The 144,179-nt window shown below is 39.3% G+C and overlaps 1 protein-coding gene across 1 annotated transcript; it reads right to left on the bottom strand.

Moving 5' to 3' along the window:
• Positions 1-26,575: 26,575 nt before the first annotated feature.
• Positions 26,576-82,799, bottom strand: NWD2 (NACHT and WD repeat domain containing 2). Its single transcript, XM_075150542.1, has 7 exons — positions 82,649-82,799; positions 60,386-60,474; positions 55,441-55,557; positions 35,012-35,215; positions 33,035-33,179; positions 32,141-32,730; positions 26,576-30,511 (listed from the first exon to the last, which is right to left on the bottom strand). Exons 1-7 carry the CDS (start codon positions 82,797-82,799, stop codon positions 26,576-26,578), a joined length of 5,232 nt encoding a protein of 1,743 aa, XP_075006643.1.
• Positions 82,800-144,179: the final 61,380 nt, after the last annotated feature.

Below are 144,179 nucleotides of genomic sequence, written 5' to 3'. Positions count from 1 at the left end.
TTAATGAGGTCCCTTTGGGTCACTGGCGAAAAGAGATATTTTTATGTTGTGTTTGTTCCACCACTTTTGTAGACCATGCTGGCTACAATTTCTTCCTGGCAACAAGTGATCATGAGCTGTTTTAGATGGTAGGATTCTTGTTCCTAGCAGGCTTTCTGCTGCCTGGACTATGAATCACAGCAAAATAAATTTGTCTTATATTTTATGAAGTGTCGTACAGAATCATAAAATAATTGATTGAAAGGGAGCTCCAGAGCTCATCTGGCCCAACCTTCCACTCTGTAGAGGTCAATATAGGTCTACAGCATGGTATGAAACATGTAACACCCAGGTTTAGCTCATTAATGCATGGGAAGCTTTGATCTTTATTGGCAATGTCTGCAACAGCAGCATATGGCTCTGCTGGGCAGGTGGTGGGTGCAGTGTCAATATATTCTGTCTAGTTTGTATAGATCTTTATTAGTAAAAATCTCCCAGAAGCCTAGGGTGAAAGTTCAGCATCAAAAATTTTCTACTTCTGTAACAGTTTCCCGTTCTTAGCTTGGGTGTTAAATGTGTTCTGATTGCTTACCTCAGATTTCAGCCCAAAATGCTAGCAAGCTCTCCCCTGTTTAAAGAACCTGGAAGAAGAAAAGAACATACTGCTGTATTGATGTATATTGCTATTTGCATATATCACTATGTGCTGTGGCAATACGGAGACATTTATCTTCCCTCTAGAAGGTGGTGTTTCTGGCAATTTCCCTGGGTCTCTTGTTAAAAAGATTATTTTCTGTTGCAGTAGGTTACATTGTTCTCAGGTACCGCTTTCTCATTTTAAAATTTTTGTTGTCAGGACAAGCAAAATGATGACTAGATAAGAAATGTCTTATGAGTGGGACATTTTACGGCTTCATCCTGCAAGTTGCTTGGGCATAGACATGTTCAGGTACCCAGTTCCTGTAGACACTATTCAGCCAGCACTGAGAAACCATGACAATCTGACAGACAGTACTCTGCATGGAGCAGCTTCCTTTTCTTTCTTTGTAGAAAATGAGGACATGCAGCCTTTCGTATGATCAGAATCTGAGAAATCAACCTACCCAGATGCTTAAAAATTAATTAAGGGGAGGGAGTGAGCAAAACCAGCTCCTGGTTCCTGCAGCTGCCAGTGCCCATAAATCAGCTCTGTTTTTCCTTTTGAAGCAGGACAAGAGCATGAATTTAATTAATGGGTTTGACTTGCTCTAGAAACACACAGTAGAGTAATCGCCCTACGCCCACCTTTCGCAGATGCTGTAAACATACAAATGTTATTGTGTATTTACTCGTGAATGGTTTCCAGCATCATTGTGCTAGATACAGTTGAATGCCTCAGGCATGTGGCAAGCCAATGACTGCAACAAATCCTTGTTCTTTGGACACCCAGATCAGAGCCACAAAGGAGCAGCAGGTTAGCTCCTGGTTTCTTGGTTCCACCTGAATTCTGCTCAACAAAGGAATTAATAATGGCTGCTACAGAAAACTCCAGGGGAAAACAAAAAGAGTGTTTTATGTCTGTTTTCCATGATTGGGAATTTAATTATCATATGAAAAAAAATCAAGTAGATTTATCCTGCCACTCTGTTTAAAAAAAAAAAAAAAAAAAAAAGAGGAAAAAGAGCTTATTCTTTTTAAAACTGTCCCTGCAATGGATCATCAGGAATATCTCTGCATTGTTTGATTTTTCTTGTATTTTTAATTCTACCTTAATATGTGTAAAGAGACACAGAAACTGTCATGCTAGATCACACCCCAGTTCAGTGCTGTAGTCAGCATCAGATACCGCAGACAAATTTGCACAAACACCCCTCGGGGAGCTGGTATTATGCAACTTTTACATCACATCAAACATGGCTTAAGTCTCCAAGTTTGAACTTCCAACTTTTTAAAACTTATATTTGATTTTGTCATGTTCACTATTGTGATGCTGGATAGTGTTTGTTGTTTTCTATGGAAACCTCATTACACTCTTTCCGTCGGTAACAAATTTATAGATAGCAATTGCCCAGACTAGTTATGCTGAAGGAAGAATTTTGTTTGCTCCATTCTGAATGAGTTCCTTTTTTCATCTGACTGAATGTTCCCCAGTATTTGTATTATATAACAAGATAGTTATGCCTTCCTTTTAGTCTACAATGCAGTGTAGGATTTTGCTATCTAGACAGCTAGAGGATTTTGAAAAATGTATACTGAGAAATGCAGCTTTTCTTAGAAGAAAGAGTTATTCAGAACATTATTTGAGCTCTTCTATATGGATGGGTCTTTTCGGTTAGCGTGGATGTCTCTGAGATGTGGAGTTAATCTTTAAGTAAAGAAAATTGGAAAACAGTGGTGCTTTATTCAAATACTGAAAAATAAGCTTGAAAGTACTAAAAAAAATGGTTGAATGTTGCTTTATATTCCCTGTGTTGCCTACAGGTGTGAGAGCATCCTGGAAACTTTAGGTGCAGAATGGCATCCACTCTCCTATGATTGCTTGAACCCTGTGATGTTGTACTAGCAGTGTCATTCTAGATTTTTGTTGGGTTTTTTTGTTTGTTGCTTAGGTCCTGCCCAAAAACTCTGTCTGGGGATTCAAGGAGAATCAGGTCTCTAAATTTCAGAACATTACCAGACCTGTGGTGAGTGCATTTATGAATATCTGGAACTTAAGATTCAGAGTGAGTGTTAAGAGTGTAAGCCGCTGCATATTTTAATCAGGCAAAATCCTCAGACCTCTCTTCCTTTCCCTGTCATGCTCGTATCCTGACAAGATCCACGATCCTTGGTTTTTAAACACTCATGCCAAAACAAGAACATCCATAACAAATTTCAGTCAAAAAATGCTGCTTCTTTTCTAAGTTTAAATATTTAAACACACTTATAACTGCACTGGCCAGACACTGACATCGGTAATTCTGGGAAATGTTCGCAAAGAATGCCAGAAACCGGTTGACTGGTGCGCTCGGTCTTCGTGTTTGTTGTAAGAGAACATTTTTTCATTTAACTGTAGAATAAATATTTTAGCTTCCTCATCTATATATAACAGCTTTAATCAAAAGACTTCAATCACTTCTTAAATTATTATTAAATCTATACCTGGCAGCATTTTATCATGTAAAAAATCTTCATCGGCCCAATTTCATCAGCACAACTTCCTGTAAAGGCTGTGTTGCATCCCTCTTACGTAGGGATGGCTGAAAAAATAAATCATCATCCCCAGCTATTTTGCTTAGGACCTGGCTCTGTAAGTGGTATTCCCAGACACCCAGTCATCTCCCAGTCTCTGACTATTTTCAGGCAGTGGTGACAAAGAAACATCTAATTTAGCTACAAAAATTATGAAAGATTCTGAAGAGTGTAACACACTGTCATAAGCTCTTCTGTCGGCGAAGAGCTATGGGGAGCCTCCGGTAGAAACGGGATTTCCCTCCATTCATGTTGTTGAGGATGTGGAAATGGATGGCATTAAATCATGGGCTATAATTTAGACAGTGAGAAGATTGCAGACTGATTCTACAAGTAGAAAAATCCCTTGAGGAAACACATTATGTCTATAATCCTGTCAGTCAGGAGATTAGAGATTCAGTCAAAAACTAACTTATATAAATGGCTTAATAGTAAAGATTGTGCTAATAGAAGTAAGAAATGTATTTTGCTGAAGGCTACGAAAATTGGGGAACTTTGAGGAATGGTATTTCTTTTCTTTTCAAGTAGACGTAGTAGCAAAATGTTCTGCGCTATAATTAGTTGACTATGACTCTTCTATTGCAACATTTGAAATAATTGTCATTACACAGAGTTGTGGTTGAAAGAATCCCGATGTGCTTAGCATTCACTTATATATTTGGATAACATATGCAGCCTTTAAGGCCCCAACTTCAGAGTGGGACTTGTTAATTATAGTTCGTAACTGTGTGAATATTACACTGACACAATTAAAGAATGAACCGATGTCGAGTAGAGGTGCTTCAGATGACATTTTGAATATTCAGTGCTAGCAAACACAGGCTTGGGAGCAGATTTTCCCCATCACTTTTGTTATTTGTGTATATATATATGCTGCGCTTAGTGTGTAGAAAGCCCTACACTCTCAAAGTTAGTTTTTAATAGTGTATATTCCTCTAGTTAGAAAGATAAGTGAGTCACAGTGGCTGCTACTTCTTCTTTTTCCTGCTTTTGGTAGGGTACATCCTCCTTTTGAAAATGAGTTTTTGTTGGGAGGGTAGAGCCAGGTTTCCTCTTGCTTAGGAAGTATGATATTGAGTGGAACAAATGGATGCACCCTTATTCTATAGTTGGCATACATTTGTGTGGCTCATCTTACATCAGTAATCAACGTAACCAATGTATGCTCAAAATAACACATATATTTGTTTTGCAATTTGTTATGAAATACTTGCACCCACAGCGTGAACACCCCTGCCACATCTAGGGGATGGGGGCTGCAGTCCAGGGGAGTTTGGCTGACAGTTCCAGGCATCTGCATGTCTCCTGGAGCACCTCGTGCTGGAGAGCCAAGGCTGGAGCTGGCGTCGGTGAGGTGAAGTGTTACTACGAGGCTTACTGCGTTTCCTGAAGTTGCTCAACTTGAGTGAGGGAGGTGTAAAGCTGTCCCCAAAGGCCAGAAAACCCCGTCGCCGAAGTAGTCAACAGCTCTACCCTTTTCTCTCTTCAGCTTTCTGGGCAGGTAGCATGCTGCATAAAACAGACCAAGACTAGTCTGCAGTAGGGTAGCTCCTCTGGATGAGAAACTTAGGCATTTTTGATAAACCTTAATGTGCACGTAAAGGCCTAAAAGGCACATACAATCCTGCTGAAGCTAGCTTCTCCTGGCCCATTTGAAAATTCTAGCTTTAATGCTAGCAATATTTTCATCCTCCAGCCAAACAAAAGCTCAGGAGCATGTATCAGCAGTGAATCCTCTGAGCAAAGCAGGTACTAACGGACATGATTTTGAAAATTAAAACATTTCCCTAATGTGGTCTCTAATGCCCTTTCAAAGTGGGAAGCAAAGGTGTTTTTCAGACAAACTACTGCAATTTGATTAGACTGACCTAATTTTTATTTATTCCCTCTTTGTTACAGATTTCCACGCTGATGATACAATTTAACTTTCTTAAGATTATGTTATGGCCTGGATAGGACTTGGGTTGCGGCACCATTAACTGACAGAGTTTAAATATAGAAAATGTTCCCTGAATGGTTGTCTTGTGTGTATGATCATCTGAGCTAAGAAAACTGAAAAATTACCTTTTTGATTTGGGCAGATGCAACCTTTTAGAAGGAAAGTAAATGCTGTTGCAACCCAGAGCAAATGCTACTGGGTATGACTATGCAAATTTATATACTTTTTTAATTGGAAGAAGTGGGGGTTATAGGCCCACTCTTTTATATTTATATCATTATCTTTGTGCTGACTGCTCACAGTGACATATTAAATGGCACAAAACTCTCACTAAACACCTATAAACTCAGTCGTGTGCATCACATCTCACAGTTGGCAGAACTGGTTATACATTTAAAGCAGTTTTATCTAGAAATAGAAATTCTTACTGGGCATTTCTTCAGCAGCATCTGTTTTCTTTATTTAACTTAATTAAAAGCTGCTTTAAAATGCATTGACGACATCAACATTTGGATAAGATTATGGAGTGGTTGTTCTAGGTTCCAAGCCTTTGAAATAAATGAAAGTTCTTTTCAAAGCATGAAATTACTTTTTCTTGCAACCTATTCCTTAATTTAAAATTGCTAATCCTATGAGACTGACAGTCCAAGCATCTACTTAAGACTGAAGCCTTGTTTGCCCACAGAAACGGCACTGTTGTGAAGCAAGAGTAAACTAATCAAGATAAACCAATTTGAAATCAGTGCATCATTCTTCAAATGAAAAAATTACTTCAGTTTAACTATGCCAGTGCAACACCACACTTTTTTTAGAGCTGTATGTGTAGTACCCATTGGTCTTTCCATGAGCTGCTCTGAGCAATGGTTTTGCAGTTGAAGCAGTGCCACTGCAGCATTTAATACAGGCTGGATTCTCACATCTCCTGTGCCGAGAGACCCCTGCAGTGCCCTGCTGTGAGACTGGCTTCCTTGGGGTTTGCCCGGTGTTGGTATTTACTTGCAATCTGCATATGCAGGATTGAAACCAAAGGGATAGTTTTAAAGGGTGAGAGGCAGCCTCACTGTTCGCAGTCTTTGATCACTTCACCTGTAAATAAGGTCTGAAATTCAGGTATTTATTTTTCTGTTATAGGTTGAACTTAACTAACTGGCGTGATTTGTATGTATTCCTGGGATTTTAAGCAGACAATGCAAAGGTTATTGTTATTCAGTATTCCTTTTGATTTTACACTAACAAATGCTGTGTATCACATCTTGAATGAGCTTTACATAAATTTTGGAGTTGCTGAGGATGGCTAAATCTGTAGCAAAGACTTCCTTTTTCTGCAGTGTAATCACATATAACTGATATCAGTCCTTCAGTCATGTGATTTGATTCTTACAATGGATGGTTCCCCAGCTTTGACAAAACAGTTTTTTAATGTTAAAATAAATTAAAATTAAATTCCTGGACCTCCATTAAGCATCCCAAAGCCAATATTGATGCAGTGCTTTTCTTTTACAAATCACCTTTAATTGAGGGCCTAGGTGATCTATGGGAACTAAAAATGAGTATTATCCCCAATAATAAGGACTTTTTTTCCCCTCAACTGTTTAAGTTGTTTCTCAGGTCCTAGTAACAGGGACGTCTGTGTGGACTGGGGACACCGGAGCCCGTAAGGGTCTGTGCTGTCCTTTGAACTGTAGTGTTCTAGGTCTTTTGTTGCGGTGATTCACCATACACACTTCCCAATATTTTGACATCTAGAGACATTCACAGTTATTGTATATATTTTTTCAAATAGCATGTGGTAATAAGGTTGAGTGGGGAGTGGTAAGTCTGGTTTACAGAACCACAAAAAATGTAGCCTTGTTCCAGTTGAGAAAACACATATTTTTGTTTGTGATTTTTTTCTAAAATTCTCTGTGAAAAGACCAGTTCCCCCTTAACTTTATAGGGTGATCTTTGTGGTGGTCTTTCCCTGTTTGCGAGAGCTTTGAGGTTCTTGTACCCCTGGAAAAAACATCAGGGCTTAGTTTTTGTGCTCCTTGTCAGATTGCCAGTTTGATTTCCAAAGAACCAAGCTTCTTTACCCTTTTGGATCACAATGCTGGTAACATGAGATAGTGAAGCGACAGGAAAGCAGTTGAGTTGCTCATGGACACCCAGATAGCTGCTAGATTCTATTAAGTATTGCCTTGTTCATGTCAGAAAGACACCAGAATTCATTTCAGCTAGGATGGACTGGCAAATCTGTATAAAAATGTAGTTGGTGCTTTCCTAACCCTTCTGCTATCTGATCAAGTTTCAGTCTACACGGCTCATTGTGATGAGGTGAGGAGGGGGTCTGAAGGAATAAGATATTTTTGTCCTTTACAGAAAAGAAGGGTTTTTCACACTGTGCTATATGGCATTACCTCTTGGAATCCTTTAAATGTATCAAGCTTATATTTTTATTTCTCTGTAGCAAAACTTTTTTCCAGCAAAAGTGACATATGAGTGACTTGCGGTGTAGTTTCCTGTCACAACTGAATTTGTGTGGTGCTGAACTGCTGCCAAGAGATGGCCCTTTTCTCACCTATTCCTTGTGCTGTGCTGTATGTATTCAAAAGGAAAAAAGTGAGTTTGAAAACCCACAGTGAACAAAAGTCCTGAAGAAAAACTCAGTCTGCTGTGGCTAGAGCTTAATCTGAGCCCATAAGGTGAGAGCCTGTGAACCAGAGACCTTGACACCCGCTGAAACCATTGCATTGTCCTAAGACAGCTGGAGTTGAGGGTGTCTCGAAGGTATCTCCTGGCTCTGAGCACAGCATCTGGTGGCCCCCAGCAATGAGGGGGGGAGAGGCTTTCCCTAGAGGTGAGAGGACACAGAGGCAGCTCTCTGCTTATTTCCTCCTTTCTTTCTCTAACAAAGGAGTCTCCTTATTCAGGTAGTATTTAATAGTCAGAAACCAACAAGGGAGTTTGCAAAACAAGCCTGCTGTTCAATTTGCAACGCCTGCACTGTTGTGACATTGTCTTAAAACACCAGCCCTGCTGCAGCCTGTGCGGGGAGGGGGGAGTGGAAACTCTTCACTGTTGTTGCCTCTGGAAAGTAATACATTGTGCATGATGTTGTACAAAAGAAACAAAGCTTGGCTAGCTCAAGCTACTTTGAAAGATCACCTGATATTATTTTTTTTTTTCATTTATTACTTTTTCAGATAGTAGAAAGTTTTACAGATGTGGAAAGTGTGGAGCCTTGGGAACTTGGGCTTGGGGAAAGGACATCTCTGTTGGCAAAGAAAGAAACAGGTGGCAAACATTAATATTAGGGCAATTAGCTGTGTGGTTTGGGTGGAGCAATGATTGGGGAGGACAGCTTTGTGATTAAGAGGCCTGACTAACACCCAGCAGTCTGTTTATGGCTTTCCGTCTGGCGCTGCCTGCCTGTGCTCCCCGTTGACCCAGTGGTGGGTGGGCTGCAGGAGCAGTTCGTGGGACACAGCTCCAGCCCAGCTCCAGCAGCGGTCAAGTGCCACATCATGGCAGAACAATTCACAAAAGCCCTACCTAGCTGTGTGGGATATTAGTGCCTATTATAGACAAGATTTTGCCCCGCAAAATCTGTGTAGCTGTCTAAAGTCCTGTTACTGAGCATGACAGCAGCATGCTCGTGGCAGGTGCCCTTCTGTCTGAGCAAGGCAGCTTGACGGCCACATTGTCCAAAGCAACTCAAGGTTCACAAACCTGGTGTTTCCTTAACCTTGAAGAGTCCCTGCTGCTCTGGGTGAGCTCTGAGCCCACCTCATGCACAAGGCAGACACCAGAACCCACTGCTGTCGAAGCCACACAAGGCAGTGGCCACCACACATCATTGTGTAATAACCTCCTGATGTCACCCATCACTTGGGATTTCAAGTACCTGTGGCTAAGTGACTCCTAAATCCAAAGGGATTAAAACCAGAGCATTTATTTCTCAGGGATGGTGTATTCTTTACTAATAAGCAAGATGGGATTGGGTTATGCTTCCTTATTCTCCCTAAAGTAAGCAGGTGCCAGAAGTCTGGATCCAGTCTGGAACTGTCTAGTTAATCTATAAGTGTTTAAATAGGGTATGTCTTACTAGGTGTCTCCATGACAGCCAGAGCAATGAGGCCTTTATCGCTCCTGGTGCCTGTAGGTGCTGCTGTAACACAAACAAGGAAATACTGCAAAAAACCTGAAGGTAACTCAGAGGCAAAGCACCTACAGCCTCTTTATATGGGGAAATCCTGCAGGAAGGGAGGGGGCAAAAGCCCTGAAGTATAATGGGAGCTAGCTAATTGCACGCTGTGAATAACAAACACCTCAGAGTCTTCCAGGCATCTCACCTGAATACTTCAAAAAGGCTATTCATGGAAAGCTTTGTGGCAATCCGTTGCAATCTTTGCTTCCATAAAGAGCTCTTCTTCGGGCCTCCTGGAAAGCAAAAGAAATGCCTGGAGAAAGAAGAAAGGTGAAGCCCAGGCTCTGTTTCAGGCATACCTTTGTTACCAGGCCTTTCAAAAGGGCTCATTGACACAAGTACTAAGCCTTGTTTGTGTTGCTTTTTGCTGGACTAGAAATAGATGTTTCTTAGTGGGAGAAAAGTGTATTGGCTCAGAAGATTTTCTCATGTCAGGCTTTATGATGCTCTAGTCTTCATTTTCCACATAGGTGTGTTATTTTCTCCATGGGAGGAAAGTAGCAAAAGATCTCTCTGTGTGGGAAGGTGGCATGGGAGGAGGGTGAAACTAGTTCTGCAAACAGGCTTGTTTCAAATACCACCCTAGAGAGAGAGAGACTGCAGGTTTTTGGAGACTGGGCTCCATGTGGTAGGTGGGAGGGGATTTCTGTGCTATTGATTAATTCCAAAATGTGTGGGATTTTCTTGGCATAAATGAATGGGGTCTTTGCCAACTTAAGCTTAATTTTCCTTCTGTCAAATGAGCTGCGAGAGCTGTGTGATGAGGAAGTTTTGAGGATGAAGGACTCCTGAATCTGCAGGGCTTGATGGAGTTAACCTTTCCATTTGCTTGGGAGAGGGAGCATGGCTTTTTCTGGGCGGTAGTATATTTACTCGCATAGTTTCTTTTGCAAAGTTTCCAGCAGCCTCATTCAAGAAACCCTGTATATCTCTTGGAGCACAAAGGGCTTTTTTATGATATCTTTGGAGATTATGCTCCTTACCGGGGATGCCATGGAGATGAGGAAAACCAAAACAACCTCAATAAAGTTCAAATCCTGCAGGGTAACAATAGAGACTTGCACAGATTGGGAAACAGAAGGCCAAACCTAGAAAACAGGTGGCTCTTGATGGACTCGGTCCTTGGGTTAGGGAATTTGTGCCAGTATCTAGGTGAGCTGTTCAACTGTGTTAGCACTGCACTGCACAGTGAGCTCCGCAGACAGAAGAATATCGCAGGCTGTAGGAATATGAGATAAAGTAGAATTGAACAGGCCAGAAAAAATCTGTTTGACTGAACAAAGAAATCTCAGTCTATGATTCACTTTATTTCATGTGAAGAGTAGAACATACAAATCTAGGCTCTTTCATGGCATGATACTGAACAATAAAAGCCCTGTAGCACAGAGAGCATACCACTACTGGATTATCTGCCCTAAACGTACTTTAGAGAAGTCAGTCAGGTTTATTTTATCCTAACAAATACTCATTTAATGCAGCTGTTACAGCAGTGCAAACCACAGATTTGCAATAAGCCATGCTTCTGGGGCACATCTCAAATACTGGCCTTATGAAACAATTTTTTGCAGATTTGTCTTTTTTGCATGGAATGAGACAGAATGGAAAAGAATTTCATAAGGTTAGAAGAATCAATGGTTTACAGACTTCAAAATGGTGCGACAAAGGCAACATGTTTGGCAGCTTAACGGGTTAAGGCAACTCAACAGGTTTGGGGGGAAAACATGAAACTTTAGCTCATTGAAGGGCAAATAGAACCCACAGGGAAAAGAGTTGATGTTGGTTTCATTGTTTCAAAGGAAATTTAGGTTGATACTGGAAAAAACCTGTATTTTGTGTGGCTGGCAAACTGAAAAATCTTTTGGGAAGATTTCAAGTTATAATTGGATCTTCAAATTGGAATGTAAACAGAAAGAAAAGACACTGAAACCTGATTATAAATAGCTTGAGTTTGCAAGAGTTACATCCTTGGTTTGTTACTGCTAGCCCAAAGTGAAGCCTACACAGAGGAGTATGACCCACAAAGCACATGCTATAAATTGATTGTTCAGCCAAAACATATATTTTCCTGGGAAGACTGAAAGAAAACACCTTGAATTAACAACTCAGCCTCCTGCCCAAATTCATGGCTGCTAGCAGGTCTGAGAAATCAGATGGCTGTGCATAGGGCACAGTGTTTGGGCTACGGCATATACAGAAGAATGGCGTGGAAGAAGTAAATGTAAAGCCTGGAGAACAATATACTTGGTGCAGATGAGTCAGTGGGTTTGAAAAAAAAATTTGACTTTGCCCATCTTAAAAACCAAACAAACCAACCTCAAACTCAAACTTTCTTTACCCAGTTGTCCTGTATGGAAACAGTGGTAAAATAAATTTTATCACTTTCATCATAATTTCTTATCCTTGTTGCTTTTTAATTGGATCACAACATGAAATACAGATAGCTTGTGCTGGGAGACCTGAAGAAGATCCTTTCCTCAGCAGAAGAATTTGACGTTTGTGGGAGCGGAGTTGGTTTATTTTGTGAGGAAAATGGTAATATTGTTAGTTATGTCAGATATTGGTGGTCCACAGTTCGGATGAATGCCTAGCATGTAGGGGCACCAAATGTTTAGAATCTGGTATTTCAGTGAATGGTAAGGCTATGGTGTGCCTGGCTCAAGCAGTTATTTCTGAAATGATCTTGTAGCTTCTTCTTCTAGCTAAGCTAGAACTGCTTAGACCAAGTCAGCTATTGGGATGTTTGAGAAGGATCAAATACGTACACTGAAAATAGGAATCCTTCTAAAACAGTATAAGCGATATAAATCAGTTTCTTTATCAGGTTATAGCTGTATCAGTTCTCAGATCAGACATAGCCTGAAAGATATTAATACACCTGATGCATTTCTTTTTCCTTCACTCTTTTTTTGAGGCGGTCCTTTCCCCCAGTTTCATTGCTCAAGATGCTCCCCCTACACGGTACTGCTTCTACATAACAAGTGTGGGAAACATACTAGGATGCATTTTTTACCTCATTGTTCCTGAACATTTCACATAAAGAGTGGTCAGCAGATGATTATTTGGGCCATAGTTACCATGTACTGTGAAAATGGGTAACAAACCTTTTAAAACAGAAAAATACAGAAAACACTAAAAGTCATGCTCAGAAATCTTCAAGAAGAGACTCTGATAGAATACCTTAATAAAAACCCTTTTATGTGATGTGACTTTTTCTCTTACATGAGTTCTTTTTGACTCAAAGGGTTTTTCTTTTCTTTTAAATACAACACTTAGTTTAATGTGTAAAGCATAGAGATAATTTAATCTAGAGCTGTTTGGAGTGCCTGTGAACTTTTCCATTTGGTTATTTTAAACCAATTTCCTTCACAGACATTGCATGATGATGAGTGGCTAAGGGAATGATTAAACACAACGATTTTGTGAACAAGAGCAAAGAGTGTTTATGTTCTAATTACAATAATTATTTCTCAGCACAAGGCAGATACAAATTATTGACCACTGCATCAAAAAGGTCTAAATGTGGCTAAGATATGGTAATGGTGAGATAGCGGTGAAATACAGCTGCATTTCTGTTGTATTATTGAATTACTTATCTTGATTGTATTTGCAACCTTTTTCAGTCTCTCAGTAGAACAATACTTGAAAGCTATAGAAAAGTATTCATTGCCTTAGAAGACTTAGTGTTGTCTGGCATCAAGCCAGCTTAGTAATCCCTTTTTTTTTTTTCCTCCCTTCTTTCTTTTTCTTTTAATCCTGTGCAAAAGAATGGGCTGTATTCACCAAAATTATCAATGAAAATTGCACAATTAAATCTGACTTGTGGGACTGTGTTTCGGCAGTGGAGTAGCTCATGATGCTGTATGCTAACAACAGGCTGACATTTCCAGCAGAACTCCTTGTTCCAAAGAGTTTATGCCATGGCTATAATGGCGTGTCTCAGGTAGCTCTATCATAAAGCAAATACCTGCTGCCTGTGTGTCAGAACTTTATTTATTGGCTAGTCTGACATATTGCCCCATGACAAGAAAGTTATTGACACTGGCTTGGATTTTTAAAAGGTGTTAGTCTCTAGAGGCAGATTTGGCTCTTGGAGCATTTGGGAGACTTGGATTCAAATTCTGCCTCCTGCAAAGAGCTATGGGGCTGCTTTAGCTCCTTGCTTCTCAAACCTGGCCTTCCTCCACATGCAAAATGTGGGTAACAATATATGCTCTGAGCTAAATAGGTGCTCTCTCCAGGAGGAAAGTCCAGCCGCATTGATTTCAGGGGTGCCACTGTAAAGCTTTATTGTGGAAGGATGGCAGAGAAATGAAACAAAGCTAAGGTGGTAGTTTGATGAATACTTGGTGCTGGTATTGCCCGTGAAAACAGCAAGCTGGCCTTCCCCTAGCATCTAGCTCTTTGTCCTTGGCTTTTCTTGAACTGTCTTTGGGGTTTTTTCATCATCTGTGCATTAGCAAATCCATATGCTTGTACTCTATATATAAACATAAAGTGAATGGGAATGTTTTTATAGAAGGTAGTTAATTGGATAATTGCACTGGGATAATTGCACTGAACATTAGTTTTTAATGTATATTGGTAAATATGTAATAGCCTTTTAGCAATCCGTGTGCATTCATCCAAAGCAATGGAAAATATTCCCAAGTGATTTTAATTTAAAAAGAGGTGTTAAGGACAGAAATCGGACATCGAACATGGCTGTAGCTTCTCAGGCCCCTGGAGGCCTTCAGTTTAGGGTTGATGACCTTAGCTTTTGTTTCATTTACATTGCAAATGAAATCTTGTGGTATTTTTGGTCTTTATCCACATTTGCCTCTGAAATGGTGCCTGGCAGTTGAATCTGTATCTTTGCTGCACAGACGTTGCCTATTCATTGCTAATGTTCAGTGGAGACTTACACGTACTCTGACAACAGAAATGCGGGGCTGATATCAAGCCGTGCAACATCTGCTAAATTCACATGGGGAAAGGGAATATGAAAACAAATACACAAAGGGCACAGCTACTGCGATGGTAAATATTGTTTTTTCCATGCCACACCCAAACCAAAAATAGAGACAGAGGGGCCCTTAACAAAGCTTTATTCAGGTTCCTGACAGCTGACAGTTAACTGCTTGTTTTCCACTGAGCTGTAAGTGAACAAGACTGCCAGCTTGCTTCAAAAGCCTGAATTTGCCTGAGACTTAGGCTTCTTTTTCTATGAGTAGATCAGAACTAGATGAGAAGAACAGCTGCAGTCCCGGAGCTGGGAGGTGCCCTGGCACGGCGGGCCTTGGGGAGGGCCGCCGCTGCACCGCTGCGGCTGTAGGAGGGGGCATGCAGCCCAGAAGGGAGAGGAGGAAATTGTTGGGCAGCTGTGTCAGGGCATAGGCGGTGCTTTCTGCATCCTAGACTGTTGCACAAAGCTTAGGTGCTTAATAAGGTAGATAAAGCTGGACACTCCCAAATCTACTGTTGATAAAATAGTGTTGCAAAGTGGCTGTAGGATGAAGGGGGAAGTGAGTGTACCGAATACAGCTCAGGCAATAAGTACATTCATTGCAATAAATACAATGAGGAGGATAGGTGGTCAGAAGAGAAACAGACCTGCAGCCTGAGAAGTCCTCAGGACTGTAGGAATGTGGCTCCATACCGTTCATTTGGGACACTCCCTGTCTCTCCTGCCTTAAAGCTGCCTTCAGAGACTCTGTATCGGAGTGTGTCGTAAGAGGACATTAATGCCAACCTGCCTGGGCAAAGTGCCTTAACATCCAGATGCACCTCTCCTGAGCACGGGAGGCTGGGCAGAAGTGAAATAATCTGTTTTGATGTGGTGTGGAGATCTTCTGTCCAGCACAGGCAAACCTGTGCTGCTGCCGTGCTGTCGTTTCTGCTGGCAGCAGTGTGCTGAGTGGCACTGGCACAGCTTGCATTGGGCTATTCCTTTTTCTCCTGGCCTCTGTTGACAGTGTGAGGATTTGATACTATTCCCACTGGAACCCGTATGAAAAGTTCCCAGGATGGACTTCAGCTTGAAAGGTTTTTCAGTCATTGGGGGTGTGTGCTTCTTGACATAGGATACTCTTGTCCTTGTTACTCAGCTCTTTCAGAAAAGCAGATTGCCTGCTATAGGAAGGCATTGGACCTTGTTTACATAAAATCAGACAGTTAACTGCTCTTTAATAGAAATACACAACTACTATAGTAAATAGTTGGGAAATGATGCAAAGTTGAGCCAGGCCCAAAAAAGCCCCAAGGAGATGGCTTACGCCTTGCTATCCCAAATGGAAAAGTAACTTATGTGAATTGATAATAGAATATTCAACCAGAAATATTTTTCTAGCCAGAAAGCATCTGTGGCTTTGCAGCAAACATCTGTGGTTAAAGTGAAAAAATGGAAGTTAAACAAACTTGTATAAAAACTGCAGACAGAAAAACATCACACAAAAAAGAAAACTTGGGCCTTTTTTTCCCTGCTTCCTGCTGTAAGTGATTAAATGTTTAGTTTCCAAACAATGTACTCGGCTCGTAATAAAATTTTAAAGTTCCTCCATATGTCTAAGTGAAAGTGACTCAGAGGAGAGCTCACAGGAAAATTGCTTCCTTCCCCCCCCCCCCTTTCCAATAATCCCTTTTGACCTTTCTACCAAAGCTCATTTGTTTTGTCCATTTTAATATCAAACTTTCAATAAGTAAAACTACATTGTGTTTTATACCTATTCTCCTTAGCAGTATATCCTGCTTGCCAGCACTCTTCTTCTGTAGGTCAGCAAAAATCAACGATTTCCATGCGTCATTGCTTGGACGTGAAGTTTTGATGCTACTTCTCTAGCATGATCAGCTGCTAAATGAGGTGCTCTTGGTTAAGGAGTGGGGATGTGGCCTCCTGCTCTGCGTTACCCCTGCCGTCCCCACGACAACTTGATTGTGTGGAAATCACGGGCACGCTCTGCTGACAGGTGACCGTATATAATTCTCAGATAAACAGGGTCTGAAGGAGGAATTGTAAGTTCCAAACAAATATTTATTACCTGACTGCATTTCATCATGTTTCAGTGGGTTGCGTGTGTTGAGTCCCCCCCACCCCAAGTCTTTTGTGAAATGATATCAGTGGAAGATGTAGACAATGCTGAGGCTGTATTCAACTAGATACTGTGCAAACACAGTAAAAGACCATTCCTTCCTGAAAGACATGAAGAAAGACTTTCCTTGGCTTTCATTCAGTAAAGCCTGAGAGCAAATAGTTACTTTAAGTAAGTTTGTTTCCTTGAGATCAGATACAAACAACCCTGTGGTTAGAGAAGGGCCTCAGCACTCACAAATGTTTACCTTGCATGGTTACCACTTTCAACTGGGCTTTCCAAGGAAGCCACAGTTCCCTTCACTTGCAGGTTTTGCTGTGTCTTGCCACAGACCTAGAGCTGTGCAAAAATCATCAGGTTGATGATTTTCAGTATTAACCTTACATCTGGTACAAGTTTCCTGAGATTTGCAAGCCTTTTGGAAGATCTGGATTGGCTTTTGACTAATGCTTGGCTTAGCTCTGATTTTGGGCTAAAGAGAAAACTATTCCAAACTTCTGGTAGTAGTGTTTTGATTTTTATGTTTGCTTGATTTCCCCCAAGATCCGAGTGCAAAAATCTTTCTTGGGTTTCCAATAATCTCAGTTTCCAAGAACCTCTCTCTCTTTGTTTATGAGCAGGAAGTATTTGACTTGTGTATCCTCCCCATGAAACAACACTACATTTTACTGCATATTGATGTGACAAAGCAAGAAAATAGGTTGGATTATTTAGTCAGAAAAAAAGTAATAATTAAAGCAGTGCAAATTCCTGTAACGAGTGTAAAATTGTGGGTATAAAGAACATCTGAACTGCTAGAGTGCCAGACAGCAAATGCCTCATTTATATTCCTTTCTTTAGGAAAGGAGTTACTGCTCCCTCTCATTCAATGGCTAGTCTGTCTTTCTGGTCACAGAGTAACGTTAGTGTTTGTCCTACCTTCCACCCTACAAAGATGCTTTGCGTAATTAACATTCAACAGATTTAACTACTGAGCTACTAAGTGCTGATTTACCATGACACACCCAATTTGTACAAACATTTCTTAAACGAGAGCGGCCGTGGCAGGCTCTTCCTAGCGTGTCAGGTGCAATGTTCCCTTCAGTGAGAGCCTGTGTAATAGGATGTCTGTTTATTTGGGAGCTGGTGCGTTCAGTTCACTCCCCTAAAATTTAAATTTAGCTTAGCAAACAAGCCCCTTATCTACAAAAGTTTCTAAATAGATTTTTGTAAATAATTTAAGTTCAGAGGTCAGTTATAGTAAATTTGGAACAGTTCTTTTAAAGTGTAGTGGCTTTTGTTACATTCCCACCAGCGCAGTTGTGAGCGACTCTGCTGGCAGGTTAGGGGTACAATTAGTTTGATAAAAAATGTTTTGATGCCTCAGGCTGAACATACTAGGCCATACTAGGGTCTTGGTTCTCCTCAACATTAGACCTATGATGTTTCGAGACGGTGACCCTGAAAGTGAATGACAATATTAATTTTTTGAAGTGCTATTGGTAAACTTGTTTGGGATCAAATTTTCTCAAATTTATTTTAAGTACTGGTAATGATAAAGAACTTTTTTTTTGCAAAGAAAGTTTAGAGGTTATATGAAGCAAGGTGCTGTAGGTATTATTATTCTCCACTTCCTTTTAGTATCCCCTAGCGTTATGTGGGAAGAAGAAAAAGAGATGGGTTTTATAGAATAAACTGAGGAAAAAATTCATTGCTTCCAATCACCACCCAACCACTGTAGGAGTAAAACAATAAACACCGCTTGCTGCTTTTGTGCAGTGGGAATCCCCAGGGGGTGGAAATCTTATGACGCACTGGAGATCTTTTAATAAATATAGATTCTGTAGCTTTATAGAATGTAGTCTCTAACTAAATTCCTATAAAGGGATTAAAATGCTGAGTATTTAGAACACTGTCTGAAAACAATTACAGTTTAAAGAAAAATTGTGATGAGAAAAAGATCTTAGTGATAAAAAAACTAATACTGTACCCTGGAAAAATCCTTCAGCACAAGTAAAAAAAATGAACTGCAATATTGCCAGCAATTGTCAGTGAAACTTTATCTCTCCATGTGAAAATGGACATGCTTTAACGTCATTTAAATCCTCGATTAACTGGGTTTTAACGGACTTTCCTCCTACTCCCTATTTTGTAAAAGTTTTCTCCTTTTATGGAACACTGAAATACCCTCCCCATCTGCCTTTCATTTGCTTTTGTAAGATTTTTTTTTTTTTAATGCACCAAATTCTAGGAGGGGAAATCAGAAATCGTGTAAGTTCAGTGAGGAAGCCACATCCGTTAAAATACACTTTGACTGAAGTGACCGAAACAATGTGCAATTCATGGTATAAGTAAAGTCAGAAGAGTTCTAAATCTCTTCGTTTCAGACATCAAAGACACATTAACTCCCCCTTCACTCCACAAACTCTAACACAAATGTTTCAATAACTAAGAAATCTTTAAAAATATCAGTTTTTAAATAGATTTAGTTTAAAAAGATTGTTTTGTTTGGATTTCTGCTGAGCCAACTGTGTTTCTGAGTATAAAAAAAATACCGACTCTACAACAGGTGGAACAAGTGAGATCAGGTATTTTCAGGACAAAACTATTAGACTATTTTGAAAGCTAAAAAAGAAAGAGGGTGCAAAATATGCCCTGTAAACAGTTTCTTTTGAAAGCACAATGTTACAAGTTAAAGGAAGAAGAAGTTTTCCTACCTGTAGCTGTTGTGCAGATCAGGAAGTGTAGCTTTTTTCTGATTACAATCTTCCATGGCTTAGCTTGGCTTCTGCATTTGAATGTTAAATATATAAGAATGCCTTGTTTAGCTTGGGAGTTTGCGTGACCTCTTAATGAGACACTGTAGTTAGTGTCATTGGGTATTAAGGCGTCATGTGACTGTAGATGAAAATAAAATCCTTTAAAGTTTGCATTTAATACTTCCTAGAATCTGTAACCCTTTACCTGCAAGCTGGATAAAAACCTGGTAGAGCTCACTGTTTTCTGGTCAGGGTTAGAAAAAGAGAAGAGGAAGAACATATGCCAAATAATTCCTTTTCCTCTGGGACAGTCGCTTACAACAACCACAACAAAGTCCAAGCCCGTCAGTGTATGAATGATGTCATTTGCATATTCTTAAAATTAAATCTCCCCATGTCACAAATGGCGCTGGAAGGATTTGGCAGAAAGTTCCTCTGTTACATCAGGTAGTTTTGCCTAGCAATGACATTTAATCCCCGCTGCTTTGGATGATGCTCTACGGAGGAACTCTGCTCTAAGGTATATTTGCAGGCATTGCATCACATTTACCTGTGGAAGTTGCTGACTTCCCTGGAATCATTTTGGTTTGGGTGTGGTGGTTCCAAAAACGTTATGAAAGATGTTCTGCTGCCACAATCCAGTAAGGAGAGTGTTCCCTGTGCAGGAGGAGAGATTTAACCTAGGCAATATCTGCAAGCAGCTGGGTCAGGTGTTTCCCAGCTGTAATCTTTAACGTATATCGTTGTACCTGGAAACTGTAAAAAAAAAAACCTCCCGGAAAGAACTGGCACTAATATTGCATCATCTATCCGCAGGTGTCACAGCTGGGGGGTCCAAAGCAGCGCTAACAGAGCCTACTCGATAGTGCTTTGGAAATGTTCTACTCAATCCTTTGCTTGTTTGGTTGTGGTGTTAAGCCTCACAGAAGCAATTATATGAGGTTCAGGTCTGTACGAGTAGGTGTGCTGTTATCACCCTAAATAATGGTGGATTTAGGGTTGCCTCCCTGCCTGGCGGGGGTTGCATCCTTGTCTTCCCCATGTAGGGGGCATGCTGGAGTCCTGCTTGCCTTTCTCATGCAAAGTATCCTCCTAAAATCCCACTTCAGCAGCAGGCTGAGTTTGCCCCGTTGTGCTTCCCCTCGTACGCGCTGCAGGGAGCTGAAGATGAGACTGTCAAACTTGTTTCAGCAGTGGGCTGAGAGCAGGCGGGTCCCCGTGCCGGGGAGCAGACACTCAGCCTCACCGCCTAGCCCCAGCCTCCCCCTGCGGGGCCGTGCACCCGGGGCTGGGGCACCGGATGCCAGCAAACAAATTAATAAAAGCTGCTTTGGATATGCTTATTTTAAGCAGAGAGCTATGTCATAACGTAAAGGCCAAATATCATTGACAGTCTGTGAGCTAGCGACCTGCAAAGCTGTGCAACAGCTCTTTGTCAGATTTTTCTTTTTTTTTATTCCTGCAAGCTTTTAGCGTTAGCTGAAAATGGGTTTCGAGAACCAGGAAATGTCTTATTACAAAACTTTCACTAAAGTTTCCCAAAGGCTCTCTGGTCAGTAAGTAAAGAATTGGCAGCCTAACATACCCCCAAGTTGTCAGAGGAGGTGAGGAAGGCAGGAGATGCAAACAGCTAGGGGCTACCTCCGCAGCGTGGAGCGTGATGCTGTGTGGAGAGCCGTGCTCAGCGTGTGCTGCGTACCCGGCTTACGGCCCTGCCAAGCCGGAGCCAGCCCCCGTGGGCCAGCTCTGCATTCGGTGGTATTTTGCCATTGCCCTCATGGCAGTCAGGCTAATGAGCTGGGCTAATAGGCTGAGAAATGTCCCAGTCGAAAAGCTGTGCTGTAGGCCAGGAGGCCACTGGAAGCGACCTCGGGGAGACTGCCTCCCCCTTTCTCCTGATACTCGGCCTCCTCATCAGACCCTTTTCAGGGCTACCGTATTTTTGGCATTCCAGAGACTATTCATGCGGTTTCTTGAACCCACACCCAGTGTTTCTGCAGTAGTAGAGAAGTTCTGCCCCAGCCCCTGCAGTTCCAAGTGTGCTGTGCTCCTATAGTACTGTTGCTGAAACCCAATGTTTTCTATGAACATGTGCAAACTGCTGGGATCTTTTCAGGCTGATAGTTTGGTCAGGTTTTCACAGACGTGTCTTGCATGAAATGATCACTTGTCTCACCAGTCCATAGTCCTTGTTCAAAAATGTGACAATAGTTTTTTCAAAGGAAAAGTAGTTGAGACATTCAGCCTGCAGAAATCCTCTTTTTCCTCTAATCTCATTCTTGTACCTTAGTCGACTGTTTTGGCTGAGGTTTTCTGGAGAACATTGCTGCTGAGATAGAAATCTGCCTTGAAAAATTATAGCCCAAAAGGTTAACTTTGTAACTTCAGGTACTATCATCAACATGACCTTACAGTGGGAAGTGCCAGGCAATTTACTAACAGGCAATGGAATAATGGAGACAAATGGCAGCAAACTAACCTGTTGCTTTTGGGATGTTGTGTTTTCATCTGTGCTACAGCACGTCTGGGTTTTTACTTCATCTCTCACCTTGCAAGTGGGCGTATTTCACTTTAAATATGCTGAATAGATCTATTTTAGTCTAGAAGCTTCTCACATGCACCAAAATGCATGTGGAGTCAGAGCTATGGCATGAAAGCGGGGAGATGATTTTATTTATCTCTTATATGCTACATAAAAGTAAAAGACCCGTGCTGGTGTGGCAGTATTGTGTGGTGAAAGCTGTGACAGCGGGAACATGTGAACGTGCCTTAAATCTGCTTTTGTATATTCCCTGCTGAGGCTGGAGAGGGGACGGGTGTGCTGCCAAAAGGGCAGACACTGCAGGTGGAGAGCGTACCATGGCTGGGAACAAGTCAGGGGCTTTGCTGAGTCGGGTGGGATCATCACCCACCCTGGCAAGCAGGAGCAGCGTGGGCCTGGGATGATGGGGCAGCAGAGGCAGGGAGAAGAGCTTGCTAGGGGCAGATATTAACAGTCACTTTGGGAACCACTTGTGATTTTAAGAGCACGTTCTGCTGGACTGGATATCTTGGGAGAACGTTCCCTAGTTATTGGCCTGTGTTTTCAAGTGAATTTAGCACTGCGTAGCTGGTCCTTGATAGTGAAAGTCCCTTTTTCACAGAAGGATGGTGGTGCAAACTGCCCCTTCTGGAGAAGTACATGATAAAATGCCTCATCCCGCCCGGGGAAGGATCGTGACGACTATTCCTTCAGCCTTTGACCTCCCTGTTGAAATTGAGAATTGAGACTATGATTTAGACCCACACTGAGAGCATCGCTTCACATTGTATAAGTCAGGAGACTACCTGTTCAGTGACCAGGCTGGAAAGGTTAACCACGGAAAAGAATGTAGCTCATTACTTTTCCTGCAGCGACATGCTGTTCCAGGAAGAGATAGCAAGTAACATCCTTAACAAGGTACAAGAACTTTGAAGTAAGTCATATTTGTAGCATAAATGCTTGATAATGATTCTTAATAACAAATCCTTGATAACCAAAACTATCCAAAGGTCCTAGTCCACATTTGGATGCTTACATAATCAATTTTATGGTTACATAAAAAAGAATGTGTGAAAAAGTAAGATATCTTTGGTTTTATAATTAGAAGAAATAAGAATAGATTTCAGAATTCTGTCCTTTTGCAGTTTTAATATTTATGTATTTATGTATTTTTTAATCCTTAATCAACAAAATATGCAGATTGTCGCTAATACCTAATGGTAATGATCCAAAAGACCCATTTTATGATGTATCATACAGACATACATAAGAAATTTTTGACAAAGGGCAAAATCTCAGGATTTTAAGCTGATCTGGGGCTGAAATAGTCCCCCTGCATATACATGCCATTTTAGCGATGGATTTTTGCTTCAAATTCCCTTTGCTACATGGCTAAAACTCTGTTTCCACAGGTTTATGTACAGGGCTTGAGTATGCAGCATGGAGAAATCAGGGCTGGGGAACCACTGAAACCTGAATGCCTTGTGAATGCCTTTTCCAGGCTACACGTTAACTCACATTTTGATTTTATCTGATAATAATGTGAAAAAAGTCGAATGGCCACAGGCCGTATGAAAGGAAGTCATGGGCCGTGCATTCCCCAGCTGTGGTGCAAAGGAAATGACTGATAAAAATATTTTTTCTAGCTGACCTCCGGCTTACCTTTCTCTGCCAAAGAATTTCCGGCCAATTCCCCTCTAAAGCTTTCTTGCAGCTACAGCCTATTCCTAGAATCTTCTGTGTCAGAAAATATGGACCCCATCTGAGCCTGTTTATTGATGTACTTTAGATAAAGAATAAATGAAAGCTTTGTTCTAGATATGCAAATCGTGCTCCTTAAAAGAAAGTAAATTGCTCTATTCCTATGTAGGGATAGAACAGCACTTCGCATTTGGATGGCTCATTATTAGTGAAACTACTTTGTTCCTGTACCACTGCATAGACGGACTTGGGGACAGATTTGTGAGAGGCTATGGAGTGCTCACTCTTGCAGTAGCAAGTATTTGGACACTGAGCAGCCTAATGCCATTCAGAAACCTGTGTCTGCTGCTTAGGCACAGTGTGAGGGGTCTGACCCCTGAGAAATAGACCCAGAAAGCTGGAAAGCTGAATGAGATAGTTTTTCTATTAAGACATAGATAAAATATGAGGAGGGACAGGACTTAAACAGCACCCTTCAATTTGATTAGGAACCCAATGCTTGGCTGAAGGGCTTAAGTGGATTAGGAATCACATTTGTGCTTGTCTTTCTTGTTTTACAATTAAGAAAAACAGTAGTGCTGCCCCAATCTTGCTGTCCTTGGTTAGAACATAAAAGACTAAGGTTCAAAGCAGGACAAGAACACCCATGCCTTTTTATATACAGCATCACTGCTTTCATGTGTCAGCCTATTGCTTTGACCAACTAGACAAGGCTTAAAATTAATTCCCTCTTTGACCTGAGATGAAGGGAAGGCTGCTCTCACTTTTAGGCTGATCCTCTGTTTTGCTGGGGGCTATCTCCTGCCCCAAGAAGCCATGCCACTGTGCAGAAGACCACAAAGTTCACTGAGCCAGAAAACAAGAGGAGCAAGTCTGGGTACTCTATCGATAAGCCACTCAGCTGAGCTGGGTTCTGGTAGTGCTTCCTAAAAATGAAGAACATTTCTCCGTTTCTGTGTTTCTATGTTATCTTCCTTTACTACCCAAAGTTAGCCACTCTCGGGGCAGATAGGAGATTATTTTTACTCTTACAAATGATGAAGGAACTAACTTTCCAACATTATACAGGTTATGCACAAAGAGTTCAAGGCTGAAATGCGTGTATCATGCCCAGTGTTTGAAAGAAGGTGGAAGTTGCTTACCTTCAGGACAGGATCTGGGAGGCGTGGGTCCCCACAGCCCCTTCCCGTAGCTCCAAAGGTCTGAAGGGGAGTGGGATTTCAGGTGCTCTCCTCTTTTCTGAGCTTTCTACTGGGTAGGTTACACAAGCCTTCATGTCTGTTGACTTGCACACTGGCAGTATGCAATCCAGTCACAAGCAGCATCTAAGCATGGATTTTTTTTGTGAATTTCATTGATTTTTGTATGCTTGATTTAGTTAACTGAAGTGGGAAAAATACTGGAATTTTTCCTTACAAATATAGACCTTAAAAATTATGTAAATACAGGCTAATGGGAGCTGCAAATGCCTTGTGTCCCTCTGACAGAGTGAAATTTCCCTAAAATTAAGGAACACACACAAGTCTGTTTCCTTATTTTATTAGTACAAACAATGCATACACAAGACTGTATATTGTTTGAAGACTGCAATAGATTTCTAATTTAACAACTCTGTAACAAAATTTAACTAAATTTGACATTTATGAAAATATAAATCTCTGATTGGGTAGGTTTTCCCAACAATACAAAGTTTACATAAAAACATTCAGTATGATCTATTAGTTGCAAACAAGTTAGGAAAAATCATTCAAGTCACTTAATATACTATATTGGCTTGTACATTGAACATTCACACACTACATTAAGTTCTAGCTTAGCATTCATTTCTTGGAAATTTGTGGCATGGACTTCTGATTTTAAAAATAAAATTTTTTGTTTAAATAATTTGAAAAAAATTCCACAGGTGTGCCAACTTTAAGACATGTAAGGAGGGAAAAACCTTCTTATCCTTTCAGATGTTGTCCAGTATTTTTTTTTACTTGGGCAAAATGTAATTTTTTTTAAGCATTTGTCATTATTTCACAAGTTCTGCCTTGAAACTGGTAAAACTGTACAAAAGGCTCAGAACAGTTCTAAAGCAGAAAGTGAAGCTTGTAAGTTTATAGAAGTAAGAAAAACCCATTACAAATTGGACCAGTAAAGAACCTTTGGACAGCCTTTACATTTAGTGGAATATTTCAGCACATATACAAGCAGTCCCAGAGTGTTTGGTCATCTGATCTGTATTTATCATTGGAAAGAACAGAAATGATAGTAAGGCAAATGTTATCAAGATTAATACATGGCATCTCTGAAAACTTTCTATTAAGATTACTTTGGGGATGAGAAACTCTAGACTTTCTTACAACAAAATGGATAGCAACCTTTTAACATAAAGAAATTAATGTGTTTAACTGTTCATCTGTAATGCCCTTTCTCTTTGAAAAAGTTTTCATTACTGTACTAATACACACTGTGAAGACAAAAAAATTCCCCAAACCACAAATAAAACCCCAAACCCTATTCCTTTTATGACCTAGGTTTTTATCATTTTTATCACAATACAGAAACCTGAAATCCCTGCATGCAATTAAAAAAAAAATTCTTTTTAGTCCATTCATTGAGGTGAACAAATACTTATCAGCTCACATGTTGATGTGTTTGTAGCTGACTGGCACCTACTCCTTTCAACCCAAAGATTAATCCCAATTGAAAAAAAAAAGTAGGTATTTTTTAAATGATGATGGAATGTATCAAGTGTTCCAGGTTGGCAGGTGACATCTTGTCATTGCACCATCAAGCAGAAAAACACATTTTTGCAAGTGGGTATAAAGTTGGCTGTTAGCTATAGACCCATCTAGGCGACTTGGTATATAAAATAGTGGTCTGACTCTTCTCACCGATCATGCGGAGCTTTAGTTCTAGTTAAAACAGTTTGTCAATCCCAGATAAGATCACCTAACTTCTGTAATAATATAAGAATTTTGATAGTATTGCTAGAAATTTTTAATCAAGGCCCTGGTGAAATCCTGGACTGAACCTTGTATTCCGAAATTTAAAAAACCCTGCAGCCCATTTGCTTTATGTTTGCTTTTTTTGTTTACATAAATGTAAGAATATTTGTCGAGGAAAAAACAGCTGGCCTGCCCTCTGCTGTTTCTGTCTGTCTTCCAAGAAATGCACTGCTTTTTACGTGAATTCAGAAGACAAATCTATGCATGTATACTATTATTCAGATAAGCTAGTCCAGATGGTTACTCAGTTGTCAGCACCAAAACTGTGTCCTCTGCAATCTATGGCTGAGCACACCTTCTCATAGCAATAGTTGTGTTTTTTGGTTGGTGTTGCTTCACTCACCTCAGGCTCTGTAACTGTAATGGGGCTATCCCTTGCAAATACTTCCGTTGATTCCCTCCAAATGCAGTCTGCAGTCACTTTGAAGCTATAATTGTGACATTTTGGCCTAATCACTTGTGTTGTGTTGTTGAAAATCTGACGGCTGTTTGAAGTAGCAATTTTGATTTTCAGTGCAGCGTCGACTCGATCCACTACAGTGTAAGTACCTATACTTCCGTCATCAAATCCAATAATAATATTTAAATGTCTCTGTGAGAGTGCAAGAAAAGTGGGAGTTTTATAAAGAGAACAGGCACCAATGTTTTTGCCATCCGCTAGCCTCATTACTATTAAACTAGAGACCGCACCATTGTCATCATCTTCTTCACTGCGAAAACAGATGTACACAAGATAGCGGCCATCCCGAGACAGCCTCTGCCGCCAGATGACACCTGGAGCATGAACCACGCGAAGTTTTCCACTGTATAAATCAAGCACATTGATGTTCTCATCACCACGAGTTATAATTCCTAGCTTCCCATTTGGGGACATTTCAAAGTCTTCTAAATTTTTTAAGAAATTGGTAGGCAATTGTACGCGTCTGCAGATGACTTCCTCTGTTAGGCTCCAGATGTTCACAGTTTCAGTAGATGTTATAAATACTATAATATCTGGGCAGTCTGGTATCAGCTTAATATCCACAATGTTTGCACCATCATCACAGCAAAACTTCTTGGTTATACTGCCTGTCCAGAGACTCACTGCCAACACTTTATTCTTCGCCACTCCGACTACAAATGTATTTGCAGTTGTTATAAATGCGTTCTGTAAGGCAACTAAAATATTGCAAACCCTATGTCCTGTAGCCAGTCGCCAAACTCTGGATGCATTTTGCTCGCAGAGAGAGACTACAAATTGATCGTTATGAGTAATCATTAGCTCTGAGATTTTTTGTCCATTAATGCGAAAGATATTTTCGCCACTAACAGTGTGCCATACATACTGGCTGCATTTATCATCTGATGTAACCATTATCTCTCCAGAAGAGGTCAGCACACAGTTTTCAACAATACCTTCATGCTTGAATACCGCTTCAATAAATCCGGTGCTGAAGTTCCACTTATGGACAGAATCTGACCCATCCAATGTGTATATTAATTCACCTCTGGCTGGCAACACCAGTCTTTGGATAGGCTTGCCAGATTTGTCAATATTGGACATAGCAGTTATGATGTCTATATCCCAAATAGAAAGGACACCACTGGTGGATAAGGATAGCAGCATGTTATGATGATTTGATTTAATTAGCCTGACTATAGTTCCTGAGATTTCCTGTAAGCTTGCCATACACTGTCCCGTATCTCTTCTCCAAACAAAAATGGCTGAGGTATTTTCCATTGAAGCAATTATACAGTTGCCATTTTTGGACAACACGGCAGATATAAAGCGCTCATTGTGTTTAGCTCTAAACTTTTCAGCCACCTTCCACATGTGAGTGTCAAGAAGTTCAATGCTGAGAGCCTTACAAATTAAAATTGCACTTTGGTCTTCAGAAAGCTCTATGCTGACAACTTCACTGTCTTCTCTCCTGCAGTCAAAGTCATCCGTAAGCTGGGGATTCGTGATTTCCTCCATATTCCAAACAGAGAGGCTACCCTCGTTGTCCACCATCACCATTTCTTGGGCTGTGTCAAGAATGAGAAGGAATTTCACAAATCCACCAGAAAATTCAGAGGTCACGGTGGCCAGCTTCTCTCCGCTGCCCAAGTGAAAAATGGTTGCGGTGTTCAAATACTGGCCGCAGAACGCATAAACTCCATCTGGAGAACACTGCACGCAGGTCACTTCGTACCAGCAGTGGAAGTGATAGAGAGGCCAACCGTAAAGCAGATCTATTACTGTAACGTCTTTGCTGGCCTCTAGCCAAGCAAGCGCATGGTTGACTGATAACGTAAATCCATTTATAAAACTGGACCCTCCCCCAATTCCACAATGTTTTGACCCCTTAATTTCCACCTCAGACAGAAGACAGGAATTTATGTTATCGTATATCAAAAGAGTGTTTTTTGTTGTAGCCACTACAAGATACTTTTCATCACTAGTGAGCTTCATCCCTAAGATAACAGATGGAGCTGTTGTAATCTGCCTTAGTAACTGGCGGGTCTCTACATCCCAAGTGCTGATGGAGCCATTTTCTAAAGCAGCAATAATTGTGCTGGGATTAAAAGTAGGCAAAATCTCAGTGACGTGCATGTAGCTGGATGAGAGCGGCAGGCGCTCGGGGCTGTAAGTCACATCCATGGAGGAATGCAAAGGGACGATAGAGCAGTACTTGGGTCCGTCCTTGTCACATTCTAGGAGGAGATGTCTGAGTTTAGGCAATGAACTTACTACTGGGAGAAGTCTCTGCTGCAATTCAGCGGAGAGTGAACCTGGGTATTTTACTACTTTGAACTTTATACTGCGGAGGGTACTGGCCAGAAATTTCAGCTCCTTTTCTTGCGAGTAGGTGTAAGCCAGTTCTATGTCAGAAAGTGCTTTATCAAACTGCCCTATTCTAATCATGGTGTACAGCCAGCTGAAGTTCATAATGACTCCGTACAGAAGATCATCTGTTCTTCCACATCTTGTCAAGTGATGAATAAGCTCTGTCATTTTTCTGTGATTGATAAAAAAGATATCAGGCTCTAATGGATTACACTGAAAGACCCATGGCTGATCAGGTGCCTGCCTGTCAAAAGCAGTCTGATCCATGCAGTGCTTTTCATCCTCATTCAGGCCTCTACTGTCATGGTCAGGACAACCATTCAGATATTGGTCATTGCTGTAAAAAGGTTTTCTTCGTCCACCTGACCAAACACCAAGGAAATACTCTGCCATGACTGTGTGCATTTCATGTAAATCTTCTTCATTATGCAGGTACAATTTCTGGGCAATTAGTTGCAAGTGCCTATTTGCCCAAAGAAGCAGCGTTACATTTTTCACCTGTCGCTCTATCAAGTACCCCTGTAAGCCCTCCTTAAGCCTTGCAATGTATATATATGGAATTCTCAGTGGGTTACTTTCTCTGACACTCTCACTCAGTTCATACATAACACTGTTGTCAAGGGCTAAAATATCTTCCAGTTCCATTTCACTCAGGCCAGATTTGGACATAGTGATGTAGCCAAGTGCTCTTGACAATAGTCTTGATCCACACTTGTTTTCCAGTGACCAAAACAACTGCTCTATGCTTTCATGGACAGTGACACAGAGGGATGACTCATCCACATCTTTGTGAGATCTCCAGTTCCTGACCTCTCTGAAGGTTAAGTTCACAAACATAGGCAGCGTGCACTTGGAGAATGCTTCATTGACATAGATTTGTTGCCCTGATGTTACTTTTCTTTTAACTCGCAGTAGCTGATGTTTCAGTACTTGGCTACACATCTTTCTGTCCCTTGCAGTCAATTCAATGTAGTTGTCTTCTTCGTGAATAAGGCACCTCAGTTTTTGCAGGATCCCATGCTTGTTTGGCAGTGTTGACAAAATTATCCGTACTGAACGGGGAAGGTGAATGGGAAGCCACCAGAGCTTCCTACCATCATCATTATCTGTTAGCTGTTCTAGGGCATCGAATATTATCACCAGCGGCCTGTGGAATGACGACTCATTCAAGAGATTGATGAACAAGTCCCGAAGGTCATGAATCTTTTTTGGGTAACTTTGTACGAGGCAACGATAGTTGACTGCTAATTGTTCACAGATGCTTTGAAGTATATTCTTCAGATCTGTACTTGTTTCGGTGGATCCCAAAAATCTTATAACTACCACAGGGTCAGAATCTGGTCCCATCTCTTCTTGCAACCAGGAATAGGACTAGAATATAGAGCATAATTCAGTTAATATCTAAATGAAGCACAGTAACAGAGTTTATAAATAGTGATTGCCTATATATAAATAAATATTTTTAAATGTTACTGGCTGAATGGAAATGCTTTCACTGGCAGAGTTCAAGGCTGGTTTAATTTATGTGCACTGAATGAAATTTGTGTCATATGTCATCTTTGTTTAGCACAGGTAATATCCCAAAACACTAAGACCCAGATCCACAAAAAGGCTTACGTCTAAGGGGACATGAGTAGAATGTAGTCCATAAATCCCAGGGTGCTCTTTGCAAAATCTGTGTCTCATTTCTAAAAGTCAGTAGGTAGATTCTCTTATTAATAAGCTTCCTTAGACACTAAGCAATGCCATCCTTGGCCAAGTAGACCAGCTTGCCACCTAAACTTGTTTAACATTGATTCACAGCGGAGTATAAATGCACGCCCTGATGGTTTTTGAGGACAAGGATCAGAGTACAGATTGCCCTTTACTAGCAGGTTACCTTAATTCCTGGACCACAGAAGTACGCTCCGTCTTGGCATGCCTGTGACTTTTGGTCTTAAACAGTGCCGCAAGGGGTAAAAAGTATCTCTTGCTGTTTTTTTGGTTAGCATACTATAAGCAAGTGAGGAATGTGGCTTTAAAACCTCTCAGTCTGTGCGGGCTAACACACTCCGTTCTCTTACTTGCTAAGTCTTTTCACCTCACTTTAAGCTATTACAGAATATTTTAAAAAAAAAGCATAAGCAGAGTCTCTAGGTTAACTTATGTACTCAGATCTGAAATGAGGTCTTGAGTTCCAAATCCCAATTTCATATACGCAACTAATGTGAATCTATAAGAAGTCACATTTGGGAAAAAGATGGGATTTTAAACATTATTGTTCCCTTCTCCATTTCCTCCTGGCTGATACGGCTGTTTCCCACCCCACTGTGCTAAATTCTCTGAGCACCCTGCAGGGAACTCAAAGTTGGAACTCCCAGCTGGAGAATTAGGCTTAGAGATGCCAGCTTGGTCTTTTTCTGCATCTGGTCCTGCCTTGCACAGTGCTTCACTCATCTCCCTGTAGTACTCAGCTCAATGACTTAAACAGCGTATGTCAGATAAATGAGTACAGATATTTTTCCAGGTTATTACAGATAGATTTGTAGCAAGTGTATTTGTAGCAAGTGTATCAGAACTAATTCCAGAATAATTTCTGATGAGAACGTAAGATGGCATGACTTGGAAAGACATGCTGTATTTGTGAATAAGACTAAAACCAGCATATGATGTTTAGAAGGTTCCAGATTCATAGGACCTCAGTGGAACAAGAGGGAAAGAGATCCTTCTAAAATACATGTTGTTAATTCAAAAATATATTGATTTGTATTAGGTTTTTAAGAGCTTTGATAAAGTATTGTTGTTCTGGCTAAGCACATCATACAGACATGTTATTATTGAAAGGTAAGTCTTTTTCTGAATATGTGTACAATAATATGCAGAATATACTTTTTATTATTTTTATTTTATATATTGAGGGCTGACATCAGATCTGTTGACAACAGGAAGAATGAGAACTAAGTTGGCCCTTACACACTAATAATCCTAACATCACCATATTATGTAAAGTTATTTATTTACCTTCTTCGCCACTTCGGCTAATAAAAGAGTCTTCCCTGTGCATGGTCCTCCGTATATTATAAGAGGGTTAATGTGCCCTATTTTGCTAGGTAGAACGTACTTGTGAATTATGTTTAATGCCTCACATCTATATTCATAAAAAGTGGAGTACGTTTTACATAGTGATGAGTGTTGAAGAACTTCATCGTACAGCAAGTCTGTCTCGGTGTCAAAATTCTGCTGCACTGTTGCTTGGATTATATCAATCATGTCTTCATAGAACTGTTTACCAAGTCCTTCAATGTAATGGTTCTCCACTTCTTGGGAGTAGCCCAGTTTCATGTCACAGTGAGTGACGGACGTGTACACTCTCAGATTGGATGATGCGACAATGGTAGGAATGAATTCATCCCTGAGCTTGATCAGTTTCTCATGGGCTTCGGGATCTCGTAGAAACTTCCCGGCTGTATGTACCACGTCCATGTATTTTCCCATCTCTGGAATTTTAACGAAACGCTCAATGTTGGCAATTTTCCGAATGTAGCAAACACACTTCTTTAGGAAAGCTGGTGTTTGTTTACCCAAGGCAAAATCAAGTTCATCTTCAATAGCTGAGGATGAAAAGAGAACACAGAGTCTCTGTTATCTTTTCTTTATAAACAGTTCAAGAACATCCCCCACCCCCAACATGCAGACTCCTAAATGATTGCATCTGTTTTCTATAAAAAACAGAAAAAGCACAGAAAAATCGCTGGGTGCTTTCGTATGGTTTTTGGTCTCAAGCAAGCACAATGAATAGTTTTTTTGCTCTTGAATTATATGAGAAATGCCGACAGAAATATATTTTCATGTTTGTGGAAAGGTTGAGAGAAAGATAATAAATGAATATATAGAAATAGTTAGTCTGAACTTTACCAGAGGAAAGGTATCTCTTTGCTTGGCTGTGTTTCATTTTTCCTTTCTCATACAGCAATTTCACAGCAGTCTTAAAAATCTTCTTAATCTCTTCTGATATATCTTGCCATTTGTTCTCATTCATAGAGTTTGAAGAAGATTCCACCTTTTAAAAATATCCATAGTTAAACAATAGTTGTAATACACACATCTACAACTTCAGAAAGTAAAAGTCTAATATTCAAGGTCATAAATAACATGGTACCAGAGAAACACATAGACTAAAAATAAATAGAGTTCAACTTTTCATACTGAAGATAATCATAATGTATTCCACTTTAGAATTAGAAAAGTTAGCTACTTTTGAGTATTTTCTGAATTCCTACTGTAGGCAGCTAATGGAATATTTTTCAAGAATAAGACCAGTAACATGTTTATAGAAAGAGGGTTTTGAGAACCAAGCCTGAAATAATGATAATAAAGCAGCAGTAATACTGCTAAAATTATAGCTCCTTTAATGAGAAGTAATAATAATAATAATAATAATTTAAACTTGGATCTCAAAACTGAAAATGAGGTTCCTGGTACCTGTAATTAAGCACCTCATGTTAGCTACCATATTTGAAAAATATGGGATTATATCTGACTTTACTTTCGTTCATTCATTACTACAGTAACAGTAATCTCACTGTCATTAGAGGGGGACTCTAATATAAATTCACTAATCCTTTTCAGATGGTATCTCACAGATGCCACGATGGAGGTTTCTCTAAGGCAGCTGGTAGTCACTGCAGCATTACTTACTGCAGGTGAAGTGTTGGGGTCTCCAGTTTTCCTGGAGGGTGTAATAGGAAAAAGAAAAGCTTGCAGGATAAGCTCCCTAGCAACTCTTTCTTGACACGTTCAGAGCTGTGTATCTTTTATTACTTTCTGTAAGTTTATGAGATGTGTAACTCTATGTTAGCTTTAAGTTATGAACATCTTTTTACTTACTCCTGTGTATCAGTAGCTTGAGGAAAGGTACAAAGTTTTAATAACAAAAAAGCCAAGCTTTATTCAAAGGGATACTGTGGGCATTAGCAAATGCGTAATGCAAAGTTACAAAACTTGCTTTCTCCCTTGTGATCAACACTTTAGAATTAGCCACATTATACTTCTTCAACTCATTAAAACTCTTTCCGTGTCTATGTTTTTCACGTTTTCAATGTTTTTTCATGCAACAGAGAAAAGATTCTGCTACACGATAAGTGAATGTGGTATAATGGTTTAATTTCATTTTCTTGTATAATACAGTATGGACTCAAAATGAAGTGAATACTCTGTTAAGGACTTCATTTTTTGTACACTGAAATCTGTCCTTAGGTATATAGGATGTGTAGGTGGGTAGAACTGAGTCCTGGGTAGTATACAGCTTTTATTGTCATCAGTTAAAGAGAAATGCCTGTTTTAAAAATGATAATTAACAGTGTTCAAAAATCTTCTGTTAGAACACAGTTAATAAGTTAGAAGTATGAGATCTGGCTCAGGACAGCACTAAGCACTTGTTTGACTGTTAAAGAGCTTTCTTGTATGGGGATAGAAGGGAAAATGTGTATTTCCTCTGCAAATCCCGTTCACTGAAATCTAGCAAAAGCACAATATCAGGGCAGGAGAACCTGAGCTCTCCCTATTCCAACATCAGGGAAGGGAAGAGAAATCTGTGCAACTGTCCCACTAGCCCCAACAGGTCATGAATGACTACAATCCACTTGCTCTAGCTGTTATCAGAGTGCGCATCAAGGCAAGAGTCACGACCCCTTGTGTTCCTTGGTGTTTCGCAGCTGGTCCCTTCATCACGTATGGGAAAGGAGCATCACAGCACCAGACGCTCAGGTGTGGACAGGGCTGTAGAATTGAATTCAGAGACAGCAGCAAGTGCCTGGCCCCCAATTACAGTGTGGACTGCCAGCCACTGTAATTGATAGAGAAGAATTTTGTAAGGAGGTGGCTATGACTTACCGTATTCTGGTAGTTCTTCAGCATTTCAGATTTTGGTCTGAGGTAATATGCTGGTGGCACCGCATTCTCATCCCTGCAGTACCACTCTTCTAAAATCCTTGTCTCTAGCTTGGCCTCTACAGCAGCATCAAGGATCATTTCAAATTCTGCTGACTCAACTTCTCCCGGTATTCGAATGTTCCCGTACTTCTCTCCCAATAGGCCCTGTGTATTTGCAGGAAAGTAGGGATTAAATTTTTCTTTTTAGTTATGCAAAAACCCTCCTCAGGATCTGAATTTCATAAAAATCAGTGTGGTAATAGTTTAATGTCTTTGAAATTACTAGGAAGGGAAACAGATACAGTATAAGATGAATTACTCTTGAGGGTACTGTACTGATCTGCATCCTACTATTATGACTCGGTAAAACTTCAAGTAGATGCGTTGTCTTTCTTAATATTAACTGGTAATAAAAATACAAAGGCATTCAAAAGAAGAAATTAAAAAATACCCAACATATTTTCTTAGCACAGTATTGGCTCGTGTATTATGGATTCCCATTAGTCACAGGTTGGCATTACTGTCACATGCAAAAGCGAATGTGGAAATCCTTTTCTCTGGACTCAGGATAAGGATGCATCTCTGGATTCTTTACCTCTTGGCTTTATTCTTAGTTTCCACAGTAATGGAACAGAATATTTTATGTTCTGTTTGATGAAAATTCACATGATGTTATGTACAGCTCATACTGGTATTATTAAAAATGTGGCTTATACCAGCAATACCAAGGATCAATGTTGCAGAACCACAAGCTGCTTTGCTGTCTCATATTCCCTTGTTGCAAAAATGTTCAATGTCTTTGTCTCGGTAGCTGTCCACTGAATGAACAGTGGGGCAAGGGAAAACAGTTTTGATCAAATACCAAATAGAAATAGAAATTTTAGTACTTAAATGCACATATTTGGTATACAAGCAAAGGTTTGTGGAAGTCACTTCTTAAACTGTGGCACAAGAGATTCTTCACCTTCAAAACTGAGGATTAAAATATTGGTTGCAATGCTCTGAATAAATTTTTTTAAGTGTGTTTCCATAGTTTGCTGTCCATAAATATTTTATAAAAAAAGGATCAGGAAAAACTTTATAGAAAATAGAGTTGCAGGACATTCCTGCATTCTTTTGACAATGTTTTTTCAAATTTGCGATCATCAGCTTAATTCTGCATTCAAATCTTGGTCCACAGAAGTCAGTAAGAACTTTCACTTCCTTCCTTAAAGTAGGATTTTTTATTTCTTTCCTCATTTAAATGTATTCAGTAAAGATTTTGAGTTAATGAGAAGGAGTACTTAATGTGGAGAGGAACCAACAGTATCAGCATCTTGATTTGAATCAGAAAGATCTCTTAGTAAAGTAATGCTAATGCAAATACAGTAGTACCGTAAAAATGTAAATGACCTTGTTTGTAAATAACAAAAATCTAAATATTCATTATTTTTAAAGCACTCATCATAATGAGAAGCTGTTTTAAACTTTTCCAGCTGTGACTAAACCCTGAAAATCAATAACTGATGATGAGGAAGGCTGCTTCACTGATTATAAAAGCGTGAAGCTGCAGACCCCTTTTCTGAATCCAGTTGTGTTGGCAGAAGGTGCTCAAGCGGCTCATCATGCTAGATGCTGTAGCCTCAGAGCAGAGACGTCAGAGCAGCGCACGTGAACACCTCCTAACCTCTTTCAGGCAAAACCACCTCAGTTAGCTCAGACCACAGTTCACATTGTGTAAGCTAACCTGACTGATTTTTGCCTGCGGCAGATCAGGAAGAGCTCACTGAACTACAGTGCTAGCTCTGACAGCAAGCAGCTGGCATCCTCCAACAGAGGCGTAGTGACAAAGAGCTGGTGGACAGGAACAAGTCAATGTCTGTCCACTGCTTAGGAGAAAAGAAGGAAGGTAGGAATTGTGATAGTTCATATAGTCAAGGTTTCAGTCTCTGACAAGTCCCAGCACCCAAGCCCTTCAAGAAGCTGCTCCAATAGTGAGGCATTAGGGCAAAGATGGGTTTGCCTGGCTGCCCATTCGTATCCCACAGTAGCTTCATTCAGGGTGCACATCAAGGAGTCAGGAGAAAGGAACAAATATGTTCAGTAACTAGAATTAAATAATAATCATTTTAATGAAATGATCCAGTATTTTTATTTCATGAATTTATTTTTTCTATGTGATCATTCTAACTAGTAGCTCCCCTCATAGAGAGAGCTACATTGCTTCACATAATGAGATAACTGGGAAAAATCTCTAAGTTTTTACTGTTCTGATCTATTCATAGAGCCCTATAACTTTGGAATTCTGAAGCTGCAGAGGTTAAACAAAATATAATATTATTTTCCTTCTTTATTCAAGTGAGGTTAATAACTCGTATCATGCTGAATTGCAAGCCTTTGCACATTCAGATTGATGTAGAAATCTCATAAATTTCTCTCAGAGGAGCTTTGCTATGCAAATTTTGCAGTTACCTTGTACAGCAATTATTACTTGAAATTCATTAGGCTACACTTTTCTGAATTTAAGTCCAGTGGATTCAATAGACAGTTGCCCAAGCAAAGATCAATAGCTGGGCCTTTCATTAACAATACTAAAATGTCAACATTAAAATGTCTGGTTTTAATGTACTGCATTTAATCAACTAAATTTGTTTTGGAATTATTCTGTGTACTTTTCTGCTTCTCAGGTACAGTTTGTGCTGTTCTCTCTCCACTATACTATAGGTAAATAACAAAAGGCAGTACTTTAAAATGAAAAGACAGATGTTTTTTTCTTGTATCTTATCTGTCATTGCAACAGACATTATGTAAATAATCCGGTATTAGGGATCATCCTCCTGGCTACTAGAGCAAAACACAATAAAACGGAACTTAGACATGATCAGAATACTAGAATCACTGTGGATGACTGTTATCACGAGCTTTTAAATAAACCGGAGGCTTATGCAAATGCTATTTGAAAACCTTCACATTTTTTTAAATCAAATGTTAAACAGTAGAGGACATACATTTATCATGGTGTACCTTGATGCTATAGATGGCATTGCTAATATTTTGCTAGAAGTCTAGCATTAGTTGAGGGAAGAATAGACATAGATAGAAGAGGAATTACACAGACAAGAGAGTGTCCTCCATTTGGGATGATGGCAGTGAGCATCCATAAAGCTTAATAAACAACAAAATAAGCCTTGTATCATTTTGTTTTGAGGTATTTCTCCTCTTCTTGTTTGGTTGTGGTTTATGGAAAAGTTTTAAGGTTAATCTTAAAAGATGACACACACATAGTGCTAGGAAGAAAAGGAATGACGAAGTGTGGAGGAAAGAGAAGTCTGAGCGAATATATGTTGCACTGCAAGGTGAAAACTGAGTCTCGCTTGTTATCGTTAACGTCTAGTGTTTAGGAGACCCTGAAGCTAACAGCTGTACCAAGAAAGGAACACATCAGTTGAACATCATGTAAGGATCTAAACGTGCTAAAACATTTAATTTTAGAACTTAAAAAGTGGACCATGGCAAAAAGGAATCTGCAAGAGGCCATGCCAGCACCCCACTGCCACATATTTTTTCCCTGAGAATGGCTCAGGGAACAGCAGGCAGCACGGTGCCAACCAGTCTTCTGAAACTGTGCCCACTGTGCACCAGAAAACTATTGTAGGGATTGTGGTAGAAGTCCTTTGTATAAGCTGCATGAGTTGGCCAGGCTCAGAGCACACCTCTGAAACTTGGCTGTGTTTAACTCAGGAATACTGCTTCACGTGGTTGGTGGGGGCAAGGACTCCATGTTTTAGCCAAAACTTAGGCATTTCTGCAATTAAAGCAAAGTTAAGGAGCAGCTGAACAGAGATTCTGTGGCACCTGTGGCACCTACTTGATGAATATGTGCATTAGAAAGGCAATTAAAATGAGTTGTATTGATGTTCTAATACAGTATAATTGACAAGTAAACAGAGAGAAGTAGAAATAGAAATAGGAACAGGATGGGGAATAAAAAGAACAGTACTGGAATGAAGAAGTGAATTGATTATACAAGTAGAACCAGCAAATCGTAAATACTGTGCTGAGCAGGTCTATTATTTAGAGCAGGGCAGTCCCAGGAACTTTAGTGCAGCTGTGTCCCTCTTAGTGCCCCAACAGAAGTTAGCTGAGGTTCTGGTATTAGTACCTGACTCTGCGTAGCCATTTGAAAAATACTGCGGTAAAAAATTTTATGTGGTAGAAAACTCTTCATGGAGTCATTCCTGTGCTTTCCGATAACTCCAGACTAGCCTCAATCTACAGCCCAGTTTCACTGGCCATTTAACTGAGGTATTGAAACACAACTTCTTTTCATTTTTCTGGAGAGGTCAAAAGTAACTGATACTGTTTTTCTAAAGGACTGCGATATCACAACCCAATGCTGGAAGTAGGAGGCATGCTGAGTAAACGCAGCTCTTCTCTACTGAGAGACTGATGCTCGAATGCTGGGTTACGCCACATAAACACACCAGGTTCCTGGGGAACAGTTCTTCACCTAAACACTTCCTCCAGATGCACTGCATGTTTTCCATTAACAGTGGTCACTAGTAAAAAAAAGGAAAAAAAGACTAAGGACTGTAAACAGACTGTATGTGTTTGCCGGAATCTTAAGAAACTATTTGTTTGTAAGGCTACATGACAGCCTTAGGATGGGCACATTTGCATGCACAGGCTGTGAAAACTGCATCTTCCCATGTTCAGACATAGAGGTGAGGCTTGGAAGTATCTCCTTCTAGCAGGTACCAAGGAATAGCCACCTCCCCTCCACTCTTTTGGTGTCGTTATGGTTAAATTTATATCTGGCTGTATAAGTGTAGTCTATCAGGGTACCACAAAACCACTCAAACCTTTAGAGGCCTAAATCAGAAGCTCTGAACTGCACTTTTCCTCCAGGGGCTTCAGTGTCTGAACTGCATCCATGCCAGAGGCTTGCAGCAGCCTCTAGAAATATCTGCCCCCCTCTCCATATTCCCTATACATTCAAGTAAATGCACATTTCTCCATAGAAAAATGAAGAAAAATGAAGCAACAGAATTGAAAGAAAATATAATTCCTCACAATCTTCGTGTTGTTTCATACTAAGTCTGCAAATAAGAATACTGTTATTTCAGACCTTTATGAAAAATATCACAGTACTCTACAGTAATAACTTAAAACTTCAATTTGTGCTAACAACATTGCAGCATTTTGATGATTACTACAGGAAATTATTTTTAAAGGGAACAGTAATGTTTACACTATGTTCAGTACCAAGAGACAGTTTTATAGGCAGACTCATGAATCAAAATCTCCCACCTGATGAGTCATTTTCCTTTATAGTAAAACAACAAATTAAAGATTCATTAGACTGAAGGTGATTGAATTGTTTAAAGCTACTAGGCTGGCAAACATGTATAAAACCCTCAGCAACCATTTGTATCTAACGAAACTTTACAGAATTAACACAGAGCAACCTCAGCAGTAGTCTTGTTAGCTTTGTTGAGCCTGAGGCTGAAGTTACTATTAAATGAAGTTTAAAAAACTACTGTTTAGATCCACATGGGATATATTTTTCCCTCTGATCTTCTTGGTGTGGAAAGATATTATAATTATAGGCACAGTCACAACAATGACCAAAAGGAGGAAACTAACCAGATTTGCATTTGATCTTGATATGATGGATTCATAGTGCATCTCATGTAATTAGTTCAGACATCATCACTAAAATGTTCATGAACCCTAATACCATACCTTTTATTAATACAGAAGAAGTTGAAATTTTAGATATATTTAATTCCAACTAAGATATTTAGTGGTAATTTTAATAAAAAGAAGCTGTCAAATGACAGCAAGTTATATTCATTACTGATTGGTTTCACTAATCTTTTTTTTTTTTAAATTATATGTTAACATCTGCAAACCGAGTCATTTGAAAAGTCAGATTTGTAATGTTTTGTGAAGTGATTTCAGATACTTGTCAACTTAAGAGCAACAACTTTTTTTGCTGTTTTGCCAACACAGAAAGCTTCAAATTCATTGAAAATACAGTTTTGTAGTTGCTGAATGATCTGATCCAATGATCTTTTGCTGGGCTTCATGGGATCAGTCCTACCACTTCTACTTCTTGGTCTTTGTGACGTTCCACATGTGACACTGAAGCGCATACATATGTCCTCTCTGCCTCTTCTCAGAGCAGTCCTGGATTGGCAACTTTTTGAAGAATAAGCATTCAAGAAATCTTTGAAGGAATTAAATCTAACCACAATTAATTTTTTAACTTAAGATACCTCTTTGTGTCCAGATCTAAGCACCTCTTAAACAATTTGTTTTTGCAAGATCCATGAGGGATTAGGAAGTGTTATTGTCCCCATTCGACACAGGAAGTAGGTGCAGGGAATTAAGCGTGGGCAGGGATTCAGAGCTGTGACAGGTATGCAGTGGATAGCTATCACTGGGTAGTGGAAGTTGTTCCTAATTCTCAGCCCTGTCCTTCTTACAGAAACTGCTAAAAGAGGAAAGCCTTGCCCACTCATGAATTAGGTCTTGAGTGACTCACATTTCGGCCTGCTAAATTAATGTAAGCTTAAACTGAGATCACGTATTCAAAGTAGAATACTCCATTAGGAGAAAGAGAGTATCTCACATTATTGAAGATGCAGTGAATGCTTCACGCTCTGGGGTGAAATTTGCCTTCAGGCACCCAACGTCAGCATTCAGGTGCCACTGAGATGCACCAAGTGGTTCTTCAGCAGCTGCTTGGCTTGTAGGGACTTAAGTGCTGTTAAAATGCCTTGGGATGTTACGTTGTTCATCTGTTGTCAAGCGTTGGGAAATGCTGCTCCCACTGATATCCCGGAGATGTTGCGCCATGCCTCACCAGGAGGCCTTGGGCAGAAAACCAGTGAGGAGCAGGCTGTGGCTAGTGGGTCATAATCTAAAGCAAGGCAGGTAATGAGGGAGCTCACCCGTGGAGCAAGAGGCCTGTTTCAAAATCTCTCCTGAATGGGAAGAAGGACAAGTCTGTGATCACCAGGTACGTACCCTACTCATCAGGCTTCTGGGCATCAATGATGGGGTAACAGTAGTGTGTGAAAGCTCCTGCTAGAGCAACCCCTCTCTGTATATGAAATCGCATAGCTTTGTATAAGTAACTGAATATTAACTGCAGCAGGAACATGATCCTTATCTTTCCACAATTTGCATGACTGCCCTAATCAAGAGCTACAAAGTCAGCCCTCTGGATCCCTGTCTCTCCTATGGTCACTTGCTCTTCACTGCCTTCTGTGAATCCTGGAGTTAGGATGCTTCCTCAGCCTGTGCTTCTAGGCTTCCTTCCTCTTGTAGTTAAATCTTTCTTATGAAATAAAAACTTTTTTCCTCTTTAAAGCCATGCATTTCAGTCAAATAGCCATTTTACTCATAGAAATGTGTTTTTGCACTACTGCTTACTGTGATGTTAATATAGCTATTAGCTGATAAAAAGTATGCTACTCAGTAATAGATCAGACTGCTATAGACAAAAAAGACACATAAAGCAAAATAGAAGTGAAAGATTGATGTATCTATTTAACGTCAGTTTTAAAAGACCTCAAATTTCTTATAAATATTTTGCCTAAAAGGTGTACGTATTATAATCAGATGCTAATATCCATCAGTTTCTTTCAATTGATATATACGTATGTTTGAATTGAAGTCAGAATCACTTCAGCATAACTGCAAGAAATGCTCCATTGTTTTCGAACCTTACTTTTTATATGTATACTGGCTACATTCTATGTCCTGTCTTTCATATTGAATTGGGATGTGCTAACACAGTGCTTTTGCACGTGCAAACCTGCCTAGGTGGCACTTAAGTCAGGGAAGGCATGCAGAATTTGTAACATGTAAGTGTATTTACCCTCCTGGTTTGCAGAAATGTGAGCTTAACTGACATAACCAAATCTGGAACAAATGGTCAGGATACCAATTTTTAAGGGCCTTTTCTTCAACATGCCATTCAAAGAAATCTAGTACAACTATGGGTCTTTTTGGTTTGTTGCCAGTAGATTGTAACTCAATTGTAACAGTATCCTATAGAAATTACTTATGCGATATAAGATGTCCAGGCACAGACAGAGACGATTTGGGGAACAAAAAAAATAACAGTATTAGCTGGAACCTTGTTTCTGAGAAATGAATGATTTGAATTGAAACTGAGAATTTACTACCAGAAACAAACAGAAAATAATGTCCTTTTTTTTTTTTTTTTTTTTTCCTTACGGCAACAATAGCCAATTCTTCTAAAACTCAAAGTGAAAATGCTAATGGCTAAACAACAGTGAATCATTTGAACTGAAACTAGAAAAGTATATTTACTTAAATTTGTTTTCAATGCACTAATGATTTCAGTAAGAAGAAAAACAAATATATGAATTAATTGAAAATCTCAATGGAGTATACATGTTGACTGCTTGTTAGGGTAAACTCCAAGCCATTAAACTGAACTGAAGTGAACAACTGAAACCAAGATGGAGAAAGCTGTAGTAAGGCACTTCATCTAAACCAAGTTTTAGGAAGCTGGAGTTCCAGAGTAGCTGGTGCCCGACAGATGTCTTGAAAATAGCTGCTTCTACTCCCTTTTTTTCCTTCTAGCTGCAATGCGGTACAGTGTGAGGGCCTCCTGATACATGCACAGAGAGAATATTCTTCAATTAAATACATTTGACTGCTTTTCTTGCCGCTTCATGGTAGTGATCAAAGGACAAAAGTTATGTTGCATTGAAATTAAGTCTCCCCAAAATACTTCCATTAGAAATCAAAAATATGAAAAAAAGGCCAAAAAAGTTGTAACCTGCGATTTCCAGGATGTACAGGACAAAGTGCCTTCAGAACAGCATTTTTCTTCTGCTGCCAACAGCTGTAAGGCACTGCAACTTAGCAGACAGAACATCAGAGCTGGTGCAGAACTCTTAAATCTTCTTTCAACTTTTGCTTCATCTCAGTATGGAAACTGGTAACTTCCTGATGCTTTTGCCACTGCCTCAGATTGCCTATCTATAAAATTAGGCTAATGATAGGTTGCAAAATAAGCATTTCTATTTTGTGTTGATATGCAAAGGATCTTGTGTATTTATGTATCAGCAGGGATGGGACTGTTGCTTTATGTTGTTTGTCCTGTTTAGCTTTTAAGGGGAAAATGATACCATAGAGCAGTATCAAACATTTTAATTTGATTTTTCTCCATACCTAGGTGATAATAATAATGTCCATACCTCAATCCTTTGGTTGAACCTTATGGGTAAATAGATTTAGTTTTAGAACTTCAGCTGACTGTACAAAACATAAAATAAGAAATATAACTTTTAATTGAAATTATTGAAGTGAGTAGAAAACTGAAAGCATAATAAAGACATTTCTGTGCTGAGAAATAGATTTTTTTTTTCCACCTGCCTGGATATGCATTTATGTTCCTTGGCTTGAGAAACGTTGCTGTGCATTGTTTCACAGAGCCATGCCCTAATTTCTCTCTCCCTTTTTTCCCTGGAGGCGCTTCAGAAGTACAATGAGGGGCTATAGGTATTTCAGAAACTTGAGATGGGTATTGGTTTCAGTTCCATGAAAACCAAAAAAGGGCTGTTGAACTACCTTGTAAGAAAACTGAGTGGAATTGGGACTGGAAGGATGAGGTGCAAGTGCTGAAGACTTTTGCTGTCAGTAGTATGTTCCTGACATAGGGTCTAAGGACAAAATGATGATGGAGTTACTTGACGCTTAACCTGTCTTTCAGAAAATTAAAGAGAGGAGCTGAATCCAGCTGTAAATGAAACAATTCCCTCAACTCTGAACTTCACCCACAGTGCAATATTTTTAAATCTCAAAGCTTTTCCCTAGTGGTAGGGAGATATGAAACAATGATGAGTAATTTCTTAGGACATAGTGGGTAGGAGCTAGCAGTCCATCATGCAGAGCGAATGCGCTTCCTCAGAAGAAATTAATGGCCTACTTCCCTGATACACTTTGCTTCATCGGAACTCTCTTTTCTCCTGGCTGTGAAAGTATCAATGGCCTTCTTCCTCCACTCTCTTCCTCCTGTCTTCTACATGATCATGAAGCAGCAGTTTAGTTCATTTTGTTGCCTTTACCTTCACTGTTTGTCATTGCTGGGTCTTTGATCTTCCTGGGCGTGGGTGCAGATGAGAAAATCAGTCAAAAATAATAAAATTATGAAAGAAGTCTGTGAATAAAGGTAGGGTAGAGGAAGACTGGAGAAGATTTTGCCTACCTGTGGCTATAGATTTGAGCTGCTCACTCATTCTGATTCGCCTCCAAACAAATGTATCATTCCTACTTTACTCTTTTTTTGAAATTGGGTGGGACATTTCCTGACAGGCATGTACATTCTTCCTCTTACATAAAGCTTAGGACCTTGCAGGTAACTCCTACTGCAGTCCAGTTTCCTGTCAACAGTGGAGCTGGGTAGAAAACGAAACTACAAGGGCTAGGTTTAATAAAAGACTTTAGCACTCAGCCCAGACTGGAGTCAATAACCTTGTCTGTGGAAATCACTACCCTTCCTACAGGGAATGGGAAATGTACCTTGCCTGGAAACAGCAAGGAGATCAATCTTGTCTTTTAGAGGAGGGCACGGTGGTGTAACTTCCCCTGCTTTGTAAAATAATCACAACACTCACCCAAGCAGGGAGGAACTGTGAAAAGGTTTGAAATCCTGTCTTGCATCTCATAGGTGAAGGCTGGCTAATGGAGAAAAGCTTCCCTTACTGTTGCTGTTTAATGTGCCTTACTGAGCATCCAGGGATACAGGCATCATGGAGCCAGAAAGAAAGAAGATACTCAGAGCCTATCAGTGTAGTCAGCTGGGAGGACAGGGCACTGGCTTCTGGACACCAACCCCAGGAGCTAAAAACTAGGACTCATCCTTACTGCCCTCTTTGGTATGCTTCATATGTAAGAAAGGATGCTGCCTCATGCTGCACCCATGCACCCTGTAAAAAGAAGGGGCCATATCTTTGTTTTCTGGGAAATATAATCTTGCTAGTGTTTATCAGAAGGGCTGCTTAGTTTCTAAATTCCTATTTTGGGATCGTTTTTAAGTGATAAATGATAAGCCAAAGATCTTAGATTAAGGTAATGTTGAGCATGGCAAGAAGAGATGAATTAGGCACCTAAGGGATTAAGAGAGAGGCATCTAGTCTGTAGTCACCACCAAAGTTGCAGGAACTGAGGAGGGGTTTTTAGGACTGCAAAACCTATCCAAATCCTACTGTAAACACATACACACACTCTTTATTGGAAACAGACCTATATATTTATGCTTTTCTGTAACATAATTAAGCTGTGTTTCTCAGTAACATATATAGCCACTATGAAAGTATTAGAAAGTGTTAATTAATCAGCATTATCAGAGGCAGAGATCACTGATGGTATAACGGAGTTTTTAACACCCCTCCTGACTTTAGGAAAACTGAAACTAGTTGTAACATGATATGAGATTTCACTGCAAATTTCTTTTTGCTGTTTTTTTCCCTCTTCTTATTAGAGCTAAACAGATTGGTATTCATTGAGTCTACAAATGAAAACGTAATTTTGTAATTAAATGTCATGAAAATTATTTCACAACTTGCATAGACTAATACAGTCCCCATGAGCCTGATATGACCCATGACTGTGTAGTGTGTAGGGAAGCACCTAAAAACACCATGAATAAACATGATTTGCAGGGATATACAAAAAATGAAGGCCCAAAGGCAAATTTTTAGTATAAGGGACATTAGCTCCAGCAGATTATAATGCCACCTCTCTACAGCACCCAGAATTTAGTGTTTATCACAGTATGCAAAACAAGTAGCATAAATGTAACATCAAATCTGCTTTTCAGGTACACGTGGAATGCCTATATTATGTATTTTGACTAGTTCCTGGATTTTGATGACTTTTCTTTGATTTCTGTATCCTTATGTGCCAATTGTAATGAAACATTCTTTTCTCAAAGCCAGCTGGCATAGGTTTCAGGGCTTGTATTTGGGACAGCTGGTGGCTGATACTCTCTGAACAGATACGTTATCAATCTAGTCCTTCAAAGATGAAAAGAAATGATTAGATAATTCCTTGCACAAGAAGACACACATATAGAAAGAGTATAATTTTCCTTCCCCAACAATGCTAGCAGTATGTGTCCCAGTAAACTTAAGACTGATGTGGAACTATCAATCCCTTCTGTATGTTCTTAAATTATTTGCATGTGTTCCCTACTTTTCACATGCTTGGAGGGGAAGAACTGTTTTTTCTGGTTTATTAAAACATTATAAATTTGTAGGAGGCTAGAAAGGACAGTAGCATAATTGCAGGATGAAAGGCACTAATTCCTATGAAATGAACTAATAATTTAAACTAATTACAGTTAAGGAGAAGAAGAAAAATGTGGAAGGGATCTTCAAAAAAGCTGAACTGAAGGAAAAAGACTAAAGCAAGCAGTGTGATAATAGAGATTAAAGCTTTCCTTGGCTTCATAAACCACACCTCTTACACACTTGACAAAGATTGCGGCTGATGAAGAATAGCATTACTTAAAGTATTCAGAGTGTCAACAATCTTTACAGTTAATTCACATCACCAAATATTACAATGAGAATGCTAACCCTAATAGTTTAATTTATATTAAATATAAATCCATCTTTTCATAAAGTCACCTTCAGAACTGCTGCATTTCAAAAACTATTGTTCTTCAATACTACCCAAAATTAGTTTTCCATTTATAATATAGATGAAAAAAATCACCTTTATAAATCCTCTTAGCTTTCATTTACCATACTTCACGAATGGAATAGGTTAAAACCTTACCTATAGTAGCTTTCTATTGGGATATCTTCATGCTTTTCTAACACTAATTTTTAACTAAAAGGTAATCAGACCTAAAATTAATGCTAAGTGTACAAGCACTAAATACTAAATACTGCCTGCAGGTAATAGTCATTAGCTAAATGTTTAAAAATTCTGTAGCAAATCCCCATGGGAAATGAATGAAATATAGCAACGAACATCAGGTCATGACACTTCTCTCAATAAAAACACTATCTTGCCTGTGTCATGCAACTGCATGACTGAGAGGCAGAGTATATGCTCTGCAAAAGTATGTGGCCAGGCGATGTGCTGTTTTTCCAGCCATGAGTAGCACTTCTCTTCTAAATTCTTTTTGAACAGTTTTAAGCATTAAAGTAATTTCTATACTATGCAAAATAGTTAACAAGAAAAGAACATGTAGTTTACTTATAATAATTGCAGTCTCCAAGGCATTCTAAGCAAGTATTCTCTTTTCATTTTTTCAAGGTGGAATGGAATACCACCTGTGAGGTTTTCCAGTTATGAAAGAAGGAAGCATATGATAATTACCTGCTACATGGCATGCTAACAGAATGGTAACTACAAAAAAAGCACCTTGCACTGAAAGCAAATATTTTAAGAGAAAAGAGGCAATACCTTATGGATGCATACCAGTATCACTATGAAGAACACGGATACTGTCTCTTATTTTACTTCTGTAAATTAGTATCTTTCACTGAAGAAAAAAGGATCCTGTGAAATTATACACTCTGATTATCTTAAAAAAACAGACCCAGCTACTGCTAGCTGGATTTAACAATAATCAGACTGAAAAGTGAACTAGTTACTTTGTGGGTAGGTGTTTGTTTCTGTTATTGGAGAACCAAAGGATCCCTGAAGAGAATCTCTGTATTTGAGAAAAGGGAAGGTATATACTCTGGGTGCAAGCAATAGCATTAAGAGTTCTCTTTGAACTTACCAACTGCCTGCTAAATACTATAAAGTATGCTCTTTCTTTACACAGAAATGGAATTGCAAGGTTTAGGATCCCCCCCCGCTCCCCATCCCGACTTCTGCAGAATAGCCAATGTTGGCTTTCTGATCTACAGTTTCATTTGTAGAATAGACCATTACATCTAGCTGATTATAATGCTTCCTCAGAAGATTGTTTGGCAAAGCTCTTAAGGTCAAGAGAAAATAAATCTCGTAAATCTCATACAGCCTATTTCTTCCTCTACACATTATACATAGAACGATGGAAATCTGAGTTCATGCTAATCTTGTTCTCACTAATATGGTCATTTATATTAAATATAATACTTAACCCTTCTGGAAGGCAGCACCAAAAATTCTATTTATGTCAAGAAAAAGAAATAGAGTGACTTAGCAGAAAATATGTACAGTCTTCTGACTCTAGGCTGAAAATGCAAGCTATTTTAAGACTACATCAAAACCCATGCAGTTTCTATGTTCTATGGAAAAGCTGCCTGATGAATCTTGTAGCTATTTTCAGCAGGATATGTTTAAAAAATGGGTAAGCATTTTTAGACCCTAGATTTTAGATTTAGAGAATCAGAGATGGTTCACAGGAAAATACATTCCCAGCCCTAAAGCAGATCAAGAAACTCACTCACAATAGCTTAATCATATAATATCACCCCATGCTTGATTCTACTCTGTGTGTATGTGCGTTGTTCAGAGACGAGCAACATGGAAAGGGATATACACCCTTTGCCTGTTAGTCTGGAAGCTGTGAAAGAAGACCAAGGCTTGCTGAGGGGAAAGTTGCCTATTATGTCTTTAAAATATAATCACTTTTTCTATTTTGAAAAATTTAAAAAAAATATACAAAGCTCTACTATGACATTCACAGAAAAATCTTTCCTGTTGGCCAAGTCCATCTAAAACAGGATTAGTGTCCGCAGACAAATACTTCACTTCAGATTAATGCCAACAAGTGCTATGGAGCCATTCCTGATATGCTGTATGACCCCAAACCCACTTATGTTAGAAGGAGTTGTTTGGATGGGTTTTGAATCAAATGCGGAGTGAGAAGAAAATTAATAATTCGATATTTGTTTCTTGGGATATACTTATTGGGAGAGGTGGGCTGTTGTGCCACATCTGGTTCCAGCTATTTCTCCTCACTCACTTAAAAACTATATATAGAGCTGCTTCCTTGAGGAAAATGAAATTCTGAAATGTACCAAGCACATGTAACTTATGCTGAATTTCCAAAGAGCACTGGGTGCTTAGCATTCCCTCTAAATGGACTGTTTTACTATAGACACATTTGACTGACTTTAGCCTCCCTAACTTAAAATGTGTGGCAATTTTCCCAGGAGAGCAAAAGCAAAATGTAACAACTCAGGTGTTCCAGAACCTGCATATATTCAGTTTTCACATTAGGAATAAACCCTAAAGTAATACCAGAACTGAAATGGGAGTTGAGGAGATTCAGCAGAGCTGGAATAATATAATTTGGAATTTTCTCTGAGCTGGAATGTGCTCAGAATTAATTATCAACCATTTGTACTAAGCAAAGAGAACCAAGTAGCAGTGTACTTCGTGGAATGATTAAAGCATGCATTGTACTGTAGGAACAAAAAGATCCAGAGATGCAAAAAACATTTCACTCCCCAATTTACCATATTTCGTCTTCAATTTCAGGGTGATTTAAGGACATGCCAAATATTGTAAATTGCTAATATTATTTTAAAATCCTACTGGAATCCCAATTTTATAATGCTAGGTCTTCTTTCATTAATGCTGAAATTAACAACAAGCTCTCAATAATTTGAGAGGGATAACGTAAATTACAATATCTGTTCAAAGTAGGTAGAAAATGTTTTTACTATTCTTTGGACCAGATGATTTGAATGATGGTTGGGGAGAATCTCTTAGGTTTGTACAAACCCAAACATATTTAATTGAGCAAACCGTTACAGGCGACAAACTAACATTTCATTTCCATTTCTCCCTTTCATTTTACAATTTTTCAGGATGTAGTCATGCAAGAACAGCAATTCAGGCAGAGACTGTGTGGTGCCGCACAGATGGAAGAGAGCACCCACGTGTTACAACTTGCAGGGTGTGTTTGAAGAGAAGTGCAGAGAAGCCTGCCAGTTCTCTCATCTGTACTAAGGCGTAATCAACAGCAGGTTAGTACTGGAGTATTAGTTAGGGAACCCCCATAAAAGGGCAGTAAACTTATTCTGTGAATAATCACTATAGACTAACGACACCCTAAATAGCTCAAGGCCTTAATTGATATCATCACTGTACTGGGGTTCTAAATTAGCAGTCTAACTCCCTAGTGTCTCCTTGCTGTTAATGGAGAAACAGTCATCCAGAAGATGACTCAGATATTGCTGGAGGTACCTATATCTTTCTCTTAGTTGTTAAAGGTGTCGAGACTAGATCCGTAATAGATGAATCCTGTTCATGATCAGTACTAGTTGTGGGTTGACAATATAACCTTTATTGTCACTTTACCATCCTGTCTGTATTGCCATCTCTTATGAATTTACTAGGAAACATAACCCAACAAAATGTAAAGGTTCCAGTGATGCACTGAATATATTTAGTCTTTGGTATCGTTATGCAATGCAGAGTTTAAGCAGTTCACAATTTAATTTGCATTTCAATCTCCCCATGTAGATTCCAGAGACAACCAGTATGATTTCTGCATAAAATTTGTACGGAAAGTATTTTTCCCACAGAAATAGTACTTCTCCCCTCATAAATAAATCTTGATGAATTACTCTGTAGATCAAAAATAGCATGGTATGTATTTAACCTACAGTAAAGGCTACGAGTTTTTAAACGATCACATATAATAGGCACTGATTTTACACAGCAAAAAACCAACCAAACAAAAAAACCAACCTAACCAAAAAAAAACCAACTCCCCTCTCCCTTAATTGGATCAAGTGTTGATAGAGCTCAGGCAGTAGGTAAGAGGGGGACTGTACATTCCCAAAGACAGTGTCACAGGAAATAAGTTAACCATTTTTTTCAGAACTGCTTCCTCCTTTGTGATTATGAATATGTGTTCATTTAGATTTTGTTGTTTCGTGTCTAAGAAAAGCCTAGGACTTCCAACGTATGCACTGCTCTAACTTAAGAACTGAATTTCATTTTCTCTCCCTCTGATATCACAATGCAGGCACAAAGTGCCATAAAGAAACACTTTCTAAAATCAATCTATATCTGCTAGTTAATTCTGAATAGTCCGATTTAATCCCAGATCTGTGTCTGAATTAAAAAAGCGGTAATTGAAAAGTAAAAAAATACCCAGCTGAATGGAAGTGGCACATTTTATAGAACTTTCTCAAGAAATGGGAAGTTGCCCAAAGCCTGCAGTGCCAAAGTCAGTTTTAAATTATGTTACTATAAATTAAAACTAATTATGCTTGTTGGAGTAGAATCATCTTCAATTTGTGTTGTAAATGAAATAAACCCCATCCCACTAAGGTACAACAGAGCAAAAACCAAATGTGCATAAAGAGATTTCTGTAGTTTTGCCAGTCTAGTCATTGGGAGAGCTATTACTCTGGCCCATACTTGGAAAACCTGGAATAAATATTGAAGTCGTTGGCTCACTGCAACCTCTTTGCTAACTGTTTTGTTCTGTTTAAAATTTCTGATCTGGCTTGACTTCTTTCCTTAGTAACAATATCAGGCAGGCAGTTCTTAACAGCTTCAAAATTCTAAGCTGCTAAAATATGCAGCAATGGTACATGACGAGGTTTCCTTCACTGTCAGAGATTTTAGAACATCCATGTCTAAGGACACTGGGTGTTGCTACAGGAAAAATGCCATGCCTTTCTGTTCCAACTCCGTTTTTTCATCAAAGGGAAGATAAAAAGCAGAAAAATAAACCCAGAAAACTAAATTTAGTCACGCAAGACGGAAGCTACCCAAACTCTTTAGAGATCTGGACCAGTGTGTGCTTGTGAAAAACAGTGTCATGACAGGATCAAACCCAGCCCAGATTCACTACTGCAGGCACCGGGCTCTTTACAGTCAAGCACTGAAGACGGCCTTTGCTTCCCAGGGCTCTGAAGCTAAATAACAGAGTGAGGCAAGCAGGTGAATGAAACAGAGACGGCGAGATGGTTCTAACGGTGTGATAAAAGTACAGAACAACTTATGCTACAACAGCTTGCTCTTTGTCTAATCTTTGGCATGGAGAAAAGTGATCTCCAGCCTTCACAGCAGGCAGTGTTTTGTATTCCTTCTATCCCCACGGGATTCTGTGGTTTCAGTTCGCTAAATGTTTAAAATTCTTCCTTTAAAAAAAAGAAAAATCAAGGACTTGCAATTTTTTCAGAAAAAAAAAAGGCTAAATGTTTTATGCCTTATTATGACAAGTCTAAGAATTAGAGTTCAATTAGCTACGTTTAGGTATAGAGGAGAAATCTACCTCTTCTAAATTGTTTTCTTAGCAAATACATTATAGAAAAGAAAATTTAGAATAGGAAAGGCATGGTCTTAAAATTGTTTTCCATGGAAGTTTAACATCAAAACACAGGTTAATAAGTTGCAATTAAGGCTGTCAAAGGAGAGTGGCAGGTGTCCTTTAATGTCCGAATGACAAGCATTTCCACTATCCTTCCAGTTGCAATAAACAAGTGACTACGGAGAGGACAATCAGGAATAAACAGAAGCAATGGTTTTTTACTTTCAGACCAATCCTTGAAAACTTGTAATAAAGGCATATAATAGCAAAATGCTTATAATTTAGTAAAACTTACACTAACAATTAGTGTAATAACTGACAAAATTAGTTAAGTAGGATTAAGCATGTTTACTTGAAAACATTCAGCCTGACGGATAGATACTGAATGAGTCTGTCTTTTGCCCCGTATGCTCTGGTACTTCTACAGCACTAGAATGAAACTGGAACTGAATTTATCTAATGTAGGCAGGATATCTACTTTTGTCTCTGCAAGCACTTTGTCTTAAAATAACGTTGGTTGTCTTCTTAAACACAAATGAAGAGTTTTATAGAGGTTAATTTAAATTGAGACTTATCCTAATATCTCTGCAATCCTACAACTATGCATAGAAAAATAATTGTCATACATCCCCCATTTATTTCTCACAAAGATGGAGCCTCAAGACAGTGGATAAAGAATTAAATATGTTTTGGAGAATATAAATATTTATCTTCTAGAGAAGTATCCTTGATGATAGCAAATCCTACTCATTGTGTCCATTTTTGTACTTTCACTGAAGTCTCCCTTGCACATAGTACTTCTCATATACAAAATAAACCCATATTCCTCCCAAATCATCTTGTCTTTTGTTTTGGTGCTTTAATAGATGCTGTTAAGTATGCACTATATACCACCAAATAGCCAATCTCATTAGAGAGATTCTCTATCTAGATCTACCCAGAAAGTTAAAGAACAGCCTTACTCTTCACAGATAAAGAGGATATGCTACTCTCTAAGCAGCCGGGAAAAAGGCATTTATCAAAAGTCATATATTTTTTGTCTATGCACTGAAAACTAATACAGTCAGCATAGCATACACTAAACCGGTCTTTAAATATTTTTCAAGTTAACTATGTTCATCTTAAAACATGGTACAATCCAGAAGAAAGAGAAAAAAATGCACTACTCTGAATTGTATATTTAATATAAAATCAGTGACAGCAAAATCTATTGTATATGATTCATTGGAAGGGGGAAAAGCAGACCTGGCAGGACTTTATATATACAGCCTAATCCTAGTGCCTTTCAGCCATTAGAACCCTATACAATGTTTGGCATGGCTTCATAAATTCATACTGTTTCAGCTGTAAAAGCTGTGAGGGATAGCTGAAGACTGTTGAGCTTGACATAAAACAACAGGTTCATCTACAGAAAAAGGACCTCTCTGACATGAAAATAAATATGTAAAGCTTTATAAACCACTCCTGTAAAAGTGGTTCAGTCTCTCCTTTAGGCCTAATAGGAAAAGCCAGTGAAGATCTGTCTTTTTTGCCAGCTTTACTGACTCTTGAAGAATCCTAAAAGCAATGCTTGTTCTGGCAATGGTAAAGAGAAGGCAGAGAGTAGGAAAAACACAAAGACTCAGAGCCTCCTCAGGTTGTCACCGACCTCCAGTCTTTTCATACTCTAATACCTGGCATCCTAACTTGTCCTGGGTTTACGACACAAAACAGCAAAATGCAGATCAGAGCAGATAGTTCTTCGCTGCTTCTGTGCTTTTGTAAGTCAGTCCTTCTAGGCCAGCCAATAACGCATGTGTGAGGAGTGCCAAGAATTAATTAATGGTGGCCTCCTTAAACAAGTAGTCCATACTTCTGTTGTGATAGTAGTACAGTCATACCTTGTGGTTTCTAAACCCGTCTTGCTATGGGGACTGATCATGAAAGATCCTTCTTTCCTCTCCACTAATATTGAGTCATCTTTGTTAATCTATAGTGCTGTATAGGGAAACATTTGCATGCAGTATAGCAAATGTACAGCGAGGAATATCAAATATTTTAGGAAAAAAAAAAGAATACAATTGTTACTGAATCATGCATGTTAGGATAGCTAACATTATATTTTTGTTGTAAAGTAAAACATTATTTTTATACCCACAACAAAACATGGACCTGCAGAACTTTTCAAGCAATCTTCTAATAGCTTCATACGAGTCTTTTGCAGCTCAGGACTGTCCCATTCATCTGCTTCAACTCCCCAGTATAAGTCGATGACCTGGAAAACAGTATGCAACATTGTTACTTTATCATATGCCCTTTCTACCTATCAAATGAAAAATTAGCTTTGTCAACATTTCCTGTACTGCTAAGCATTGCTCTGCAGTGCAGTAAAAGGCAATGAGGTCTATATCCAGTCCTTACACAGACTGGCACCGTTTCCTTAGGTAAATGACAATTCAAGCCTCCTATTTTCCCTCCCAGACAGTCCCTCCTGGGACAGTCCCTCATTTCATATTCATATTTTTTTGCAGAGATTAGCATAACAAGATCTTGATTTGATGTAGTCTTTATTTGCTCCTAGATTGCATATAATGGATAGGTAAGCATAATGACAAAAGCATTGATAAAATCCTGGCTCTACAGAAATGAATGCGAGTTTTGCTGTGGATCACAGTCATGACTTGTGTCTTGTATCCACAGGATATAAACTCATCCTGTGCACATGGCTGAAAAGAAAGAATATGTGCGGTTCTGTAATATTGTACTTCATTAGCTGGTCTTTGTTGCTTTGGAAGCAGAGATTGTATAGATACGCAATGGCAGACAGCTTGCTGTCCAGCCTTTCATCTGTAGATACAGACTCAGTTTTGTGATGGTAATTAGTTGCAAACAAAATCCTGGAAGAAACTGGAATATGGATGTTAAACTTACTTGAAGAAATTAAGTGATGAAGTGTGATTTCACTACACGTTGTAACTAAAAGGCTGAATTCTTACTGTGGGAAATAATTGAATTTAAAAGAATAGGGATCATATGTATGCATTTCTTTTGGAATAAAACTTATGGTACATGCTACTACTCTCTCATTTAAGCTACTATTGACTGTTAACATCATGTATATAACCTGAACAAAAAAAAGTCCAAATGGGTAGTTAAAAAAAAAATCAAAATTGTATTAATACATGAAAATATTACGATATTGTTTATTGTAATATTATTTGTATTGTGGAAGCACTGTGGAACATTAAGAAACAGAATCACAAAACTAGCTGTTGTCTAAAGAAGATCGTAAAATCAGCCTGAAGACCTAATACAAGAACTAATAATGGGTTGATGTAAAAGTAAAATTCACCAGTTTACAGCTAGTTAATCTCCTTGGAAAGTTTCTCGTAACAATAAATGCCAAGGTTTAAGACCTAATCCTAGAAGTATTTATGCCCATGTTTAATTTCATTACCAACGGTCTCGTTGGTTATTTCTGCCAGAAAAGTTTGGGACGCCTGTCAGTGTTTGCTGGAGTAGGCACACTGTTGCCAAACATGAGAGGTAATGTGCCGTCTGACTGATGATGAGTGAAATAACCAATGTATAGAATGCATTGTAGCTTACACTGCCAAGAAAATACACTTAATGTCTTTAGTTTTTAGAGAAACTCTGTTCCAAAATTTTGCTGGAACAAGCAGCTTCTGCTTTACAAAAGTGCATCTCAAACAGCCTTCCTATTTCCCTCATGTGCACTGATTTTTTCTCTGTCCTTTTCTCTTTTAGTCTCATTAGGGAAAAAGTATTCCCTTCTTCCTCTCTCCCTTCTGTTATTTATCTATACGACTTCATTATTGAACTTCAAATTGTATTCAGCTGATTACTTGAATGATGTATGATAGAGCTTAAGTATTCTTGTCATAAAATTAGAGCATCTTAGCATACAGTCAAAAATATTTGCATTATTGGTTGAATGAATTTATTGTCCTGCTCAAGTTAATCTGAAACATAAAAGCAATTTCTATTTTAATTAACTGTTCAGAAATCACGTTAATTCTGTAAATGTAAAGAGGAAATTCTCTAGAATAACAAATATTGGAGGGGCTCAGCAGCTGCCTTCTGTGTGTTTTAACGTTATAGATTATTTTGATGGGGTAACACAATTTTGGCGCATCGTATCTTAACATGTTATAATTTTGTCCTGCAAGAGGAAATATTTTAGCCATCAAACCTCTGAAGACACCAAGAATTTCAAAATGAGGGGCTTATCAGTTATTCTTTATGCTAACTAAAATAAACAGGATTTACAAAACTAAAGAAATGGAACAAGACAACTGTATCTGATGTTGAAGTATGTTTTTACTTATACTTGGAAAAACTGTGTGACAAACACCCACTCTAACTTTCAGTAAGGCTGCCAAGGTGAGATGACAACCAGCGCTCTGTGCGAGAGCTACTTACACACAGCGGACTGACACTGATCTAGTTCAGTTCCACACTAGTCACCTAACGGAGACTTTTCGTTCATAATTCAGTGTTTCCTTTTGCTTATTTTAGCTTTTGTCCTACCAATCTTACAGTTTCACAGATTTTTCTAAGGAAATGAAATAATTTTATCTTTATCGCTTCCAAGTGCTTAAAAAAACACTAAAAAAAATGATTCATGCCATATTCCACTTTCCTTCTAGCATATAGTACATGGTGAAAATGATTTGAAACAGTTCGTTGCTCCCAAGAAGAAAAGAGCATTCTGCTAATTAACTATGGTTGGTTATCCTCCAAAAATTTTCTGTTACAACTACTTTCTTTAACCTCTCTGTCCTCCCCTAAAAAACTACTGTATTTCAGGTACAAAACACCATGCACTCTGGAAGTCTTTTTTTCAGCTTACTTGCATTCTATCTTCACCAAAACCTGTTTTTCACAAATATTTTCTGATTCAATGGAAAAGGAAGTCCATCAAGCAAACAAATTCACAGAGTGATTGAATGTATTCAGTTCTGCTTCCACACACATGGTGGTTATGTTCCCTAACAGCTCCCACCAACTTGAGGACGCCTGACAGATCTCATGCTTTGCAACAACTGAAACACTTATCAGTGCAGCCAGATGACTCAGCGGAAGCTGGTGCAATAAATGTACTCAAATGCATTTCATTTGGGTCATGATTTATATTATAGCGCATTTGTGGTAGTTACATGCAAGGTAGTTTTTGTTTGGTCAGTAGAAGAATACATATCAGGATGAAAAGTTATGTGTTCTGCTCTGTACAGGGAAATATAAATTTATCCATGTATCTGAAAAGTACATAATACTTTCGTGACACCATTGCACTAAAAACTGTCGTCTTGATTTTGCATGCTAACCTAAGAAACTCAGTGTATCAGGAATGGAAAAGGCAAAAAAACCTGTTTTGATAAAGTCTACCTCAGAGCCTCCTCCAAAACGCTTTACTACTTTCCCTTTGTAATTTTTGTACAAGTTTTCTTACTTTGCTTCCATAGAAATGTGATAGCTTTCTAGCTGTTTTCAGAAATGCGTCAGTGGAGCTGTCTCTCAGACCTCGTATCACATAAGGATGCTCCTGGTGTTGAAACTATATAATAAAATAATTTGCTTCCGTGAATATCAACTAGAGTAAACTTAATTATTCCTCCCCTAGAGACTACATTACAATCCATTTGAAGAAAGACATGTTTCCTCTCACAAAGAATTCAGTGGATTATGATCTACTTGAAAGAGACATTTCCCTCCTGTCACTGAGATGTCTCCTCAAAGATGACTGAGAAATAGTTTATATTTTCCATTAATATCACATGGTAATAACAGGAGAAAAATGCTTTATTATTTAAATATCTTTTGCTATTCCTTGCATGTACCACTGCAGCTGGGACTCCCCAATCAGCTGATGAGCTAGGACCTTCAGATGAAATTCTTTTATAGCCATAATCAAAAATCACTCTGGAATTTACCACCATGCAGATTCAGCAACTCCACTGTGACTCAGGGAATTAAAACCAAATATCCTAATTTAAGAACTTGTTATTTTGATTAAAAACCAGCTGCATGTGCATCAAGAATAATACACTGGGAGGAACAGGATGTTGCATAAAAGGCATTAGCTGTTTACAAGTAAGCTACACTCTGGAGAGCTGAGTTTTTGGGGTCACTAAGACGGGAGGTTAATACGAGTAAGGCTTGAGGATGTAGAACCAGAATTTTTGAAAAATTGAACAACATTTTTACAACATCACAAGCTGTATTTGTTTCTCTTAGCAAAGAGCCAGTTCCAGGCCTGCTGACATATGGGACTTTACTGGATGACTTTACTGGACTGTGGATTAGGTTATACGTGACTTAAAAGTATCAGTGACTTTAACTGTGATGCCAAACTCATGTGTTTTAAGTCAAATGCAACTGTACTTATTACCAATTGGCTCTTACCAAAGATAAGGATGGGTATATGTCTTCCATAACACAAAGGAAAACATGAACTGACGGAAACAATGCAAATTTTACAATTGACATTAAAGGAAGCAAATTCCATAGTATTCCATAGTATATAATCACAATAGAAATGTTCCACATTCAATTCATTTTGGTAATCAGTTTCAATATTCACCTGGTTAAATTATTTTCCACATTACAGTGGAAGACAAACCCGTAGTTAGAGTAGATATAATATCACAATTATGTGAATATACAGATGGTGCTACTTCAATGATGATTACATGAAATTAAAAATAGGTTGCATTAAGTATGGTTTCTAGAATTACAACACGGTAATTCAGACATAACATTATTTCTTCTTAAATGCTTTGAATATCTAAAATAGAGGTGGTTTCATTAAGTTTCTAATGTGAAAGTTGTCAGCTTGTTGCCATATTGCTTTCACCACCAGTGCAATGTTACATTGTAAAACCGTGTTTTTTTCGTCTATTCAGAATTTACCTCAAATCTGCCTTTAAAATAATTTAAGTACATCTATGCAGTACAATTAACATATGAAATACATTTTTTGCAATTTTCTATTTTACTAATGATATTTTAAAATGTTATCTGTTCTAAATAGGGTTAATTTCAAGAAAAAGTAACGCAAGATTCAACACAACAAAACCTACCTGAAATTCCAGCCCATAGTTTTCCCTGCAGAATTCTCTCAGCTTAGGATACACATGTTCTCTTAGGGCACTCCTTTCTGCTATTGTATCTGTGTTGGGGAAAAAGATGTTATTAACAATATTTATATGAACTCTGTTCTTCTCTCTGTCAGAGATACAGATTTATCACATAAAAAAGAGCCCTTAAAATACAGACAGACAGACACACACAAACCTAATGAAAATCAAGTTCTGGGATTTAATCTCCAAACTGTGTGTTGTACTAGCACATAAATGTGTTTGTATGTGCAACATTAGGCTTCATACACATCTTAATATTGCAGCATATTTAAATACAGCACAGCTGAATTAATTTTGTAATTCGGCAGTCAGAATTTCTTTATCAGTTTGACTTCGATTTAATTTTCACGAAGCTGAATTTTATGAATTAGAAACACCATGGAACAAAGAGGTATACCAAAGATTAAAGAGATCTCTATACTTAGAGATCAATATAGGAATAAATCAATAACATGGATTAATGACATTGACATTGTGTCAAACACTATCACTTTCTTCACCATCTTTAATCTGATAGTATCTTGAAAGGAAGAAAGCTTTTAATACCATCATTTATGGCATCTTTTGGTCCAGGTGATTCCTGCTATCATACTAAATGCACAGTTCTGACATCATGTTACTCTCACCATGCAGAATGACATGTGTTCTGATAATGAAGTACAATATGGCAATGATGCCAAAATTATTATTAAGTTCTGTCTGTACAAGTTAATCTGAACACATTTATATAAAACCTATCACTTGAGAAACATACTGTCAAATTTGAAGTAAATTTGGTTAGTAATGAAATCTTGCATAGATAATAAATTTTATTGTCTCTCACAGTAAGACTAAGATATGTGATGGATTTTGCTAGGTCTAGATTGCGACCGGTGTCGACTGAGTTAAGACACAGAGGCACGACACTGTTGCTAAGTTATTTGCAAAAATAAAACACAACTGTTGTAAAACTACTAGATCGGAGTGCCACGTGATGAAAAATAAAGTGTTAACTTATGAATGATGGAAAACATCTACTGCAGTTAAAGCAATATTTGTATAACTGCACTGAAACAAAACGATAGGTTAAAACTGATTTAACAATCCCCATATTGTTGGAAACCAGAGATATGTGTGCAAATCTAACAATGTTTTGTTTATCAGAGTCCCAGCTGATACATCTAAGTCAGAGGTCTGTTCATAGAATCATGGTCACAGATTTATACTCTTTCTTATTTTGACAATTCTAGGACAGTGTGAAATCCATAATTTAATTAATTACACCAAATGCTTAATATCCTTCTTAATATTTAAATATACCTTTGAAATATTACATAAATGTGTGCTATAATTACCATTTATCTTTATAAACAGAAAACAATCCAGAACACCTCCAGAGAAATTACTTCTTATGAAATCTGCATCAAGGTAAAAAGGCTATACCACAAAAGCTCAAAACTACAGCCATGAACTTAATCAAATTTATCTGAATTACCAGAGTTCTTCCTTCACAAACTTTTGATCGGGAAAAAAGTCAAAGGCATAGCAGTTTTCATAAAACATCGTCTCTAAGTGCAGCAATATTATGTTTTTATGATTTCATGTTTGAAAATATACTAACTATGCTAATGTGTTCTGAAGACAAAGAACAGTCCAGAAGCATTAGTCAAGTCCTTGCTCCATTGCAAGCTTTCTACTTTACTGTGGGCACCACTCAAGGCGAGATCCTAAATCTGCAGTGCACAGCTTTTATCTATCCAATTTGAACACTGCAAATAAGACAGATCCTGCTCTGGGTTACATTTGGAGGAGTGTGGCCTCGCTCCCTCTCTCCTCACTTCCCTCTCAGGAAGTTATTACCCTCCTCTCCCGGGCACTGAAGAGGCTGCACGAGTGCTGTGCCCAGCTCTGGGCACCCCAAATCAGGAGGATGGGGACGAAACTGGTGAGGCTACTGAGATGGTCAGGGGCAAAGAGCACATGGCCTACAAGGGGAGATTGAGGGATCTGGGCTTGTTTAGTCTGGCAAAGAGTGTAAGGGGGACCTAACTGAAGCCTACAACTACTACTAAGGCACTTACAAAGATGATGGAGCCAAGCTCTTTGTGGCAGTGTCAGAGAGCACAACAAAGGCAATGACAACATATTACAGCTTGGGTAGTTCAGGTTGGACACTAGGAGAAACTCCTCTGTCCTTGGAGCTCTTCAAGACTCGACTAGACAAGTTCATGGTTGGCCAAGTTACTGTTGGCAGCACTTCAAGAGGGAGGTTAGCCCAGATGACCTCCTGAGTCCCCCCTGCAACCAGCAGTGATGCTGTCTCTCAGAAGAACCTGCAGGTTTGGCTTAGTCATCCAGGCCCCTCGTACAGTGCCTGGGAAGACTTTTGTTACTGCGTGGGCCGGTGGGAGCAAAACTGTAGAGTAAAATAGCTGGTGCCAAGGACCTAACGTCTATGCCATATGTATTTCAGGGGATTTTACTTTGGATAGGGCTCAACACCCACAAACATTTGGAGTGCATTAGGTAAGATCCTGGAGTTATCTTCCTATTTTTCATCCAAAAGGAACTCAGTTCATGCACACCAAGACTGCTCATGATGTGAGTCAAAGTGTATTAGATAGTGAGGATCAAGAGATTCACCTCAGAAATGTACTCCGGATCTGGATGTATACAGATGCATGCTACAAATATTTAGGAATGGAGTGCAAAAACCAACGCTCTCAGCCCAGAGCTGCCTGAGTTAGTACATAAGTAATAGAGAGACGGACGAGTTGCTCCCTCCTTAGGATCCACAGTCATTAATTTTCTCTCATACTGTAGTGCCTAGGTCAACCTTTTCTTGCAGAATGTAGTACACAGCTAACAAGGCTAATTAGCTGGAGGGTTGCACTGTGCTGATGCAGCAGTATTATTTTGGCTCCAAAGCAACTTTTCTCAGAGCCAGCTTGGAGTCACTGTACTGCACAGTGTTGCTGTACCTTGTGATAAAAGCTACCTGCGTACTTTGTTTCATTTGAAATACTTCACTTTTTTTTTTTACCTTCACAGTAACTGAGGCCGTTAGATCAGTCAGTGATAGAGATATTCTATACTCTTCGCCTTAACACAGTTTAATTTTGGCATGCAAGTCTACGAAAACACAGAGCATCATATCTTCACAATTGAGTAAAATAAACTGTTGAAAACCAACTTACTACTCAGTTACTGAGCTAAAACAAAATGATTCTTGCCTCTTTAAACTGAAATTAATGATGACTACAGCTTTGTATTAAGGAAGCAACAATTCATAGCTACTGTTTGCAGTTACTTAAATGATCAATGTGACAGCGGACAGAACAGTCTTACTAGGGAACTAAAATAGGCTAAGTTGCAGGAACAAAAAAAAATGGGAAAAGGGCAGAAGTTAAGAGTAAACATGATTAAATAATAAACGGGAAATATATTGTCTGAGGTACACAACAGATAAAACCGTATTCTGCTGCTTTCCATTTATGCCCGTACGACTTATCCTGCAGAACCCCACTGGCTCTAGTTTTAGAACATGGTGCTGTTCCCTGCAGCGTAACTTGTAGAGTCTTGTTCAGAAAATTAAACAACACACTGCAAGAGTAGTGCTACATTTCTAATACCTTATAAATGAAATAGAGACAAAACATTCCTTCAACTAGAACTGAGTTCTGGATAAGACACTCGGCATACCCATCCTGTATTTTTATTCCTACCTCCAAATCTAATGAAAGTGCTTATCTAATTGTAATTTGAGTCTGGTGCTTATATTAATGAATTTTAAGAATTCCTGTATTTGTAATAAGTTGTAAAACTTTAAGGAAACAGAAGTGCATATAAACTACAATAATTAGTATGGATGGCAGATAAGCTGATTTAATTAAATAAAATCTAACCTGATTTACAGTGACAGCAAATCTGTGAAGCTGGCAGATCCTAAACAACAAAAATGTCACACAGGCAAATTCCACCTTCCAGACGGCTGCTGCAGATGAACGGATTAACTAAATGACGTTCTTCTAGCAGCCAATATGAGATAGTAGCTGTGAGATGAGCTTTATGCATCTCCTAATGTTAATTCTGATACTCTGAAATCCAAATGATAGTCCACAATAAACTATGGGAATGAAACTACATCTGCAAAAACGTTAAGACAAGACTTAAAAAAGCCCCAACCCTAAATTCATCTCCAATATTTAAATCAATCATAAAACCAACTCTGTCTTGAGCAAGACAGTGACTTGCTGAATGCGTATCTTTCTTGCACATGCTAACTCTTGCAGACAGTTGTCTCCTAAGCAGTCCATAACCATACCATCCTGCCTATCCCTACACTTTGAACTGACTGAGAACGCCATCGCTTCCCTCCCTCTCTCTGTGCATCCTCAGTGTAATGCTGAGGACAGAACTGAATTAGCCACGTGTACATTTATGGCCTTTCTGCCAAATAATAGGCAATCACTGTTTAAACATGACTGTTTGTGTGAGGTGTGATTTCTGAAGGCTTGTAGCTCAGTCAAATCACTGCCAGTTTTCATTAGAGTACTCCAAGGTGCTGCTTCTCAGCGTGAACTATTTCCACGCCAAAGTTTGACCTTCAAATACAAGCTGTTCTGCTATTAAAGTTGCTTATTTTATTTTCAATAGGGGAAGTATATTTTACATTCTTGAGTTAGTAAACAGATTATGTGTATTTACAAACAGTTGCCAAACATTAATCTCTGGGATAAAATAAGTCCTGGAAAATAGGCTCATTGAAGAAAATTTCAAAACGTATATGCAAGTGAACAGAAAGAGTTAACATGGAAGCCTGACGGAAATTGCCCATTTTCAAGCATGAGTTATTCTGCCCTAAGACCAAACAGTTTCTTTTCTTGCTGGTGGTTGTACTGGTCTGAGTTCAGCCACAGTGATGGGAATGGCTGTTTCACGCATGTGGGCTGCAGTCACACGATGACTCTTATTCAACCGAGGCTCGACACAGCTGAATAAGGAGGCTGCTCAGCCCCATCCTGTTACCGTGTGTTGCACAGGGGGTGCCAATGTGGGGACAGTGAGCTCCATTCCACCACCCTCAAAGGAGCAGCGCGTTCAAGTTGAGAGTCTTCAAAGAAACGTAACCTGTGAGTAACCTTACCCAAGCACGATGCAAGCTAAGGCCGTCTAGCAGGGGAAAGTCCAAAGCAGGGAGGGTGTTTGCGCTGCCACAATTTGACTGACAGAGGAACGCAGCATTACCCAGCTCACAGGAGCCGGCAGGAAAATTCTTGACTGACAACAGGTTGAGGCAGGCAACTGAACCTAGAAGGACCAAGGCAGAAAGAAAAAAGCTGCCCTTGCAGCTGTTCAAGGTGCCTCAGAAATGAACGTCCTACGGGGTCACAGAGCTGCCTGCAGGTTTCATCTGCAGCCCGTCACCCAGGAAAGAGCAGCTCTTTGTATGCACAGAAGAAACAATTTCTGGGTCACCCCCTGTGCTTGGTGTTCCCGTGCTTTGCAGTCGGTCAGGACAGAAGCTTGCTGGGGGTCTTGACTTTGCCTCTTTCACAGCCTACTTCTCTGCTAGCTTAGTCTCCTGCACAAATGCACACAGATATGTTTATTATCACATAATGTTGGAGTCTTCTGTGCAACTATGGAGGTCTGAGGCCCAGGATGAGCAGAGAACATCTCTAATCTAGTCCTGAATGCATATTCACTACGATACCCAGCTATTTGCTTCCTCTAAGTATTCTAAATGCTTATATTTGCTGGATGGGTAGGACAGAGTCTTGCCACAGGATTTTTTTTAATGCATTGCAATATTAAAAAATGTGGGTATTTTATAACCATTGTCTTCTAACTGCAGTGAGAATTTCTGTACTTGAATTATCTAAGGATATGATGCAAATAAGGTTAAAAATTACTTAGCAGCAATACCAAGTAAGGAAGTGGCTGCCAAGTCTCTTAATGCTAGTATGTTCTTGTCACATAGGACTATTCAACTGAATTATTCCTTTTAAACTGCCTTTTTTACTAGTAATGCACAATAGCATTGTATATTACCCCTGATACTAAAAGCTTTGAATACCGGTAGGTAACAAATGTCCCTAAATATTAAGGAAACCTTGTCTCTGAAAATAATACCGTAATAATAAGTCATTTGCATTTCTATAGTGCCTTTCATCTGAGAATCTCAGAGCACTTTGCAAGCAATGAGTTTGAATCATGTAGCTGGTAAGAGAGGGAAAAATGACTTGAGCTACCTAGTACCCTTGCCTTCCTAGAAAATTAACTCCATAGACTCTGTTGTCATTTCCTTCCCTTGGGGTTTCTGTGAGTAGAGAGCATTAGAATAAGCACCCAAAGCTCCCCAAGACTCTTTTTAGGGAATGGGAACAGATTCGTTTGGATCACTTCTTCCAGCGTGCCCTCCCCAAACAACACTGCCAACCTTCAGGTCTCTACTGGATCTCCAAGAAGGCAAATGAGAAATTGGACAGACTGAAGGCCATTCATTAATTAAACTAAAACTCACAACTGACTGTAACCCTCCAAATAAATTCTGACTAGCAAAATACCGCAACATTACTGCGATACACACAGCTGCTTGTCCTCACCCAGCCTGATGGTGGGAGCTCTCTTGTGCGATGTGCAGAAAGTGTGTGCAACTCTGCTGGACTAAGGAGGACCTAGGTTGTGGTCCTTCAGCTCAGAGGTTAGTGCTCTAGCTACTAGGATATTGCGTAATAACATTGGTGGCATCTCTCTCTCCTCAACCTTCTCAGTTCTTAAAAAAATAAACACAACAACAGTGGGCTAAGCATTTGAGCCCAAAGGAATGGCCGCTTGGCATGAAAATCAGAAGAAATAATGGAAAATAACATTAGAATAATAAGTAATCCTGAAACGTGTCTCTCAATTGTGAAGAAATGACAGGATGTGACTACAAATTTATGGTCTACACCAGAACATTTAAACAAACACATTTTCAAAACAAAAGACCTAACTATCTGAGGCAGGATTCAAAATGTAGGGCATAATTATAAGCCTAAAATTTCTAGTTGCAGCAATTAGCTCTTCTTTTTTAGCCCCAAATCAAACAATATCCAATTTAAAATGAGGTGTGGTTTTAAAACCTGTTTCTCTGAAATGTTCCCTACTGTCAGTTCTGTAAGATGACAAATTTAAAACAACACGTATAGAATATGTTCACAGTTCACAGTGACATCTTACTTATAAAATACCCTGTATCTTGACTGTTAATATGATTAACCAGTGCCACCTATTGGCTTAACAATAACTCCCAGCTGTCAATTTATATACATAAAAAAATGAGGCAACTAGTAAAATCAAGGGGTCAAGACCCATGTTAAAATACAGAATTTTGGGGAAATATCAGGATGGAACTGACATGACAGAAGGGAAAAGCAGTTCCTATATCTAAATATCAAAAGACTTTCGATTATTCACACGATTGTGTTCCCAATTTAAAACAAATGTTGGTTTCTGAGAGTTCCGAGTTTTATTATGCGTACAATATGCTTACATGAAAGAAATTTGGATTCTGATCCAAAGATTGGTGAAGTTAATGGAAAGATCTGTTAATCTCGGCGGATCTTAAATGAAGTTCTACATTTATGGCATGTATTGAAACCCAGTACCTTCTGATGCCTTACTGACTTCCATAGAGTTTGGATTAAATCCTTCAATCCATAAATAAATTAATAAATAAAAAACCACTACATACTTATTAAATCTAGTGGGTATGGTATGAGTGAGAACTCTGAAGCAGGATTTTATCTCATAATCCTAATAACTAACCTCACATTACCCCCTTGGGAACACAGCACCCTGACATGTAGATGTTCTTAAAGAAAAAAGAAGAGTTAGGTTGACCTGGAATTCTTTCCCAATCCTGCAGATGGTCCCTAGATTGCAGCTTGGGTGCCTAGGTGTCCTTGCATCCCTCAGCTATGACTTGTGGCAAACACTGCAACTGCAAACGCATGTGCATGCTAATGCCAATGCACAGTGGGAGCTTTAGTGGCACCCTGGGTTGAAGGCAGAATCTCTACAGGGGGACAATTTTGCATTCTGCCAGCAGCACAAGTGGAAGAATTCAACAAAATCTAATTCTTTCATTTAATAAAGCAAACTAGGAAAAGCTCTTGAAAACATGACAATTTACAAACAATTATTGTCATACAATTAAAAGATGTGACAGGAGAAACTGAAGACACAGCACATTTAGAGACACCAAAATTAAGTCTGAAAATTATCTCTGCAGAACACCAAAGCTTATTACAACTAAGCACTGGAAAACGGCAAAGCCTGCAAGGACAAGAATTTGCAACTACAATCAAAATTAATGTGAAAGAAAAGCTTCTTGCGAAATCTAAAAGAGGACTTCTGAGTGAGCTGTGCAAAAATGCATAATAGAAGACATAAAAAGGGTCAGTGCAGTAACAAAGATGTGCAAAAATCCTACTAATCCATCTAGAGGTGTCCACTCACACTTCAAAAAATTATGGAATTACCTAGAAAGCAGAAAAAAAGCCGTACAACACTGGAAAATGTTTTTAACAATTAAGTTGCATGTACTGCAGTAGCTTTACTATCTTTTTTCTGACATCACTAGACCAAAGAGAAAACAATCACGGTATGTCACTAAAGCACTTGAGGTAATGAGGCAGTGGCAATCAATAAAGCAACGGGATGTCACAGACATTTTGTCTCCTAACTGAACTGCAGATTCAAGTGCTGGAAGCAAACGAAGTAGCATGTTGTAGGCTTTGAGAAGGCATAAAGCAGAGGTGAGCCATAAAAAAACACGAGAAAGCAAGGCTCGTACAAGCACACAAGTATTTCACAGTACATGCCAGCGCAGGCCCATTAAATACACCTCATTCTGAAGAAATTCCAATAAACACTCCTATGTGACTTTACATCTGGCAGCGCTGCAAAGCTATGGAAGAGCTCTGCAAGCACTGTTGGCTCTCTGGTAAAGTTGCCCTTCCCTTCTCTAAACTTTCTATTTAAGTTCACAAGTCACAAAGTTCTAATCCAGGTCGTATTCTTCCTTAAGTTTGGTGGAACATGGCCATGGTTTGGGTCACTACAAAACTGCTGAAGTCAGTCGGGCCAGCTGGAAAAGCATGACTGATAAATGTAGCCTACTGTATGGGCGTCAAGTGAAAGATGTGAAGACTTTTATGCCAGAAGATGAAAAAGTCTTGAACCTGACACTTGTGGGTGTGCAGAGACACCCACAGAAGGAGTGAGAGGTGCTGACTGCTATCAGTGCCGTAAGTCTGCATCAATAAAGTAGGAGTTTTCTTTGCAACAGACTTTTTTTTTCTTGCATGCTAAATGGAGAGGAATATTAAATAACATCATTGCACAGTCAGAATAGTACTTGGCTGCTGTAGAAACAGTTATCAAAGATGAAGAAACTAAATGACAATCCTGGCAAAGGAGAGCAGCTGCAAGAGGGCATTAAGCCCAGAACAACAGGACTACGTGAGGGAGGGATGCCAGAAACTCAACCACGCCTTGCCTAAATAAGCGAATCTCAACTGATTTCTTACGGGACTATTTCACAAACCAACAGACAACTTCTACCTAGCTATAACCACCCACTTACAGGCACTGCAGTGTAACAGTTTTTAAAACTGAGAATTCCAGGTGGGGAATTCTTACAGGCACTGCAGTACAACAGTTTTTAAAACTGAGAATACCAGGTGGGGTCTGCACCTGGAATTTGGTCATTGAGCATGACCAAATAATTCACAAAACTGGCTCATTTTGATGGATTATGTAACATCTGAGAGGAAAACAATGATTGACATGTAAAGGAAGAGTGATTTATCTTACCTCTCTTCTCCCTTACCCTTTCCAATTTTAATGACTCATCTAAGCGTTATTTTCAGTGAAGATTATATAATCCAGTTGAAAAGGCCATTTTTTATAAATTTTTGAATGTAATCTGTTTTTATGAGTAAAATATTTTTGTGATGACTTGATTTTACTATATTTTGGTTTCTTGTTCCAGATTTTATTAATTTCTTCTGCTTGCTAACCACATTTAGTTGATGATATATATTAAGGTAATAGTAAATTTGCAGTTTAACAATCTTGGAGTTAGTAATTGAAAAAGGACAATATAAATTCTAATCACTTATTCCATTTGAGAAGCAGATGTAGTTGAAACAACTAAGTTCAATTTCCCACTAATACATTTCACAAATGTGATACAGAAAATAGTATTTGAAGAACTTCCAGAACTGGCATACCAATTTAATCAATTGATGACTGACCTACAGACTGCCTTCCAAATTAGTACTTTCAAATTACTTTAGCCATCTTCCCCAACTCTTTGCTCTAATTTTCACAATAATGACACCCAATGAGCTACAATGACCTTTCAAGGAGGATAAAGATCTTCTATGATGCTATACTCGGAACGGCAGTGTAGAAGACGGCTGAAAGTGTGGACTTGATTTCACTTCCATTTCTTGCACTGCCAGACACTATCAGTCTTTCTCAATGCCTGTGAAAGTATTTGCCCCTTGGCCACAGAATATCTAAAACCATCTACAAGTCATCTTTTACCTTCTACACCTACATACGGTTAAACACAACTGAATCCACAATTTGGGATCTCATTTCTTTTACTTGAAATGATTTTGAATTTACATAATGACTATGAAGAGCTGACTGTGGTATTAACACTGGAACAATAAACCAGCAATGGAATTGCTCAGTAGAATTATATAGTATTATACATGGTTGATTATAGAAAGTATAAAATAGAAAATTCATAATTAAAACAGGTGGAGTGTAAGAAGTTCATTTGCATTTTTAGCTCTGTTTTCTAAAGAAAGGAGGAATATATGATGATCTGTGTGTCTTCTACACATTTTCTGTTCTCTTTTGAAAAATATTTTTAATTCATGACTGACATTAAGCAAATCTGACAGAATGATATTAATCTCAAATATAATCAATATCCTATATATGAATAAATCAGCAGGTAAATAAGACAAATCCTGTAAATGAGTCTCCTCCTTCCATTCATAAATAAACCATCAAAGGAAAAGCTGTAACACGAGCTATTAGACACTTCATAAATGCCTTATTTGCAGGAAAGCTTCACCTGAAACAAGCATTCCTCTGCAGGACATACATACATGGTGAAATAATCGTTAAGGGAGTTTATTGCTTTATATTATACATGCTTTTCTTGGATGCATAGATTGGCTTTCTGACATGGTAAAAGGATGAAGAGGCAGAAACTAGATTTGAGAAATTAATGAATAATGACATAGACTAGTGAAAATTACTGAAACTCATTCTAAGCAAGGAAATTTTCAGGGAATTTTTTACCTTTGGTAGTTTCTATTGACTAATGAGTTTATTTTGTGTCTGTATATGTTGCAGTAAGCAGTGCTAAGCAGTATGCTGTACAGTCCGTTTTCCTATATATTTTCTTAACTGGTTTGGAGACAGCTCACGAAGAGCTAGACTATCTTCTGTCAGGAATGGCACAGGTATGTTTGATCCTACTTCAGGCAGGAGGATAGATCCGAAGACCTCAGGAGGTCCCTTCCAGCCTCCTGGCCTGTGATTTGCACAACAATAAATAACTGCCTAATGAAATAACTGCCTAAGGTCCCTTGGACTTCTATTATGGCCACATATTTCTGGTTTAAATGGCATGTCATTGAACTCAATGGCACTCATTTTGCTCACTACAGATTGCTTAATTCTTTATAATCCCAGGTTGTAAATTACTTGCATTTCAAAGTAAATCATCAAACAAACTTTGCTAGTGCCTTGATATGCCAAATTAGGGACCACATACACAGGAATACTTCAACAACTTGCTTCAAGAGCATTGCATAATTCTTCATCACATTTAAATGTAATGCAATAAATATACAAGTAAATCAAGACCACTATCAAACAATAATATGATTTTATCATTTTCCTAACATTTACCAGTAACTACTTCTAAAAAGAGGATCAACACTTACTGCTCACTGCTCTCAGTATCCGAGCTATCAGAAACAGAAGAAGAAAAATAGGCATTTTCTTCAGAACAAATAACTTTGTCTTGCCAGAACAGTACAGACTATGAATCTAGCCACCAGGATTATTATCAAGTAAGAAAATATTTTTCCTCTGATCTCCTTTTCTAGAATTTGTGAGGCCTTTATTAAACAACAGTAGGTATGAAAAAATAAAAAGATGAAGTAAGTCCTTCATTTTAAAAAAATCACTTACAAAGCAGTCATACATGATTTATGTTATGTTTGATTATGATAGTAAAGCAAGATCCCCTAGATGTGTAATACTGGCATAGGTAGGTGTGGAAAATTCTTGGTAATAAAATAACCCTTAGATTAGGGTCCTGCGTGACACACTGGACTCCTTTAGATTAGACTCCATACCTTAGGCTCCCTAGATTATTGAACACTGTCATTTCCTTATTTATTTCTTAGTATGGCTCCATTTTAATAACCCCGTGGAAATAAGGACATTCAGATAACCAGGTCTTCATAGTTAACCTCTCTTTCTATATACAGATAGACAAAAATGGATCATTACAATGATGGTTTTGGATGAAGTTACAATTTAAGGGAGATCTGCTTTTAGGTACCCCTAATCCACAGATATTTCCACTTTTGGTTTTTGAGATCTCTTCTTTAGCTGAATATGCATGGTCTTGTTCACACAAAACTCCGACTGAAGTTAGTAGGATTAGGTATTTCACTGGGCAATAATCTACCTATCTCAAGACTTGGAAAGGTTGTTACAAGTACCAAGACTATTGACTAATTAGTAAAGTAACTAGACAAATTCATGGAAGCAAAGGACCTCACAGATTATTAAATACAAAGATATAATCTTTATAATTTTGTCCCTGTTGTGATCTCTCATTCTTTCGTCATGCATCTGAAACTGCCAGGGTCACAGGAGGCGTATTGGGCTCCTTTGGTCTAACTCACGATGTCTGATCTTACTGCATTGACTTCTCATTTATCTTATATATATAATAGCTGATGTGCATAACTCTACAAATATGGATAACTCCTCTCATCTAAAAGTATTAAACCCACATGCTTAGCCAATGATTCTCAATCATTTAAAAGTAATTCTAATCTAATAAAATCCAGTCAGTGAGATCGCTTGTGAATAAACATTGAGTGTAAGCTAGGGCAGTGTCAGGGATTCTGCTACAAATATTCTAAAGTGCCAGTCATTTCTTCCTACATTGCATGGTCAGGCATCAATCTTGTACAACACAAACAAACAATACTAACTAACAGATAATATATATTGAAACGACTCTGCTAAGAAGGGTTTTTGGAGGGTTTGCACAAGCCATTTATTTTGCCAATGATTTTTAACTTTGAACTTCTATATGCTTCTAAATGTCTATTTTGTACTTTTATGAAGTGCTCTATCTTCTAAGAAATGCAAATGCTCTTTAGTAATACGAACACATCAAAGGGTCTAGGCTTCAGAAATGCCCACCAATAGCAAACACTTCATTTGGGGAGCTCTCTGAAACTAAGGCTGTCCAGATAGAGCTCTTAGTCATTAATTCTCATTTCATCTTAATGTTTTGTAAAACATTACTAATTAGAGACTCTAAATAATAATTTTACAAATAACATTGCTATGTATCATACATACACTACAATAACTACGTCTCAATACCTGATTCAGGTAACAGAGAGTTGGAGGACAAAGCTGGAGATTTATAACGCATAGGTGAGACTGCGAAGGTACTCAATTGCTAGTAGAGTGATATGGACTCTATTAATAAACATTTTTGAGTGTTTAATCATACCAAAGACTCATGTTACTACACTGAAGACTGCAGCCATGCCACCCCAAGCAAACGCTAGGAGCAGGTTGTACAAGACTATTTTTCAGGTTCTGACAATTTGAAATCTGCTCTGTTCAGCTATTTGGTCAGTCCCAAAGACTGACACTTAGCAACAGCATCATTAAGCCCAGTGTGGAAGTCCTGCCATTTGCTAGTCTTTCCAGCTTCTGGCACCAAGTGTATTTTGAACAGCCAGATATATCTAGTCTGTAAAGATGACTTTTTTTTCTCTACATCCAGATTCTGTACAATAATGACGGTAGCTGGTCAGGCATAAGATCTGTCCAGCACAGCATCTTGGCTCTGACAATGGGCATTAGCAGATGCTTACAGAGAGAGTTTAAGACCAGGTCAAAGGTAGCGGCAGGCATGCAATTATGATGGTATGGGGTGGCTTACAAGAGTTGCATGTGGTACATCTCCTCCTTGCCTGACACAGCAGCCTGCTCATGGTACTCTGCACTGACTCCGGGCTCACTCCTCTCTACCTTGCTACACTCCCTGCTTTCAGCCACCTGTGATTTAGCCTACTCCCCTTTTGACTAAAGATTTTGGAAGTAAAAACCTCTCTCTGATACAAAACCTAAATTAATAAGAATAGCATCAGGCCAGTGGAGTTATTTTAGAGTTGCACTGGCACAACCATGATTAAATTGGGTTCTCTAATTCTATCTATTATTAGCCTACTTTAATTAAAATTCCAGTAAGGGGATAAAGCAGTTGTCTTGAACAGCACTGCCTATATTAAAAACTGTCAGATTTCTCTGTATTCCATACACATGACAATCTATGATCACATTATATTTATATCTACCACCTTCATATATTAAAACTTTAAATTACTGGTAGCTAAACATTACTAATGTATTATTATTGCAGCCTGAAAGGATATCTTATCACAAAATACTCTTTCAGCAGATGAAAATTCAAAGAAATTTCATTTGTTTCAGATGAAAAAAAAATTGCTGGTCAGGCACTGCCCTTATATCTTGTATTAGATATTATCCTTGATCTAAAGTTTTCTTTCCATAATAAGTATTTTAAAAGTCTCCAAACAAAACTTAAAGTCTAATGTAGGATTTTCTCTTGTGTGTTTACACATCTGTGAACACATGCATACGCCTACATAGTCATGTATGTAAGTTTCTTAAAAGGAGTTATTTCACTGCATAAGCTTAGAGATAGGATGCCAAATTATGTACCCTTTGTACTACATTGTTCTTATGCGATTACAGAAATCCCACCACAGAATACACGTGGTCTCCTTGAAATGCAGCCTCGGAAATCCTCGTTAGTTTGCTGCACAGCAGACTGTTGCTCAGCTGAGAGGTCATCCCACTGCCCTTGATCAGGCAGGAAAGAAGCTCCCCTGTGCTGATGGGGGAAGGCACTGTAACGCTGCCTGCACGGTGCTGCCTCTCATTTCAAGCTAGGTCTCATACCTTGCTCAGGGAACGATTCCTGTTCCTGTAAGGACTCGATTCAATACTGCTGCTGCCCATCATCTAACATATTATTTGAGAAATTAATATTACATGGAATTTGCACAAGTGTTTCATTGTCCCTCACTGTACTTAGAAACTGTGTCAAATGTAAAGGGGCCGCAAGCTCCTCTTTGTCTGTCACTGAAAGGATGACCACCTTGCACAATAACGAGGCACACTCCGGTGTCCTACGCACATCTTGACTGCTCTGTATTCTAGTTTAATAAAAAGATGCATGCATATATATGTATGTCTCTATACACAAACTACGATATATGGAACCAGACTAGCATGCAAATACATCTGAACAAATAAAGCAATATTTGCAAAGTTAGAAAGGAAGAAAAGAAATTGTAGGTTCTGCTCTGTTTTAATATTATTTCTTCAATGCTAAGAAAAAGTGTCATAAAACCTAAGCTGCAGGTGCATACAACCCTGAATGTTTACAAGTTTACTTGTGGATAAAATCTAAACTCCTTTGTAAAGCTTTTACTTTTACAACAGCATTTAACAAAACCTAGGCTGTTCTTCAGTAGCGCTAGAATTACAACCTTGAGTGATGCCCTTTGAACATCAATACCCAGTTCTCAGAAGGAGTCCTAACAGCAAGTTTGAAAATTGTCTATGATAGTGTGGCTTGAGTTTTATACATCCATTTATACCATTTTATACAGTTTATACTGTTTTATATGATTTGTGTATATGTGTGCACATATAGTATACACACTATAGACACATATACAAAAATTATAGAAAAATACAATTTCAATAATTTTTTTAAATTAAAAAGGAATGGTCATGTGATTAAAAATATTAAGTGCTGTTTTTTAAGTAGATAGGGTAAATACCTAATCCAAACTTTTGGAGCTGATAATTCCAGATGCTGTTTAGCAGGAAAGTGACTGGGTTTCAGGTAATTTTGCTTATTTCTAAATATCAAGAAGAAAGAACAAAACCAACAAACTAAATAGCTTGCTGTTTTACTAAAAAAAACCCCAAACACCCACACCTATTGATCTTAGTCTTGTTCCCCAAATGCACATCCTACCTTTTGAGTACATGAACAAAAAATTTTGTTGAAAATTAAACAAAAGTTCTCAATGCTTTCACCTTGTCTCTCACTTGCATATTTGGTACATTTAGATCAAATCCTTAGCCCAGTCCCCAAGCTACATGAGCAAAGAACCCACAAAAAGAACCAGGGGGACATGAAGATCAGTTCTTTTCATACAGTTTATCAACAGTTTCTCCAGTTTATCTGTCTGGCAGAATAAACTTCAATCCAATTCAGTCTCCATCCTAGCCCAAAACAATCATTTCCTCCAACAGGAACAAAGGCTTGAGGATTACTCAACATAAAATCATCTCGTACTGGTTCTGCTTGAGATCTACTGGCCCTGCCTTGCCAGTAGTTAGAAAAAAGCTCAAGCCTATATGAGACTTGCTCATACAGTCTCAAGGGGAGTCAGACCTTGCTTTCCGCTGAACCACACCAACAACAGAGTTGTTCTGTGGCACAAGAGGAAAGAGAGAAAACTTCACACAGAGGCAGAAATACTGAAAATGGCCGGCTTCTTTCCAACCTAATGAACTGTAGGTATCTGACCTTTGGGCCTCCTGAAATAAGACATATTACAAATCAATGCCCATACCAAACCCAGGTACTTGAATCATGTTGCTCTCCCAAACTCTGAGATACTCAACTTTGTCTCTAAAACTATTGAACTGCTTTTTTTTCCCAAGTGTAGCTTCGTTTGTAGCTCTTAAACACTACAGTGATGTGCGTCACATAAAACCATAAATAGGTACAAAGTTAGGTAACCAGAACTAACACTTAGCATAAAAAAAGTCCTGGAGTTATTTGTCTCCACATCTCCGCAACACCTCCCTTGCAATTTCATACACTTGAACATCTGTGTTTTCCTTTAGCTAAGGAATAAATTCCACCCAGATTATATAAAATTGTCTTTATAAAAAGATCTTCATGCAATGTATCCAAGTAGGGATAACATATGGTATTTTTGGGGCTGGCCAAAATGGACCATTGTTAACTAAGCATTATTCTGACTTTTGAGTATTTTTCCACATTAACATTTCCTCAATTATATTCTTCTTAAGAGAAACAACATTTCAGGTAAAAATAATGTAATACACCTGGAAAATGTTAAGAATGAAAAGTTATACCTTTCTCTTCTTACATACGGCAATAACTCTGTAATTAAAGCAATCATAATTCTTCATCTGAGTTTTTCACCCTCATGTTCAGTAGCACTGAACTACAAATGCACATAACTTTTTTTTTTCTTCCAGATGTACTTCAACATGCATAAAAATGCATGTAATTGCTGCAAAGCAGCCTATAACAATAGGTCCAAAACATTAGTAAGACCCATTTCTGCAATCATCATTTATAGGAATAATCCTTATCTAGTCAACAAAACTAACTGCAGGTGAGAATTTTGCTTTATGTATCATGAGAAAATATGTAAATTGGGCACCAAACATTTATGCTTTATTAGAATTGAGTGTTTTTCAGATTAATACAATGTTCTGGATGTTCCATGTCAATGGAAACTAAACTAAGTTGAACAATTGTATAATAACTCAAGAAAACTCAAACTCATTCAATAGTGTACGACAAGAAAATCTCACTTGGGCAGTCTATGGGAAGCTGGTACAGGTTAGTTTTATACCGTGCTTGTACAATGGAGGCATTAAAGTGGTGGTAGTATCAGTAGTACCTTCTATTAGAATAAGATCTTCATTTTACATTTCTACATGTATACATAGGACTTCATACTTAAGATTGTTAATCACGCCAAAACTAGTATTAGTTGGGTTTTTTATAATATATATATAGTTGGTTTTATAGTTTTAAAAAATGGGTACTTGAGGCACAGAAACTATGAGGAACATAGCCTTTCTGTGTTAAAACAAAGCTTGTTCATGATCTCATCAGAATTGTTTCTGTTTGTACAAAAAAAATGTTTTGAATGGCTAAAAAAATGGCTAAAAAGTATTAACTGTCAAGATCCAGTAAAAAGCAGTTCTGTTTTGGAACTCAGGAGGTATGCAGAGGTGCTGCACAGACGAGAGCGAGCACTATGCAGTTGATATAATGGATGGAAAAGGGAGCATCCTTACCATGTGAAGTGTTAAATGCAACCCTTTTTACACTTTGAGTTAAGACTGGCTAACACCACCTATGTCAGGACACACTCAGATGCTATATAAAGGTATTATCATCCTGTCTTCAATGGAACCACCTGTGTGTAGGATTTGGCTTTACACATCTCTCTCTTCAATGCATTCGTCTCTGCTATATTACAGACATGAAAGGCACCTTCACAACCAAAACTTAAAGAGCTCAGAGTAAAAAATTATCGATGTATTAACTAATTGAAGCAATAACAAGACCTTAAGTCAACCTAGCAAAGGGCTAACTTCCCCACTTTCAGAAAGGCCAAGAGAATTTAAAATTATCAGAGTTTTGACTGTATGTTCCAATTCATAGGATTTCGTTTTCAAGACAAATTCCTAACTCCGGTTAAGGCATCAGTTTCAACCAGGGCTTGTAATACTGCCTTATATCACCATATAATTTCTTGAAATAGCGAACTTTGCAACTCAAATAATTTTCTGCTTGAAGTAGTGATGAGAATCATTGGAATATTCTCAACCTATACAGGGCTGATGTCACAGCTCCATATAACGGGGCTGAATGGAATTTTATACCTGTTGTATTTAATAAGAACTGTATGTTAATGGAAGCATCTATACAGGCCCTCTTGAGTAGCAGAGAAACTGTCATTAACTGATTGCTGTTACAGTCCACAGATTTTTACATGTAACAGTAGAAGCACTTATTACAATCAGGCAAAGATAACTTACTTTCCTTATCACTTTGAAGCAATAAAAATATCTTGAGAAAACCAATAAATTATTTAAAGCAAAATCTTCAACCTCTTAACCAAAATACATATTTAAAATGTCTGATTGCTTATATCTACTGAAATGAGAAAACAGACTTATTTATATTCAAATAATAAAGCAACATCAATGTTTCTAGAGATCCAATCATCTTCAGTGATATGAACATTGATTAATTGATATCAACAATTTGAACAAGACAATACTGTTAACTACTAGGGGAAAATACAGATAAGTATTCACTTATCTACAAAATTTCCTCTAGAAAACAAGAGACTGTAAAATGAAGCAATTTTGTTCCTATTACCCATGCTCACTGTCGCCACTTACTGTTCTTTTTAGGGATTTCTGTTTAAGAAATTTTACAAATAATCATTTTCCTAGTTGCATAATAAAACCATAATATATTTCAATCATACTAAAGTATGTTCGTAAAGAACAGACCAAACACTGATTCACCAGAGTTCTCCAATATACACTTATTAAATTGATATAATTCAAGAAAAATACTTTTAAGATTGTACACTTCAAGTTGTAGATAAAGTTTTCTTGTGACTGCTAGCAGAATTAATCCCCACATTTCTCTGGCACCACAGTTCTGATACGTACAGAGCACGGCCAGGGGGTATTAACTTCTACCACTGGAAGTTTGGGGACTCACAGTCCCTTTCAGAAATGCTCAGCACCAAGAAGAACGGGTATAAAGTGTATCGATACACTGAAAATTAACAAGAAAGGCCTTAGTCAGCAAATACACCTTGTGGTTTGTGGCTTAAATATGCTAAATAGTTTACTAAGTTGGAAGAGTTTAAACTTTTTTTCCAGAACTCTTGCATTGTGAACTCTTCTAAGTATTTTGCAAACAGCATTTTTATTTGAGTACTTTACTAGATGATATCTAAATCCCATTGTAGGCTACTTTTTTTTGTTTATCCATATATTCTTTTTTTAAGGTCACACGCAGTTAGTAATACTTCTGTGTCAGTGATATCACTGATAAATAGTCATGGTTGTTTCTCATCATTTAGAGTCCCTAAATGTTCATAAAAGTGGCTCATGTTGGTAATCAAAATCTGTACCACTCTGAAATTTCTGTCCCATACTATCATTTCTAAAAGTAGAAGCAATGTTGCAGATAAAATTTTGGACATGAGAGGTGTTAATCATTGTGATCATATGATCCTACAAAGAGGCTAATATAAATAATTCTAAACCGACCAATTTTTTTTTTCCTCTTACTGTTTTTTTAAAGCTGAAATTTTGAAATAACAATGCAAGGGTAAAATCCTGCAAATGGATATATATGGCTTCAAAACCCAACTTTCAGAATGAGTTTAGTGTTTTGTTTTGTTTTGTTTTATTTTAGCAAATATCTAGCTAACATACCAAGTTATCCTGATGATAAATGCCATTCACGTCAAATACGGAGGCATCGGTAGCTCCACAGTTAAGGCGATGCTGGCAGAAATCCATTTCTAATGAATAACATATCTTGTAAAAATCCACACCAATTTTCTTTAAGAGCCAAATAAACATTTTTTCGATTATCACTATTTATAAGTCTTTGCTTAGATTGCAGCAATAAACTGGAAGCATTTTCATGCCCTCCTTAAAGAATGGCATCTTTTCAAACAAACAGGGATGTTGGATGTGAGAGCTGAGAGTTTCCTTGTGTCGAGAGCAACACGGAAGACCTGGAGGTGTGGGAATTCTTCAAGGCAGCACTATGCCCACTTTTTTGCTTGTGAGCGCTATTTCTCATACTCGCGTAAGTATTGGTGCCAAGACAATTTTCACTTCAAAATTCAAACTATTTTGCCATTTCAGGCATGATTTTCAGATCTCTGATATTTGCATAAAAGGTGACAGTATTGTTGAATTAGAAGTGTTGGGGGGGAGTGGGTGGTGGTGTGAAAGAGAATTGTGAATACAGTGGGCTCATTTTTACATAAAAGAAATGTCATAGGTATGAACGCTTAATTTATTATTTCCGTGCTTCAAGTGGGAATATGCTTCAGCAACTTAAATCTCACGAGTGGGAATGACACCTCCTGAATGTATGCAAATTCCTCGTATCAAAGGGTAATTTTAAAATTACCCTTTAAGTAGCAGGATTTGTTCAGACGTTCAGACACCGGCCACGCGATCCCGACTTTATTAAGCTAAAATTGCAGGTTTCAGTGCATGCTTCCTTGGAAGCGAAGTATGACCGGGATCAAAGGATCACATTTGCTGTAGCCTCAGCCGGCGGAGACCTGCTTTCGCTGTGCTATGAAATCAGTCGGAAACTCTATTCACCTGCCTCCCCAGGAGAGCTCCACAAAACATCCCCCCGGAAAAGCTTCCCCTTCGCTAGAAGGCAACCCGTTTCCATGTCCGAGACCCCCGCGTACCCTGTGCCCCACGGCTCGGGCACCGCAAAAAAGAGAGATCCCCCCGGTGCCTTTCAGAGGTGTCATTTACAGGCATAAAACTTCAGGAGCGAAGTACCTCGGCGCCTCCAAACCCCCCTCCGCGCTCGCACACCGACACCCGGCAAGGCGAGCCCCCAAAGCGCTGCCACACGCCTCGCCCTGCCACACCACCCCACAGAACCCACGGCCGCCTCTCCCCGCGCCCCACATCGCCCGCCCCGCCCCGCCCCGCCGCCCCACACGGCGCCCGGCGGGGCGGAGCGGCCCCGCTCCCCGGGGCGCACCGCCCTGGCGGCCCTCGGGGCCGGCTGCGGGGGGAGGGACGGGGAGCCGGCCTGCGCCGCGCCGCGCCGCGGACCCCTGAGCCAGGGCGCCGGCGCCGCCCGGCAGCAGCGGCAAGCGTGGCGGCGGCGGCCGGGGCCGGGGAGCGGCGCGGGCGCTGCGGGCGGCAGGGGGAGCTGCGGGGCGGGCGGCGGGGAGCGGCGGGGCCCGGCGGGCCTTGGGTTACCTTCGGGGTTGGCGCTGATGAAGACGCGGACGCTCCTGCCGCTCGGCACCAGGTGGGACGGCAGCGCCGAGAGGTTGCCGGAGAAAGCCGCCCGCCGCAGCGCCGCGTCCCGCGGGCAGGGCAGCCTGCCGCCCGGCCCGGCCGGCCACATCCCGCCGCGCTGCAGGGTGATCCTCGCAGGCGGCCGCCGGGCCGCAGCTCAGGGCAGCCCCCGGACCGCCGTGGCGGCGGCGGCAGCGGCGCTCGCCACCGGCTCGCCGGCAGCGGCCATGCGGACCCTCCGGCTGCCCGGGGCCGCCGCCTGCCTCCTCGGCGGCGGCGCGGTTGGGGCCGCTGCCCGGCGCCGGAGCGCGGGGGCAGCGAGGAGGCGAGGCGTCGGCCGCCCCCCGCGCCGCTCCCCAGCGGCGGCCCGCGGCAGGGAGGGCGCGGGAAGAAAGTTTGCTGCGGAGCGGCGGCGGAGGCGGCGGCGGCGGCGGCGGGACGGCGGCCCCACAGCGGCAGCCTGCCCCCCGCGCCGCCCGCCCGCGGCCCCTGGCCGCCGCGGAGAGCAGCGGGAGGCCGGGCGCCGGGAGAGCCGCTGCGCGGTCGGGGCGGCGAGTCTGTCGGGTTGCCCCTCCGCCTACGAGGGTTTGCGGTGTCCAAAGCAGGGACGTCTCCGGCAAGGCTGAGGCGCCTTCCCTCCTCCGACTGTGTCACAGCCGCGGGATCGGATTTTTATAGGAAAACTGCTGCCGGCTCATCCTTTGGTCTCTTGAAGAGTTCAGAGCCCTTCTTGCATTTTGTTCTGTAATCGCCTGCACGGGAGTCCCACGTGCTCGGATACAAAAGAGAGATGCTCTTGCTGCTTTTTTCCTTTTTTTTTTTTTTAAATCAGTTATTTATTTATCGGAATAAATGAAAAGCCCCGGTTTGAAGAATGAAAGAGGAAGGAAGCAGCGAGACCAGCAGCCGGCGGGATGCGGTCCCTTTGCAGCAGTCAGTGGCGGGGCATCCCGTCGGGCAGCGCCGATGAAATATTCAGGAGGGCGGCGGGGTCGGGCCGCGGCTCCGCCGTGCGCCGGGGCGGGCGGGGGCGGCGGACCGGTCCCCGCTGCAGGGTAGCGGCGCGGCGCGGCGCGACGGCCCCAGCCCCGGCGGGCGGCGGGCCTTCGGCGAGCCGCAGAGTTTAGAAACCTCCCAGGGCGGGGCGGGCAGGCAGGGACCTGGCAGCAAGGCGGAGGGGAGGGGCTGGGGGGGCAGGGGAGGGGTGGGCGCGGGGCCTCAATTAGCCTGATGGGTCTGTCGGCCCTCGGCATGCTGTGAGAGGAAACTGCAGACTTCGACAGAGGGGTTTGCAGGTGTTTCTGCATGGTTAAAAGGCTGGAGAGAAAAGTCTTTAATGCGGGTAGTATCTATACAGGCTATTTCACGTGCTGTATCGGATACAAAGCTGGTTTGTGTATTTACACGTATTAAATATATAATACACTATGTATAATGTATATAAAATAACCTTAGTGTGTATGTATAGTATTTAAGACCTGAGGTCTTCCTCTCCCCGTCCTTTCGGTGCTCGCCTGCTTTCCCCCCGCCCCGCTGCGTCCCCGCCGGAGGAGTTGCCCGCTGTGGAGGCAGTGCCAGCAATAGGGGAGGCTGACCTGGCTTTCAAGGAGGTAATGCCACTGAAGTAGGCAAAAGCAAACTGGCTCAGCTGTCTTTCAGAAACGAAGGTGACAGCCAGATGGGTTCCTTAAGTGATGCTGAGCAGATTTTTTTTTTTTTGAAATCCTGATTTCTTAAAGAAATAAGGCATATGGAAAATTGCATCCCATATGTATTTGCATGTGAGTATAAGGGAGTAATTTTTCTGCTCTTTGCTTGCTGTTGCTTTACTAGTTCTGCACCCCATAAATTCTGGGCCGATTTCAACCAAATGAAACAGAGTGGCAAGTTTTAAGATACTAATTCTCAAAGAGATAACATTCTGTAAGTTCTGTGGACATAGCTGGACAGGGGAGAGTGCGCTTGTCTGCAAAGAGGAAAAATATGCAGCGTTTCAACATTTCAACCATTAATATTGATACGTCATCACTGGACAAAGAGGTTGTGCCACTGTGTAGGGAACTGAATGCCTAGGAATTGGAAAATCCCCCTTTCAATGAAAATGTATGTTCCTTTAGGATTCTGTAGTGTCCAATAAGGAGCAAATCTCACTTGAAGCCTTTCATGGCAGACGTGCATGTTTCCCTCCTCTCTGGATTCTCTGATGCTCCATTTAAGACAAGCCTGAAGCTTTGGTATAATTTGGTTAAAAAATATGACAGTCTTGAGATGCAATTCCCTAGGAAATGAGGCTTCATATATGTCACTGCTTACAAACTATTGGTCTTATCTGCACTTCACTTACCCTTTGTATAGCCAGTGTGGTTAGACGCGCCTTTTTCTGGCTTGTGTCACGAACAGGTAATTTCTCTAATACGGAGCTGAAAAGCAGCTCCTTGAGGCTGCAGAAAGTTAATGAATGCATGAAGGAAATGATTTATAGGCTGAATTACATCTTACGTACTTTGCTGGGACTAACTCTCAGCTGGGCTATCTCCTTTGCTTCTCCAGCATAAAGTACTAGGCAGTTCTTAAATGTGAATTTGCTTGTGGAAGCAGCTCCTGGTATGGATGCAGAGACTCTCACTTCATATTGCATAGTATTATCATCAATTAATTTCTCAGACGGCTTCTTTGGAAGATGAGGCTCATTGATCTACCCCTTTACCATGCCAGCCATAATGCAGTGTTTTTTTAAGACTTTTTTTGTCAGTCATCTTTACTAAGTTGAAAACTTGAGTTTGCATCATTTGAATTCTTTTGGAATTTTGTCTTTGACAGCATTGACAACAGCATCAGCTTTTAACTGAATATATTTTCTCACGAACCCAGGCTGAGTGAAATGGGACCAGGCCTATCATTTTTAACTCTTCACCCTGTCTGTTTGTTTTCTGGGTGGTACCGCTCGTTTGGCAGGGATAGCTGCATTGCATATGAAGCAGGTAGTCCGAGCAGCTTGCAGGCTCCCACTATTACTATTTTGATCTGTAAACTGGATTGCCTTTATGCATGACTCAGCTTCCTGTCACGGTAGCTGCCACCTCTGCGAAAGCTGAAGTGGACAGATGCTTCAGAGTGGGAATCTCTTCAGCTGCCCGGCTTCAATCTGTCTGCATTTGGGGCTCAACATCCTCAGATTCAGCGCCCCTGAATATATAATGCTGGGAATTAAGTATAATGAGGCTGAAATGGAGAGGATAAATGATTACAGAGAAACTAATTTATTGGTTTACCTGAGACTTCATCAGTATGAAAGCACTCTGGGTTAACTCAGTTTGGAGATTAGTTCGTAGCTTTTCTTAAATAAAAAAAAATACTTTGTTAATTCAACAAAAAGAAAATATCAAAGAATGTTATGTAAACCCAAATACAAATCATAAAGAGGGTACTGCTGTGTTCATTATAAAACATACATCAAAATTATCCTGTTTCATATTGAATAACAGATTTTGTAAATTTTTCATTTAGCAAAATCTACTACTTTAGAAATTATATTTTAGAATCAGTGTCTGCAGTTGAGTCCTAAACTAGTTACATGGAAGCTGCCTAAGCAGAGATTCTCATCCTGTAGGAAGGATTGCAGAGCATTGCCTTGAAGGCAATGATCATGAAGGCATGATCCCCGAACTTTCACACTGACTTTACTGTACTTGGAGCAGATCTTTAGTGTCTGTCATTAAAGTTAATGCAAGAAGTATCCTTGTGCTGAACAGGAATAAACACAGATCTGTAATTCTGCAAGTGACTTCGTATAAACATGGCTAGTAGCTTGATCCTGAAAAACCATAGATCAGTAAAGTAGCAGGGAATCTCTACTCATATGCATTCAGTATACATTTTTTCCCTTTTATCTGAATGTTTCTTGATTATCATTCTGGTGTCATTTGCTCCAAGTTCAGATATATTTAAATGAAGCTACAGAATACATCCCTTGGTAAAACACATGAGTAAACCCAAGTTATTCCTGATGGCCTGATCCTGCTGTAATTCAGAGGGAGTAGTGCTTTACTTCTTGAGCAGTCCCACAGGAAATGGGAAGACACTGGAGGTATGAAGTATAGCTCCGTAGTCCTGACCCAAATACATGGAGATCAATAAAAAATGCACCAAGTTGTTTGGCTTAAACCCAGCATGAATAAGGGTTTGCAGTTTACACACAGCTTTCTGAGACATGTCATTCTGAGTTCAGTTTTGCATAAAAATGAGCATTATAGATCAGTTCTAATAGTCTGAAGAGCTTGGGAAGTAACCTGAGTGATACACTATAGGCAGTGTTGTGATACGAACTTAACTATGAGAAACAAATTTATTATGTCTGCAAGCTAAATTTATGTTCTTGTTCATATGTGCTTTAATACTTTAATACATATTGTGGGGTGTGCAAAAGTGCTCGGTAGTGGTCTGATTTCAGTCTCACTGCAATCGGTGGAGACATGCTCAGTGATTTTGTTGAAGTGAAGGCATACCTGTAGTTAGCACTTTTGGAAATCCTGTGCCAATCCTATGTGACGGGGTCATAATAGCTGAGCGTTAAAGTGTTTTGCCCTGCACTAAAATACAGCCACTGAGGTACGACCTAGGTACTTAAAATACCCGTCAGTTCTCCTCAGATGTTTAGAGCCTGGTTCTGCCAGGGGCTTCACGTTCGGTCTTCTTATTGTCTTCTTTCCAAAACGGTAGCTATTTGCAGGAATTGGGAAGGTGAAGTTTTAAGATCAGGTCAAAAATCAAAGTTGAAGGGTCAGCAAATTGACCAGCATCTCCCTTTCATGTAGAAACTAAAAGACTCCTGTGTGGCATTACATCTTCTGATTGAATACTAACTTAAAGCTCAGTGGTTTTTTGCAGCTCCCTAGCAAGCTGGCCCAGTTTTAGGAGCAGGCAAAGCAGGCAGCTGCCTAGAGCGACAGACGAAAGGAGGCAATAAAATCACATTTTAAGCAAGAAAGAGACCCTGTGACTCTGCCTGTTTCTGCCTGTTTAATGAGGACTCGGTGTGTCCCCCCGGTGTCATTCTCCCCAAGCTGCTGAGGTGCTGAGACTGAGCAAGCTCCTTACCACAGGAGCCGCGGTCACGGTCCTGTTGTTTGAACATCCCATCTATTTGTTCTTGTCTCTGCGTCAGTTTGCTGCTACTGAAACTGCGGGGAGAAACTTTCTGTGCTCCTTCTCTGCTCCTTTTTCTTGACAGTGCTGCATTACTTTTGCCGGGGTGGTTGGATTGGCAGGAGAGCAGGGGCAGATATGCTCTGAGACTAGAGAGCTCACAGAATTCATGCTTCACTAACCCACCCCCCCCCCCCGTTATTATTATCCTTGAAATTAGGAATGACAGGCTGCCTAGACTTACTGAGTTTATATTTATGTCAAGAAACTTATCGGAAGAAATAAGAGATGTGTTAGCAAATCTACACGGGTACTGGGTTCCTATAAGGACCTTTTACAGCCATTTCAGGGCTCAGTTAAATAGCTAAATCTACTTGCTGTAGACTTCCATTTTCCACTCAGTTTTGAGTGCTAAAAATGTTTGTTTCCTTCCTTCCCTCTGCCCCCCCCACTGCTTGTGCTCTGACATCTCTAGGCTTTTGGGTTGAATCTCTTCCATGCTGTGCATAGATTGCGGTATCAGGCTTTGCCAATAGACAGACTCGATGGTAGCCTTCGGTCTCACTGACAACATGGTTACAAGCTGTAACAGAGAACCTGCCTGGAGTGATGGTCATTTTGCTCTACTGTGCTTCGAGGAGCTACTTGGAGCAGCAGAGTTTTGTAAGCTGACTGCAAGGTCTGAGAGATGACGCTGTATTGGATCACATTAGCTTCAAGGGTTTATCGTGTCATCCAGAGGCATACACTGAAAGCATTGGTACGTCAGCCTTCACCACACATCAAGATCCTTAATAGCAAGGTAGGAAATGTGTATGGATTACAAAAAAAGACAATCCAGTCTCATCATAAGTAATAAGAATTTGGAAAGTGTTACATTTCATTAGACTTTGCAACTTTAGTCAATCACTGTGTCACATCAAGAGGAGATTTTTGGGAGGCAGATTATCCCACCTTGGCCCACCGGAATGTTCTTACACTTTCTCTGAAACACCTATATTACTACATCCAAAAGAGGTTGCTAAACCTTTGTCTCATAAAACAAAGACAAGTTTGAGTTTCTATGTTTTTCAGTCCAGGATACATTTTTCCTGTGGGTGAGCCTGTAATGAAATTCTGGTAACTTCTCCAGGTTCTCTGCACAATTTAATAATAAAAAAGTTTTCTTTTTCCATTTTGCTATTTTGCTTTTGAATATACAGTAATGGAATATATGTTAAGTCTTCAAACCACATCACTTTCATAAGTGCTAAGGAGGGGACTCCAACCTGAAATAAGATTTCCAAATACAGAGGCATAACAACAATCCTGGTTTTCAGGAGCTGCCAAGCATTGTAATTATGCACCTATACAATATACAGATTAATTTATAATTCAAGGAAAACAGGGAAGATAATACCTCCAGACTGGTTAGGTTTGAACCTTTGTAAGCACAGCGGTACTTCATTCGCACCTCCAAGTCCCAGTTTTACTTGCCAGCTGGCTTTGGCACAAGGAATTCTACTTTATCCTGAAAACGGTGCACCACCAGGAATGTGCCTTAACCCCTGGAATGGCAATGGTCTGGAAATGGAAGAAGTCTGCATGGGTTTTTTTTCTTTTTTTTCTTCTTTTTGAGCTTCTTTAGAAATTTTCTGTTTTCTTTGAAACCTAGCAAGGCAAACATAGCCTTTTCTCTTAAAGTGTTGTGGCTACACCACATCTTTATTTTTATCTCATGTCACACTTGATTGAAAGGTTCTTTGCAGCTAAAATAACATGATGAAGGCATGAAAATTATTTTTGTCTTGGTTGCTACTGGAAGCTTAAAAGAAACCTCTTTCTTCATACAGAATTAGTGTTTATCTTGCACACATACATAGATGTACGCTCCCCAAGGATAGGTGCGTACACACATGTACACGCACACCCAAAAGTCAGGGAAGGACGTATGCATTGCTGAACTCACAGAGGGACAACGCAATAGTAAGATTTCCAAGTTAGTCATTCAAATTTGCCCATACAGCTTTAAATTTTACCCTGTTGCACATATACATTATAGCAGTCTTTAATAAACTGATCTAGTACTCTATTTTACCATCCCTTGACATAACTTGGTGCAGAGAAGAGGGATGTTCACTTGATGAACAGTATTCAGCTGTTGGTCAGTGCGGGTTCGGTGGCATACTTGCGGCTCACCATTCAGACCCTGTTGGAAGACGGAAGCAGTCGTCTTCTCCCGAGCTCTTCCATATAATTTCCCAAGCTAGTAAGTATATAAGCACTTCCAATATCTGAATAACACCCAAGCCAGAGAAAGTTTCATTATTGAAGCATACTTGTTCCACTGAAGCACAGGAAAATTAACACCTAAAGTATCTGTTAATTTTGGATGCCCTCTCTGAGATACCAAGGACTAAGTTTTTTTCAAAGTAACTGGTATTAGATCCTAAGTTCAAGACACAATTTTTATCAGCTTTGATTGTAGCTGAGAGTGTTGAGCATTTTTGTGTTTTAACCTTCAGACTTCCAAGTTCACCCCTGAAAAATTTAAATGACTTAATTAGCATCCTAGGGAGTCTGTGGTGGAAGCCAGGGTAGAATGTAATTCCCTTCCCTTCTGGAGCAACATTCACTTTCTTAGCCATGAAATGGTCTTTTCTTTTCCTGTAATTCCTTGCCTCATTCCTGCATCTCCTAACCTCAGCTAAAAATATATCAGCAGTCTGCTTTGTTTTATGGTCCTGCGCATGATCCTTAAAGGTTATCCATAGTTAAAACAAAATAGGCAAAATATGCTCCCATGTGTTTTAACTTACTCAGTAAGCTGTAAGTTCCCTCCTCAGTCCACCATCAGAGTCTTCCCACATGCTTAGTCTGCTTCCCTAGGGACTTTATCCTACTTCACTCTCCACTTCTTTATCCCATTCAGCTTGTCTTACCCAGTCCTTTTATCCTTTTCCCAGATTCTTGTCCAATGTGTCTGTCTCTTTCCATTGCCACCATCTATTTTTGCCCTCTTAGCTACCAGTCCTAGTCTCCCATTACACTCTTCTTGTGCAATCTCAGTGTCTCTCATTTTTTTCCCACCTTGTCTTCATCTCTTTGGCCGACCACTCACTCTTAGCTCTTCTGTCCCTGCGCTTTCTAGGGATCATGGCTTTGCATAGCTGTTTTGAGCTCCCCTTCTCCCCAGTTCCCCATCGGACTTCCGTACTCCCTTTCCCCTCCGCCTGCTCTGCTCTCTCCCATCCCTGGGGGCGGTGGGATGGCCCCTGCCCATGCTGCTTCCTGACAGACACTTCTCCTAGGACAGTAAAAAGGAGCTTTAGTCTTTAAAAATATATACTGGTAATGGTGACAAGCATGGTAAATTTCCATAGGGTGAGAACATTTGAAATGGACCTAAAGGCTTCTGCGTCTGGAAGTTGCTTATGGCAGCAAAGAAGATACACATTGCACTCCCTCTGAGGAAATGCAATCCAAATACAAACCAGAAAGTAAAGGAGGAGGAGGGACAGAAGGCTGAGATGTTTCTCTGCGAGAAATGTTTCGCTGTCCAAGTTTCTATGCCGCTGCTTTTGCATAGATTGTTATGGCAAGTAATCTTGGAATCGTATTCAAAACAGCAATTAGGGAGAGGCTGAGCCTAGTGAGTATGAACGCGTCTGCAGCAGAGCTAAGAGAGGGCCATCTGCTGTTCAGGATTTTATGAGGGTTTTCTTCTTCTAAGTCAACTACACCTGCTGCACATGTGGCAAGTGAATTTTAAATAGATGAGTCAAAATATGCTGCAAGGTTGTTGATGAGTAAAGCTTAACAATCTGATTATGTGTGTGTGTGTATATTTATTTGTGCACGTTACAAGGAAAATAAAATCGCTACTCTCTGATGTGTTTGTGCTGATAGAAAATGAAGCCATTTACACTCCATTGTTAATGTGATTTTAAGGGATTTATTGACATGGCAAGTTTATTTTAGACATAAGAAGACCCAGGGGATTGGGATTATAATAGCAACATTAGTTTGTTATCTTAGTGCTAAGAAAGAAAAAAAGCCAAACTTGCTAAGCTTTGTTTTACCTGCAGGAGTTCTGAAAAAGCAACTGTCACTTTTTTTAGTCTTATTTAGTATACGCTATCATTTTTCATCTGGCTCTTGAATTGATACTGCAGCTATGCTGGGAGAAAAGGAAGCTCTCCACCTGTTCCAAGGCCAGAACAAAGTACTTAATCTTGGAGACAAGCACTGAGAGCAAAAGGGAGTTTCTCTGCATGAATCTGGTTGTTCTGCCGCAGAAATGATGGCAGTGGATTTCTGTCTCTAGTCTACTGTTGCTAATACTGATTTCCGTAAATTGATGGAGCGTGGAGTACCTTATTACCAAATGCCATCATAGACATGTCTTGCAACCATTGCTGTGCCACAGTTCTACAGTGCTGTGCTCTGAAGTGTTATGAAGGTCCCTAGGCAGCCTGCATGTAAAAACATTTGCTGAAGAATCGTGAAGACAACTATCATCATCCAAGGGTGGATTTTAATTTGAAATAATCTTTATCCCCAAATAAAATCTGTCATTTGGGTCATTGCTTCTGTAAAATGATTTTTTTTTTTTTTTTTCCAGAAGCAAGAATAGATTAGCTCTATTCTTGGCAGTTAATCGTATTTGATAAGCCATTTAAATAATTCGGTAAGTCTCTTTTATGAGTTATGCATTGTAAAGAATGGCATCAGAGTCTGCCCTTTCATCAATGTAGGTATGTATAAACCAGCAGATCCAAAAATGTTTCAGAGCTCCCAGCTATGCAGTCGTATTGAAGGTCTCTGTCAGGGTGAGATCATGTACCAGCCCCTCTTGTGCATTGTTTTTCTCCTGAAGAAAATCTGCATCTTTGGGCTGGAGGGGAGCAGCAGCAGGCACCATACAGAGAGAAAAGTGTCCCGACACTCACCGGCTGCTTACTCCAGGCACCAGCCTCTGTCTCTCTCCTTGCCGAGTATTCTGCAGCAGGTAAGTGTGCTGAACATGTGATTTAATATTTCCTATTGTCTGAGCTGCCTGATGGGTGCAGTCACTCCTTTTTTCGTTTTCCTGCGTAAAAGAGTTGGCGACTGGTCTTCCAAGAGACACAATTTTCTCTTGTTTGTCTGGATGCCAACTGAAACCAGTTGGACGGCTTTAAATCTTTTATAAAAACGACTCTAAGTAAAAGCTTCACTTTAAGGTGTCCAACTACCCACAAAAAACCTAAAAATAATAAATTCCCTCTTGTTCAGAAATAGAGCTGTTCTCCCACTAGGAGTGCGTGAAGTTGCTTTATTGGCTTTTTTGTGGCCCTCTTCTATTGACAGAAGCGAGGCCTGGTGATGCTAAGTGGCAGTTCAGGCATGTTTGGGGAACTGAACCCCAAATTCTTGAGTCTCAATTGAAGTGACTGAAACTCAAGTTCAGTTCTTACTCTTTTTCTGTTAAAAAAAAAAAAGAATTAAAGCAACTGAGAGCATTTTATCAATCCCCCCAAATTCATTTGTTCATGAAAGCACATAAAAAACGTGCAAGCTGAGGAAAAGCGCCTTCCTCCGAGGACGTGAGTACTCCTGCTGATTTCAGTAGGAGAGAGAGCACAGCTAGAGCGGGGATGAAGCCCTCTGCTTCCCACTAGGTTGTATCTTGCTTGTCACACACAGTTAAACAAATTGCTAAATCTGAGTCAGGAAGACAATTCCCTACAGGCCAGGTGGGCTAGGACAGTGGGCTATTTTTTCTACCCACTGTTACACGTGGCCTGATCTGCTTCAAGCAGTCGTTGAGCATATTCATCCCACAAATTCTCATGCCTACAGTAATTTTGTGGCTTTGTAGTGTTGTACAAAGTATGCAGGCTTCAGTTTGTTACTGGGTGTTGAAAAATGTGTTATGGTGTGTAATAATATGTAACTAAGTAAAATGGATTTCCTTTTAGGTTTTCTTTGGCCCAAATACATGTTACGTATTCTCTTCAACTCACTGAGAGAATGGTCTACTGAATGAGGCATGGTCAGGGTGTCAGGGGACTTGGATTTAACTCCCAGGCCTGTCAAATTTTCCTGTGCAATGACTAAGCAAGTCAGTTAGGTCTAGATCTACTGGGAAATGTAAGGATATAACTCCAGGTGATCACAATCCTCCTTTGGCTGCTTCTGAATCCTTAGTTCCATAATTGCTAATTTAGGTCACTCAGCCTTATGGCTTCTGAGAGCCTCTTTCCTCAGAAAATAATTCTTCCCATGGATGTTCAGGAGCCACGGAGTCAAAGCTGGGGCTGAGGACTGACTAGCTTTAGCAGTAAGTTTATATACATAATTTCCTCAGTTGTAAGCTGTGAGGGAGCTAAGGTACAAGCTGTAGTATCTCCTCACCTCACAGGGATGCTGGAAGCATTAGAGATCATGAGGAAAACATAGGCATGAGACCCTCCAGGTACTACTGAATGCCCTTACAGGTTTCAGTGGTTGTGATCCTTAAAAAAGAAGAATTTAATTTAGAAAATTGAAGTAATCTAATTTACCAAGTCAGAGTTTGGCCAGGACAGAGGACTTAAATCTACTACTCTTGAGAGGACTGCTGTTGGTACTCTTGTAACGCAAGTGCATAAGACGTCATTTAGCTTTTCAGCTGGAAAATAGCATTCCGATCCACATCCTGTGCTAAATTCATCCCGTGGTATTGAATCAGCGAGAGCAGATAGGCGTTACAAGTTACCATGGCACCTCCTGGGCGATTTCCACTTCATGGTTCCCCTGAGGAGCAGTGTCTTTTATGCAAGTACTGAATTTTTCACGACACTGCTTCCTGGGACAGTGTGTTTGTATTAAGTGCTCCCTTTTCTATTTTTGTTTTCAGGTATGACACCAAAACCGACCTTTTCAGATCGAATATTTTTCTTTGAAGAGGCAAACTTCATGTGTGAAATGTTACGAGCTCAAACCAGGTGCTGAGTCTATTTGCATTGCTGGGTCTGTCCGCCTCTGCAGAGTTGCTTGGCAAGTGATGTGGTCAGAGTCTGTTATGTCTCAGGAAGCCACGCCACAGAGTCTTCTTGACATAGGGGTGGCCTGTATTTAGGCATGAATTAAAGTTTCATTCTTCATATTAAGGGTGTCACAGAGGTTGCTTTGCTTGCTGCTCTCCAAAGGAGAGCTGAGCTGTTCAGAAGATAAAAGCTTGCTGCCAAATAATCTGTTGAGCAAGTAACTGGCTGTCCCTTCGGAGTGTAATGATACCATGACTGTTCAGAGAAAACAGCACTGAAAATGTCTGACAATGGTAAAGTCTCATGAACTTTAATCTCACAAGCTTATTACTCACAAAGTTAATTAAGTGAAATGCATAAAGGTGTTTACTTCTGTACTCTTAAGGGCTTTTGTGACATTTTGCAACACTATAGAAATAGGTGGCACCTTACAGCTGTTACATTTCAGAGTCTGTTGTTACATTTCAGAGTCTGTTGCTGTGTTTTGAGGAGGCACTAAGATTGTCAATGGAGATATTTTTTTCTCTATGTGTATTTCAGGTAAACAGGAAAACTGTAGTTTTCCTAACTGTGAATTGATTTGCCATTATATCTATGCTATAATTTAATTAATGTTTTAATGGTTACTTACATTAGTATTTTTTGGTCCCATCTGCCCTGCTTTCCCTTGCAAATAAACATCCATGTTATAGTTAACAAATTAGTGGATGCTGAAGAACAGAATTGCCTTTTCTTCTGTAGTGCAGAATGATTTTGAAACCCAGAAGTGACAGCAGTGGAAGGGCAGGCACCACTAAGTTACAGGGAAGTGCATCCATATTCAGTTTGGGCTGAAGTGCACTTTTGAGATGTCTCTCCCAGTTGTCTCACTTACTGGGTTTTGGCTGGCATCATACAGTAGTCTTGGAGTGCATGAACTGGATTCTTTTCAGGTGACACTGAACTGAAAGACAAGCTTTCTGGCCCCCATGGGGCCAGACTGGAGATAATCTGAAGTAAAATATCAAAACCTAAAATATGTGTGCTGTTGGTGTCAAAACCTCTGCATCAACCGTTTTACTCTATGGAGTGGTCCACGCTACTTGCTAATGCAGACCTAGCTAAAAGGTAGCACAAAGTAGAGTCTTTTTCTGTTGATAGTTTCCAGAAAATAGGGAACAGAAAATACCCCTCATCTATAGAAAGACAGACCTCAGGATTTGTATTTTTTCAGTAGTTGGAAAAGAAATAGCATTCTTTGTGTTAATACTGATTATTTAAATTGCACCATTTGAATTCCTGTGCAATTGAAAGATCAGAAATAAGGATGCTAGGAAATAATTTAATCTGCTGCTCCAGTTTCTCTCTACTGCTAGATAATCAGTTTTTGATGGAAAATGTGGCCAATGTATTGTCTCCTTTATAGTCAGCACCTTTGACTTCTTTAATTTTAGTTTCCCCTCTTTCACTGTTCTGAAAAAATGAAATCACTTGTCATGAAACTTAAGTAAAGATGCTTCAAATCAGCCCAGCCATGTGCGTTGGCTGCTTACAGCTGTGATAAACATACTATGTGAGGAGGACTATATGATGCACCAGCTCATAAACACACTTGTATATACACAGAGGGCTGATCCAAACTGATTAGCAACATCCATTCCAGTGTTGCTAACACATTTAAAGCCATGAGTGCCAGATATTTCTCAGGTCATTTCTTATACGATAATAATATAAATATTAGGGCAAATATTTAGTAACATTTAATAACATGTAGTAATATATTATAATACCATGTGGTGATAATAATAATATAATATTATGAATATATTGCAATGAATAAAGTCAACGTTTAGCCTTATAAATGGTAAGTGTTTTTCCCTGGAAAGTTTTTCACAAAACTTTCCATTCTTACATTCTGTAACAGGGTGTCCATAATGGAATAAAATGCAGAGAAAGCATATAAATATGCAGCATAGTCTGTATGTGAGTCCCTAATGAGACAAGGGGCAGCAGGTTCCTTAGTTCGAAACCAACCAACTTTTCATTGGCTTCAAAGCGTTTCGGCCGTATAGACTCAGCTCTTTTGAGTCCTTGCATCTGCCCCACTTCCATCAGCTGGGGCTGACTTCTGTCTCTGGCACGATGTGCTGCAACTTGAGGAGGATTTTCGTTATGCTAACCCAAATGGCCATTTCTTCACATGGCATGTTCTTTCCTCTGAAATCCTTTTTTCTTGGGCCATGCAGGAAAGCATCAGCGTGAGACATACCATGAATTATTTATTGGAGTGACTGGGTCAGGCATGTGGCAATAGTTTATTTGAAGTGCAAAACAGTGTGCAGTGAATAGAAGCAGTTTTATGTGATTTTCTGCTTATAGTGGCTTTTCAGTCTCTAAGAACCAAAAATGAGAGTATATACTGAAGTGGAAGCTGGAGTGTTTTCCTATTTTCTGAGTTGGTATGAGCTGTACGTGTCTTTAAAGCACAAGGCTTGGGAAACGCTCTTGTTCTGCGGTGTCTGTCTCGGTACAGCCAAGCATTCAGCTGTGCCTGCGGTTTCCAGAGGAGCACACGTCTGAGGAAGAGGAAGACCTGCTAGGAAAACAAGTTGTTTTTGTTGGGAAGTTCAAGCATTCAGGGAAAGAGGCTCTGGACCTGGAACCTTCTTGTGGACTCCTCAGAGAAAAGGCCACGTGGGAGGACTTGCAGAGGAGGATCCTGGCTGTGGTCTACAAGAGGTCTGTCTGGGCAAGGACAACAGAGGAGGCCTAAGAGTACGTACTGCTGGGAGGGTTCCTGGGAAATACCAGGTTTACCACTGGAAGAGCTGGCTTGCCATTGATTTAATAGGCTAAGTCTCCAGTACTACATGGATAACATAATACTGTTCTCCTCATATTCATCTGGAGGTGGTGGCAGAGAAGGACTCCTAAGCTTTAACAGAGGCTACCAAACCTTGATATGACAGGAAAAAGGGAGCCCTGAAATATGGACTTACTGGGAACAGCCGATTTGCTCTGCTTGTCTAGAATGTTAATTATTCCTTGGAAAAAAAGGGAAAACATATTTGAAGACACTGTAAATCCAGGTAGCACATAGCTGTCATTTATTTGTCAGGAAAAAAAAGAAAGGTCTATTTTTGTTCTTGAGCAATCTTTTCACTTTCCTTCTTTTAAAGCACAATGACAGTTAATGATTAGTAGACACAGTCTGCAGTGGTGCCAGCAGGAAGCCAGCCTAAGTGTGGGGGAAGTCTAAATAATTGAAGCGAAAAGGTGACAGAGGCAGCCGTTAGTTTTTCTGGATAAGAAAGTCTTTGTTGCCTGGCTATTTGCCTGAATAAAAGGGAAAGTTTACCATTTGAGTAGTGCAATCTGTAGATGCACTTCCCTTGGGGGCAAAAGAAACAACAGGGCTCAGTGTTTCTAAATTGGTGGAAATTGATGCAACCCCCCCCCTCATTTTTAATTGCATTACAACACATTAGCAGGCTTGCAACATAACCAGCTTGTCAGAAATAACTGGGCAGCATGCCAGAAAAAAACCCTGAACACCCTGTGGCAGCATGAATGATGTCGCACTGGGCAGTTGCCTTCACAGAGTGACTGTCCTCCATGGACATCCTGGCGGTCACGGGAGACCCTGTATACTTGCAATTAAGGTCAGTAATTTTTAGGGCTGAGCAAATCAGAGTGGAAAATGTTGAGGAGAAGACTAGCTCCAGGCTTCCCAAACTGGGTGATTAAAAACCAGAAGTATCCAAAATAAACAAACATTTTTCAAAGAGCAAGCTTTAGTTTGCTTGTGAACTGTCCGTTCTGGAGCTCTGTGTCATGGAGATGAGTGGAGAATATTATTTCCGATTCTTATCAGGAGAATAAGAGGATCCTTTCCAGCATTTTTTGAACAAATTATGGACTACTGTCTCATCTCACACTTTGCATAATGTAGTTTCCTTTAATTTCTAGGCATAATTTGACAAGTGCAATATCACAGGCTGTCCTGTCTTCTACAGAAAAAGTTTTCTAGAGCCTAATTAGTCTTTTTTGCACAAGCAATGACAATAAGGCAATTGTTAAATGTGTTCATTTAACTGGTGATGTAAAATGAGAGGGTGGAATCAGTAGCTACATCCAGGCCTTGGCAGCATTGCATCCTGGACAAAGCTATCCGGACCTGTGAGGTGATCACAGTAGCAGCCATACCCTGCAATGAAAGACAGGTATGTTGTCGCTGCTCCCCACGGTGTGACAGCTGAGCTTTCTGCCAGCTGTGGCATTCTGGGAAAAAGCTGTGGTGGTACGTATAAGGAGAATCATTCAGCAAAGTAAATTTGAGATCCTTGACTGTGGCAGGATTTCTTGAAGAAATCCTCTCTGCTACTATCCTGCCCTCTTGATAAGGTCTTGGGGCTAGTTCTAGGATGCTACTTGCATTAACTGATTGTCCCACTTCTGTATAATTTTCTAAGAAGAGGATGGTATTGCTCACAGTCTTCTTTTGGCTTACTGTTTTTGAAGGAATGCGTAGAATCTGTCTCAATTAGACAGACTCAGTGCAGTTGTGCTAGCCAGGTAGGTGACTCCATCACACCTTGGCTATGGGGAAGACTGTTAAACATTGCAAAGATTTCAGAAGTTTGTTGCATTTGTATACTTTACCATAATTCAAGAGAGCCCCCTAAAAAAATCTTTTCCCTCCAACATTTTTCATTGTGTCTGTCACTTGCAGGTGGCAATGAGGTAACACCTTTTCATGTTGAGATTCTCACTCTTGAACCATTTAATTACGATCCTGATGCTCGTGCTGTGTGGAGAATAAGGACTGGTATTCATTTTTAACACTTCTTCATATAGTAACTCCTGAAAGTTTTTTAAAAAAAATCTATAAAAATACAAGGAGATCTGCCAAATATAAGCTTGTACTTAATATCCCAGTGAAGAGGATATTGTTGTTGCAGAACTTATTTCTACACTGGCATTCAACTGTTTACACACACTCACTATGCTTTCATCAGATGGAAAGTTTATGACTTTGTGTAACATTAAGTGGCTCTCCACAACCAAAGTTGTGTGTCTGCTTGAAGTGTTCCAGAAAGGTACTGAAACAACGTAAAGGAGGGTGGTAGAGGTTAATGCCCTTTTCAAGGAGTTTTTAAATGAAGGGGAACCACAAATGTGTTTTCGATTCGTTTCCTGGAGGAATCACAGACAGTCCAAATGGTAGTAATACTAGGAACAAAGGCAGAAGAGAGAAACTGGAGTTAAAGGACTTTATTTGAGAGCAGAAAATACTGATGGTTCCTTGGATGTCAATGAGAAGGAAAGATGCCAAAAGAAAAAGTAGAAGTAAAGTAACAAGCAAAGTCAAGCAAGAGCAGGTTATGGAGGAGGAGAGAGGCTGTGGCTGTGGCAGGAGAAAGATGGTTGAATGCGCAGGAATAGGAAGAACTCTGTGATCCAGACACAGACACAGACAACTCTTACGTATGAATGAAAGTCAATGCTATATTCTGTTGCTTATTGAAATGTGAAACATCTGTAGTAGTATTTCCTGGAGGCATTTGGCCTGCAGGGTCTCAGGATGTAGCAGCTACCTTCCCACAGTGACAGTCAGTGTAGAAAACTGCAGAGAGGCCGTGTCCTGATCCCCCCACTATTTCCCATCTGGTAACGCTGAGATGATTTTCCCTTCCCTGTTTAACAACCTTGCAGCAAAAGGCGGCTGCAGTCACGGTGCCTTAGGGAAGGGACTCAGAGAGGCGGTACAGCAGGATGGGAGGCAGGAGCAGGTACAGGAGGATGGGAGGCAGGAGCAGGGCTCCTGCCAAAAACCAGCTTGGAGGATGGAGAGACCGGTGCCTGAGGGCTTAATCTGAGACCGTCCGGGTATTAAAGAGTGGGCACATCTAGTCCTGATGGAGAGTGAGCTGGAGGCTTTTGTTGCATTGGGTTTTCTGAAGCAAAACTCATGTGTTTACTGTGATCTTTTAGAGGAAGTGGAATATAATTATTCCTTTTGAGCAACAATTTTTATGCGGGCAGTTTGTATATTTAAGCTGTTGACAGCAGTTCTAATGCTATTCCTAGCAGAGCTAAATTACAGAATAGAGGCTTCATTTTTATTCATCAAATAACGTATTGTAAGTCTGCAGTGATTCTGAGTGAGACTGGGGAAAAAATCGACATTTTATGTGTGTGACCTGTTTTGATTGCTACATCTGTCATGTTTCTCCTCTAATCCTGATTCTTCTTTCCACTATTTTAATATCTTTGAGTTTGATAAATTATTTCTAAACATAGAAATGATGAAAACTATAAGAACTGGCTGTAAGACTGCTTAGATAATGCACTTTGTGAGGATAGTTTTAATTAAAACCCCACCATATTTACAAAATACTCAGAAGCTGATTTATTATGTCTCCTGGGCACTCTGTACTTCTCTCTACATATTTTCCTGAGCTCCTGTGACTTCTGGAAGTCTGCTTTCATTTTGGCATATGAGAAATTGATGTACCAACCAGCTTGCTTAAGCTGATGAGAAAGTTTGTGTTAGAGGTAGGTACTACCAGATTTCAAATCCCAGGCTAATGTTTTACATGCACATTTTAAACAGGTCAATGCTCGGCTGGATCATCATAGTAATTTCAATTTGACTTTCTCACATGAAGCTGAATAAAGTAATATTTTCAGTGCCTTGATATCCTTAACTTATTCTATTCTCTTGTGCTTTTCTGAGGTAGGAAAGGTGCTGCAGGTGCCTTCTACTTTCATTTTTGAGTTGGCTTGCAAAGGAGTTTAATCAGCTTTTATTCACTGAAGAGTAGCTCCATCTAAAGAGTTCACTTACTGACAGAAAGGTCAATGAAATCATAAGGGACCATCAATGTTTCTGTTCCACATCCATGGTGTAAAGTGTAAAGGCACTCTTATTCTATCTGCTGGCAAGAATATCCTCAACATTTCTCAGAAGAAAAGGACAGTCTTTTTCTCTGTTCAGTGGAAGCATCTGTCTTTCAAGCTTTCCACTCTAGATTCAGAAAAATGGGCACAACGGTAGGCTTTTCTGAAGATCAGGGGCTCATAAACAGGTATGCAGGTGTGGATTAGTTGTTAATAAGCAAAGTCACTGCTGTAGGCTGGGTCCTTACCCTCTATAAGTATACGATGATGGGATTTTTTTTCAGTTAAGAACTGGAGCGGAACCATTTTGGTTTTGAAATTTTCCAAGTAATTTTTTTTAAACATTCATATATTTTCAAAATTTAATATGCGTGCTATACCTTGGAGCTATTCTGTGAACCTGAAACTCTTGTCTAATTTGTGTTGGCCAATAAAAAGAATGCTGAATTCACTGAGCTGTCATCTAAAATGCCAGGGTTTGTGGTTTTGGCTAGAGGTAGGGATTTTAGATTCCCAGCTCCACTGCAGAGCTGGAGTCCTGGGTTATTCCTCAAAAGATCCACCCTGAAAGTGTGGACCTTGAAAGAGCTGTGCTCCTGACTTTGGGAAGGTCTTGGGGACAGACACACCTGGACCATTGAGGGCTGTTGATTCCATTAGGTTCCATGTCCTAGAGCACTCAGTCAGCATTTGGCAAAAGCTTGTCAAACCTGAGATATTTTTAATAAAACAGTTTGTGTTCCACACATTGACGTTTTCTGACAAGCATTCATCAGAACATTTCCAGCGAGTTTAATTCCTGAGTAACAGGAGCCATAAGATTTCATCAAGCAATCCTACAACAATAGGATATATTTGGGTCAAACTACAGCATGCATCTTCAGTGCTAAGTTAATATCCTCTCTGCTATTGTTAGTCCAGGCAGCTCATAGCTAGTCGAAGCACAAAAGAAGCTGATATTAAAAATTACGGAGCAGTGGCTAAAATGGCCAGAGAAGTGGTAGTATGTCATGTAATTATCTTGATTCTTGAGGAGGCACTGTTACTACCTCTTTAAGTTATATATTTTACATATATATAGAAAGCCACTGTACTATGACTTTGGACTGATTTAGATACCTTTGTCTAGTCAGAATTAAATGCAAATTTTATGAGAAAAGTAACCTTGAAATGTCCAACAAAAAATATTCAGGATGTTCAGGTATTCAGAATACAGCTTATGAACAAGGATGATTCTCTGTTGAATTAATTATAAATTATGTGGGCAATAACTCAAACATGTTTCCTTAAGGCACCTGAAATCAGATTTTTTAAAATACTTTTACAGTAGATAGCTGTAGGTTTTCTAAGGAATTAAGCTGACGTTCCATATTGTGTTATTGCTGCCATATGGATTATCTTTGCCTCACCCACCTAGACACCACAAATTGTTCGTGACAACGTCCATAGCTCCTGCTCTGATGCTGTGCTAGATTATTTTAAAATAGAGATAGCGATGTCTCAGAATTGCTGTCTGTAGATGTGATTCTGCTGTGGGAGCATAGCCTGACATAATAGCATAGTTACTTTACTACATTGCTAGAAAGATAAGATTTTAAACACCTGTTCAGATATGAGTGATACATTTACTTCTCATATCTCTACACTGAAAACTCATTTTGCTCTGAAGATAAAAGTAGTTCCTCCTGCCAAATCCCCAAACACCCTCATTTCCATCCAGGAACCTGCTGACCCCTCAGAAGCAATCTGTTCTTCCCAAAACTCAAATCAGCTGGTTCCAGATGGAACAGGTCCATGCATCGGAGCAAGTTTTTGGAGAAGGTGATTGGACTAAAACTGCATACATGCTCTGGTTGCCACTCTTTAAAATTGCCCCTAATATATCAATCTGTTAAGAAAAGATACTTACAGGGTAGTTGTAGCCTGCCTGTGTGGGAAAAAAAATATTCGAGCTTTTTACGAGAAGTATGTCAGCCCTGTTAAGAGGTTATCGAACAGGATGGAAAAGGTTTATTTAGTACCCAGTGAGCAAGTCACAAGTATGATGGAGGCCAACTGCCAGGTGAAAAGCAATCTGGCTTGATCTCAACTTAGTTTTTAGACTACGCGTCACATTTTTCATTGTGTGCTTGGATGACTCCAAGTCTAGTATGCGGTAACGCTGTGTGCTCTGGTAGGTGCATATGGAGTTGCGATATAGATAATGCTCAGAGGCCAGTTATGGGGAACAGCATATAATGCCTAGAGTAATGAAAGTGTGTTTCTTGAACTTACACTGGAGTAAGCTCTGCATGTAGTAGGCCAGACGAAGTCATCTATAAATAATATGAAAATGCCTGCTAGGGAGATACTCAGTCTGTAGAAGTAATTCATACGCAGAAGTCCAGAAAGCAGAATGTAAGAGACTACAGGAATGTTTCATTCTCCTAGGAATGTCTTTGCTGTTATAAAATCAAACTCTTTGTGTTGACACTCAAGTTTCTTTTGTGATTCTGTAGTCTAAACGCAATTTTGAGTGAGGATTTTGTTTAGAAGTGACAAAGCTCTGCAGAAGATAGAAAAGCAAATCATTGGCAAGTTAGATATTGTTAAGCTAAATCATACTGTGCAAACCTTCTGTGAAAAATCAGCTCCAGAACTTACTGTGCTGCTTAAATGAGGCCTGTAGTAAAAAGCAAAATTATTTGCACTATGAGCAGATTAATTAATTTCCTATTCTGCGGGACATGCCTATAGTGGGAGTAATTCTTCAATGTCAGTTTAGCAAAAATATTTATATCTGTCTGTACACCTCTTCTGAGATAGAGCTGGTAATTCATCCCAGGCTTAAATACTTCTTTGATACTAAAACATTTTTCTTTATTCCATAAATATCTGGTGGCACTTATTCTAAACTGCAGAGAAGTGGGATATACTGCTGAATGTGACATAGCGAGCTACGAACTCGGAGCCAATGAACAATGTCAAAGTGTGCCTTTTTCAAAGCAATTATTTTGACAAAACTTTCTTTAACATTTTCTGTAAGCCCACAAAAAGACCTGTCAACATTGCAGATGCCCGGCATAAGCTTTTCATTGCTACTGCTGGCTTTAACAGATATAATGGGTAATTTTTAAAATTTTGTTTCAGAAACTTTCAGCAGTGCTGATCCCAGCAGAACAATGAATATAGTGCTGTGTGGTACAAGCACTTCTCGGAGCATTTATCCACGCACCATTTCTGTCTTGACCCAAGTCCCCAGCTGCACTGACCTCTGCAGGCACTGGGCCTTTAGGATTACCTGAAAGGGAATTAAAGACAGACCAGAACTGAGTGTCCACTGAGCTGTGGCTTTTCTGAAGGAAACCTGTGGGACTCAGCTGACCTTCTTTTGAGAGGCTCTCATTAATTTCAGTGGATGTTGGTTCAAAGTCTTAAAGTACCGCATCTCTTTCTCCTCGCAAAACTGGACCAAGCCTTGTTCCTCCCCTGTGCCCCAGTATCCCAAAACCAGGGAAGTAGTGCAGATGGGCAATCTGGCCTCCTTGATGTTTCTTGGGATGGGTTTTGTCCAGTCAGGAGAAGGTACTTATGTCTCAGGCTTTTTAAGATAAAATATGGAGTGTCAGTAAAAGTAGCATCATTGTGGTAATTGTGCTTACATGTTAATAAATGCATTGTGCACTTGCTTCACACTAAAATAGAAGTTTCATTTTAATTTGGTCTTCTCATTTTAATTTGATCTTCTTAATACTGGTCAGATGAATAAAGATATCAGTTCTTCAAGCAGAAATGCAACAGAAAAAAAGTTAAATGGCGTTTGAATGCACTGACTTTGTATTTATCTCATAGGATTTTACCTGAAGAAAAAATACGTGGATTATATCACTGTCAGATTGCTGTCCTATGTAAGGCGTGAGGACAAACTGAATCAAGCTGATCTATGTAAAATACAAGACAAATGTTATTTCAAATGCATGCTGATATTTATTGAGACCTTGCAGAGTCATCATTAGATTTAATTCAATGTAAAGGTCTTTGATAGAAACAGCAACAACAGCAACTCTTGCAGTGCTGCTATTGCTGCTTTGGGGATTTTATCAATATTACAAAACTTTTATGAAAGCTCCAGAACTATTGCCAACGAAGAGAAAAAGCTTGAGCATTCAAATTGTGGCATTGAACCAGAAGAAAAAAAATAGAAATCGGCAATTTTTACAAAGCAATCTTACATTTCAGTTGGGGGAAAAAAAACCTGTTAAGATGTATCAGTTACTCCTAAGCATGCTATATAAAAGTAATTTTAACATGTCATCTATTAAAGGTTAGTAGTAGAGCAAAATGAGGGGAAATTTACCAACGACTTCACATTAGAGGTTGGTTAAATCTGAAATACTCCCCTTATCTGATCTATTTGACACATGTATATAAAATGTATGGGGGATGATTCACTGTGTATCATCTGTTTAGAATATAAGACATCAACTCAACTGGTGTTACCGTTTCACAGTCTAGGTATATTTCTGAATGGAAACTCGTGAAGGTCATTTCTTTTTGAAATCTGTAATCTTGGCCTTTATGGAAGACTCTATATAATTTTAGGTATTTTTTTTATGACACTGACATGCATTAAATCATACACTGGTATGATATAAAGGATCTGTTACTGACTGCATACTTTCAAATGAATGAATGTGAACTCAATACATATGGCGTGTCATTTTCCAGCAGATAAGCTGATTTTTGTGCTATTTAATTCACCAAGAGGTGGCAGCCTTCACTCAATTCCCTCCAGACTTGTCCTCTGATGCAGGTTGTCTAGATGTGTATCTGGCATTGACAAGCACGTTCAATGATTGGTGGATGTCTAGAGATGTATCCCCAGGCTGTCTCAACATTGTGGGTATTCTGTATTATTGATTTGATAATAAAATAACTTGAAAAATACAAAATGCGTACAAAATTAAGTTAGTTTTGAAGAAGACTGAGCAGTACTTCACCTTTGCTGCCATTCCCAGTCCCTGCCGAAATCAGGATTGGAAGATTTGTTCTATTCTCTCTTGGTTTCAGGGAGAATGTTCGTCTGCTTCTCACTGGAAGATCTGGACAGTGATAGTTACTCGATGCATTCGTAAGAACATGCATACAAAACATTATTAAAAACTGATTTATGTGCTCTTGTGTTGTTACTTATTCATTATTTTTAATGCAATTAAAGTTAACAGAAAACACATCATATAATGATTTCCTCCTCTCTGGAGGAGGAAGTGTGATGGCCACTCTGTGCAGTTGTAATGGATGTGTCAGGATGGCATCTGCATGCCAGACAGCTATCAAAACTGTCCAAATATGCCCTTCTTTGATGACACACTGACAATATATTGGTGATAATGATTGTTTGTTTGTTAATTATTTCTTCTGGCTGGGTAGGTAGTATGGAAAATCTAACATAAAGAGTTTAGGTAGGATTTTTGTAGGTTAGTTTACTAAGAGTCAGATACCTAACTTAAACCAATCATTTGGGCTGTCATCATTCATGAGCAGGGAAAATATCTCCACAGGCTCTACATTGCATCCTGAGAGGCTTTCGGATATGTGAATTGAATAGCTGTTAAACATGCCCATCTCTCCCTGCAGACTGTGGAGGAAACCTAGGTTGCTAGTTTAGATTAGATCTGAATTTGAAGTATTAAAATGAGATGTCCTGAATCTTTCTGTCTTTAAATTCTATTGGAAGGCAGGCATTAATTTTCATAATTCTTCTAAGACCTTGTGGACATTTGTTTGAATGAAAAACACACAAACGAAACATTCCTGCTGATCTTTGTTGCTTCCAATTTATTTTAGGAAGACATGGTGGGAAAAAGCACATGTCAATTTTTTTAGATGTTTTGAACCTTTGAGAAGATGTTTAGTTATTTCATGAAGATTCTGTAAAATCTATAGTTAGTTTCTAAAGTTCCTAAAGTTTCTAAAGTTTCTAAAACATGATTAAGGCCAAAGAATATCTGAGGTAGGACTATATCTTGTGAGATTTTGATTCCTTTATTTTGCCTGGTGAAGCATGTAACAGCTTTGATTTTAGATTTTTTGACCTATGAGGAAGAATACTGATAGAAACCAGATTGAGATATGATGCTCTGTTTGTGATTTAATCTCCCATATGCCTTTTGAAAGCAGATCAGTAATTTCCATCATCATTTGCATTAATAAAATTCTGGAAAAACATGTTAGAGAGTGATTTCTCTCTTGGTCATAACAGTTCTTGACATTGAAGAATTCTTTCGGTAACTGTAATAGAAACATCACAGATGAAACAATGGAAGGGCAGAGGAGTCGGCACAGACAAACCAGATGCAGTGACTGTAAGAATAACGCAGCTGCGTGAGCGTGCTGCCAGTTTCTCATTAGATCACAACACTCATCCCCTGTTTCTGTCACCTACACTGGCACCGGGCTTTAGCACATTACTAGATTTCAAGTCATTGTGGAGGTCCTTAGAAAGGTGATTTAAAACACGGGGTGCAGTCTCCAGTTTTTGAACTATTCCCCCATTCCCCGCTTTTAACGCCAGCAGTTTTAAGGAAAGTAGATGTATTTTATCTGTGAGGAGGATGCTCCTCATAGTTTTCTTATTTCTTGGAATAAGATCTGCAGTATATGTTTGTACTAAGAAACTCTGAAGGATGTTTATAATGTTCTTAGTCTTATTCGTGCACTTCAGAGGCTTCTCGTTCTGACTGGAGACAACACATGCATGTCTTAGGCTATTTAAATAAATGAATGTCTGGGCTGGAATAATCTGTGCAGGGATGAAAAAGAGAGGAAGGTTAAAAGCTAAATGAGATCATTCAGAAGATTTACAATCAGCTGTGAAAGATGTTTCCCTGCACTAAAGCTAATCAAGACAATGAATTTTCATGTTTGTCTTGTACTCCAGAGGAAATTGAATCAGACGTCTCCTGAGGATTCCTTTATTATTTGGTATTCACACACTGGCACCCACACTTTTTCAGCTGCTGGCAATGAGATAACTTCGATGCACGTATGGTAACTAGGCTTCTCGCAAAAAAGTGAAGAAGCAAAATTTCCCAACAATCCCAAATGTATGTTATCTAATGAAAAGAGATCCAGCACTCAGATAAGGAATGTGTTCATTTCCTATCTGTAGGGCAGTCCAATTTTGTCAGCTGCATGGGAAAAATTTGGGTTTTAGGATCCCTCGTGGGCTGTGTTTTGTTCTCACTGCTGCAACGGCTGTTGCCTGACACAAAGAGCTGGTTTGCGCCACTGGGTTGCGGATGGGGCACTGCTTGTGGCTAGTGGCAAGAGGCGACGGCTTCCCACCTGCAGCGGCAGCCGCACCGGTCCCTGTGGGAAACCACGGCTGGTGCAAAAACGGAGGAGGCACTGTGTGCGGGCTGAGTTCACTGAACGAGCTGGTTCCCTTCTCCTTTGGGTAAGAGGAAGCAAGCCAGGGCTGCCCGTTAGACCGGCTGCATAAGGATTGTGTATTTGTAAATCGAGCAGAACTAAAAAAACATACACAACAGCATTATGCCTTTTTTTAGACATAAGCCTGTTAGTCTTTTGATGTTTCAGCTTTTTTTTTTTTTGGGGGGGGGGGGGGGGGGCACAAAATGAAAAGTGACCCTTTAAGTGCCATGCTTTTGGTAAAGAGAGAGACTACAAAGTCATAATTCAGCTGAAACTATAATGTACAGGTCCAACTAGAGTTAAATCTGGCTCAGGTCATCTGTTTTAGAAGATTAGTCTTGGTTGGGATTAACTTGCCCTGGTGCTAGCACATTGTGTTTTGATAGTGAAGACTTATTCAGTAAATTCTTTTCTGGTATCTCAAGATTCATAAACTAGAAGCCAATCTTTGACTTTTCAGGATATGCAAAAGGTCTAAATCAGTAAAAGACTATTCAGCAAATCCCGGCACATGGAAATGTTACAGACTAACTGTCCTGTTTTTATTAGGTCCAGAAGAGATAATTAGAACTTTTTTTTTCTGCAAAAAGAATGTGAGATACTCTTTGATTAAAGAAAATATGTTCCAGATTGCACAGAACTACAGTTTTCATAGATCATTTAAGAATAGCTAAAAAAAACCCCAAGCTGCTACTCCAGAAAAGATAGTTACTCAATACATGCATTTTTTAAAAAGCAATGCCAATAGCTTTCTCTAAGTTAAATACCTGTGGAAATCTGGCCGGGTTTCATTAGAATTAGCAAAGTTACTGACATTCCAGCTCTTTCTAATCTATGAAAACCAAACAAAGCTGTTATGGACCCATTGCATATAAAGAAAAATAGAGTCAGCCCTCCCGCTGTCCCATGGAGCAGGTGTTCCCCATCTGGCCCTGACAAGGTGGGCAGGCCAGGTGGCACCTGGACCTAAAAATGAGGAGAAGAGAGCCACGCTAATATTTGTATGGCCTCCTGGGGATTGCCCTGTGCTCTTTGACTCTCCTGCAGTAATAAAGGTAACTGGAATATTGGTTTGCTGGCTCTGTTTTTTGAAGGGAAATGCAGTGGGACATAAGTTTCTGTCTGCTTGTTACCTGGACATTGAAGGAGAAAAGGGTAAGTAAGAGCTCACTTTTGCAGGAGCTAGGGAAGAAAAAGAAGCAGACAAAAGTTCCTAGGAAGGGGCTGTGTGTTTCTTATTGAGAAAAGCTCTAGGAGGTAGGGCTAGAATGAGTAATTAAAAGGATAGGGAGATGCTGAAGGTGTGGGCATATTTGTGTTGTTGTAGTACACTTCAGTGTATTCTGATTTTTAGTCCTGGACGTAGGAGAGGTATCCCATGAATGTTCCTGCAGCTTTATATAAACTGAGAGGGAACACATAACTATTAAGAGAAGTCAGGCAGAAATGTAATTAAGTGTGCAGCTATATGAGAAAAGAAGCTGTAGCTTATCTGTGATAAAGTAGGTGTGATCTACTGGCTTGTGACGAGGTGTTTTCTATGGAACTAAAAGAGGAAGGAGGACAGAGAGGAGGCTTATAAAGGGGTTCATGGGTAAAGTTTTCATGATTTCCCACTTGAGATGAGCTCACTCCATAATGCCTGTCTTCTACAGGAATATTGCAAGGCTGTCCTAAAAAGCAAATGTGCAAAGGCTGAGGAAGTGCTTTCCTGGGTTGTAGGTTTTGTAAAGCAGTTATTATTGGTAAAAAGAGTCACACAACTGCATATCTGATAGCAACTGGCAGTGCTAGAGGTATTGCTCTGATTCAGAAAAAGAACTCTATACAAAAGTGTGCAATTCAGTCTGAGAAATATCTGTGTTTTGTGTCTTTTTTTTTTTTCCTTACAACAGCTGGAGCCCTAGTACTCTAGTCATATTTGAACAAGCTCTCCTGTGGAGATGCTTTTTGCTAATGCGCACAACGCTTCAATGATTGGAAATATCTGTAAGTTGTAGGGTATTGAACAATCTCCTCCTCCTCTATACGCACACCCCGTGCACATTGGTTTGCTGCTAGCATAGTGAGATGACCTTGGATGTCACTACTCCTTGCTGCAGGGAGGGTTTGTGCGTAAGTGAATTTGGCTCTGCAGCATGCTCACAGCCTCTTTGCATGTGGCAGGAGAGAAAACAGCAGGAGGAGAAGGTGTGGGAGATGGGAGAGGAAGACTTGCTCGGTTTTTAAGCCAGTCAATGACCACTGAGTTGTGCTGACCAGCTAATTGTCCCCTCCTGACTGTAGAAATGAGAATGTTGCATACTTCTTTCCAGCTGTTCTCTCAACTCGGTATGTTTTACTTTGTATTGAAGTCTAGTTTTCCTCCGAAGCAGGCATGGTAAACCCCTTTCTGGTGTGAGTGCTGTTCTTGTCCTATTTGCTCAGCCATACGTCTGACTGAAGCTTACACCTGGGTTCTGGATGAGGGAGCTGAGGTAGTGATTTATGTTTTGCAACAGGGAATTGCAGCAACTTCTTGAAGAATGGCCTCTGTTTTTGTAGGAGATGCTTCTCTGTGAGATAACTGTGAGCTTGGATGAAACGGTTGCTCAAAATCTGTGCAGAGAAATCTCTTTAAACTGCTCCTTGATGGAAGGAGAATCGGGGGCTTAGCAAAGCCTGAAAGTTGTCTATGCAAGTATAATGGAAACACTAGCATACGTGGGAGCAATTACAAATTTCAGGAGTTGCAAGCAGAACTTCCAGCTCCAGCAAACTAACTCTTAGTTGCTTGTGTTGTCTATGAACGCCCATCCCTTTCCCATGCCTCTTCTATATCTGCAAAGTAGCTTTGTGTGGCCTACAGGTGTTGGAGTTGAGGAGTATTGGGCTTTCTTGCTGTAATGGCTTTCAGGTGTCTGACATACACTCTTGCTGTAACAGGATGTTTAATGTTACGAAGTGCATTGAAATTAGCCAGGTGCTGATGCAAAGAGGTGCTGTCCCCAAATGCTCTGGATGTACTTGAGTGGAAGATGGAGCAAACAATTTCCCAATGAGAGGGGGAGAGATGTCATTGTTTAGATGTCACCCTGTCTATAAGAGTTAGATTATGCTAAAGCTGCCTTGCATTAAATTGCATTTTGCTAAATTACCAACAAACCAACTATTTATATCAACCTTTGTGCATCTCTTTCCCTGAAGTTGCAAAGCACTCAAATACCACTCATGAAAGCTTCTTATGGTATAAATAGTATGAGCAGCCTTTTTAAAGTAAGGGGTGAACCATACTCAGTACATCAGGGAATATGGTGATCATGACCTTTAGTTTCTTATGTTAAGGTATCTAATTGTGATGTGTATTGATATTAATGGTAAAGAACTTTAAATTTGCAGGGAAACTGTACACTTTTGGAAGGTAATTAATACAAAAAGATAAAAGTATATCATGATGTCTCCCCACGTCTCCTCCTCCTTCCCCCCCAAGATTTTTTTCAGTAAAATCTTACTTGTATGCTTTTTAAACTTCAGAACAAAGTAGAAAATGTTAGGCCTGTCTGGAGACACCTGCCATAAAAGTATTTTTGTTGATATTTTTTTGATCGGGGTAGACAAATATCTTATTTAGATTTATTTATTAAGGTAGGTGAAGTGAAAGCTCTCTAACTTGTATCTTGCTGTAGCTACTCCTGTGACTTATTGAACTTCCAAGATATGTAACTGGATAGGAACATGGCCTGGTCTAGATCCCTTCCTAAGTAGGGTTTGTGCAAGGGGAAAACATTAGACCTGACTTCTGTTTAATCTGTTTCTGGGGAAGGATTTAGTTGCTTCATGCATGCCTGCTGTATCTTTCCACCTCTTCCTGTCTTTACTGTGAAGTATTTCAAGGGAATCAATGACTTTAGAGTGCTTTTAATGCAGTGTGGATTAACTGAAATAAATATAATTTGAAAACTCATCTTTAATCAGGCAGGATCCTGAGATCTAAATTGAACTCTGCAGTTACCTACAACATGAAAGAGAAATGAAGTTCATAGAGTCAGTTTGTGTAGTTCTTCCTAAACTGACACAAATTTGAGTAAAATAAAAAAAGTCTTCCATACCTATCTATCTCATTATTCCTAGGAAATGCCTTATTTAGTGCCTTTAGTTGATAATTATGGATCTTATCTGTGATGCCAGTTGATGCAGTAGTCATATTAGACTTGAACAGACAGGATATGTCATCTTTGCAGGATGCTTGAGGAAGCCTCATGGGGAAAATGTCACAAATAAGTATCATCTTGATTTCTCTCATGTGAGTGCTCTAATGACCATTGGCTGGTATGCACTAGGAGTACAAAAATCATTGGCTTACCCCAAAACAAAAAATCAGGTTACTTGGAATGCTATGTGAAAAAGATTTATGTTATATTTGGGGGAATATTCATTAGACTGTGAGCATACTGATAGAGTGTTTCTTGGAACAGAAAGGATGAAACTGTTTCTGAATTGTGATGCGAAGATGTATGATATAGAGAAGCCTCTTTAATCACAGGAACCGACATGCTATGGAGACTGTATTGTGCTGGTCACACAGTGATAAATTTTTATCAGTTTTGAGGTTTTCCTCAAATGCTTAGAACAATAATATTTCAAAGCATTCCTGAGGCCTACTGACGAAGAAAATTGAAATGGGTCACAGTGACATTGACCTTTGAAGAAAACTCAAACTTGATTTGAAGAGGAGCCTTAAGGCTTTTTTTCCAGCCCATCAAACTTGACCTTTCATCATAGTCTGTCTTGTTTTGAACACAGATTTTTCACGTATCTACATATTCATGTCAAACAAATGCTCCTGATGTCAGTTACCGAGTCAGGTATTCAGAATGGCAAATACTTTTTAGTAGCTAGCAAGCATTTTGCACAAGATGCAATCACCTAATACGGAGCAAAATCTCATTTTAGCATAACGCCTGTTTGGTATCATGTAAATGATAAGTAATGTGCATGTTGGGATAAGTAGTTTTAAAAATAGCTTCAGGAGTAGAATAAGCAGTTTTAACTTTTATTCTTGCTGTGGGCCTAAGCTATGAAAGTTTGCTTTATTTCTGTCTCTGTAAGGCTGCTTTTACAGGACCAGATGGTAGCCTATGAAATGTGGTGTAGCTAGGGAGAAAATAGGTCCTCATAACAAGCAGGTAGTCATGAAAATTTAAGGGCTGTATTAATCTTGATATAAATGTGCAAATAAATCAGGAGTAACCATAGTGCTGATGGGTATAATTGTGTTGGCTCCAGTATACTACCTTATTTGCTAAACAGTGAATTAGCTGAAGGTGAAGCTACTCCTTGTCTTCAAAAAGATGATTTTGTGCTAGTGGGAGTAAAGTGGTGTGCTTGCACTTTTAGCAATTAAAATCTTGACTTTGTGCACCTGGTGTTGTGCCAAGTTCAGTGGTGAAAATTTACTGATTTTGAATAGTTTTGCACATGTTCTTGGAATTGTAGCGGGTAAGACAGTACTTCTGGGTGGATAAATGGACATTTATTGCAAATGTGAGCACTTTGAGATTTAAATTAAGAGTGAAATTAACATGTTACATACAGTGGACTCAAACAGCAATAACCTGTCGTTTATATTAAATTTCTACTTAGATTTGAAAGAAATCTAACTTAGATGTTGAAAGAAGTTTGCAAGAAAGTAACATGCATTTTGGGTGGTCCTTACCCTTGTGTGTTCTTTTGTGCTTCTATGCAAATTCTGTTCTCTATTTCTTGAGATTTCACTAATGCATTCAAAGGTAAGCACTTTTGCCCTTGCTGTGACTTAGCGTGTTGTGCCCTGTGCTGCAAATCCAGAGTTTGTATTACAAGAGATGTGTTTTCTGTCATTGGTAAGAGAAAATGGAATTGTGAATTCTTTATACAGGTTTATTGGGGTGTGCTTTTTCCTGATAGTTCTAGCTGAATTGCCTTCCAACATAGTTAAATGTTCTTTCTATGCTCTTGTAAAGAGGTAGTCTATGGAAGTCCTCTGAGAAGTGGAACTACCTAAGCCTCAAGCTGTCTGCCAACCTGATATCTGGGGGAGAAGGGTGAGCAGAGAATGAGATTTTTACCTTTCTGCTGACCTTCCTGAAACCTGAAGGGACTTAAGTTTTCTGAGACAGTTCTCCTTTGACAAATTGAAATTGGTTGGGGCTCTAAAGCTTACCTTTTTTATCTTCTAAGCACTTGCAACAGATGTTGAGAGTAAAATTTTAAGCATGCTCTTTTAGTTTTTCTTCCTCTTGGAAGATAGGCTGGTTTTAGTCAAGGATGTATTACGAATGAAATAACCAGCTTCGTGCTATACGTGATAGTCCACTAACTACAGGGGGGGTGGATCCTGAGTCTTAAAGCTGTGCACCTAAAGCTGCTCGTATCTGTGCCAATGAGTCAGAATCTCAGCAGCTGAGGCTGCTGTCTGACAGGTATGCAGGCAGGTTATTTTCTTTAATGTCCTGAAGCCACTAGAAGATTAATAGAGGATAGCCCTGTCTGTAGGGAAACCTATGAGCTTAAATGAGACAGCTTTTGAGCTGAAGGGTTACTGTATTTGTTTTGCTTTTAGGATTAAGACTGAAGACAGGGGAGTACCAAAGCATATATGGTTTGTCAGTTGTGAACTGATGCCTCTATGTGAGAAATGAATTGGAAACGAGAAAAGACTTGACAGAAAGGGTCTCATATGCAGAATCCTACCAGAGCCTCCAAATAAATGAAGGGAGATCCCTGTAGGTAGGATTTGGGAGGTCTTAGAGCCTTAAGTTTACTTTGTTAATCTAAACTGGAGCTGAAGTAATAGTCCTCTCTGACCTTGCATGGATTAGTTTGTAAGTACCTGGACTCACGGTCCTGGCTGGCTGGAACCGCAATGGGGAAGCATCGTTCAGCACGTTGGAGGTGGGAGGCCAGTAACAGCCCAGTTCTGTCACAAGACAACTTTGGCAAGCTAACTTGTACTACCTGAGCAGGCTTTGGAAGCCATGCTGAGCTCTGTGTTGCTAACAGCTAGTTCAAAGCTATCTACCACACTGATTGCAGATTACTAAATCAGGGTATACCTGTATTGTTTGGTCTGCATCTGTCTGAAAAGTGATGTGTGTCTTGCACATGGCTTATGTGCATATCAAATGCAAGCTTAATCTATTGTGACCTACAGAACTGAGGAGGAGGAAGGAAATAAATAGAAATTAGAAACTGGTGCTTTACATACTTTGGGAAGGAGCACATTTGGACAGGGATATCCTGTTTTGAACAGGATATCAATCAAGAGGTCATTCATGTGGAATTGTTTGTGGGTGGTAAGTCTGTCCATGAACAAGGTGTAAGGAAGCAAGCTATGGATGTAGTCATACAAAGAACTTCATAGCTGTGGAAATAAATGCAGATTCTGTGAAAATGAATGTGCTTGATAATAAAAAGGTCATGTGCTTATTTAACTGATGATATGAAAATCAATAAATCCAACAAGAAAGCATATCAAACTGGAAATCTTAACTCTGGAGATCAGTAGAAATATAAGTATTTAAGGTCTATTGCATGAGTCATCATTTCACTGACTTATTTTTGTTCAAGAGTTAAGAAGCTAGGAGAATTATTGGTGCATACACCAGCACACTGCCTTTCCAAGAAGAAACAAGCTCTGTATAAAGACAATATAGGTGCAAATTTAAATGTAACTGCACAAAAGGAGAGCTATATTAATCCTTTTTTGCTGGCAATAAACACTTGTATAAACTGAAACACTTGTTAAAAAAGTGCTAATTAGTGTTTCAGTTCCTCTTCATGAAAAGCAATCACTTATAATTTAACTGGTGAGAAATGCTTATTCTCTTATTTACAGAGAAATGCATATTTTTGACTTGTATTTGTCCAACTGGCAGTTGCTGTATCACTATAGTCCAGCATAGTCAGAAAGTTATTTTTTTAAAATAACAGTAAAACCCAATAGCTTGGGTGAAAAGAGATGTAGCTTAAGAGCAAATGATAATGAAAAAATATCATCTGAGAGCTAACAGCTAAATTTGCAATATGCTTATAAGCAGATGAAGAATCAATTGGCAGGCTAGTCTCTTGTCCCTGCCAATATACAACTAAAGTTACCGTAAAACTTACATATTAGTCCTTCATCTTGCAATAAAAAATAACTTTGTAGACATTAAACAAGAGGTGTGGAAAAATGCAGTATTTCTTCTACTGGTACTTTTCTTTTATTATTGTAACATGTGAATAACATGCAAGTTTAATCTTTAGGTTGTATGAGACAGCACTTGAATTCTGTATTTTTAATGGCTTCTAAGTGACTTAATCTCGTCCTGATATTTTCTGCAGTTGTTGAAAGGATACAGGAATTAACAATTTAAAACAGTGATGCCCTTATTCTAGGGAATGAAGCCATTTCTGGACTAACTTCAGTGGCTACTGAATCAGTCTCCAGGAAAGACATTTAAAGAGTGTTGGGGTTGTTTTCCCTGTTTTTCTGTGAAATAAATCCTCCTTCTCATAGACCTGTGAAGAACTATATTCACATTATTCACTCATTTCATCTCGAAAACTGGATCAAGGAATTAATTATTTTCTTACAGGATTTGTTGACAACTTTAACCTAAGAAGCCATTTTTCACAGATCATGTTATCTGCTGATTTGAGCATCTTCAAAACTGAGTTGTGAAGAGAGCTGGCTGAAGATTTATCCCTACAAAAGAAAGGAAGAACTATAATCTGTAGTACCTACTGAGTAAGGAATGTATCACTAAAGGTCATGAGCCTGGTCCGTCATTTGTTTGCACCTGGTAGTCATTTAATTAGAAGTTAAATCATAGAATCATTAAGGTTGGAAAAGACCTCTAAGATCGTCGAGTCCAACCGTCAACCCAACAACACCATGCCCACTAAACCATGTCCCTAAGCGCCTCATCTACACATCTTTTAAATACTTCCAGGGCTGGTGACTCAACCACTTCCCTGGGCAGCCTGTTCCAATGCTCGACCACTCTTTCAGTAAAGAAATTTCTCCTAATGTCCAGTCTAAACCTCCCTTGGTGCAACTTGAGGCCATTTCCTCTCGTCCTATCGCTAGTTACTTGGGAGAAGAGACCCACACCCACCTTGCTACAACCTCCTTTCAGGTAGTTGCAGAGCGCGCTGAGGTCTCCCCTCAGCCTCCTCTTCTCCAGGCTAAACAGTCCCAGTTCCCTCAGCCACTCCTCATAAGACTTGTGCTCCAGACCCTTCACCAGCTTCATTGCCCTTCTCTGGACATGCTCCAGCACTTCAATGTCCTTCTTGTAGTGGGTATTTGCCACTGTTGCCTTGACTTGATAAGTTTGCAGTCCATCTGCATAGGTGGTAGTGGTACATGTGTTCATGTAAAGTGACTTACACTGCATGTGAGTAAATCTAAACCAAGTTTTATCATGACAATTCTGGAGTTTCTGTAGTCAAAACTGAATGACAACATACCCCTGCAACTACTGCCAAGTTCCTCTTAATAGCTAGAATCTCCCTTTGCTGTAGGTTTCTTGCTGTGGTGAATTTGTTTAATTCTGTGTCTGTACAGTACCTAACATGGCTATGTCGTGAATCATGGCGAGGACTAATAAAATTAGTAGCAATGACTAGTTGCTTTAGAATGAGGCATTAATTCTCTTTGCCTGTACTGTACCTGTGGTATTGTGCAATATTTTTCCAAGAACTTATCTCTGACTTGGCTGTGATGAGCTCATGACCTAATTCTAGATATGGTTAGCTCTTGTAACTTTATATCATTAGTATAACTGCAGCTGCTATTGTTATTTGTGTAAATGGCAGTTTTTGAAGAAGCTTCCTTGACACTGGATACGCTGTGTTCTTGGGAGGTCGTGGTCTTCACAAGAGCTAGAAGATCAGACAAATGTGTGTCTGTATGGAAAAGCCACAGAATTCTCAAAGGTGCTTCCAGATGGCCTAACTACATTTGCTTTGAGTAAATTAAGTAGTAAAAAAATCCAATTAATTCAATGACAGCAGACTTGAAGGCATTTTTTGAAATGGTTGAAATATTCAATAGGTCAACAGGAGTGTGCTGTAAAAGCCCGGGAGCAAATGACAGCAGAAGAAGGATCAATAGTATGAAAAATATAGTCAGGGAAATGATCAAATATTGGTCATTGTATGTCCTGTTTGTAGTATTCTTGAGATCTCAAAGTGGGTATATTTTTTTTTTAACATAAGTGTAATTGGTGCCTACAAGCAAGCTGAGTTTGCAGAAAATGTAAATAACAAAGTTCCCATTTGAATGCAGGTTTTCATGTGTCTGTGATTAATAACAAGTGGTGATGTGATGGAAACTCCCCATTAGCATCAGGCAACAATAACAACACCCCGCTTTTCAGAAATGCGTGAGAAAAATCCCAGTGTCAAGATGTTTTAACCAAATGATATCATGTCTGAGTTGTCTCAAAAGTAGTCGCGGCTTGACATGGAGGCAGATGAAGGTACAAACCTTAGCTATGTGAAAGTCAAATAAGAGGCAAATGGATGAACGGATTTTTAGAAACAATAAAAATTGAATTACGTAAAAGCAGTAGGCTTGCCTCTTCCTATTAGGTTTTTTACTGTAGAAAATGCATCGCTCCTCTGCTTGAGTCAGGAGTGTGAATTGCTTATAGGTTCAACTCTTAGTCTAGTGAAGAGGTAAAAGACAGTTTAAACTGGAGGACAGTTTAAACAAGGAGGAAACTTGCCTGTTTTCAGTCATCTTTCAGATATATTGCTTTAAGTCTTCATAAATGCATGAGTAAAAGGGGGGACGGGGGAAGAGGGCATGTGATACAATCTACCCTTTCTCCTGACTTGCTGTCTCTTGTATCTGTAAAAATTTTGGGCTTTTCACTTTTCTAAAAAAAACTGTTTTTTAAAAAAACAACCCACAAACCTAAAAAAACCACCCCAAAACAGAAAAACCCCAAAACTGCAAAAACAACAAAACAAAAATTCAGAAAAGCTTTTGTACCCAAAGTGCTTTTGCCTTCTGACATGCATGTCCTTTCACAAATCCTTTTCCAGCCGGGGAAGGAACTGTAAAATAGGTCACAAACTTTTATCAGAGAGGCTGCTTTATGGCTGCGGGATGAAGCTTAGTGTTTTCACCTCAAGAGATACTATGTAGTCCTGAAACACCTTTTACAGGTGCTCAGATTCTTATTAATATTGAATTAGAAAATTGTCTCAGAAGAAATATGGTGAGCAATTTGTATTAAAGAACTGAGATTTAACTGAGAAATAACTTAATCCACAATTTTAAGTTCAGTTAAAACAACAGCCTGTTTGATTTGCATGTTTCCTGCTCTCTGCAGAATTTTATCCTTACAGTCAGTTGGGGAAAAAAAACCCAACAAAACACAAAAACCACAACATGTATAGGTTGGATGAGTAACCTTTTTCCTTTGTTAATTACCTTTCTTAATTTACCACTGCCCTCCAAGATTAGGTTTAATCAAGCAATTTTTTGAAAGCAAATACAGAACAAGATGCTAGTAGTGGCTGCATTGCAAAGCAAGGAGACATCTCAGCAAAGTAAATGCTCTATTAATGAGGGAAAGAGGCAGTGTTTACTGTAAGGGAAAAGGTGACATTTTGCTGCATGAATGCACTCTAGGGTTCCTGATGACGTTTGCTACTTTACTGCCTGTCTCAATAATTTAAAATCAAGCAGTGAGTAATGGTGCTGTATTTATCAACCTTATTTAGATTGCTGAACAACGAATCGCCTGAAGTTGAGGGAAATCCTTCACGTTGATCAAAAGCAATGCAAGTCCAGTTCAAATGTAAGCATATATAGATCTTAACTGTGAGAGTATCTGGATCGATAGGCTAAGCTTCAAATTCCTTTCAATTTGCAGTGATGGCAAGAATTTATCTATATTTGCCAAGTAAGTAGCTGTTATCTGCTGGAGATCTAGTCTGTAGCCATTGCCTTTTGCTATGTTAGCTGATTTTTTTGGGGGGTGGGGTTCTTTGTATTGAATCTACAAATTTCTAAGTGTTCCGGGACTTGCTTCTCTGATAGTCTTGCAATTCTTAACAAAGAAAGAGACCCTTGGTCAAAGAGAGACAGGGTAACAGTTGAGGTGTTTGTGTAACTAACCTTGAATGCTGGAATTCATTCCAGCCTGGTGTAAATTTGCGTTCTTTGAATGCAGACATGCTAATTCCTCTTTCCAGGGTTGCAAGCTGGGACTGGAAGGCTCTTCTAGTATTCTTCATGTCAGCTAAGATATCTGAGCCGATGGAAACTAGAAGACCTAAAGGAAAAAGTTAAATGAAAAATTTCACTCTGGCCTCTCTGAGCATGTTGCAGACTTGTATGCTTTTGACTTCACATCAGGAGGCTTTCTTATAAGAGGAAATAGGTACGCAAGTGATACTGCAGTATTGTTCTCATTCCCCAAGGCTTTTACCTTCATGTCACTCTTCTTCATACTATTAGTAAGGTCTGAATTCCTGAAAATTTTAACTTTGCCACTGGCAGCAAGGGTAATCTAGCCTTAAGAACGCTTGTGGAGAGAAGGCTTTCAAGTTTCTGGCAGTTATAATTGCACTATTTCCCCACTTATTTCTTCTAGAGCTCTGACATTCTGGATGGGAACATTGGCATATAAGGTGCTCCCTGTGTTGGAGCTGTTCTGTAGCAGAGAAGCTGTCTTGAGAAAGAAAGGGGGGAGTGGATTTCTTCTATGTAATTAACCAAGAATTGTTGACTTCTGTTTCATTTATGACTCCCTTCATGAATGATGGCATCGATCCAAAGATTTCTGGATTGAATGAAACCTGTTTTCAGTAGAATCAAGTCTTCAATGTAGGCCAAGTAAAGCTTAATTTAGAGATTCAAAAACATGAAATGATTTGAGATGTGCTGGTACTTCACTGCAATCATTGAGATTCAGGATTTCTTTGCATTCAGGAACTGAGTGCATGTATATTTCAGAATCTGTTTCTGGGTTTAAAATGTTTTCTGCAGCATACTACACTAATTGTGGAGGTTAGAGTGATCAAAGCTGAGGTTTGAAAGCAATTCATGACCTCTGTTTCAAAGAGGCTAAAGAGTTTTTGAAGACGGTTTGTTGGAAAACTAGTTTCAAGCTCTTTGCCACTCAAAGTGGCATTTGAAAGTTAGCTGCCCATACAAAAGTGCTAGACAGGCTTCTTCCGGGCAAAATAGCACGCACTTGACTCATTTTCCCCTAAGAGATGTACATTATGTCCAGTGCACTTGACATTGCTGAGACTCACACCATAAATAATGAAGTGAACAATGTCTTGGAGCTTGATGATTACTGCTAGGAGAAAACAGTTGGTTGCAATAGCCAAAGGGAATTGTAATGGTTTGTGTGCTCTCAGGAAGCTCAGAAACTAATGGGGCGGGGGGAGGGGAGTAATCTTCTAGTTATGGTTTTTACTGAGCCAGAGTATATCTTGTTGGAATATTTCACGTATATTAGTCATAAGGTTTCTGCATCAAACTTTTGTTTCTTGTGAATTTGTGGAATCGTAGAAGATTTGTTAGAAGGGACCTGGGTAGGTCATCTAGTCCAAGCTCGTGCTCAGTGCAGGACTGTTGTCAATGTTAGGTCAGCTCAGCTGTGGTTTTGTCTAGCCAAATATTGAGAGCCTTCAGGGCTGGAAATTCCATGACATTCCTGGGTAACCTGTTCCAGTGCTGCAGTAATGTTAATCAAGCAGCTGTGTCTAATGTCCAGACTGAACCTTCAGAAGTTGGCAACTGATCCAAGTGATTTACGGAAATTGCATCCAGTGAACTGTTTGGTTTAGTTTTGTTAGACAGGCTTGTAAAGATGTACGTGAGAATTGAAAGATGCTTCCAACTGCTTGTTTCAGATGCTCACACAGAGTGTGAATATACAGTTATGGAACAGCCTCTTGCCCCAGACAAAAGTATGTTTTCTGTTTAGCAAATATTATGTTTTCAGAAGGTATGTATTAAATTTGCTATTCTTTGAAGTTACAGTAATAAAAGATAAAGTGAGCTTTTTCCCTGTCACAGAGGCTCACACCATGAAAGCATTGCTAAATTTCTTTGGTTTTGGATCCTGTATTATCAATCTCAGTTTAATGGTTTTGAGCTAATATACAGAAGGTGCCAGAGATGTTAGGTAAGTTGTCATACAAGCTTGACCAAATGAGTCTGTAAGGAAAGATAATATAGTATGACTGTCAGTCACAATGACATTTTAAATACACTGTTTGCTGACAGTATCATGATCATTGTAGATTTGATTCTACTTTTAGAATACCAGATATTATATTTTAATGTTCTCCTTGTTCTCTTGCCACTTATGGAATAAGTATCTTAAAGCTCCTGGAGTTTGGCCACTCTTCTACTTTTGAATGGTTCATCTCTGAGGACCTTACAGTGTTTCTGCTATTTTATGGCTAGGAAAAATCATTAGTTGTTATCCTACAACTTCCTATTTGCTATATCATGCATAATAATAAAACCTGCTAATTACTGTGGCTATTGCTGAGAATAGACACTATAGCCATTAGTCCTTGCAACTTTCCTAAAAAGAAGCAGGTTCCCGCCTAAACCCAGTGCAAGACACTTGTGTTTCTTCTGCTAAACCAACACAATGGATGAAGCTGCTGTTCTGTCTTTTTACAAATACCTGTAAAGTGTTATCTCCTTTCCAGATGCTAACATTTAGGCTATATCTACATAACATGATGCACAGCCTCTGTAGAGCTTTGAATGAGGGTGCTTAGATTATCAAACAGTTACAGATGCATCACAGCAGCATAACATTTGGGATAAATAGCCCTGTTCAGAAGCAGAAGGTATTATTCAGAGGAGTGCAGTGCTAATTTTGGTTTCTTGTTCTGCAGATATGCCCTAGGCTCTTCTTTCTTCTGAATAATATTTAAAATGTATTTCTTTTCCTTATCAACCATGAAGCTACACGTTTTTCTAGCAATTTCCCTGGATCTTTCAATGAAAACCTGATCTAACAAAAGAATGCTTAAGTATGAATCCAGCTTAGCCCAGGAGATCACCAACTTTAAGATCTGCTTTGGTGTCACTTTTTAAAATAAATGTGGCAAATGTGCACATTCTTTTCCTGCTATGAATAAAGGCCCTCCTGTGCTTTTTCAGAGCAGAGTGCTGTTCTGTTCTTTTTGAGAAAGGCGGTGTGAGTGTACGAGCCAGGGAGGCTCTTTCTATTGATGAGCAAATCTTGGCTTTATTTTGCACAAGTGATAAATTATTTGATATCATGAGATGCAATAGTAAATTAGTAAATCTTTGCTTGTACTTGCACTAAATACAGTAAATAGATCAGTTTTATGTGCAAATGGGGCTTATGAATGTCACTTCTCTCTGCCATCCCAGGTGTACATGCATTTAAAATACTTTTTTACAATTTCATTAGGATTTGTTTGATTAAAAATAAGTTTATTACCTTCAAGATATTATGTTATTGTTAGTAGTGTTCTGGAAATGGTATTGGTAGCAATCTGAGAATTAAAAAAATAGAGGTTTCTGATAGCTGCAAATAAATTCTTGTAATAAGATTTAATTTTTAACATGTAAATGGATTCCTATAACACTCTGCTGGCTTTACTTGAGCTAGATTATATTAACATAGATGTTCTATATTAATGCAAAACTCCTTCTTGATGCAGTGTTGACTGAAAATGAACTTTGGATAATCTAGTGTTAAGGTGAAATACTCATCTACTCCTCACAGTGTGCTGCTTCATAGCTTTAGAAATTCACAAACAATAACATGCTCTTACAGTTATAAACAATTCAATATTATTTTTCAAACTTGATTTGGTTTCAGGTTTGATAGAAATCACAAAACGAATATTTATGTTTTTCAAGGAAAAGAGCCTTCAGCTTGAGTCTTGTGTAGGAAAAGGTCAGCTCTAAAACCAATTTCTGCTCTTAGTAATGAAGTAGACGCTGTAAAGTCTGTCATGCATCACATGAGCATGGATATTTTGATTTATTTGGTCTTATTGGTAACCAAAGAGCAAAGTTAGTTAAGCTTTGTTTTATTTGCAAAACCTTTTGGGTGTGTTCATTCAAGGCTTGTCTTTATTCTGTGAGTCTTGGACTTTAATACTTTGACACACTTTTAACATCCTGAATGTTCCTGTCTGGAGTCTGGCAGTTGTGGTTGAACCCATGTGAGTCTGAGACTACTGGGACAGGCTTCGTCCAACATGAAGCTGTAGGAGTGTAATATACTGTGGGTGGCTGTACAGATTTCTTTTGACTTTACAATTCAAATCTACGTGTCTTGTCTAGACAGCTTAATATTTACTAGCCAGCAGACTACTGCTTCTCAAAATACAAGCAAATATTTTGGGTGGGTAAATGACGATGTGTTTAATCTAAGACCACCGTATCCTGAAAACTTCACTGAAAAGCTCTACATAGATAGTTGCATCCAAATAATTTTGTATGGGTTTTAAGTCAAAGGCTTAAGTCTCTTTTTTTGTTAGGTATGTATTGAAGTGCAGTCTTTAGCATAATGGCAATGGGAGTAGCAGCAGGTAGAATGAATTCATTGCTTCATGTGCTCACTTGATAGAAAATCATGACCTAATGAAGTTGTTACATTGATTTAGAGCATTTGATTCTGGCCCATATCTCTAACTGTAAAAAACAGATCCATGTTTGTTTGTAACACTTTCCTCTGTAAAAAGATGTACTTTTTTTTTCCCTTTAGGATATGTTTCTAGGCTGGCTTGCTTGCTTAGGTGATTTGATGATTTAAAAAAATAAATTGCTGAAACCAGACAAAGACTGTCGTTAGATGCAGGTTGCTTTAGAACTTTATCTTGTGGAAGAAGTAGAAAGTGAGGGAACAGTTTCAAAATCTGAGCCTGAATATAGGCTGAAATTAGTGGTTCCTTTTTATGGCCTAAAGATTTGAATGTACTCAGATTTGGAGATGTTCAAAATAACCCCCCTAAGGTTAGATTCTGTATCATCAGGATTATACTTAAATAATTATTATTACATAATCAAAAAACATTCACTTCAAAATGAGAAATGAGTTAATGTATTACGGAAGCTTCCTGAAGTGCATGCCTGAGTCAGTTACAGTAAATTCGTTTTATGTTTGAACATTTAATCCACCTAAATATTTTCTGTTATCGTTCCAGAAGTTAGTAAGTAATACAGAATAGTTTTTTTGGCTTTGTGCTGATTTGCAATTAGTGATATTAAAAAGAAAGGGAAGAAATGTATGTTTGTGTAATTTTTGCCGATTATCACCATTACTGTAATGATCTTGGTCACCTATGAAAGTTACCTGTTTCTGTGTATTGGAACCAAATGCGCATCACAAGACTTCAGTTGCGTGGAATAAAGAGCGTTTCCCAAAGGACCTTTTGCCTTCCGGTGGCCTTAACAGTGGCTCAGTATTGTCAAAGTATTGTGTGCTTGGAGCTACAAAGTATAAATGCCCAAACCCAGAGTACAGATAGCTCTGTGAAAGGGCTATGAGCAAGTGGCAACCAGGATGCAACAGGAGGACAAGGAGGTCTTCTGCCTTGTGCTACTTTCTGAAGCTTACTGGGGCTGACAGGAGGCGATGGCGTCACGCTTCCCTTCCCCTGCTTACTCTTCAAGTGGTATGCTCTCTCCTTGTTCAGGTGCTTTGGGGAGACTATAGGAAGGACAGGTTCTAACTTGTTGTTTCTATCCTAATGATGTAGATTTACCATCATCGTTCAATTTTACTGAGTTATAGTAACTCTGTAGTGTGGGAACTAGCTCATCCAAGGTCAGATTTTGGAGAACTGGGAGTTAGGCCACCCTCTCTAAAGTCAGAGGATGAGCAGCTTCCCTTAGATTTTGCTTAGGAGTGACAAAAAGGACAATTCATATTAATTCACCTCATCGTCCATGGGGCATGGAGTGTGTATAAATCTACCAACTAACATAGTGGGGAGCAGAATTTTGGCATATATTCAGCTTGTGTGTGTTCTGTCCCAAAGTGACACCATGTCTTTCTGACGGACTGTGAAACTGTTCTAAAAAAAAAAAAAAAAAGAAAAAAAAAAAAAGAACCCCAAAACAACCAGAATACTCCTTAGAAGAAAAAGGAACCTGTAGTGGTCCAGGAGGGAAGACTGAAAAGAGGACCTGAAGTGAGTCTAAAGAAGTTGCTCTTTGAGCATAAGACCTGAGGAGAAGTAGCTGTGTATGTAACTGTTTATTGCCTTAAAAAAAATTAATCCATCATCTCTGTAATGATATGTGGGGGGGGTTTTGTTTTGGTTTTGATTTTTTTTTTTTTCTCTCTAAGAAACATTGCTTTAGGAAGTTTGTTTAGATACTTTTGCTTTAGGAAGTTTTAGTGACTGGATGCAGTTGTCAGCCCTCCCAGAGGTGACCAAAGAGGTGCAGATCTGGAAGAGAAGCGAATCTGTTGTTGGGCTGTGGCTCTGCTCAGCCAGGAGAGCAGGAGAGCCAGACCATCATGCTCAGAAAAAGAAGCTGAAGACTGAGATGCGAGGTGAATAGATTCAAATGCTGCACTTGCCTTCCTCTCTCAGCTTGAGTTCACTGTTAACCAGTTACATCAAGCTTGTGTTGTCTGCGCATTGACTTTTGGTCTGGCTTTAACTTGAGCCAAGTGGCTGCCTTAGCATTATTGCACAGCAAAAGCAAGTGGGGGGGACTGGCGTGCTCTCAAGCTCCATTCCTATGGCAATATGAAAGAAACTGGCTCATAAATGTTGGCCATGCACAGGTATTGTTGCAGTTCAGGCAAAAACACTAGAAGGGACTTGAAGTAAGTGTGTGTGTAGAGTAATTCAGTAACAACGTTTTGTTTCTCCTAGTCTCTTAAATTCATTCAACTTCCGAAATAATTCGTCACAGGACTTTGAGAAAATGTTTCTGTAACCTTCTTTTTTTAATGTGTTAATTTTTAAGGGATTTATCATCCAATATTAGAAAGTGGTGAAACCTTTTTTTTAAAAGAAAAAAACCAAAACCAAACCTGTTAAATATTCCTGAGTTTTAGATTAACTGAAACAAACCCAGGTAACTTCTTGAAGTTACCTGTTGCTAACAGCAATCATACTTTTGTGTTGTGCTCTGCCAATTGAATTTTCATTCTTGGCATGAGTAGAACGTAATGATAAAATGTTCTTCCTTTTTTTTTTTTTTTTGCTTTCAGAGATCAGAAAATACAGATTAAATCTCTTCGTGCTTTGGAACTCTGCATGGCCTTATAATTGTGTCCCTGTTCTAGTAAAATATATAATCAGTCTTGAGGAAAAAGCAATAAAGATGTTGCTGAGAAAGGCTCAGAAAAGCCACAGGGTGCTGAGTTTGAATGCTCCAATGCTAATTAAGACACTCATGCAGATCTGGAAACAGCTAAAGATAAGATTGCGCCTTTCCATCACTGCCACTAAATAGAGGTAATTTTTGTGCATTGTAATCAAGTCATCAAATCTATATATCTAGAAGAGGACTGAAATTTGTGCTCTAAAAGAATAAATTCTTAAGAATTGTGTTTCCTTGAAGATGCAGTTCTCGACTTACTGTCAGGAGGATCTTTGCAGGTTTTAGAGAACATTGTGATTCCAAACATCCACATAATTCTTTATCTTTTAACTTTTGTGTTATTCTAGAAGAGGAAAGGGAAAACAAATCCTAGTTATCCTAAACATGGCTGCTTGTTTTTCACTTTTGTCTACCTCTCTCTGGAGAACATCTTAGAGGTGCACCTTAGAGAGGCACCTGCTCAGAGGGCTAAACTGGCAAGATTTTTAGTACCTTCTATGTGGATAGAATATCAGTTAAGGACCAGTATAGCACAGATGGCTTGACTCATTGTATAAGGGAGCAAAGTGAGCATTCTTAAAATATTTGCTTGTTTTAACACAATTTAGTTATGACAGCTGCTCGAAGGCTCCTTTGAAAAAGGCAGGTCAATGAATCGCCCTGAAATTCCAAATTTAGATTTGCTATTTCTTTTTGTTATGATTGGCTCATGCTGCTTTTCTGGGCATACATGGGCTATTCTCTTCAGTGTGAGAAGTGATTAGTATTTCAAATTACAACAGCAACATCTCATTAAAATCATTAGATATCTTTGAATCTACTGGCAATGCCTTAACAAGTTCTGTCTTGCCAATTGCAACTCAATCTTTGTTATACCACAGAAAGTTTTCGGCTGGGCAGTTTTTGTTCTTTGTTCAACACAAGTGAACTGAGTTATTGTAAGATTGCAGGAAAAGTGCTGCATAAAGTCTGAGACCGAGCCAATGAGATATTTTTGGCATCTGCATTTCCCTCAACTGTTGTTTGATGTGCAGCTGCAGGTTGGGGTGCATGGAGTACCAGCTGTTGGATTTCTGGAGTGCAGGTGCTCACTCACTGCTCCCAGCTGCGTGCTGAAGGACCTATTTCCAATCCCACCTCTTCTGGGGATCCTACTTATGCAGCTTTGCTCAACTACAGAGAAAATTCTAGTACAACTGATTTTTTCAAATTTTTTTTTTTCTGGCTGCCAAAATGCTTTGTTGTATAAACAACCTCACCATTTGCCTAATAACCTCACCATTTGGTATCAGGAAATGAGTATGTAGGTGTTATGTACTTAGGATCTTATATCTTTAAAGGAGATCATCACTGCAAGCTGCTGAGGAATTACCAGCATCTATCTTGTGGAGAGCAAACATGAGTTAAAATAACTAACACCATCTGCAAGGCACTTTTAACTTCTGTTATTTGAAAGCCGTAGAGTACTTAAATATATCGACATCAGTAAGAATATAATGAAAGATTAAATGAAAGCTGACTTGTAAAGAAAGCAAGCCCTATGGTCTGATTTCAGAGTGTGATAATGTCTCACATGTGTCGCTCTTTGAAGGATTATGAAAAAGGTGCTGTACGTTTTCAGGAGTGTCTAACTTAAAAAGAAGAATTTGACAAGCTGTAGCCTGTTCTTTACTTTTATTGCAGCCATTTGATTTCTTTATGGGCCAAAATGGTCCTTTGACTTACCTGTCAGTTACAGAATCATAGAATAATTTAGCTTGGAAAGGAACTGTGGAGGTTGCTTTGAACCTCATTCAAACAGAAGGTTGGAGATGCTTAAAACTCACCTGGACAATCTGGGATTTGTCCAGATGTATTCTGAGTATTTCCAGGAATAGAGTTTCCACAGCCTCTCTGGGCAATACTTGACCAGTGCCATGGTGAAGTTTCTGTATCTAAACAGAATTTCCCTTGTTGTAACTTGCCTGTTGCTGTGCACTTTGCAGAAGAGCCTGTATCCATCTTCTCTATACCCTCCCATTAGGTAATTGTCATCTAATTGCATCTTAAACATAAATAAATAAATAAAATTCTATAAAGCAGCATAACAGAAAAAACCATACAAAGCAGAACATGCACATTTAACACAAGATAGAGCTAAGGCAAACAGTATCTTAGGTTTTAGAATAGCCATACTTGAGCATGACCAAACTGATTTTGCAGCTAAATGTGTTGGTTCTACTGCTACATTTATCTGTGGGTAGGGGAAAAAAAATTAAAATGTCTGGTATTCACTAACTTAACCTGATACAACTAAATAAACATTTATGTTTACAGAAGATAGAACAGTCTTTAAGTCTTATGTATGGAAGAATGTACAAGTATTTCTTAATGTTTGGTAAGGGCCCCAGCAGACTTAATTTTAGAATGTACTTAACCATTTTTCACCAGCAGTGAGGTTCACCTGCTATATGGTGTAGTACTGTGGTGTTGCATTGGAAGTGGAGCTCAAAGTAGGGATTTTGTCTATTATCAGCTTTAAACACTTGGAAAATTGACTGTGATTTTCAAAACAGGGAAATATAGGGTTTTAGCTTTCTTTGAAAATACAAGGTTCTGTTGCTTCTCAGAATCTGTAAGAGATATAAAGAAGGAAGTATAGGATATTTGAACTATTATGAAGCCATAAGTGTAATGAAGGTGTACTGTATTTCAATACTGTGAACTCTATTCTAATACTTTTCCAGTTTGCACTTTGAATAACCTCATCTCACAGAACAGATACTGTATGTCAAGCCAAATTTTATCATAACTTAGAGCCCTCAGGACTTCTGTGACTTCAGCTCCTGTAATATTCTTTCTGTTCTTTTTTTCTTTACTTGAATTCTTGATTCATGTTATGATCACTCCTGTATTTATTATAAGTTGAATAGTTTGATCAGGTTATGTTCAGTAATGTACAGTATTCCTCTTACACAATTTTGTTAAGCCAAACTCACTTTAAGATTTATTGTGTTTACAAGTAAATGCTTTTTCTTTCATATTTCTTTTATTAAAATGTGTTCATTGTTTTATAAAAAATATAAAGAACACAACAGTTTGTTCTGTTGTAGAAAACATTTTATATTGACTTTTCTGACAGATTCCTCTGGCTGCTCTCTGAATTGAGATTTTTTTTTACAATTACTCTATAAACTGCAAACAAAAATGTTGCTGAGAGCTAAGATATCTTTAGGAGTTACCTGGATCACCAGTTCTGCCTTGCATGCGTTTCTCTTTGATTTTGGACAGTGACGTTAAAAGTTTTTGCTATAATAGACTGTCTCTATAAACAATGTCATATTTAAAATACAAGTAAATAAGCATCCAAAATATGAACTTATTCTAGGTAAAACTTCTTGAACAAGTCTGCTGTTAGCATCAGCACTGGAACTTGCAACACTAAACTATGAACCTCTTGGACTAGTAACACTTGGACCTTACTGTGCTTTAGCACATGACTGGGTTCTTCTCGACCTTGTCCCCACGTACTCAAGACTTCATGCTGACATTGGTATGAAACACGAGCCGAGACATAATATGAGGGTTCTATAAAGGCTGTTTTGCATTCTGAAAATAAAAGCCTTTTGTGTCTGATAAACCACAAACTATACGCCTTGTAGATAGAGCATAAAAATAAGGTGAGGAATGGGAGGGGAAGTACTGCAAATGAAAGAAAGAAAAACAGTTTCTTCTGAACCTAAAATTTTCCAATGGCTCTACCACAGATTGAAAAGGAAAAAGGAAAAGTAGCTTGCAGGAGTGCAACAGTAAAATATAAAAATTAATTCTTGGAACATTCATAGCTATGACCATGAATAAATGGTAATTAATAAGGATACTGTGAAGCACCTGACATAAAGGTCAGGCTGACATATGCTATAATCAGTATATCAGTAATTGTATTGCTTTTTCCAATTTCTGTAGTGAGATGACCGGATTGTGAAAATAAGGGCTTTTTTAAGATTGTTGGAATGTGCTAATATTGTTTAAAGTGAAAAAGGCTATGGAAAAGAGTAAGAGACCAAGTACTGAATACAGAATATGGGGTGAGACAGGTAGAAAGACACGGATGCATTCCTTGAGGTTGCAGACTTCATACAGACATATATAGAAATACATTAGTTCAGGAGATTAGTGCAATCTAGCTACCAAAATATACTAGCAGGCTAGAGACACTTACTATTCCCCATGAAGTCAGTGCACATTCCGCTATGCATACACTTCTGCAGCTCATAATTTCTCTCCTGCATAAAATATGAACCTCCCATGGGTTTACATCAGCTTGCATACACTCTTTACCAAACTCATGCAACATAAAATGATATTGCTAGCATGGGGATAGCTGTGAAATTGGAGCTGAGAACAGAAGTTCCCTGGTATGAAAAACTGTGCTCTGCAAACCTTTTCAAAGTGATGCACAAGGTAATAGAGAAGCTGTATTGGTAATGCTGATGCCAGGTGCTCCTGCTGCAATGGGTAAAAGGCCAATAAAAAGGTTTATGAAGTCCTGGTTACAACTCATTTACACATAATGAAGCTGAAGGGAAGATGCATTTTTTGAATTTGAGCCCAATACATTGCTCTAACAGATCAAAGCCACTTGAGTTGACACTGTAGGGATAATCCTTCTGATACAAGAGATCTGCTGTGACATCAGGCAGCATTTGTTTGTGTGATGTGAGCTGTGGCGGTAGTTGTCTGACAATTTCTTGTTGTTTTGCTTTTTTCTCATATTTCAACTGTTACAGGATGTGACTGTAGACATGTGATATAGATTTTGCTGTCTCTGTTGCCACGAGCAATGTTATACAATGCCTTTGTATAAATATGCAATCTGTAACATCAGCAATGTTACCATGTATGTCACTGCTGAGTGCTGTCCTCCAGTGTGTGCACAGCTAGTGGCCTAAAGCATTGTAGAGAAGAATAAACAAAATATTATTAATTTTGTTAATAAATTAGAATATTTCAAGTGTTAGCTCCTGTGGAAGCCTGGTCCATCCTCATTAATGAACTCGCCTAAAGATCAAGTTACCTTGGCTAGAGAGGTGTCCAGTAACAGTTCATGGATATGCTTTTAGCTCCCCACACCATGGCCAAGGGCAATGAAATCATCTCGCGTGGCTCAGGCAGCATACAGTAATTTCTTAGCCCAAGGTCACAAATCCTACCGCCCAAAGACACTGATAATCGGTGTTCTACCTAGTTAATGCTGCTTTCTCTGTCCAAACCTGCCACCCTGCATATAACCATAAGCTCCAAGGAATAACGGTGAAAAAGTGGCTGTACCTCTACCTTCCTTGCTCTCTTCCCCAACAGCACTGACGTCAAAGTAGCTGAGGACCTGTAGAGCCTCTCTTGTTTGGGTGTAAGTTGTCTGGCTTTGATCACAGTAACAGATTTGTTGTTCTAATGTTGTAGGTTCAAAATTGCAATGTTTTTTTTTTTCATTTAATATTATTGCATGCTGGGAGGAGGAGAAAGATCAGGTCATTTTGATTCCGCTGCCTGCTTCTTTCAGGTCCTGTTAAGAGCCAGTCACCTCACAGAAAACTCCATGCTGAGTCTTTAAAATAATGTGCTGGGTTTGGCTGGGATAGAGTTTTCTTCATAGTAGCTGGTATGGGCTTGTTTTGGTTTTGTGCTGGAAACAGTGTTGATAACACAGGGATGTTTTTGTTACTGCTGAGCAGGGCTTACACAGAGTCAAGGCCTTTTCTGCTTCTCGCCCCACCCCCACCAGCGAGTAGGCTGGGGGTGCACAAGAGGTTGGGAGGGTACACAGCCGGGACAGCTGACCCCAACAGACCAAAGGGGTATGCCATACCATATGATGTCATGCTCAGCATATAGAGCTGGGGGAAGAAGGAGAAAGTGGGGGATGTTCAGAGTGATAGTATTTTGTCTTCCCAAGTAGCCGTTACATGTGATGGAGCCCTGCTTTCCTGGAGATGGCTGAACACCTGCCTGCCGATGGGAAGTGGTGAACGAATTCCTTGTTTTGCTTTGCTTGCGTGCGCGGCTTTTGCTTTACTTATTACATCGTCTTTATCTCAACCCATGAGTTTTCTCACTTTACTCTTCCGATTCTCTCCCCCATCCCACTGGGGGGGAGTGAGCGAGCGGCTGGGTGGTGCTTGGTTGCCGGCTGGGGTTAAACCATGACAAATAATTAGCTACCAGCTGCTTGCATTTGTTTAATTAAAAAAAAGCATAATAAATGCCTGTTCACTGTAAATTGATGTGAGCAGGAATGTGCAATTTTTTTAATGAGTTGTTGAGGTTCCTACTCTCTTATTTATATCAGTATGGCGATCCCAGTCATGGAGCTGTACTGTCTCCCTCTGCAGATAATGTATTCTACTAGAAAAATCTCATTAGGATTATGGCCGTTTCCCATGACTTTCAGAGATGTCTCAGACCTGGTCAGGAAGAGGGTCAATAGGTAAATGAATTGTTCTGACAGTTTTCCTAGCACTTTTTTTTTTCTTTTTTGCAAATTTCTTTGTAGCCTCACCACACTACTGAGGGGATTATGAGGTGGGTAGTTTACACATGGCAGACACTTTCATTTTGATGATAAAAGACCAGCCTGGAAAATGTGCACTGCATATCTCCATGAGAAATGGTATGTTTTACTCAAATGCTTGGATGTACCTAGATGGACTATATAGGTATGAAATGAAGCCAAATCCCATCTTGTATCAGTTTTGATTTAGAATAGCCCTGCTACTTCTGAGCTTTTCTGTGAAAATGAGGTTAGATGTGTGTATTGAATCCATGTGTTCCTCATGAAGACCTCTTAATAGTGGTCCAATGGCTGCAGAAAATGGAAATGCTTTCCTTTGTATTGACTCTGCCCACAGCTAGTATCAATTTAATAGCTGCTATGAGATACTGATGATTTCCGAGTATGAACAAATTTTTTATACGCGTTGTGAGACCCTGTTCAAATGACAGTTTTAAAAGTGAAGGAAAACATTCAGAAGATATTTCTGTAAGGAAAGGTGATGTGCAATGCTGTTGATTTTCAGTCCTGTTGTTACACTTGTTTTCATTGCAAAATTTTTGTGATATGTGAGAACAAATCCCTTAAAGTCTCAGCAGCTCTTCTGAGCTAAAAACTAGGAGAACTGAACTAATAGTATTTATTTTTATTCAGGATCAAACAGAAATATAGACAAAATAACTTTTCTGAAGTCAGCATGTAATGAAAAAGTTTGTGAAATCCTTTCTTTGGAACACACTCTTTGGTCTGTATCTCTCTGGTCTGTATTAAATTCCAACGGGCTGTCCATCCAGGAAGGAATAGTAGTGTGTGCTCGTGGGGTAGCCCCTTCTGTCCTCTCTAGAGAGCCTGTGGGAGGACTGAGGTAACTCACACTAATTATTTTTGCTGAAGTTAAACAGGAAAGTAGTTTCTAATTAGTTTTAATTAAGAAATTTATGGAAAAGTGATAGAGAGATCTTCCAGAAACAGTAGACTTTACTTAATTGCTGGACTTTGGTTATAATATATAAGACGACTTTCTATTTTGAAAAGGGTTCTAAGTTGTCACTTGAGTAACACTTCAGACTTGCTTCTCTGAAGTGCTGCAGTGACAGCAGGCGCTGAATTTGCTGCAGCAAGGAAATCTGTTGTGAATTGCTATATCAGGTTTGCTCTTGGTGTTGGTTGTGGGAGTAGGCTGTGTGCATTTACAATGCAAATGAGAAAGGACTCCTTTCACTTTACTCTTAGTAGACGTAAGCAGCTTTCATGTTAGAGGACTGAAAAAACATAATAGTCTAGACGTTGTCCAGTGGCGTATCTTAGTTCTCATTGATCAGCTCATCATTTACTAAAGTATTTTATTCCTATATAAAATTAACATATAGTTACTTAATCTAAACCCACTGTCTACCTTTTATTGCAGGAACATTAATGGGTTTGATTTTTAAAAAGCACCTACCTCTCCAGCTGGGAATCTCATCTAATTTGTCTCTTGTATTATTTCTTATTGATTATGTAGTAGATGTTTGGCTCTTTAAAAAAAGTCTAATAACTACATAGCGGAAAAATGGAGGGAAAAATCTAGACATGACTGACTTGAAATGCACATTGTATCTCCCTGATCCCAACAGAAGTGTGGAATTGTCTCTGGTTTTGAGAACTTTCAGTACCAACATTGGGAGGGAGCTCTATAATAATTTAACTAATTCACAAATCAGTTTTGAGACAGAATAAGCAGCATGACAGAAGTATGTCTTTTAGAGAGATTTATGTATTGACAAAGTAGTGACTGCACAGAAGAGGTGAGGATTGCATCATTCGCAGAGGGCATGAGGATGGAGCAGTGATTTAATGAGAAGCTGACTATAGAGAGGAACTCTGGCAGAATGGAAATAGGAGCATATTTGTAGCTAAATTTTCCCTTTAGATCTTCAGCACCCTCTTGGCTAAATACTGGGGTTGAAGAAATGTGACTTTTATTTAAGATTCACCAAAAATAGGTCTCGGGAGGAATTTGAATGAGAATGCGTGTGTGTGGGAGGGGGATGGCATACTGGAGTGAGAAGGCTTTTTCTTTACAGAGTGGGCAGCACGGAGGAGGTGTGAAAAAGTAGCAGGAGAAGGAGACAAATAGGCATTTCTGAGTAAGTTGTTGTGACAGGAGGCAAGGTCCAAGAAAGAATTTAGGATGGTAAGCCTTTAACACCAGACCTGATCTGATATGGTAATGTGGAGGAAAGTACTGTAGAGGTTTGAAGGAAGGACATGATTTGAACAGAGAGCAATTGAACTGATGTTTATTAGAGTTATCAGAAAGCAGCGTTACGAGTACTGAGATGAATTTATAATGTTTAGAGTTTGGATGAGCGCTAAAAGCCATTTGGACAAAGTAAAGTGTTAGATATCTATTACGCTGTTGAAAGTTCAGTGAATGAGAGATGAGCGAAAGCGCAAGGCTTTGTTGTGCTGCAGGAGTGAAAAATAGGGCAAATAGAGGGTTTTGCAAGAGGAATGAAAAAAAATGCAGAAGGGGCTGATGTGAGAGGAACAAGAGGTCTACTTTGCCAATATTGAGCTTTAGCTCGCCATCACTCATTCAAGATATGTGCTAGCTGACAAAGGATAGAGCAGATGAACAAATAGGTGCGAGAGCATCAAAAATCTGAGGAGTAAAGCAGATGGGAGACTGTCAAATGAGAACACAATAGGTGAAAAACAGCAGACTTGCAAGCTCTTAGGACAGAGATATAGCAAAAGCTGAACCTCAAATATTTTGCTGCCCAGCAGCCATTGTCACCTACCTCACTCTTCTAATATCTCAGTTCAGGCTGTTCTTTCCTTGCCTTGTGTTACAAGTGGTATTGTGAATCTCTCATTGCCACATACAGGAGAGATGAATCTATCTCGTGTTGTATTAAGATAAATAATGTGCTTTTAAATACAGTTTAATTAGAGTAATTCAAACGAAACTCCTATAGCTGTGGAAACACTTAAGACCTGAAAAATGTACTTTGGTGTATTATAAAATCTGTAGGTAACTTCAGGCCTGGAGACCTCATAGGTTCATATTTGTCTATGGTAATGGAAAATTCTCCTCTGACTTAGTTTTTGCAAGGTTAGTACTTTCTTTCCATGGAGAGGTATATAGACACCTTTGATCCACTGGAGTTGCATAGAGGTCCTATTTAGAGGTCTAGTTCTTACGGCATCTGCACCAGAACTGCACTGTCTTGGCTTCTTGTGGTGCTTGTGACCAGGCGCATGGGGATACGTACAGGCTGTCAGTGGCCCTACTTCAGACTTGCTGATATTTAACTGTGGATTCTCCTTTCTAAAGGGATCAGCTCAAGTCAAGGACAAGAAAATGGATACCATTGATATCTGGACTTTCCCTTTCTGCACTTGAGGGATGCTATCTGCCAGGAGAGGGCTTTGTATCAGAAGTATCAGCTGAGTGATTTGCCTCAAACTTTGAAGCAGCTCAGAAGCACATCTAAAGCCCTGAATAGAGGATGATATAAAAGTGCTATTTAACACAGTCTTGTATGAGATCAGTGGTTACACAGTACTTGCTTAAAGCAATCTGGCTCTGACTTGCCCAGAAGATCTAACTTCAATATCAATAAAAACTGAAGGTTTCCTGGAATCATAGGTGAAGATGGAAGAACCTGAACACACTGCAACTGAGGCAGTTCTTAATTCAGATAACTCTGTTATTGTTTCTTTTTTTGTTATACCTAATTATCTCTGTTTCACAATTCAGGTTTTACATACTCTTGCCCCTTTCTGTTTTGTTTTTAAAGATCTTCAAACCTAAGAACAGCCTACTTTTCTAATTGTTTTTTTGAGTCAGGCATTTTTGTCATTTAATTTGAATACAAAAAGCTGTATGTTTATCTCATTCTGTTTCTAGACATAAAGCTGATGCAATTTTAAATATGGTTTAAATGGAAAGGCACTGAAGGCAGTCAAATAAACTTGGAAAACATATCTATCTCCATTTTCTGGGAAAACAACAAGCCTACCGAAGGCTTTTAGCAAACCTTTAGGGATGCCTGTTATAAGATTATGTACTGTAATATTCTATTAAAGAAACATTTTAAAATAGTGTTAGGAAACCATTAAATCTTATTAGACGATTTCATTTGGACTTTTGTGTAAATGGGTTTTTAAAGTGAACTTGGAGATTGACAAAAAGTTTGCAAAGCAATGCAAAGATTTGGTGCTACCCTGATAGTTCTGTACTACAAGGACACTTGAAATCAGATGAGGGCCATGAAAGGCCTGCTGCTATGTACCTTGGGAACATATGAATGATGGCCGTAACAGTCCCCATGGCTGTTGAATTCTTGGACACTGCACGGGTAACTGTGGTGACTCTGTGCCTTGTGCATTATATTCCTCTTAAACCAATGCAAACTGGACATCCTAACTAACAGCTTTGTTCACATACTTCACTCATATATACCCTATCTTATTTGTAAGAGTTACTGATGGAAAAGAGAAATCTAAAATATCTATTCTGCCTGAGTCTGGCAACAAGATGCTTTGTCAAATGGCATCTGAGAGAGTTCTGTGGTGTAGACACATCAACTCTGAATTCAATAGAGATCACTGGTGTGCTTCAGAAAAGCCACTCAACAGGCGGTAAATTAAAACAACTTCTGTCCCCTAACAAGGTGGGATGGCTTTAAATCACTGACCTGAATTTTTTTTAAAAAAAATTTGTCAGTTATCCAGTCTGAATTAATATTTCATAATACCACAGTTTGCATTTCTGAGCAGAACCTGTATTAGCTCCGAGGTGACCAACACACAAAACAGCTTCTGAAGTTTGCCTGGGCTGTGATCAGAATAAACTAATTAGTTGCCATATTTCTTGTACATCTTAATTTTTTTGGTACTTTCTTTTTGTGCTTGTTCCCATGGTTTTGGTGCGCTGCTTAGAAGACAGTTAAAACAGTTTTTTTTGCAAATAATACAAACACGTAAATCTTCATGGAGATTTGAAGTACCTATTGTAAATGTCTAGCATCAGACAGGAGGGAGACTATCCTCCTATCTGCTTGATGGAAGTCCTTCCTCTTATGCCTAATTTGAATTTGGTTTTTGCATGATTACTGCTTACCATAATCAATGGTTTATTTATATAATCACCACTGTGGATTACAGAGGGCTAATGTTTTTCATTGTTGTTTAAGTGCTTGTGTGAAAAGCAAAGGTTTGGGAAGTCAGGTACATGTTTCCTACTCTTTTAATAATCCACTGTCATTGTATTGTGAAAAGGCAATGAGAAATCTGAGAAGAGTATTAAGCCAGTTGTGGGAGACAACATCTGGATGCTGTAGGACAGCTAGGAACAAGAGACATGACTCTTTATTATAGATCCTGCATACTTTACTTTCTTCTCTTTGAGACTTGACCCTATATAGCCCTGTTACAAAAAATATGGTTAAAAGCCGGAAGCTGTCAATCAGTTCTACTTAACACTGCTAGATAGCTACTGATTCATGCCAAAACAGTGTGTATACATATATGTTTTCTCTCTTCTTCAGCCACAGTCCAAATGTTACAATCTTGGATTAAAGACTGAATGCCACTTTCAGGGTGATACCTATGATAAGTGGCCCTAGTTTTAACATTTTTCTCCAAGATTTTGCATGCAACTTTTATTCAACTGAATATTTATTATTTTATTCTGTAGAATAAAAGTTCTATTTGGCACCCCTGAAAGTTCAAATTGGTACCTGTACTTTTAAAGTAAGGGGTCCCAACTTTTTCCTTGTGAAAAAATAGTTCCAAATAGTACTTAAATTTCCTTAGACCTACATATTTTTTCTAAAATATTGGATCATGAATGTCTGGGCAGAAAATCAAGCAGCTGGCAATGTGGTAGATACTTAATTTATCTACATTTCTTAAAAATGATATCCTGGAATGAAGGACAAGTTGGAAAGGGAGAAGTGTTTTCTGTCTGGAACACCAGCTTTCTCAGGCACAGCAGAACAGCTGTTGTGAGACACTTCTGGAGGTGCTGAGTGGGCTGTGGTGCCATGCAGTGACCTATAAGAAGGGAAACATGTTGTGAATAAAAATAAACATAAATGTCAATGCTGATGAATAGAATTAAGGTTTGTTTACAGACCACCTGGGAATGTTTTTTTTTTATATATATATATTTTTTAATATATTTATATAAAAAAATACACTTGCACATGGAAAGGCATATTAAATGCAGAAGGGAATTTGAAGAGTTGCATGAAGAAGCATTAAGTATTGTACAAAGACCTGAATCATTAAGTTAATAAAAAGTAGACCTAAGTAGTATAAAGTGTTTAGATTATTCAGTTGAAGAAAGAAGTCATAGAATCATAGCATGATGTGGTTGGAAGGGACCTTCAAAGATCATATAGTCCAACCCCCTGCCATGGACAGGGCCATCTTCCACTAGATCAGGTTGCTCAAAGCCCCACCCAACCTGATCTTGAATACCTTCCAGGGATGGGGAAACTACAACTTGTCTGGGCAACCGGTTCCAGTGTCTCACCACCCTCATAGTAAAGTATTTCTTCCTTATGTCTAATCTAAATCTATCCTCTTTTAGTTTAAAACCATTGTCCCTTGTCCTATCACTACAGGCCCTTGTAAAAAGTCTCTCTACAACTTTCCTATAAGCCCCCTTTAATTATTGAAAGGCTGCAATAAGGTCTCGCCAGAGCCTTCTCTTCTCCAGGCTGAACAACCCCAACTGTCAGCCATTCTTCATAGGAGAGGTGTTCTGGCACTCTGACCATTTTTGTGGCCCTCCTCTGGACCCGCTCCAACAGGTCCATGTCTGTCTTGTACTGGGGATCCCAGAGCCGGATGCAGTACTCCAGGTGGGGTCTCACGAGAGCGGAGAAAAGGGGGAGAATCACTTTCTTCAACATGCTGGCCATGCTTCTTTTTATGCAGTCCAGGATACGACTGGCTTTCTGGGCTCTAAGTGCACGTTGCTGGCTCATGTCTGATTTTTCAGCCACCAGTATCCCCACACAAGGATATGAGCCCTTCTCCACAGGGCTGCTCTCGGTCCATTCATTGCCCAGTCTGTACTGATCCTGGGGCATGCCCCAACCCAGGTGCAGGACCTTGCACTTGGTTGAACGTCATGAGATTCACACAGGCCTGCTTCTCAGCCTGTCAAAGTCCCTCTGGATGGCATCCCTTCTGTCAAGTGTATTAACTGCATCACTCAGCTTGGTGTCATCCACAAACTTACTGAGGATGCACTCAATCCCACGATGTCACTGATGAAGACAGTAAATAGTACTGGTCCTGATACAGACCCCTGAGGGACACTGCTTGTTACTGATCTCCATTTGGACACTGAGCCAGACTGGAACTGTTTGGATGCGGCCATCCAGCCAATTTCTTATCCATCGAATAGTCCATCCATCAAGCCCATATATCTCCAATTTAGAGACATGGATGTTCTGTGGGACAGTGTCAAAGGCTTTACAGAAGTCAAGGTAGATGACATATGATATCAGTTGCTCTTCCCTTTTCCACCAATGCAGTCACTTCAGCAGTTAAAGTGAAGTTCTTTGTTACTAACCAGCGACTCATTAGTTGGAAAAAATAACCTGATGTAGTAGTCAGAACTGTAGGCATTAATATAATATGAGTAAACCCAAAAGTTATTCTAAATTTTAGCAGGCCATCTTTTATATAAATAACGCTAAGAGAAGGAAGTGTGTAAATTGATATTTCAACTAAAAATTGTGCTCTACAAAGTTTTACAGTAGCTACTCTATGTAACTCAGGAACTAGCAAAAGCTATCTGCCTTGCAGATTCCCTATCTTATAAGCACAGACCTTAACAGAGTAATTTCAAATCCCAAATATATCGATCATATTTTCAACTGCTGGAAGCTGGCATGGCTCTGCCTTCAGTGAAGTGATGTTCATTTAAAACAGTAAAACATATTAGCTGTTAGTCTGCAATAACCTTTAGCGCATCTGATTCATTGTGCTTTTGGGACAAAGTTACAGGCTATAACCAAGAGAATGAATGGAATAATAGTGCTTTATTTATACTTAGTTATTTTTCCTAATCCTTTTCCATGAAATAGCTCATCTGTGGAGACACAGAAAGCAGTGCAAAGTACTGAAAATTGTTTTTCACTGTTGGATGAAATAAGTGAAACATGCAATGCTTTGGCAGCAGGTTAAATCAGTTTTCAGAGGTGGTGAGGAATGATTGCTTAAGTATGTTGCTCTGTGTACTACAACTTATTTTAAGTTTTAGTGAGTAATAAAAACAAATATAGTACTTGATGGAAAATTTCTAATTCATTGCATTTTTTTTGCTAAAACGCTTTTTGAAAGAGATAGGAAAGACTGGTTGTGCAAACTAATAGAAGTGACTGGGATTATACCTTCAAGCCTTAATATTTTCCAAGCTCTCATCTTGTCATGCATTTTCATTTGAATTATTGAAAGAGTGAAGGTTTTCATAATATAAACCTTTTTCTCTAGAAATATTAGTTATTTCTTCCTGAAACGATAGCCTATTCCATCTCTTTGAACTCTGTTTCAGAAAAACATTTTGCTTAAAGACACTAACAGGTGCTCTTAAAGTATGATTATATTTTTTCCTAACTTGTCTACGATGTTTGCTTTGTCTACGACTGGAATGATGAATTACTGAAAATAAAATGGAAAATAATCTTAGGTGGTAAATATATACTTATTATTCTGGATACACATTAATTATTCTGTGATACATGATCTAAATCCTAATCTCTGCTGGAGAGGCTCTACTAAAAGGGGAAAAGATAGCTGATGAAAAAAAGCTATACAAAAATGGGAGAGTCTATTTTAAAAAGTAAGCAGATGTCTGGATCATTTTATCATGGTTTCTAGGATGTTGTGCTGATATTAATCTGAATAATTGGATTTTTAAAATTAAAAATATCCATTCTGTAGCCTGATGTGTAGAAGTCTTAATTTTAGCAATGCAGGTATAATAATCATTCATTACATACGTTTGATCTGGATAAAAACAATGTTATAAAGGAGGAAAAATTACATGTGGAAATGTACCAACTATCCTGAGAGTGTGTATTTCAGTAACAGAACTTCTTTGAACTTATTAATATTTACAGTTCAAATCTTTCTTATTACTTAAATTTTTGGATAGAAAAAAAAATTAAAATTCATAATATGTTC

Source organism: Calonectris borealis, chromosome 4, assembly GCF_964195595.1.
Source record: "Calonectris borealis chromosome 4, bCalBor7.hap1.2, whole genome shotgun sequence".
NCBI lineage: Eukaryota > Metazoa > Chordata > Aves > Procellariiformes > Procellariidae > Calonectris > Calonectris borealis.
This window is presented reverse-complemented; position numbering and strand designations above follow the sequence as displayed.

What these genes read in the sequence shown, in the direction of transcription:
- NWD2 (XM_075150542.1), bottom strand. Translation starts at nt 82,799, where the DNA reads ATGTGGCCGGCCGGGCCGGGCGGCAGGCTGCCCTGCCCGCGGGACGCG. An exon ending in TGAAGAACTACCAGAATACG is followed by an intron (nt 33,180 to 35,011) that starts GTAAGTCATAGC and finishes TATTTTTAAAAG; the next exon opens with GTGGAATCTTCTTCAAACTC. An exon ending in TAGCCGAAGTGGCGAAGAAG is followed by an intron (nt 30,512 to 32,140) that starts GTAAATAAATAA and finishes TCTATATTCTAG; the next exon opens with TCCTATTCCTGGTTGCAAGA.